The 144,179-nt window shown below is 36.9% G+C and overlaps 1 long non-coding RNA gene across 1 annotated transcript; it reads right to left on the reverse strand.

Annotated features, from left to right (window-relative positions):
* Positions 1-45,640: 45,640 nt before the first annotated feature.
* Positions 45,641-94,396, reverse strand: LOC141407609 (uncharacterized). The gene is made up of 2 exons (XR_012417287.1): positions 94,223-94,396; positions 45,641-46,392 (listed from the first exon to the last, which is right to left on the reverse strand). It is a non-coding gene; the product is annotated as an uncharacterized lncRNA (long non-coding RNA).
* Between the last annotated feature and the right edge of the window lie 49,783 nt (positions 94,397-144,179).

The following is a 144,179-nucleotide window of genomic DNA, read 5'->3' on the forward strand; positions in this document are numbered from 1 at the left end:
TGGATAGTACTGGGCCCTATATATACGTGAATGTTTTCCTGCATATACATTCCTATGATAACATTTAATTTATAAATTAGGTACAGTAAGATATTATCAATAACTAATAATAACATAGCGCAATTATAACAATACTCAGAATGGCGCACAATTTGAAGGTTATAAATGTTTATTTGTTTATGAATATCTTTATTTCTGGAATTTTCCATTTAATATTTTCTGACCATGGTTAACTGTGAGTAACTAAAACTGTAGAAAGTGAAAACACAGATAAGGGGAATGTAGCCCATCAGAATCTCATTTTGAAATGTGGAATATTAGCCAGGGATCTTTCTCCTTCATGATTCCTGAACTTTTTCTTTTCTCATCTAGCTTCATAAGACTAATGAAAACTCTGCTCAGATTTTCCGGTTTTTTATTCACTACTTTTGCTTTCAGAATCCGTAATTACCCAGCAGGTAAGTGATATTGTAAGTGCCTAAATACTTTTCTTGGTTTCCCTATTTTTACAGTTCATGGCCTGAAAATTCTTACTTCCTTGATAATTCTCCAATAACTTAAATCAGAGGTTTTGTACATTTTGGACAGAGTCTGTAGTCCTAATCATCCTGTTTATCCACTGCTGGCAACAGAAATGAACAAATATACATTTTGAAGTAAAATAACAAAATGAAAATCTACAAATTCACCACCTTGCTTAAATTTTTACTAGTGTAATTGAGTCCACCTGTGTCCTCCCTACCTCTTCTAATCATCCAGAATTAATTGCAGTCCTGAATCCCTTTGCTTAAAAATTATCTTACTATTTATGTTTACATCCCTAAGCAATACACTGTTTGGTTTGCTTGCCTTGAACTTTATAAAAATACATACTTTTTCTAGTCTTCTGAGACTTGCCTTTTTTCCTCAATATTGTGGTTTTGAGATTTATCCATGTTATTGTGAATAGCTGTAATTCATTTATTCTTTCTTCTATACATATATTCTATTATCTATTTTGTTTTCAGTGGGCATTTTTGAGTTTTATCTTTTTCTCAATTACAAACAAGTTGCTGTGGATATTCTTGTGCATGACTCATAGTGACAATAGTCAACAGATTCTCTAAGGTATACAAATACGAATGAAATGTTTGTGTAAGAGACTGTGTACATTTTCTACTTTTCTAGATAATGCCTGGTTGTTTTATATAGTTGGTATATCAATGTGCACACTCACAAACAATTGCTTATGGGTTCCCTTTGATTCATGTATTCACTAATATTGATATTGACAAACTACTAAATATTTGCCAAGATATTGCAAAATTATAGTTATTGTGGTCTTAATTTACATTTCTTAATTACTAATGAGATTCAACAACTATTTATATATTGGTTCATCATTCATGTTTATTTCTCTGTGAAATACCTGTTCTTAATTTACCTTTTTGCCTGTTTTACTTTAAATAATTGATTTCCAGGAATTACTTATATATTTGGAATGCTACTGCTTTATCAAGTATGTGTATTGTAAATATCTTCTAGTTTGTTACTTCTTTTCACATTGTTTTCTGATGTATTTTGATAAAAGGAAATTGTTAATATTTGGAATCAATCACCCACCAAAAATTAAAAGTCAGGCAAATTGTAACTTGAATAAGAAAATTTCAAACTGTAACATTTAAAACAAATCTCTATTAATATTAAGACGTACACTTTTGTTATAAAAGATTTTAAAATATTTTTTGTTGCATCTATTTGATTCTTCTCTCTTTTCTTCATTAGTCTTGCTAGTGGTCTATCAATTTTGTTGATCTTTTCAAAAAACCAGCTCCTGGATTCATTGATTTTGAACAGACACTTCTCAAAAGAAGACATTCATATAGCCAACAGACACATGAAAAAATGCTCATCATGACTCGCCATCAGAGAAATGCAAATGAAAACCACAATGAGATACCATCTCACACCAGTTAGAATGGCAGTCACTAAAAAATCAGGAAGCAACAGGTGCTGGAGAGGATGTGGAGAAATAGGAACACTTTTACACTGTTGGTGGGACTGTAAACTAGTTCAACCATAGTGGAAAACAGTGTGGCGATTCCTCAAGGATCTAGAAGTAGAAATACCATTTGACCCAGCCATCCCATTACTGGGGATATAACCAAAGGATTATAAGTCATGCTGCTATAAAGACATGTGCACACATATGTTTACTGTGGCACTATTCACAATGGCAAAGACTTGGAATCAACCCATATGTCCATCAGTGACAGGCTGGATTAAGAAAATGTGGCACATATACACCATGGAATACTATGCAGCCATAAAAAACGATGAGTTTGTGTCCTTTGCAGGGACATGGATGCAGCTGGAAACCATCATTCTCAGCAAACTATCACAAGAACAGAAAACCAAACACCACATGTTCTCACTCATAGTTGGGAATTGAACAATGAGATCACTTGGACACAGGAAGGGGAACATCACACACCAGGTCCTATTGTAGGGGGGGAGGGAAGGGATAGCATTAGGAGATATACCTAATGTAAATGACGAGTTAATGGGTGCAGCACACCAACATGGCACATGTATACATATGTAACAAACCTGCACGTTGTGCACATGTACCCTAGAACTTAAAGTATAATAATAATAAAAATATTTTAAAGTAAATCGTGTTGATTTTTAATGTTTCTATTCATGTTTCTCTTACACCAAGAAGTCACTGGTAATGTATGTGTACATCTCAAGGGCCCTTTTCTCTGGGGAGATTCAGCCTTAAATTGAGTGGCCCTTCATGCATTCAAGCAGCCATTTACTCAATAAATATGTAGTGAATGCCTACTCTGTGTTTGGCTCCAAAGATTCAGTGGTGGACAAGACAGACAAGACTCTTGCTTTCAATAAGACTTAAAGTATAGAGGAGGGAGAAAGATAAAAATAAGAAGTAATAAATTAGTGAGAAAATATCAACTAGTCTACACCAAGAATAAAACAGATGGGTGACCTGATGGAAAATAACTCAGTGTCATAGGATTGAGACCTACATAACAAGAAGTACAGATGCAAAAATCAAAAATAATGGCATAGCTGATAGAGGGAAAGTCCCTAAATGACAGGTATCTAAGAAACAAAATGGCATCTGTGTTAAGGGGAAGAATTGTACAAAGTATAGTCAGAAAGACAGGCAGGACCATGATACATACCCCTTTTTAGAATGAGGAATTTGAGAGTTGTTTTAATTGTAATGGGGAAGCACTGGAGAGTGTTAAATGACATATAGACATGATGGGATTGGAGTTTTTCAAAGATCACACTGACTGCAGTGTAATGAATATATTTATAAGGTTAAAATTTGTAATGGGGAGGACAGTTTAAAGAAGATTTTATGGGCTGACACATATGAAACATATACAAATTAATAATAATAATGAAATTAAACAATTAAAACATTTTGCTATTGTTGGAATTTTCTAATGCACTGGTTTATTATTGTAAAAATTGGTGAATGGCAAAGATTAAATGTTCATCATTATTTTTCTGTGTAAAGTGGCTTTCAAGATAACTAAATAGTTTTTTAATAGAGGAATTTCAGCCAAATATGCAAGCAGAATGACAGAATTTTTTAAATCATTTTTTTAAATTTTATACTGAAATAACAGATATAGGTAGTGGTTATCAATGGCTCCTAGGACATTTTAGCAAAAAGTTGTTTTGGAATTGTATAATGAATGGAGCAATTGACATCACTGGAACCCACAAATTATTCTCACTATCACTTAAAAGTGGGACAACCAGACACTAGATATGCCTGATATGACACAATAGGAAGTACACAGCACATCACCTATAAAGTGAAGCTATTTTTGTCAAAATAAAATTGGACATGAATTAAACCAAGCTTCTAAATCTAACTAACAATCTAAAGAGAAATTGTGGAAAGAGAAATATATTCAAAGAACTATAAAAATGCAACCAACCAATTGAGAATGTGGGTCACACTACAGAACAAATAAACTGGGTTCTTTAACAAATGAACAGCATGAAATAAAGGAGAATATTATAGATTAAAAGTGACCCAAGAGGCATGTACAAGCTGTGGACCTTGTTTGGATTCTTATTCAAACAAAATAACTATAAAAAGACATTTTTGACACAATCTGGGAAATTTGAAAGTGGTTTGAACATTAAATGATGTAAGAGAATTGTTATTTTTGTTAGGTGTATAGTGGTACTATAGTTATATTAAAAACATAAATCACTATCCACTACTGATATATACTGAATATTTATAGTGAAATTAAATGATGTGTGTTATTTCTTTTTAAAATGCTTCATTGATTGGGGGAGAGAAAAGAGGGAGGTATGACGAAACAAGATTGGAAAAATGGTATGAATTATTGAAACTAGATGTGGTTTTCATGGGGACTCATTGTAATATTCTCATTAGTTTAGAGTATGTTTAAAAGTTCTCTTGTAATGAATTAAAACACAAATAACAAAAATTACAATCATGGAGTAAGGTGAGAAGGTTAATTTAGTAGTTCAGGCAAGGGATGAGAACTGATTGCACTAGGGGAGAAATAGTTGAGGTAGAAAGCATGGATGGATTCTGAATATATGTTGGAGATAAAGTAAGGAGGGTTTGCTATCAGCTTAGCTTAACTTTAAATTTTTTTTTTTTTTAAAAAGGAACCTTTAGTTTTGGTTTGAGTAAACTGGGAGGGTGGTGATACTGTCTTGAATTGGAAAAAGTAGAGAGAGGTGTAGGTTGGAGTCAAAGTTCATAGTTCTGCTTTTATCACGGTAACTTTGAGATGCCTATTAGACTTCAAGTGAAAATTGCAAGTAGAGAGTTGGCTGTTCCAAAATAATGGTGGCATCATGTCAAGGCCAAAGGTAAACACTGAAAAGTAAAGCCGTATATGATGTTTAACATCATGGGAATGAATAAGACTGAGTAGCAAAACAGTGTAGATAGACAAGACAGAAATTCCAGGAGTGAGCTTAGAGAATATCAGCATTAAGAGTTCAAGCAGGTGTACTGAATTAGCAAAGGAGTCTGAGAGTAAAGGTCCTGTAAAGATCGCATCACAGAAACCAAGAGAAGATATTCTAGAAAGGAGAGAGTGACAGGTGATATCAACTGCTCCTTCGATAGGGTAATATAGAGGTCTTTATTGCTACTGAGAAACAGGACAGGCACTGGAGATTCCAGGGAAAATCAAGCATATTTGGGATAGAAACAGCAGGAGATGAAGAGTGAAAGATTCTTGAAGACTAGATGATAGTCTTACATTTTGCTTTATGGGAATAAGAGCTGCCACATCTCTAATCAGAGCTTTTATCTCAGAGACTGAATTTTAGAAAGCACAAAAGTGGATGGAAATGAAAATGAGGTCAACACCAATGTGTAAGGTTCCACTTTTCTGTCCAAGGGCTTCTTCCTTCTATTTTCATATCACATTCCCTATACCCCAGATATCTACCACCTCTGTTGTCTGCAAGGTGAGATTTGGAATAGCTATTTGCCATGTTACAAAATTGTTGGTTTCGCTAGAGTGCCATAGTGGTTTAGACCCAGTTTCTGATCATCTGATTTTACAGACATAGCAAGTATTTGTGACTTGCAGAGATTTATCTCAGTACACCCAGATTAACTTTTCAGCACATAATTCTATTATATTCTTTCATGAACCAGAAACAAGCTTTCTGCAAGAAATCAATGCCTCTCATAAAAGTTCTCATTACAAACAGTAATAAAACGGTCCCCTAAATACTTTTCTTTTTAGCCTAAGAAATTGAAATAAAATGTTCCACAAGAAAAAATTGCCTTCAAGGCTTTATAGGAGATTTATGTAAGAAACATAAATCTATATCCCAAGGGACAAGCTAAACACATCACTTAAAGAAGCCAATATTTGTGAAATGTATGAAGCAAACATCTTAGCACATCTGCTTAAACAATTTAAAATAAAAATTTTAGGAGGCAATGAACGTTCTAATGATTATAGTTCTTCCAAAGAGTGTCACTAGAGACCGTTTATTGGAAAAAACAGATTACATGTCATTCTTGAAATGTTCTAAAAACTATGAAGTCTAGCTATGTTCATTTTACCTAAAATAGAATAATGAACAACCTAACATCTCAGTTCTCCTAAGCCTAGTTTATAATTGGAACATGAGCTCTCCCCATGTGACTCTTCTACAAATAAAAAGAGGATCTCATTGCACTAAGGAAGTGGGAAAGCAAAAAAGAACACTCCAGATAGAAAATTATTGAAAACCTTTTGAGCTACTCCTGTCTTCACTGGCTTTTTGCAGCAGTTCCCATCAAGAGGTGGAGCTATTTCCCTATCACTTGATTCTGACTTTTGCTTTGTTACTTGTTTTAACCAATACAATGTAATAAAGTTTAACTTCTTTTAATTTGGTCTCAAGGTCTCTCTTTTGAGAGTAGCCACAAGCCACACTCCAGGAAAACCCTGACCAGGGGGAAGTTAGGTTTGGATGTGTGTGTCAAGTGAGACACAATAAGGAAGTAAAACAAAATGCAGGAAGCAGAAGAAATTTGTCACTTACATACAGGTCCTACAGAGGTTAGGAGGGCCAACAGGAGGCTGACAGGACATCTGGAGGCAGCAGAGATCTCAACCAGTGGGTAGTGGAAAAGAGAGAGAGAGGTGAAAGAGAGGACCTGTGAGACTATGCCTTTATTAAGATCCATGGGCATTATCCCTTAAGCTTTCCCAAGGGTGGATTGTGGATTGGCTAAAGAAAACACATGCAAATAGGAGGAACTTATTTACAGGACAAGTGTTGACCATTAGGTTTTATTGTGGTTAGCAGCTGTGGACTGTGTTGGGTTTTAGGTTAGTGGGATGGGGAACAAGCAGGCCATACCACAAATAACCACACAGAAAGGGAAAGTTCTAACTAGGCCAAAAGTGACAGGATATGACAGGATTTCAAAGAACTTACATCAGGCTGAAAATGGATGTTGAGACAGCAACGCTATTAAACAAACTTATGAAGAAGTGAGAAGGTGACACTGTGCATTCTGAGCCTTGGCCACACAGGAAGCCTTACAGCTTCCATTTTTGCCCTCTTGGGATACTGCTGTCATGTGAACAAGTCCAAGCTAGCCTGATGGAGCAGTGCAGTGGAGGAAAATTGAAGTGTTCAGCCCGAAGCCCACATACTGCAAAATATGTTGAGTAAGGCCATCTTAAACCATCCAACCCTCATTCAATTGCTGCCCCATGGGTAAGTCCAGGTAAAATTAGCATAAGAACCTTGCAGCTGAGCCCATCCCAAATTATCGATCTACAGAATCATGAAAGTATACTAGATTATTGATTTAAGTAATAATGTTTTGAGATAGCTTGTTGCTCAGCAAAGATTAACAAATACAATTGCCTAAGGGTTGCCTTGTGCCATGAATCACTGACTGATGCCATAATTAGCCAATCAGAAGAAAATGTTTATTTCACATTTAAGACTTTTCATGTAAATGCTAGAATCATTTTTATTTTTAACCACAAGGCATCAATGATGGGCAAACCCCAATCTAAAAGTAACCCATTTCTGTTGTTCATACCATCAAACCTGCTTCCCTTACACATACACAGACACACACAAACTGTTCACTTTCATTTGGATTGCTGCATGATGGCCATTGTTATCAACCTTTATATGTTGAGGAATATTGTGAGACCAGAGTAATACCATATTTGGGAATCTGGTAGCCAGACAAAATTGAGTTTGGTTTCTCAGCTCTTCTCTAAGTCTCTTTTCCTGTCAAAGCTTAATTTTTTTTCTCTTCTCTTTGATAAGTTGCCTAAAAATTTCACCGATGATAGATTTATTTGAGTTAACAAGCTTCCTCTTCCAAAAATGCAAATATATGGGGGTGTGTAAAAGATCAGTCATTCAAATCATTCTGTGAATTGATTTAATCGGCTGCTTTTCTTGATACTCCTGGCTGAGTCCAACTCGAAAGGAAACCTTGGGATTTGGCGTGGAGGTGGGAGGTAGGAAGTTAGGAATTTGTGCACCTTTGGAAAGTAGCGGAGGCTGGAATGGGATGTCATACTGTCACAGTATTTTAGGACATCATGATGACACAGGCTGCCTGAGGACCTCAAGTGAAAGGCTCTGTGAGCTGGAAAAAACATGAGAAAGGCAGGAGGGTATATAAAGCAGATTCTTTATTAAATTGCTTCCTAGTGCCAGCCCTTGCTCTAGGACTGAGAAAAGATTCATTGTTTAATTATTTCTCTTTTTATCTTATGACACTATGATTCCAGGGTCCTGGATTTGAATTAATACCACATGTGTCATTCTTTTCAGCCATGTGAAGGGAAGATAGGCTTTCGTGGGAAAACAAAACAAAACAAAACAAAAAACAATGGATATGAGTGGTTACCGTGAAACTCTCACCGCTGTAAGCTCATGAGAAAGATGTACAGGAGGCCTCCTGATGGCACACCTGTCATTAATGCAGGGCCCCATCCTCAGACTCTTATTTGGAACCCCTAAATCTAGGGGGCTTTGACTGCAAACTCTCAAATAGAAGCCCTTGACCTCGTAACTTCCTTTCTCCTTTCTATTGAAGTCTAGGTTCACAAGCAGGTCTAGAGCCTTTTCCTTCTCTACCCTTGGTCCTTACCCTAATCTTGCTTCTCAACATCTAACCATGATTCTCCAAGAAGGAAAGGTCTATTTCTCCCTAAATACTAGAGCAGAGCTCACCCAGACCTACCATCCTTTAGAGTTGTCCAGTGGGACACTTCTCTGATGTGTCAGCTCAGTGGAGGCATAAGAGGAAATTATCCAGTAAAAAAGACCAAAAATAAAAGTATAAAAGACCAAAAATGGATCATAGAGAAGAAGCAAAAATGAAAAACAAACAAGCAATAATCCAAAATCCAAACCAAAACCAAAAACAAAACTCCCCAAACAGGATGCTTCGGAAAAGCAGGCACATTTAGCTACTCATAGCAGACCCAGCCTTGTTTGCCGACAGCAGTCCTTGTTTATGCCTGATGTTTTGGCATCTCACCCAATTAAGCACTCACCTGAGGTTTTTCTTCTTTTTTTATTTTCTTTGCCTCTGCTTAAAAATTTTAATGACCTTTGTGCACTACACAAATCATAATTCCTAACAGTGACACTGACTCTATGATGATGATTATTATCATCTTACTGATGTGGGAAACAAGACTTAGAGAGGTGGGGTAAGTTCCCTACATGGCATCTGCCACATAGCCCTGCTGCCCTGTTGCCCTTCTGCACTATACCATGCAGCATATTGCCGGCTTATAATCACCATTGCTTCTCATTTTAGGGTATTGACCAGACCATTTTCAAGTTTTTTACCACCTTTCCCAAATATATTACTCAAAAAAAAACCCCAAAAACTTCAGAAAATAATAATAATAAAAAAAGATATCTTTTCTGTGACGCAGTTTTCCTTGATATGGTACTATTCATCTCAGACTTACCAAACCACGTCTTAAGATATAAATCACTTGTGTTTTAAGTTTTGAGGGTCTTTGGAAAGATTCAAATTGTGAATTAACTAGATTATTCTGTCTATTTGTCCCATAAAAATTCTACAAAAATCCTCATTTAAATTTACTTACTTAAAAATATTGATCTGTTTATACTTTCGAAAACTTGACAATCTTTCTTAATAAGATATTTAAATGTGCTTAACTGAGAAGGAGTAAAATGTGTTTGTTAATAGCCATGTGTCTTGGGAAACCTATGCACAAAGCATCTAAATGTAAGTCACATCACAACAGTTTAATTTTCTTTTTTGTTCTTCTCAAAGAATAAGAACCAAGAGAATCTTCATTTTGAGACTTGGATTACATCCTCTGTGTATAATAGTCTGAGGGTTTAAGCAATAGTGATCAAAGTTTATGTATATACTCACAGTGGTTTTGACGAGCACTGGAGAAATGTATCACTTAAGGTTATATGTCATCTTATATATTAAATTTTAAAATACAAAGTTGGGTAGGATTATCAATTTGCACTAATACCACAGGTGAACATATCTGATCCTAAATTATCCATCAAACATAGAATCAAGTTCAATGAAAATAAAGGTAAACATTTAATCAAATTTAGCTGGCACTGGAAGAAAACGCTAAGGATAAATAAATCCTCTACATTTAAATAAGCCAAAAAAAGAGAATTAAGCATAGAGCATGTTTTAAAACTAGTAAGAGATCACTGGGATATATTTTCAATAATGATTTGGTTTTTGATTTCTGGCTTTACCTTTTACATTTAAGAGAAATAAGAAATGTGAGCATATTTGGAGAGGTGAAAATGAAACAACTGAAAAGTTGGACTGAGGAAGGATGTAAAAGTGGTGAGAGCTTAGGAGAGACTAATAGGCAATGGTAATTTATTCAAAATAGATGTAGAGTCACTATGAGTAAGACAGCCTTTAGCAAAACGTTCCTAAACTGAGAGATTAGGTCAAAAAATTTAGTGGTGAAAAAGTGGCTAATCACTTGGCAAAAGCAAGGAGAATTTAAATACTTCTAGAAATTATAATGTTAAAGATTTGTCAATGATCAGAGTTCAGAAATTTTACTGAACCACTATTGTTAGTTATATAGGGCAGAAAAGAGTTTCTAACAATAGATTGACAAGGTAGGAGTCAGCATCTTAATGCATCTACAAGAAATCATCAATTTTTAAAATTTTGTATTTGAATCCTAATGTAAAAGTTATTTTTACTCTTACTAAATATATTAAACAGTTTAAACTGAAGGGAGAGTATTGTAGCTACACTTACATTTTAAAAGATATACCTTATGAGTATCCAGAAGTTCCCACTGGGTATGCTGGACTCAGTACCAGCTATTTTCTCTCACCTTTCCAGATATAATGTGTGTAGGCCCTTCATCAGTGAAAGAAAGTACTCTCAGATACTTACTAGCAGCTGGGGTAGCTAACTCCTTCTAGTTGTGGTGAAAGAAATAAGGGATGCAGATGCCCCTGTCAGGCAGTCGTGGTCATATCATGTGTCAAGGTCAAGAAGTGTGAAGAAGCCGGGCGTGGTGGCTCACACCTGTAATCCCAGCACTTTGGGAGGCCAAGGTGGGCGGATCACGAGGTCAGGTGTCTGAGACCAGCCTGGCCAACATAATGAAACCCTGTTTCTACTAAATATGCAAAAAAATTAGCCGGGCATGGTGGCGGGCACCTGTAATCCCCGCCACTCAGGAGGCTGAGGCAAGGAGAATCACTTGAACCTGGCAGGCGGAGGTTGCAGTGAGCCAAGATAATGCCATTGCACTCCAGCCCAGGCAACAGTGCAAGACTCCATCTCAAAAAAAAAAAAAAAAAGAAAAAAAAAGGTATGAAGAGACCAGGCCACCAGTTGTCAAGGTTAACAGAAAACAAAGGGAGCTGTAAGTTAGAACCCCAGTCATGCCTTGCTTAATGACAGGGCTAAGTTCTGAGATGTGTGTTGTCAGGTGATTTTATCATTGTGCAAACATGGTAAAGCATACTTACACAAACCTAGATGGTATAGCCTTCTACACACCTATGTTACATGGTGTAGGCTATATCTCCTGGGCTACAAACCTGTACAACATGTTACTGTACTGATTACTGTCAGCAATTATAACATAGTGCAAGTATTTGTATATATAAACATAGAAAACCTATAGTAAAAATATGGTAATAAAATTTTATGGGAATGCCATCATACACAAGGCTCATCACTAATGGAAATGTCATCCTTGAGTGCATGACTGTACGTGAAACTTCAGTGAATAGAAGCTGAGCAGCTCTGCCATAGAGTGTCTAAAGAGTAGCCTGGCATTGTTATAGCATTTTATCACTTAGTATATGGTATAAATCTACACTTAGTTATTTTTTGTCTATTCCCATTTATTTTACAATAAACTCTTTTGGCAACATGAGCCAAATGGAAAAGAAAGTATAGGTTTCATAAAAAATTAAGAACTGAGTTTTGTTTTTGTCTCTCAAGAGAGGTGATAATTATCATGTGTAAAATGCTTGTTGACATTTACTCAATACCACAGTGACATAGCAAAATTACCAAGTGAATGATAGACAGAAGCGACATATCTGCTGAAGAAGCACTGGCATCAACCTTAACTCTTAGGAGGAATGTTGAGGAGGCTACCCCTGAACATGGTGATTTATCATGAGCGGCTGTCCACTGTGAAACATGACTGTTCAGTGAAACATGACTGTTCAGTTAGACCAAATAACATTGTTTAACTTAATTTTGCTCATTTTCAAATCCAAGTCTTCTTAAATATTTAAGAAAATCACAGTAATATTTTTTACTATATTGGCTCTTTTAGGGGAAGAATCATTTTTTAAACGGTTAAATGATGTGAGGATTAAATCAGTATATCCCATACTTCAAATATAAAACTCAGTTAATTTAAATAATGATTAAATTTTTAATAGAATTCTTGGAATCAAAGTAAACTTTAAAAAATGTCTTCTGCCAAAATTTAAACATCTGACATTATCATACAATTATAAATTCAATTAAAAATTAAACTGTTAAATATAAAACTGTTTTGTAACAATTATCCAAAAAATATCTTTTGGTGGGTTAGCATCATGATAAAAATAACGTTAATAAATTTGTCAGATTAATATTAATTGATTACTTACTGAATAATATAAAGTTCTTAATTCAATATACTTGGAATTTGTTGTGGTGCAGGTGTAATTTACATGTCTATTTGAACAAACTGATTACCTATCAATAGAAATAGAAGTTGTGAATATTTTATTAGTAATTTGTAATTTATATAATTATATAATGTATAGGTATACAATACAATTAGAGCAATATCTATTATTTTTATAATTTGCATATTGTTCTAATTCACCCACACACACACAGTTAGAGTAATCAAGCTAAATAATTTTGTGATGAAGCCAATGATAAATACAATATAAATTTCCTCAAAATAACACACAATTTCACCCTCTATTCCCAATCACCAAAAGGATTTTTTAAATATTGCACATTAGAAGATCTACTTTAAAAGTCTATCTAAATGCCTTATGACAGGAAAAACTTCTTTCATAATTTTTTGATAAATTTTGCAAATTTAAAAATGTTACAGTATTTGATTGTAAATTTGGTACATTTTGGTATACCTTATTCAAAATTATTTGGGAATCTTCAGTTAAACTACTCAACAAATGAACTGCCACAAAATGTCAGACTTCGAAGCTTTCAGCAAATGGGAATTACTGAAAACAAAACTTGCAAAGGGAAAGATATTGAAGTTTATCCCACGAAAGAAAGAGAGAAGCTGAACTTGTTTTTAATGAGAATTCAAATAATATACAAGATTTACCTTTAATTTCCAGTCATTTTACTTTTGATATTTTACTTTGTAAGAAAGTTATTTTAATAGAGCTTCTATGAAAATAGATAAATTTGTGTATAAATTGTATTTCGAACTGGAATGTGATGTAATTGAGAAGGCGTATTGTTTTTAGCACATAAATTCGGAAATATTCTCAAGAATTATAATTAAAGGTGACTTATTTTATGAACCTTTTCTCTTAAAGAGTACCCTGAAAAGTGGCAAAAACTATTGGAGCTATGAAAATATTAGAGTGAAAATATTTACATATTTTAGTAATTTAAAAAATAGAAATGATAAATTCCTCATTTAGGTGAATGTGCTCTAAACTTACCAGCTACCACAACCTGCAGGAAGAATACCTTGTCAGTTAGAAATTGTATGGTACAGTGAGACAAGTGCATTGGCTGTTTAAAAATTTTACATTTATCAACATAAAATGTAACTTTGAAGAAGTGGGCCTGTTCAAAGGACACACTATGCAATTGTAACATCTTATGGGAAAATTCATCCTACCGTGGCTCGGTTCTACAAGAATCTGAGTGAGAACCCAAAGCAGTGAGCTCCACTGAGAAGCATATGTTAACAATACTAGCCTCCTGTTTCTGTGTGGAAACAGCGCTGGGTACTACTAGTTCTTGTCTTGAGAGTAAGAGTTCAGGACAACTCTATAGAGAAGTGTGAAAGTTGTCAGAATTAAAATGAAGTCGTTTGTGTTAGGTGAAAACAAACAAACAAAAAAAACCTGACAAATAGAGCTGGAGAAGGCCATGTAGAGAACATTCTCATGCACAAATGCCTAGAAACATGAACTATCACAAAAGAGTCTGCAAAAAGCACAATGTTGTACAAAGGCCACATCACAACCTTACACACACATAAACAAATATTTCTGCAAGGGCACCAGCTCAGAAACTGCCTGTCCAACCTTGGACTGGCGCCACCCTTGTTAGTGAACCTCCTAGCCCAGGATAACTATCTCAAGACAATTATGTAATCTTCCTTATTTTTCCTTTAAAAGTCTTTGCTTTCCTATCTCTCTGAATATGCACATAGCTTACTATGGCATGTGTATTTCCATTGCAATGCCCTATTCCCAAATAAACATCATTTTCTCTTAGAGAGCCTCTCTCTCTTTGTTATTTAGGTTGACAGAATACATTAGATTATTTTATAATTTAATAATATAGCTATCTCCTATTTGTTCTTATTTGTACTAGGCATCAGTATGGTGACTGGCACAATTTCTTTCAATCCTGACAGTTAGATAGTCTCATTTTTGTAATTAAGACGGAGAATCAAAGAGGTTATGCAATTGCCTAAGATTATAAGTTGGAAAGTGAAAAAACTTGGGCTAATAAGTAGGTCTGTCCCGTTTCTTTCTTCTCTCATAGACTGCCTCAATACTGAAGAGATATTTGAGTGTAGTTAGAAATGACTCTACAGGGTACAGGTTTTATTTTTCATTTTTAAATAATGCTGATACTTTAAAAATATTTTTTATTTGTATATATTTATAGCATACAAGTGCAATTTTACTACACTGATATACTGCATTGCAGTGAAGTCAGGTCTTAGTGCACCCACCACTGGAGCAATGCACATTGTGTCCACCAAGCAACCTCCTATCATTCACTCCCCTCTCATCTCCTCACTCCTCTGACCCCCAATTGCTCCATCATTCCACAATCTCCTTCCATGTGTACACATTATTTACAAGTAGAGCTAAACATGTGGTATTTTCTCTTTCTATAATGCTGACACTTCTTTATGTATCACATAATCTGGTTAACACTGGTAGACAGGTAAACAGAAATATCTTACTATTATATCAGACTTTAGTGACCAGAGGGCTTCGACCAAGTATAATTTCAAACTATGGGCAAACTGTGTGCCTCACAGAACACAGAAGGCAAGGAATAAAGGGTCATACCTATTTAAAAGAATAAGTTAAAAATTTAAAATAAAAATAAAAATGTTTAAATAAAAATATAAAATTTTATATTAAAACATAAAATATTTTAAATTTTATAAAAATATAAAGTATTTGAAGTTAAAAATATAAAAATATAAATCCTAATATTTTCTCCAACCCCACTTTTGGAAAGCAGTGTCTCATGCAGTGTAGTTATGAATTCATAGTCTCTATGGGAATTAGGTTCTGAAGCCAAAACATAAGTTGAACATCACAGATAGTCAAATTACCCTTAGAAATCACTTTAAAAACAATGTTTTGGAGATTAGTAAAGAATATCTCCAGTTGATGAATAAACACACAAGTTCAACATAGCTAGTTTATTCTTTAGACTGAAAAAAGTATTGCTTCAGTTGAGCAAGTTATAAAGTAGCTGGCTTAGGCTTCAGGATCAGATTGTGGAAAAAATATGTGTTAAACATTATATCATGCCAAATTTTTTGTGATACTCATACAATGTCCGTTGAGAGATAGGAGGTGACTGAGAATAAAGAGTGGAAGAACAGATTCGAGTATCTCATCTCACATTCTCACCAGGATGTATGGCTCATTTAGTGTGACAGGAATGCACCCATCTGCTTAACTTATCTCTCTCACAGTCTCTCTCTCTCTCTCTTTCTCTCCATACTTTCATATTTTTCTCTCACACCCCTAGGTTTCTTATAATTGAATTCACATAAATTAAATGCAAGTCTGCAGTTACTTCTTTGCATAACAATTTTCTTCTCCTTTCTCCTTATCAGCATCACCTGAAATATAATTTATCACCAGCCCTTCTCCAGCTCTACCTCTCCAAATCTACCAGCAGTTCAAGATTAATTTCAAATTCAACCCCCACCCAAGAATTTGCAATTCACATATGTTCCTGTCATATTTGAATTATTATTACACCAATTTCCCTCCTGTTTCACTAAATTAAATACTCATATCAAGGATATTTGCCTTATCACTCCAACAGTTTAGGCAGGAGTGGGATTTTGGTTTATAGCATCAGGCAGAATGGTGAGAACAGCATAGGTAGTAACAATTCTCGCTTTACTCCTGGTATCTCTCTAACAGGTTACGTAAGGTGAGTGCTGTTCATGTGGTAGTTCTGATTTTCCTCCTTCTGGGCATACAGTAGGACTGTCGTCCCTAACTTGCTTGGAATTAGACAGGTTCTGTAATTTGCTTTGGCTGATTAAATGTGAGCCTTTCACTTTGAATTGTATAATTTGCTTTTCCCTGACCTCTGCCATGCTCCAGAAAGTGAAGCCTCTAGCAATCTGCTTCTCTTTGTGAAGACAACCTGGAGCAGAGGCTCTGACGACTCAAGATAGACATTTAACACAAACTAGAAATAGATCATTTTTATTAAACAATCGCAATTTTAGGATTATTTGATACTATAGCATAACCAAACCTATCCTGAGTAATATGCAGGGAAATTCTATTAACTGCAAACTAGAGAGAAACTAGATACTTTGCTTTAAATATATCATCAAATTTTTACAGGAATCAAAGATATAAAGATGCATGTATGTAAAGATGTAAATAGTAAATGTTATGAAAATTCAGAAAATTATTAATAATAAAATATCAAAACTGTCTTAACTTATGTTTATTATTAGAATTATTTCTGCTGATGATATTCAGTATGATGATCTGAGCTTTTTTTTTAATACTGAGCTGTTTCTTTTTATATTTCTTATACATAACCTCTTTAATGACTATTTAGAAAGTGCTAACTATCGTGTAACAGTATTTCAGAGATTTGGTTGATATGTTTCAGAGATTCTCTCTCAACACGAACAACTATGTGAGATCAATTTAAATTGCTCTGGAGCAAAGTATGTATGCAAATATTCAGAAAAAAATAAGTGTCTGTGTAGTAAACTTTCTGTGTAAGGAAAAGAGAGTGATATAAAACATCCGGCCACACATCAGGGACATAACTCCCAGTGAGACCAAATCTGTTATATAAATATATGTTTTATTACTCATGCTTTTAAAGCAACACACAACCTTATGACCTGCATTTGTCAGGATTTCCATTTAGTGGAACAGTCACCATGGTGACAATGTGAACTGGCTGATTTGTATATGCTTTCTCATCTAGAGCTGAATGACCAGAGTAGACCACTTGACAGCTGATGTTTTCAGTTATAACAACATATGTGCACCACAGAGTTCATGGAATTGTATCTCAGCTAATCTGAATCAATTGATATGGCAGCCAAAATGACTGGTTGACCTAGCTGAGGACCCAGGCGTTTCAGGTATCTTATAAACCAGAGTGGACTGATTTAACCGTATGGTTAAATGGCACACAAAAAGTGGCAGTACACTGTCTATGCCCAAGGGTCTTACATGGTAATTGGCAGCAAGATAGACAATTGGATAAAATTTTGTAGACAATGAAACAGGTATCTACCTTAAAAACTAGATAAAACTGGATAATCACTAATTTTTATGTTTTTTATTCAGCTATTTAATCTGATGTAGACACAAAATAAATTTTTCATTTGTGGCAATTTTGAAGTAGAAAAATGATTATTACCTTTCTTCTCTTCACCTATAACTTGGATCTAAAATTTATCTTAGTAAGAGAGTAGAGATTTTTATGCATGAAATTGGCAGATAGAAATTGATCAATAAATATTTGTTTATGAAAGGAAAACATACTTACTGGTAAGTATTTTTAATAGAAAAATTGACTAAAATATTAATTAAAATGTTTTTAATTGTACAGTTCATAAAGCATAATGGCAAGAACTTTTCATGACAATCTAGTGAGAAAGTTTATCATTATCTCAGTTTTATAGATAAATAAATGTGAGGTTTACCGAGATTATAGAATTCAGTCAAAGACACAGAATGAGTAAGTGGCAGATTAGAATTTCGTCTGAATTTTTAAATTCTAAACCCCATGTCACCTAAAATTCAATATGATGCCCATTATAGTAGATGATTTCAAGATAGTACTATGAAAAACAACAAGGTGAAGTTTGATCCATTTTCTTCATTGCTGCTTCTGCAGACTTGAAGGTTTTGTTGAATAAAGAAATATTTAAAGTTCCAAATGTCAAAAACAAAAATGTAATAATTTGAGAAGAAAATATATGAAACTATTTTTACACATGAATAGAAAGGAAGAATTTAAGTAAAACACACAAAAAAGGACAAACCATAAGGAAAAGACTGGTAATTTTTGACATTAAAATTAAATTTTTGTCAGGCTGTAGTTGCTGCACAAAACATATAGAACCAAAGGACCAAAAAATGAGCTTAAAAGGCAAGTTAGAGACTGAAATATGCTATTTGCAATGCATACAACCAAAAAGGATTGTTATTCTAAATATTTCGGGAAATTACACAACTGAATAATCCAATAGAAAAGTGAGCAAAGGGGCAGAAATATGAAACTATGGCTAACTCCAGTGAGCATTAAAATAAAATTATAACAGGATATACAGATTTAACCAATAAAATATAATACCACTTCAGCTATCTTGATAGCAGCCTTGAGAGAAGCACTGACCAAGAATTGATTGAAGGCAGCCAACTCAAGACAATCTTTCAAGGAGACAGCTGAAAGAGGTGGCTGCGAGCAGTGGTTCACGCCTGTAATCCCAGCACTTTGGGAGGCTGAGGCGGGCGGATCACGAAGTCAGCAGTTCGAGACCAGCCTGGCCAACATGGTGAAACCCAGTATTTAATTAAAAAAAATACAAAAATCAGTCAGGCATGGTGGCAGGCGCCTGTAATCCCAGTTCCTCCAGAGGCTGAGGCAGGAATCGCTTGAAACCAGGTGGCGGAGGTTGCAGTAAGTCAAGACCGGGCCATTGCACTCCAGGCTGGGTGACAAAGCGAGACTCCGTCTCAAAAAAAAAAAAAAAAAAAAAAAAAAGGAAAAGAAAAAGAAAAGAAAAAAAAGAGTCATCTCACTCCCATACCTCATTTGATCTCCTGCCAAGACTCCTCCCTTGCAGAACCTAAACAGAACTCGAGGAATTTGAACCCGTTAATACATTCCATATGGCAAGACTGCCAGCACAGATAACAGGTGGGGAAGGATAGAGATTATGTCTGGAGGAATGAATTAAAGATATTTGGCTCAGAGGTTCTGATGTTTGGTGGCCAAAAAATTTGACAAATATCCTCTATAGGTCTTCATTTAAACATGTAAAATGTGCTTGTGTGGGAAAAGTATTTACATTTTTTAAATGGGAAATGAGACACTTCTTTTACATTCTTATAATAAAAGTACGGTTTTAAACACTGTAATAAATTCTTTTTTTGATTCAAGTGCATAAATTATCTTTTTACTGGGAGCACACTTTACAAAACAGCATATCCTTAAAACTAGGTTATAAAAACGAAGAACTTTTAGCAATACCAATTTTAAAAAATCTTTTTCACTCTTTTGCAAAAAGCATCCTTTAGGGAGCAGTGTTTTAAAGAACATTTTCTGAAAACAACATGAAATAGAGAAGTATATTTGCACAACAAAAGAAACAATTAAAATAGCAAACAGGCAACCTACATAATGGGAGAGAATATTTGCAAATTATGCCTCTGACAAAAGACTAATATCCAGAATCTACCAAAAACTCAAACAACTCGACAAGAAGAAAACAAACAACCCCATTAAAAAGCGGGCAAAAGACAAGAACAGACATTCCTCAAAAGAAGATATATAAGCAGCCAACAAACAAGAAAAAATGTTCAACATCTCTAATCATTAGAGAAATACAAATTAAAACCACAATGATATACCATCTTATACCAGTCAGAATGACTATTATTAAAATGTCAAAAACAACAGATGTTGATATGGATGCAAAGAAAAGGGAACACTTATACACTGTCAGTAGGAATGTAAACTTTTTCAGGCTCTTTCGAAAACAGTATGGAGATTTCTCAAAGAACTTAAAATAGAACCACTATTCCACCCAGGATTTCCACTACTCAGTATCTATACAAAGCAAAATAAATCATGATATAAAAAAGACACCTACAGTCACATGTTTGTTGTATACCAAATAGAAAAGTCATGGAATCAACCTTAGTGTCCATCAACAGTTGACTGGGTAAAGAAAATATGGCATATGTGCACCATGGAATACTATGCAGTCATAAAAAATGAAATCATGTTCTTTGCAGCAACATGGATGGAACTGAAGGCCATTATCCCAAGTGAAATAACTCAGAAACATAAAATCAAATACTTCATGTTCTCACAAGTAGGAGCTAAACAATGGGTCCATATGGACACATAGAGAGAAATAATAAACACTGGGAAACCCAAAATAGCTGGGGGAGAAGAGTGAGGATTGAAAAGTTACTCATTAAGTACAATGTTCACTATTTGAGTGATAGGTACATTAAACGTCCAAACCTTACCATTATGCAATATACCCATACAACGAACCTGCCTAGGTACCCCCTGAATCTAAAATAAAATAAAAAATTTTAATAAAGAAAAAGAGACTAGAGAAGTATTAATATATTTATTTTCATTGTTCTACAAAAGTATTTATAATTGATTTACACTATGTGTTTTTGACCTCCAAAAATAATAATCTAAAATCTAAGAGTTAATTTAACTTACTTGAATATTCTTTTAATTATACTCTAATGACACTGAAGAAGCATCTACATAGCCTGGTTCCCTTTGGACTTAGAAGAAAGTGCATACAATTAAGTCCAGTGAAAATATTTTCAACACCTTTCAAATGAGATTGGAAATATATTTCTTTACTGTATGAACAGGTAGTGTTTATGTTGAGATATCCCAAACTGCTTAAATAGATAATGTTGTCATTATTAAAGGTTAATGCAATTCAACTATTTATCCATCAGTCACATTTTGAGTGACGTCTACGTGTTCTAGATGTTTGGGCTACATCACTGTGTTATAAAGATTCTTGTGCTCCTGAATCTCACATTCTAGTTGTTGAACCAAACAATAAATAATACACATAATAAATACATAATTGATACATGCTACAGAAAAAAGAAAAGAAAAAGTAGAGCAAGATAAAAGGGATTGGAATATAGAAGCGTTTTTCACTCTTCTCATTTTCCTCCATTTTTTGTGTGTTGTATATTACTTGCATTGTAAGAAGATACAGCCAATATATACTACATTCTATTTTTTATCTATAAGTATATAATTGATGCTCACCATCAGTTTATTTCATTCACATTGATTGTCTGAAATTTGTTTAATTCCTCAGATAAGCAATATAGCAACAATATACCCTAATTCTTGCATGTTGACAACAGGTATACCATGTATACCCAAAAGTGAGTTTTGCAAGGTATAAAATTTTTCCTCGAACTTTAAAATAAATTAATAGATTGTGTTCTGGTAAAAATCATTGTTTTCTAAAAGCCTAATAATAATCTTATTTTTGTCTTTAAAGCCCATATTAAAATTTGTTTTGCTGTTGGTTGCTGTAGGTTGATGTTTTCAAATACACAGCATGCTCTTTCTGATTGTGGTTACAACTCTTTTATATCTAATTCGGAAAGTTTTTTTGAATTTTAACTTTTAGTATTTATTCTTTTCTGTTGCTTTGACGTTTACTTTAAGGTTGTCTTTTATTTGTATGTTGGATTCTCTTGTCTGTCTTTAATATCGATTACTTTCCCTTAATTTTTAAATTTTTTTTTCTTTCTTTATAAATCTTCTTCCTTTTATACTCTATTTCCATTCTTATTTGGTGTGCTTTTTAATTATGGTATATTTTTAGTCCAGTATTAATTTTTAAAATGATTTTTTTCTTTTGTTTTATTCCTTATTCTTAATTTCGAATTTTTGGGTATTTTAAAATTCAGGTGTATATTGCTCTACAAGTCATATCATTTTACTAATATAGTCATATCATTTTACTAATATCTTTTAGTTTGCTTTGAAGTACTAGGTAACAGTTTTAATGTATTTTATGTTTTGCCTATTTGGTTTGCTTTCATTATCTATGGGAATGTTATTTTGCTTTTTATTCCCTTTTTTCTTATAGTAGTTTTTTATGGGACTTGGTTTAAATACTTTCTATTAAACAATTCTATTTTTAGTTAGTTTTTCTGGATTTTTAGGAGATGTAATAGCTTTTATAATTTAACAGAATTCCCTTTTCTGTTGTAATGTAGCATGCAAAAATATGGTGGTTTGCTTTCTGAAGTTTTCTAGCTCTGTTTCTCTCTAGATTCTTATCTTTCTTTTCTCTTTCCTTTCTCTCCACCTTGTTAAAGTGTGATTCAACCCACAGCAACTTCTCTTCAATGTTGAGCCCTTTCTTTGAATGGATCCCTGCTCAGTGTCAAGAGTTCACAGAGGTGAGACTACTCAAATTTCTTTAGACTTTACCATGAGCCCCTCATGTTTCTCTATTCTCAGAGTGGTCAAAATCCTTGTTAGCTTTAGACATTATTCTCAAATTAGCATCCCATGCTTTTTGATGAGTACCTGAGTTTGAGATTCTTTGTTCTCAGGTCACTCCACTTTTCAGTTACTCCAGTTTTTTCTCTCTGCTTCTTCCTTCAGAGATGCTAACACTGAATTTCTAGAAGTTCTTTATAAATTTTGGTCACAAACTTGCACATTGGGTTTAGATGGAAGGCCATTTTTTAAAAAAAATCACATATTCTTAGCTTTGTTATATAGTTGCTTTGTTATATAGTTGCTTTGTCAATGGGGATTGGGAAGTTCTTAAAACTGCTTCCTCCACTGCCCCAACTTCCTAGAATCCCCTTATCTTGACTTTTGAGATTGGAATATGTCTGCTTAAATTTTTATCTCATGAATGATTTGAAACCATTATCTCTTTTTTCCAGGAAACCTTGGAGTCCATAAATTACCATAAGAATTCTCAAGACAGATAAGTATCTACAACTATAAAATGACAAGCTTTTCTGTTTAGGGTATCATGCTCAGTAATTTTTCTTAGCTAAATTCTTGCCAAGACTCAGACCTTCTGTAAGCTGTTTGGAACCTGAGAGATCAATGCTAGGTATTCCTTTGGTAGGCAACTTTTGGTATCAACTTTTCTATCGTATACCCCAAGTCATCATTTTTCTCAAACCTTCTGTCTTTTAATATAATAGCAGGATTATCATTTTTAGAATGCTCTTCCTTTAAGTAGTTATCACTAATCCCATCTGGACATTAAAAAGCTAAAGATATTCAGGGAATTGGCATGCTTCCATATCTTCAAATGAGCCACTTACCAGGATTTCACTTTCTAATGCCTCACAGCCATATGAGATATGAGATAGCATTTTAAAGGCAATCAATGAATCATCATATTCAACCAATTACTCACTTTTATATTACCCTACAATTTCAGGCCAATAAATCCCTTGACTGACTTCTCTAACATATAGACAATCTTATTAATGAGTCATTGCCTAATACCCTGCGTGATTCAAGAATATTTTGAAACAACAATTACCTAGATATCCAAATCCAGCAAGATTAAGGGACATTTTAAAAATAGATACAATTAATGTTAAGGCACCTAATTAAACAGATTTCTGTTTGGGAGTGAAAATGTCATTGAATTGGCTGTGATGCTACCGTAATTAGTCATTTAAGTAAACCTGCCAAAGCAAAGTGAAAGTCCAAGAACTAATAAACTTCCTAATAATGCATCTACTCTATATTTTTCCCCAGAGATCAACATCAATTTCACTGAGCAGGAGTTTTCAGAATCCATTAGATTCTTCTTTTTTGAAAACTCAGACAACATCAGCATTACTCTACTATTCTATCACATTTCTGGTTAGTCAGAATTTGCCAGAGAACCAGAGGTTGTTCCTTCAGAAATAGTGCAGTTCAAATTTTCAATCCCTTATGGATGTGGAAAATACTGGGGCAAAACTAAAACAAAAGGAAACAGTGAAGTGGCTGTAAAGGTGCTGGTTTCCATGCAAAAGTAGGAACAGAGGCTTTTATTCCAACCTACTATGCTTATGCTTGCTTTCATTTTGGTGACTTTAGCTAGCATTCCATTCGAAACATGTTTTTTCAGTTTGTGAGCTCACGCCTAACTATTCCTTTCCCCATCACTTCTCTATCACTCACTCTCATGGTGACATACTAGAGTTCATCATTACAAAAAGTGGCACCACTCCATGAGAGTCATCTGCCACTTCATTGTTAGCTAGTATTGATTCAGTTCCTCTGACTGGAGAGGTAAGAATGCTTCCCTGCCCCAAGTAAGTTCTAAGTTTAAAATTCTGTATTTATCTGTACTTAAAAGGCTTCTCTTTCATTATCAAACCAAGGAAGACCATGAATCAAATATAGTTTTTCTTTTTAGAATAACACTATGCATCAATAATATCTGTTATAAACGCTCATAATAAATATGAAATGCTAAAAAATTTCTGAGGTATAAATGGAAATTGCAATCTTTAAGTAATTGGGCTTCCTTGGATGTATGTTTTTCATTATTAACATAAAAGATGAAAATAAATATATCTTAAATTGGAATGAATTTAAGGTAAGGAGATTATTATTCTTGGGGGTAGGAGGATATTTTTTGAGGTGGTTAAACCAACCCTTCATTTAAAAGCATAAAAGGATTCGATGACAAATCTTTGGGGGAATAAGACAATGGATAAGGTCACCCCAATTTACAATGACACAATCTCGGCTCACTGCAACCTCTGCCTCCTGGGTTCAAGCAATTCTCCTGCGTCAGCCTCCTGAGTAGCTGCGACTACAGGCATGCGCGACCATGCCTGGCTAATTTTTGTATTTTTTTGCAGAGACGGGGTTTTGCCATGTTGAGCAGGCTGATCTTGAACTCCTGACCTCAAGTGATCCACCCACCTCTGCCTCCCAAAGTGCTGGGATTACAGGTGTGAGCCACTATGCCCAGTGTACACAAGCCCTCTAACTTTTATCAGTCTTTATAGAATTTAATGTCTGATGATACAGTGCATAAATTATTTTATTGTTTTATTTTTAAGCATCTTCTAATATGTAATTTTCACCTAGATAAATTCTTGAGGATAGACACAACTTCTTATTGTTTTAAAATTTTTTTCTTTGGCACTTAGCACTCTCCCTGGAAGATGGTAGGTGCCAGATAAATATAATAATAGCTATGCTTCCTAATACAGTTGGTAGTATATTAGGTTAGTGGTTCCCTGACCTGTATGTATTAGAATTACCTGGGCAACCTAAAACAAAAACAGGTTTATTGAATCTCCGAATAATCCATAGATACTGACATAGCTTATCCACTGCATTAAACATGGCTTAGTGCTTTATTAGATGTTTTATTTAAAAGGTATTTAATATTCTTAACATTTATAAGGTAAATGTTGACAGCTCTATTATGCAAATAACAATAACACCTAACATTTTCTATATGCTTATTGTATACCAAAGTTCTCAGTACTTTTCACGCATTAACTGATAAGAGGGAAAAAAAGAAGTGACTTGCCCGAGACCTGGAAGGAAACAAGTGAAACAGCCTGAATTTGGACTCATTTTTTTCCTACTCCAAAACTTTTTTCACTGAGTCATGTTGTCTTCCAGGAAATAAAATTATTTGCTAACTCATGGCAAACTGTGACATTTTCACATTAGTTAAAAGCATCCTACTCAAACCCTTTCCATTCTGTCTTCTGGAATTTCTACTCAGGGGATGCTCATCTGCCCAAAACCTTCTCAACCCATCTTTGAGGTGACTTTAAGGCAAATTTGCACAAGCACGAGCTGGCTCAGACTTCTTTATTTATCAAAACCATTGAGGCCAGCCACCTGGATTACTGGTCTACGCAGGCCAAATGGAAGAGAAGACGTGAATAGTCCCTCAGTGAGACAAATAACTAGTAATAAATACCTGTCAGGGAATAATAACAATACTATCTTCTATTATAGAAGTCATTTTACCCTATTCTTAATAATTGCTTTGTTTTCTATACTTATCAGAGCTAAACTTAGAGAAAGTTCTGTTCTTTATGTTTTTTTTTTAAATTTTCCTATCAGTCTCATTTCAGCTATGCTGTGTGAACAAATGTAGACTCTCATATCTAATGAAACTTTCATTTTTCCTTTTTAGAAACATTAAGTGGAATCATAATTACTATTTGACCTTCTCTGCATGCTCCTCAAATCCCCTGACACAAAACAAAATCCAGAGGTTCTTGTTGAAGCCTGATTTATTTATATGCTAAAAAAAAAAAAAAAAAAAAAGGTGTTTAAATGCTATGGCCACAATGGGCACTTAGCTTTGAACTGTCCAGGACACCAGATACAAAAGGAAAGGTCCAGATAAATCACATGATGGAAAAAATCTTAGAAATTTGGAGTAGAAAGCCTTGGGTTGAGGAACCATTTCTGGCTCTTACCAACTTATGCAAGAACCCCCACCATGCAAAGCCTCAATTTTCTCATTTGCAGAATGGGAATAATGGCACAAGCATGGTAAGGTTGAGGTGAAGATTAATAAAATGACATACACGCCTCCCCAACAGACACCAGCTCACTGATCTCAGCATGCAGCACTTCCTCTCAGCCCACTGGCATGCCCTTCCTCTGCAGGGAAGTGGGGGCAGAATAACGTGTCACTTAATCTTGTGCCTAGTAACTCTGCAATGGGCAGCCTCTGCCACCCACACCCACTGGCATAAGCTCTTTGGGATGCCTCTTAGGTAACTCAGAGTTCTAAAACTTCAAACACAACCTTGAAGTTCGGTAAACGCAACACAATGCAATAGTGTAGAAAAAAAGAAAAGAGATGTAAGATGTATTTAATAAATGTGTGTGGGCAGAGAGGTAGGCAGGCATTATCTTGAAGGAATGAAGTCTTAAGGGTACAGTTTTTCTATGTCTCATTAATATTCTTGATATTCTAAACATCAGCCTTACTTTTTTAGTAAGAAAGAATAAAATCATGATTTGTCCACTTTAGCATATCTCACATGCTGTATTTCCATTGAAAGCCTTGTGTGCAGGGATAAAGAAGCATGAATAACTTTAGATCTTGAAATTCCATATATTTCCAGTTCCAGTAATAATGCTAATAGCATAGTAGAATTTTATAAAACATTTTTCATACGTATTTCTCGATTGATCCCATCAACAACTTTCTGACATAGACAAGAAAGATACATCCTTACTGTCCTCATTGTATAAATTAGGAAACTATGACATGTCCAAATCTGTTAGATTATGCTGTGTAATGAACCCCGAACTCAGTGGGTTATAATAACAAGTGTTTATTTCCCACTCACATAAGTGCAGTTGTAAACTACCTTTGACTCTGTCCCACATCTTCTTGATTCCAGGATCCAGATTGAAGAAGCAGCCCTTTCTCCGTTGTATGGCAGAGAAAAAAAGAGCAGTACTGGAACTACATATGGTTCTTAGAGCTTTTGCTAAGACTTAGCATAAAACACTCTGTTCATATTTCTTTTACTAAACCAACTCACATATCCAAGCCTGTTGTTAGAAGCAGGAGGAATATAATCCTCTTACAGAGAACAGAGAGAAATTGGGATCAGCAACGTGTATATAAAGGTTGGTATCAGAGTTGGAGATAAAGCTGAGATTTCCTGATCTTTAAATACAGTACTGTTGGGCCTAGCACACTCTTGCAGTGAATGAGCATAGCAGGTGCATGTAGGCAAATTATGAATTAGTTCATAATTTTTGAGTTCAGAGAAGATATGCAGCTGAAGACAAAATTTGAGGGTCATCAGAGTACAAATGCTTCATAACCATGAAACTGGACATTTGTAGTTTATGGTAATAATAAAGCCAAAAGTATGACCTTGGATATAAATGGGTAAACTAGAGTTGAGAGATAGATTCTTGAAAGATAGAGTGTCAAGGAACTTAGAGATTAAGATATTGAGAGGGTCATCGACATGAATATTAAAAACCACCAAAAATGATGGCAATAATAGAATTAGAAAGAGTTCACTGAGCCAGGAGTTAAAAGCTTTAGGCAGTGAGAGACTAATTTGGGGATCTGAAGAGGAGCACAACTAGAAGGAACAGTCGGTGTTCTAGTTTGATGACCTGTGGTGTAAAGCTGTGTGTGTGTAGCAGTAGCAGGGAAGGGGAAGTCAGGAAATGGGAAAGAAAAATGGTCTGAAGTGGTGATAAGGAGCAAGGAGTATAACAACCTCCTTTAGGGACCAGCAGCAAGAGGGTTTCAGAGAGAAAATACCCACCACTTAGGGGTTCTACAAAGAAAGCAGTGAGTTTAGGGTGACCCAGTTTTTAGTAAGATGGCATAGGAAGCATTCAGACAATAGTCTGAAGATATGGGAGATTTTGCTCCTGATTGATCTTGATTTTCAGAATTTACAGTGGAAGGGTTTCAGAGCTTGAAGTAGATGGGGCAATGGATTAGGAGTTATTTGTAGGGAGTGACAGGAGGATAAAAATCTGAGGGACAAAGGATGACTTGGGAGTCTGGGCTGCTCTGGTGAGTCGAAGCAGAAATCAATGGCACCATGAGCTGAGCCTTGATGGTGCTGAGGCAGGTGGTAATAACAAGTCTGTGAGTATTCATGAAGGAGAACATGTGGGTGCCTGGGTCTCTGCTGGTGTGGAGTCAAAGAAAAGGCCAGGTTTTATCTGTACTGGCCAAGGCTCTGGGGTTTCCGTCTGATTACTGTAGAAGTCACTGCATATCCTATCTGTATTTTATCTCTAGTGCCATCCAGTACATAGAGATGGAGCTCAGTAAATGTTTGTTGACTGAGAGCAGTCCCTGTTTACGATAAACTAATAATAAACATTTGTTGCATTTGAAGACTGGAAATAATGTAAATGAAACAATTGTGAATAACTTGGCATGTCTGTGGAGTTTTTCATACCAGCTGCTGTTAAGCTTTGCATGGCAGAGTGATCTGAGAATGAGTCATCACTGACTCATGGATCCAGCTTGTTTCACCTGCAGCGCTCACTTTAAGTCACAGTGACCTTTCCTGACTACTTGTAATGGCAGCACTGTGGGGACTGCAGTTCCTGGAGAGTGCACCATTAATAAAGTAGTTAGCCAGTCCTGTTTTTTGTCCCTTGGAGTAAAAGGGAAATTGAAGCAAAAGAACAGAGATTTAATACCACATATTTTTTCACTCAATTGAGAAATACATCTGAAAAAAAAATACATCCTTATAAAACTTACTGTTTTAAAAAGGCAGTCCTTGCAAGGTGATTTGAGTGTTTTCATATAGTGAAAAACTTTTAAAATATATTAAATTATTACTTTTACTTATGAAGAATAAAAGGTAACATAAAGACATAGAAATTAAGAAATCCTCAAGTATTTTCTTTAGAAGCACCCTGGTTAGAGAAGGAGTTTCCGTTTTTAAGAGAAAATTAAACCAGATGACCTTAAGTCCTTTTTAATGCAAATTTGTATTAATACCAATTAATAAGATTTGAAAGATTTTTGGACAAATGCCTTTATAATGTTCTTAACTGCTACGGACTGAATTGTATGCCCGCCGCCCCCCGTGCCCCTGCAATTCATATCCTAAAGCGTAACTCCCAGTGTGACTTTATCTGGAAATAGGGTCTTTAGAAGGTAATTAAGGTTAAATGAAGTCATAGGGTAGGATCCTAATCCCACAGGACTGTGGCCTTAAAAGAAGAGAAGGAGATGTATGAGTTCCTTATATATTTTGGATATTAAACCTTCATCACATATATGGTTCACAAATATTTTCTCTCACTCTGTAGGTTGGCCTTTCCTTTTGTTGATTGTTTCCTTTGCTGTGAAGAAGCATTTTACTTTTATGTAGTCTCATCTGTTTATTCTTATTTTTTGCTTTTTTGCCTGTGTTTTTGGAGTGATATCTGAAAAATCCTTGCCAAGGCCAATGACAAGGAGCATCCCCCTGCCTCCTCCTTTTTTTTTTTTTTTTTTTTTTTCCAGATAGACAGGGTCTTACCCTGTCACCCAGGCTGGAGTTTAGTGGAGCAACATCACAATCATAGTTACATCATCAAACTCCTGGGCTCAAGTTGTCTTCCTGCCTCAGCCTCTCAAGTAGCTGGAACTACAGGCATGAGCCAGCATGCCTGACCCCTCCTAGGAGTTTCACAGTTTCAGGTCTTACATATTCTGGGCTGTGGGGGAAATAAGGAGATGTTGGTCTGGTCGAAGAGTACAAACTTTCAGTTCTAAGATGAATAAGTTCCAATATACAACATGGTGACTATAGTTAATACTTTATTGTTGATTTGAAATTTGCTAAGAGAGTAGATCTTAAGTGTCCTCACTTCCCTTGGACAAACCAAAAGTGTAACTATGTGTGGTAATGGACGTGTTGATTAATTTGATTGTGGTAATCATTATGCAAAAATGTACACATGTCGAATTATAATGTTGTATACTTTGAGTATACAAAATTTTTGTTTGTCAATTATACTTTAATAAAGCTAGGAAGGACAAGAAGGTGAAGAAAGAGAGATTTATCTGTCTTCACCATGTGAGGACACAGCAAAAAGGTGGCTGTCTGCAAGGCCCTCACCAGACACCAACCATGCTGCCACCTTAATCTTGGAATTCCAGTCTCTACAACTGTGAGTCATCCAGTTTAGGGCATTTTGTTATGGCAGAAACCTACCAGCCTTTCTAGAAATGATGTTTGTTTCTGAAGGAATAATAGAATCATAACTTATTATTGGTTAGGAGCTGAATTCTGAAACATTGTACAACAGTAAAAAAAATTGCCATGAAGTATTTAATTATTTTAAGAGAGATTAAGATCCTCCCTCAGACTGCTAATGTCTCATTGGTATGGACTGTGCTTACTGGTGCATCACCAGCATACTGAGTGAATGAACAAAGGCATCCAAAGAATCAGCTGAATGGTAAGGGATTATGAAATAAGAAAATTCTGAATAATATGTTGCCTTAAGAACTCACATGAAATTAAACTTTTAGCTTTCTTCAGCAACCACGTTCATGTTGTGTGTGGATCAGGGTATCAAAAAACTGAAAATTCGTTTGTGCTTTTTATTTTTCTAATTTACTACCAAGGAACAATTTTCTAATTTACTACTAAGTCAGTATCAAGACTATTTCCCTTGGATCAATAAAGATAATCACATTTTAATGCCATTGTAGATTTAGGTACCTGAGACTTAGTATTACCTGCAAATAGATGTCACTACATAAAAAGGTTGATTGCACACAAGAAAATATAAGCATACTGAAACGCACCAAAACTTATCCCTAGTCATCCCTATGTTACTTTGACATTATTTGTATGTTTATCATCTAAACTTATTTTCCCTACAGTTAGCGGAGCTTGTAAGAAAGGTCATAAAATGTTATAATTATTATTAAAAATAAAAGAGAAAATTATTTTTTAAAAAACTCAGTCTGCTTTCTGGTCAGCTGGTGAGAAAACTGGCCAATAGGATGCAAAGTCGGGCTTTCTGATAACAGGGGTTCATCACCTTTCCAAAAGGCCATCTGAAGAAAGGTGGGTTTTTAAAAATCCCCTTCCATAGCTCTTGGTACATTTTTGCAGTGTATTAAGCTAGAAAAGAAGAAAGACCTGGGCTAATTGGATCTTGTGAATGTGTGAACTTTGTATTTAAAAAATACTAGCACTAAAAGCATCCATCTTAGTGTCCTGGACCATCCAACTAGAAATAATCTATGACCCTCAAGTGACAAATTGATAAATATCTGCCAAGCTTTTTCTTAACTCCTCTTCACTATTCCTTTCTTCTCGAATCTGAAGCTCTTCAATCTACCATTGTCTTTATACAATTTCCTGCTTTCTTGGGAAGGCAATGTAGAAAGCCAGTAAAGTATTATTCACCAAGCTCTAGAGTCACAAGTTTAAGTCCCAGCCCATCTACTTAATATATAAATGATCTTGAACAGCTATATTTCCCCTCTCTATGGCTCAGTTTCTCATTTGTAGTAGGGAAGCAATCATGATGCCTAACTGGGTTAGGTACCAGGTTGCTAGATGGATTAAATAAAATAATATAGATAGTTCTCCTTGCCTACAGTAAATATTCAAAATGTTAGCCACTAACATTTTATTATTGCATTTTAAGATTCTTGTAAACTGGACCTACTAACCTACTTTTCTCAGTCTTTTAGCTTTTCCTTCTATTTTCTAAGAATCTTAGAGGAGGAAAATTGACCTGCTTCCCCTGTAGAAATTTTATAATGTCAGAAAACTATTTCTTTTTACTCCTCAGCTATCTGTGCTTCTCCTTGTTTTTCTTGCAGTATTTCAGTTTTGTCTTATTTTGTTTTTTCTATAATCTCCTCCCACAAAGCCAAAATGGTTTTCATCTCTCTTTCTAGGGAAAGCTTCAGCTTCCTATATTCTGTTTCCTTATAATCTGAGGATCTTCTCCGCACTCATCTGGACAGATGTTCTTTGCATGGATTTTTCTCTCTGTCCCTGTCTCATGTGGCCATGCAGCAGGGCAGACTGAGTTCCCTTTGCTTTAGTTTAAGGGTCCTGGGAAATTTTCGTACCTTTGCCCCTTTGCTCCTAAATGTTACAAACAAAACTTTTATTTATCTATTGAATTTACAGCAGCCATTGCTAGGACCTTACCCCTTCACCCTTCCACACATTTCTCCTGCCTGTTTTTTCAGCTTTATTTGAAATGATTCTCCTTTATGCTCATGCTCCTCTGAATCTACTATGTGATCAACTTTCAGTTTCCCATAGACACCAGTCTCTCTCTGGGATCAGGGTCTTCCCACATGTTTGTCTCTTTGTCCGGAATTTTCTTTTCTTCTTTATCCACTTGATCAATTTTTATTCATCTTTTTTATCTCAACTTAGATTTTGGGAAGCTTTTTGTAAACTCTCAGGGTTTTGATTTTATGTATTCAGTGTATAGTGTGCTTCTCAGAGACATGTTTATTAAAATTAAATTATATATGCACTTATTTGTCAAATGACTGGCTCCTCTACCCGACTATAGGTTGGAATTTTGTTCGTTGATATAACTCCAGCACTTAACACAGATAGTAGATACTCAGTAAATGCTCAATGTATGAATGAATTGATGAATGAATGGATGAATGAAGAATATGTGATTTGCAGGCCCCTTCCTATGACTTCTCATGGTATGATACATACCTTCCTCTGACTAGTTCCTCTACCAAAGCTAACCATTCTATACTTCTAAATGAAATGTGCCAGACTGAGGGTTCATCTTATCCCCATGCCAGAACTTTATATGTATACTTCTCAGTTCAAACTCTTCTTACTTGAACTCTCAGAGAGTTGAAGTATCTTTTTAATACAAGACAAAGCTATTGATTATTTTATTTTTACTTTGCTCATAAGAACTACATAGTCTCTGTCCATTAGGAGCTTCCCCAGAGATCTCTCTGGCTGAAGAGCTGTTCTCAATGCCTGTGAAGTACCTATCCCAATAAAGCACCACGATTGCTTTCCCGCTACAAATGAGGAAACTGAACCACAGAGTGAAAAAAACTTGTCCAAGATCATTTATCGATTAAGTAGGTGAGCCGGTTCTTAAACTCATGGCCAATCTCCTTTTCACAATGTTCTCTAAATAGCCTCTTCCTCTCACTGCAACTCCACAGTGTTTTTTCTTTTCTTTTTTAAAAATACTCTTTTTCTTTATGAATCTTGCTGAAGATAGGAGAAGCATGTACAGGTGTCCTTCAAATCTGCTTCTGCTGCCTTTCTCCTGTCCCTCTCTAGCAGGTATTTTGAGATTTAAGCCCAGAGTGCTTTCATTACCTTCCTGCCTACCTGCTCCACTTCCTGGGCAGGTTTCCTGCTTGGCAGCAGTTCCTCCCATTGCAGCTCTTCATTGTATTTTTAAACATTTCTCCATGCAATCTTGATTATTCTTGTGGACTATGGAGGAAACACTTTTGACCCTCATGATAACCTGTGAAGTCAGTAAGCATCAGGATAAAATTGGGACCTATTAACAGACTCCTGCACTCCAGCCGAATCTCCAGTTTGGGTTTACAATTTCTTCTCCCAATATGTTGGTGATACACGTTTTGGTAGAGAATATAATTCTCAAAAATTGGTCCATGTGGCTAGGCACAGTAGCTCATACCTGTAATCCCAGCACTTCAGGAGGCCAAGGTGGGAAGTTGGCTTCAACCCAAGAGTTCAATACCAAACCAGCCAACATGTGACCTCATCTATACTGATAATTTAAAAATTAGTCAGTCATGGTGGCTTGCATCTGTGGTACCACCTACTCAAGAGGATGAGGTGGGAGGATCGCTTGAGCCTAGGTATTTGAGGCTGCAGTGAGCCATGATCACACCACTGCAGTCTACCCTGGATGACAGAGTGAGACCCTATCCCCCCCCCAAAAAAAAGGCCCCAATGTGATTTTTCAATAAGAAAACCATTTAAAGTGAGTAAAGGCCCAATTTCTCAAGGGATTCTGACTATTTACATTCATGGAGAGAGAATACTAGAGGTCAGTCTTAGTCTACTCATGCTGATATAGCAAAATACCTTAGACACAGAAATTTTTGAATTTTCGTAGAGATGGGGGTCTCTCTATGTTGCCCACACTAGCCTCAAACTCTTAGCCTGAAGCAATCCTCCCACCTCAGCCTCCTCAAGTGCTGAAATTATAGGTGTGAGCTACTGCACCCAGGCTTGGCTAATCTTTAAAGAACAGAAATGTATTTTCTCACAATTCAGGAGACTGGGAAGTTCATGATCAAGACACTGGAATCTTGGGAGGGCCTTCTTGCTGCATCATCTCATTGCAGAAGGCAGGAAAGGCAAAAGAGACGAATGTTATGTCCTTACATATTAGAAGAGCAGAAGAGCAAGTTAGCTGAAAGCTGCATGAAGTCTCCTTTATAAAACTCTTTATTGGCCAGGCTCAGTAGCTCGTGCCTATAATCCCAGCACTTTGGGGGGCCAAGGCGGGTGGATCACCTGAGGTCAGGAGTTCGAGACCAGCCTGGCCAACATGGTAAAACCCCCATCTCTACTAAAAATACAAAAATTAGCCAGGAGTGGTGGCATGCACTTGTAATCCCAGTTACTTGGGAGGCTGAGGGAGGAGAATTGCTTGAGCCCGGGAGAAGGAGGTTGCAGCGAGCCGAGATCAAGCTACTTCACTCCAGTCCAGGTGACAGAGCAAGACTCCCTCTTGAAAACAAACAAACAAACAAAAAACACTCTTTATTCTACTCATGAGGGACAAGTCCTTATGGCCTAGCACACTGGCCATTATGTTTCAGCATCTGAGTTTTGGAGGAAACACATTAAAACCAAACAGGGCCTGACCCCACAAATTCCCCTAAGTCCTGTGCTTATTGTGGCCTGGTGTGATCTTTAGTGGAACCAGAAGTCCCGGTGGTCAGCCACTTGAGCCAGTCACTGGTGCAGTATTGTGGCCAAAAGAGGGAAGATGGAGGGAAGGTTGAAGAGAAGCCGATGAATAAGGGTGAAAGTAAGAATAAAGTAGGGGTATTCAGCAAAAAGCAGTGAGAGCAGCTGTGTAGAGATGAGGCTTGGAGAATTGAGGAAAGGAAAAAAGGAAAAATATTTCTGTGGATTACAAGTTGCCATTTTGAGGTGTTAAACCAATACTGGAATTTCTCTTTAAATTATATTCGTTTGTTAGAGTGTGTTATTTTAGTGAAATGCTGTGCATAGGCTGGACCACATTAAGATGCCAGAGGTTTTTGTTATTTTTTGTGTTTTTTTTAAGGATTTCTTTTCTTTCCTGTGATTTTGTACTTAGTTGTAATACTCAGCGACGCTTCTGAATAACAAATCAACACAGCTCTGTGCCAAGGACTTATTTTCACCATGACTGCCTGACTACTGGACACAGGATGCAAGGGAGTAAGGCTAAATTAGATGTGAGTCATAATGGTTCTTCGAGTATAAGTACAAAGTCAGTGGGGAGAACATGCAAGTTAGGAACTGATGCTGGCACAGCATTATGCAAAATTTCAGACTTGAAAGGAGGATAGTTTTTAATTTGAACTATATAAATCCTCATTTTCCTAAGACTTCAGAGTCCTTTTAAAATGACAAGAGGAAATCAATGCCTCCTTGGAATGGCTTTAAGTTACCGCTATGCTGTGCCAGTGGAGGCAGGTTCCACTAAGGACTGGGCTGTTACTGTAGAACTTCAGTGCAACAGTCATATAATCCATGGGTACAAACTTTCTTCCACCAGAAACTGAGGAAGTTTTTAGGAAGAACTAAGCCAGAGGACAGAGAAAATAACTTTGACTCATGGTTCAAACATGCCATTAATAAGGTGCTGAGATTTAACTCCTCAGAGGCTGAGAAATGCTTATGCCAAGTGTTCCCAGCCACCTAGTCATGAAGATGACCATTCCTGTGGAGAAATGAAGCATTTCTTAGAACAAGAGTGTGGTGGCAGACAGTGCCTTGGACTCATAATACTAACTTATGACTAAGTATCAGTGGACAGGGAAGACTTGCTATAGCTACGTTTTCAGAGAGGGAGAACTCCAACAGTGAATTCTCCATCAAGGCTGTAAAATGATGCTTAGAGTATCAAAACCAAAACAAACAAACATATAAACCAAAAAAAAAAAAAACATGCTGGAGCAAAATTTTTAATTCATGGTAATCTAAAAAATTCCTGAAATTCTCCTTGTGATTGCAGTTAATCAGGACCTGGGATGACAGAAGGATTTTATGTCAGTACTTTCAGAATAAGGCAGAATAATGGCATTCTTCTTGGCTATGGCCAAGAAGACCCAGGCAGCCAGGATGATGCAGGAAATCAGAACTTTTGAAGTCAGGTTTTCCCTCTCAAGCAAGGTTCAGGAGCAGTAAGGAAGCTCCCTTATCCCAACAGAAGGACAGAATCCTGAAAGCTTTTTAAACTGTAATTGAAGACTGAATTCTGGGACTTTCTTCCAAAATGGTTGTGTTGCTATAATCATTCCCCTTGTATTTCATCTCCCATTGCATGATGAAACAAGCTAAATAATCATGTGCAGGCTATCTGTAATTTCAGTGAGAGCCATGATAAATCACTAGTAACCTTCTGTTCACGAGAGGTAGGGAAATTATTCTTCACCTCTCCAGGGTCACAAACCTTTGAGAAGAGAAAATTGAATGCTTCAGCCACCATTTTTACCTGCAGGAAACTCTCCATTACCTAAATACACAGATTGTTAGAAAGGGCATGATAAAACATCAGAACTATGCTCTCATGGGTTTCCATATGCTTAGCCCTAGGAGGGGCGATGGAGGGCCAGGGAAGAGGGAGTGATTATGACCTCCTGCAATCATCCCAGGACAAACTTCAGCCCTCCAAAGGCAGCAGAAATAATGAAAGCCCGACAGAGATCAAAAGAGGGAAGGGGAAACTGTTTGTGAGAAGTTGGAGTCTCAGGGGAGGCCTGAGCTGTCTTAAAGGATGCGTAAGAGTTTGTCAGAAAGAGGATACTATGGCCAAAAGCATGAAATAAATAATTTGAGATTGCTAGAAATTAAAGTGTATACACGGAAATTGCAAGAGATGAATATAGCAAGGTAAGCAAGGCCACCATTAGAGAATGTGGGATATTGACCAAATATATTTGAGAGCTCCTGACCAGTACATTGGTTAAAACTGTATTACAAGATTGGCGGACACATACGAAGCATAGTGATTTATTTTGTATTGTCAAATGCACTATTCCTAGTTAATTTCATATTTCCCACTGCAATAAAAAGGTATCAGCACTGTTATAACTCCACAGTGTCATGACTTTTCAGAACCTGTTTGTATGAAACACTACAGGCTTTCTTGCCTCTGATGTTCCCTAATGCCACCTATTTAATACTGGCTACATCATTACTCATGATTCTGCATCATTCTCATGCTGCCTGTGAATATTGGCTTCCAATGACTCTCTTAAACGCTTTTATTCTGCTTACTTGATGATAACTACAAATGTAACTCTTATGCAAAAAAATGTGAAAGAATTTTTTTAGCCACAATAAATTTATCATTTAGAATATTATGGTAGAACAACCCATCTTCCTCCCATTATTCTCTTCGACTCTTTAGGCCATAACTACGGCATTCCTAGAATGTGACTTGTGTATGCAAATTGCACACCTGTGTCCTGTACACTGCCACAAAAAGGAAATATAGGAAAGAGGGCAGGCAGGGGAAGAAGAGTAGTCTCATTTGCCTAAGAAGTGTTTGTCCTTCATCCAGCTCAAGACGACCTAGGAAAACACAATGTCACCACATGGAGAGAGACATGGATCAGCAGGGCCTGTTGATGCTGCCATTGTAAAGCCTTCTGATCAGACAAGGGCAGCCACTTGTGGAGAATGAACTGACACGTGGCATGGAGCCTGTGGAAGAGGTGGGATGCCAGCAGTGATGGACTGATAGGGAAAAGAACATCTGCCTCCACCCCACCACCTTCAGATATTATAGACCAGATGAAGCATCACAGTCAGGACACAGGTAGGTGAGAGGCAACACAGGGGTCTACATATATAGCTCAAGCTCAAGTGTCATCCATGGACTGTCAGTAGCCCAGATCCCCGAACTCATCCTGTTTCTAGCATAAAGGCAGTAACTCACAATGAACACATCAGCATCCTTTTTGTGGCTCATCTTCATACAATTATGCCCAAAGAAGTACCATGCTGGTCCTTGAGCTCCTTGTGGTACCTGTTCAACCTCATAGGGGAAGTAGAGGGTTGGAGAGCACATTGAAGGAAAGAAATATGGGCCAGGGCCCACACAGGTCTCAATCTGACATCAAAGTGCCTCATCCAGATGGTATTTCCATCCCAGCTGGTCTCAGGATTTTCATGAGGAGGATACAGAAAACTTCAAGGAAGGTGTTCCAAAACACAGTGGACCTCCTGAATCCTAAGCCTAGGTCAGGGCTCTTATTTCACCTGCACGCCACCCCTGAGATGGAGCAGCATGGACAGTATTGAAGGTAAGCTAGGGACAGCTCATGGAAGACCTTGTAATTCCATGCTCAGGAACTTAAATTCCATCTGCAAGTTAGTAATTCCAACATGCCTTTTCTTTAATGCAATGAATGTTATTGGAAACATAAAGGCATTCTGGCCAAATATTAGTAAGTGGGAAACATGGGACATCTCATAGCGTTTAATACATTAATCTGAATTTTGAATCTTCTAAAAGTAAACTGTACATATTTGGTATAACTTTGCCTTTAAAAATAACACATGAAATCATTTAGCTGTTATGAAGTATGTTCCTTAATTAGTATTCCACAGAACACACTTTGGAAAAAGCTGCAATAGACATGAGAGTCACTGCAAGGGTTTCATGCATACTAGATTTTCATTTTAGAAAAAGTGGTTTAGGAAAGCAAATGGTTAATGGATAAAGAAGAGAATAGGAACAACCCAGAGAAAGACAGTTATTGAAAGAATTAGTCAAATGATGATGAGGTCTTAACTAAGCCAGTATTAGCAGTATGTGGGAAAAAACACGTTTCCTGGATAAATTAAGCTATATACATCTGACTAAAAATAACTAAATGAGGAAAAGAGACATTTAATTATTTCAGGCTATTGAGTCTGCCACTACAATCAATGATGGCAAGCCCTAGAATGTATGTGAGAATGTATTTTTGGAGTCTTATTTATCAAGTACATTTTACTCATTGCCAACTAGCCTCTCTGAGTATGATTCTTGTATTCAAGGATTTTTACTTTTCGTAAAACATGGCCTTTAAACAAAAGTCAATCACTTCATCTGCACTCAACATGTTCTGTTGCTGCAGGGAAAGCTGGTCATGCTGAACTTACTGAGAGACAGTATGTCAGACTCTGATGCGATGTTTTCCTAAGGTATTCTCAAGGGTGCTTTTGGCGGTATCTAATTATTCTCTTTTGAAGATGATTTCAGCATCCACTCCCTTTGTAGGTTATAACTGTAATCCCAGGTAGGACTGATGACCACATACTTCCCCCTTTCTCTCTAAATCTATTCACTTGGTTCTACAGTCCCAGCTATAAAAATATATTTACATTTTATAAGAGAAAGTTTTAATAATCTCTAGACAAAGGTAGAAGAACCATGTGTATTAGAAGCTGAAGGGTCTGAGATTTTATGGGTTTTCTGGGAATATCAAACACCAATAAAACCAGCCCACTCAATTTTTGAATAAAAAAACTGAAATTCAGAGAAAGAAGCTGACAAACTCTGATCTAATATGGCAGAACTGAAAGGTAAACCCAAATCTTACCTTTAAGAGGTTTTAATCTCTAGGGACTATTTATCTCTTAGGATACTCCAGAAAAGGCTTTTCTTGAAAGAGCAAACAGGTGTTATGTTATTTTCTCTTAATTTCAAAGGACATGCAAACTTTAGCTGTGTGGAATTACACAGTGCAAAGGTACAGAACCTTCATACATATTTCCTATATTTTTAAATGCCTCATTTTTGTCTTCTTCAATATAGAGTAATTCAACACAAATAGAACACAGCTGCATTTTGAGAAGTTTGCAAATAATTTGATTTTCCTAGAAGTTTAACAGAAAGATTCATTCTGCCTATCAATGTAAAGAAGGTTGTTCCTTACTCCATAAACACTGGCATATTCCACTTTATCACAAGATACCAGGGGCCAAGTCTTCAATATTGCAGTCCTTTGTAGCTAACTGCCTGTATGGATATTTAGTTACAGCCAAAGGTGTTTGTTCTTCATTTGACTGGATGGGATCCTGAGCCCTTTTGACTATTGGCTGATGAAATTACAGAGCTCTCAACTTTCTACCATAGTAGCCCCGATGATGCCTAAGAAGAACTACAGCAAAACATAATGGGCTGTGAGCTGAAGAGGACAGTATCCTGGTGCCTCACTGGTGATGGCTTGGCTAGCCAGGTTGACATTCCACACCACTGTTAAAGACAGGCACCCATCAGAAGCAGCAGGCCTTCTGGGAAACTGAGGAACGACAGCTACAGAGGCTGTAATAGGGCAGCAGCCACAATGACACAGTGTTGTTCAAAGAGCATGGTAATGTTGGGAGTGATAGAGGGAAGGTAAGACCAAGTGGCTTACAGGAGGGAAGTCAAAAGAGGTAGAAAACCAAATGCTGCTGACCAAAAGCTGGTGGTGGCACTGTGGTAACACAGCAATGCCAAACACATCATCTGTAGCAACCTTGTAGCCCATAAAGGTGATCTGCAGAGGAATAAGATCCCAGAGCTATTGGGTGGCAGGAGCACAAAAAAGACAAAGCTAAGCAACCAAAATTCATCTTTGCCAGAAGCTTCAGACTGCAGCGAGGGCATGTTGGAGGAAATGGAAGTTAGAGAATAACACAGCATAATCCCACCTGCCTTTTTTTTTTTTAATGGACAGATAAAATTGCATGAATTTGCTGTGTACAACATGATGTTTTGAAGTATATATATGTTATGGAATGACTAAATCTAGCTAATTAACATACATTTTACCTCATACAGTTATCATTTTTATGGTGAGAACACTTTATATCCACTCTCTTAGAATTTTTCAAGAATGCAGTATATTATTTATTTTAGTCACCATGTTGTACAATAGATCTCTTGAACTTATTCCTCCTACTTAACCGAAATTTTGTGTCCTTTGACCAAAATCTCCCCAATACCCACCAACCACCCCAGCCCCTGGCAACCACCATTCTACTTTCTACTTCTATGAGATCAACTTTTTAAAATTCCACATATGAATGACATCATGTAGTATTTGTCATTCCATGACTGCCTTACTTCACTAAACATAATGTCCTTCAGGTTTATCCATGTTGTCACAAATAACAGGATGTCCCTTTTATGGCTGAATTGTATTCAGTTGTGTATATGAACCCAATTTTCTTTCTTCTTTAATGCATTGATGGATATATCCATTCACCTGTTGATTTCATATATTGACTATTGTGAATAGTGCTACAATAAACATGAGAGTGCTGATATCTCTTCTATATACTAATTAATTTCCTTGGGATATATACCCAGTAATGGGACTACTGGGTCGCATGGTAGTTCTGCTTTTAATCTGCTGAGAAACTTTTATACTGCCTGTATTTTAAAAGAAATATATGTACCTGTTTATGTATTTGCATATATATGCATGAGTGTAAGGGGGTATAGATTGATATGTCTGTATGAGCATAGGAAAACATTTGGAAGCATATTAACCAAATTATTTACTATGATTATCTCTAGTTGAAAAAGAGGACAGGTGGAGGAGGGAACTCTCTTTTCTTAATTATACATAAAAGGGTTGAAATCAATGACAGTAGCAACGGATTTCACTTTTTTTAAGTATTTGTTTATTTCTATATATGTATTTCCCAAAGTCTAACTCTGTGTGTTGCAGCCCCATTTAGTGGGAAGTTAGAAAAAACTTCTTCGCATGCATTATCCTTATTTTATAACTCTGCAAATGGGTATACCCTTATGACCCTGTGGAACTGTGAAGCTCAAGGGCTTCCAAGAGTGTCCCGTACTTGGGAAAGTAATATGATGAAAATATGATATTGGCTTTTTCCTTTTATTTTCATCAAAAAAGAATAAATATACTTGAAACATTCTTGTAGGAGAATTGCCATTCCAGAAGATATAGGAAAGTCTTGTTATTTTCACATTCCACATCAATCCATGCTTTCGAGGTCCTATACCAGTGGCCATCTCTATGAATTTGGTCATACCAAATGACACTTCTCCAGTGTTTTTACTGAAGGCTGCCAACTGTCTTCCTTCCTATTCTGAACTGAGGAGACCTTAATAACATGAATAGCTGAGAGGTAGCCAGAGTAACTTTATTTATCCCTTGACTTGATGTCTCTATTCTTTTGCCCCAGATTATAGTCCAAACAAGCAAAAGAAATGAGAATAAATGGTGCTGGGAAAACTGGCTATCCATATGTAGAAAACAAACGGGATCCCTTCCTTACAAGTTACATAAAGATTAATTCAAGATGGATTAAAGACTTAAATGTTAGACCTAAAACCATAAAAACCCTAGAAGAAAACCTAGGCAATACCATTCAGGAAATAGGCACGGGCAAGGACTTCATGATTAAACACCAAAAGCAATGACAACAAAAGTCAAAATACACAAATGAGATCTAATAAAACTAAAGAGCTTCTACATGACAAAAGAAACTACCATCAGAATGAACAGGCAACCTACAGAATGGGGGAAAATTTTTGCAATCTACCCATTTGACAAAGGGCTAATATCAAGAATCTACAAAGAACCCAAACAAATTTACCAGAAAAAAAACAAACAACCCCATCAAAAAGTGAGCAAAGGATATGAACAGACACTTCTCAAAAAGACATCTATGCAGTCAACAGACACATGAAAAAATGCTCATTACCACTGGCCATCAGAGAAATGCAATTCAAAACCACAATGAGATACCATCTCATGCCAGTTAGAATGGCAATCATTAAAAAGTCAGGAAACAATAGATACTGGAGAGGATGTGGAGAAATAGGAACACTTTTACACTGTTGGTAGGAGTGTAAATTAGTTCAACTATTGTAGAAGGCAGTGTGGTGATTCTTCAAGGATCTAGAACTAGAAATACCATTTGACCCAGCAATCCCATTACTGGGTATATACCCAAAAGATTATAAATCATGCTACTATAAAGACACATGCACACGTACGTTTATTGCGGCACTATTCACAATAGCAAAGACTTGGAACCAACCCAAATATCCATCAATGATAGATTGAATTAAGAAAATGTGGCACATATACACCATGGAATACTATGCAGCCATAAAAAAGGATGAGTTCATGTCCTTTGCAGGGACACGGATGAAGCTGGAAATCATGATTTTCAGCAAACTATCACAAGGACAGAAAACCAAACATTGCATGTTCTCACTCATAGGTGGGAATTGAACAATGAGATCCCTTGGACACAGGGCAGGAAACATCACACATCAGGGCTTATCTGGGGCTGGGGAGTTCGGGGAGGGATAGCATTAGGAGAAATACCTAATGTAATTGATGAGTTGATGGGTGCAGCAAACCAACATGGCAAATGTATACCTATGTATCAAAACTGCACATTGTGCACATGTACCCTAGAACTTAAAGTATAATAAAACAAAATTATCAGGCAAAAAAGAAAAAGAAATGAGAGTAATATTCTATTTAAAAAGATAAAACAGTTTTTACTTCCTTTCTCAGTTATTAGCATCCCTCCACATAACACTAAGTATACAGTAGGAAAAACTTGTCTTCAAGGAGTGACATATTCATTAAAATGAATACCAAAACTTTATTAATGAAGCTTTACAGAATTTTATTGCCAGCACCCTCATTGATTATTGCTAAAATTTTAAAACTCCAATCCGTAATAATAACTCCCACAAAGAACATTAGCTTTGAAATTTGTTGTGCATGAAGTTCACCTGGAGTACTTGTTGAATATATAGATTCCTGAGTGTCACCTGTAATTAATCTGATTCAGTTGAGGTCAGGCATGAATCCCAGAAATCTCCATTTTAACCCATACTGCAGATACTCTAATGAAAGTAAGCTAAAAGCTGTGGTTCCATTGTAGTGGTTTGGGGGATGCAGAATAGGGTACAACTCTCAATCCTCATTTTTAAAAGATAATAATCTTGGACATGACTAGCATTCATTCATCATTCTGTTTAATAAATATGTATTGATTGCCTACATGTTCCAGACACTAGGTAGTAAGGATACCAGCACAAGGCAACTTCTGCCCTTGAGGAGCTTATAATTTTAAAAAGCAGGAGCTGGGTTTCTGCTGCCCTCTCCTCATGCCCTAGGTGACCAAATGATATTCTGTTATCATCATTACTTTAAGTATCATCTGGGAACATAAGGCAAAATGTTCCTTAAACATTTTCATATCTTGGACAGAAATGGTATCCAAAGGGCACTGGAGGAGCCATGAAGCCTGCAAATACTGTGTGAGGCAAGCCTTTATATTTGATGGGAAATAGGAGGATGGTAAGAGATGTCTATACAACAGCAAAGTACCTTTTCGTTTGCCAGAATTCCTGATACGTAAGTCATGATGGAGGGCTTAACTATCTGGATAATCATGTCTATGACTTTGACCCTGAAGAAATGCAAATACAGAGGGCCTACCATGATAATATTTGGTACAGAGATTGGACAGAATGTCCAACAGCAGTCTGGAGGGTTCAAATGAACAGTGTTGGCAGTGTTTTTGGCAGCATCGTAGCCAGACTCCTTCTGGGTATGAGGTGATCTACTTCAGCTCCAACACACTCTCAAAGACTGGTTCTCCAGCTTTCTGATTAATTCTTTTCAATAAATTTGTTTTCTACTTTTGTTGTCAGGTCAGTTTCTGCTGTTTATAATCAAGAACCCCGACCGATACCAAAACCAGTATCAGCCAGTAGGTAACAGGGAACACATTCTCAGAGAAGTGGCAGGATGAAAACCTGACATTAGATATGTGGACTATGTGGGCCCCAAATCATAGAGAATCCCATTAGCACTGGAGACTGAAAGATCCCAGAATGTAATGATAAATCAGCCAACTGAATTATCATCTCTGTTTACCTTGAATGAAGTGCCCATTGAGGAGAGTTCTTTCTGGGATCAAGTTGCCACTTTCATTTAAGAGTGAAAATAGCATAGAAGTCAAAGACTACGGAGTGAGATGCCCAGTCTATCACCTTACTGGACAGCTTACAGAAAACGAATAACAAATAACAGTTCCCCAAATTCTCATATAAACATTGTTTATGATGAAGCTAAAATTCTATTTTATTTATCGATGCAACAAGGTTCAAGAAATTATGTCTGCTGAATTCACTGCCATTGTTGTAGGGCTGGTGTGACCCCTAAGAATATACAGGAGGTTTGGAAAAACTTGGACTACTTGAATCCTCACCTCCCACTGCCAGCCTTCTCCCTGTCAACGAGGTCATCTCTTTTGGCTTGAAGACATTGTCTTACCTTACCTAAGGGAGTTACCTTACCAAGTGGACGAAATTTTCTCATGTTCACTTTTTTCTTCTTTGTCTTCAAACTTAAAACCACAGCCAGGTTTCAGCATGTCCTGGAAAGACAGTTGCAAAGTCAAGTCAAAGAAGAGAAAGCTTACACACCAAACATCTTCAGTACTACACTGACTTATACCACTGGTATCTTGAGAATATATGTGAAAAATAAAACAGATTTATTGTAAGTCAAATTGAAATAGATAGAGGATGAATCAACCTGAACATATTATTATGTGTACCAGAAATTCTACATTAAGCATTCTGGTCAAACATCTCAGAAAAGTTCTAATTCTTTGCTCAGCTGGTTTGTGAAATTTTGAACAATGTAAGGTGTTCACATAATATTAATGTGATATTCCAGTAATTATTTTGACTCAGGTAGAGAAAGGAATACAAAAATACATAAAATAGAAATCCTGGAGTAGCTTTGTCTTATACAATCTCACCGACCATTTTTATTTTTCTAATTAAGCCCCAAATTAGGTCCAGAGAAATGTCCAGACCTCTTGGAGATTATTAGGCTCTGGTTATGAGCTAATTCCAGGAGATTTGTAGTGTTACTCTGCTCTGTAAATCAAAGTGGGAGTTGATGGAGGTCAAGTGACAAGTTTTGACACTAATCTACCTCATACGAAACAAAATGAGACATCAAACCCATCTTATATTTATTTTCCCTGTTCTTGAGTGTCTTAATCCATTCAGGCTGCTATAACAAAACAGTATAAGCTAGGTAGCTTATAAATAACACAAATTTGTTTCTCATGTTTCTCTTTATTTGGCTGATTGATTTATTATTACATTCTCAGGTATTTCAGGCTCCTGTGCTGATGGAATTCCCCATGACTTTGGGTGCACGTAGTCCACATATCTGATCTCAGGTTTTCATCCTGCCAACTCTCTGGAAGCTGGGAAGTCCCAGATTAGAGCACAGGCAGATTTGGTGTCTGGCAAGGTCCCTCTTCCAGGTTCATAGATGGCACCTTCTCACCGTGTACTCACGTGTTGGAAAGGGGGAAAGGCAGCTCTCTGGGGCCTCTTTTATAAGGGCATCAATCCCATTTACGAGGGCTCTACCCTCACTACCTAATCACCTTCCAACAACCCTCTTCCTAATATCTTCTCCTTGGGATTAGGATTTCAACATATGAATTTTGGAAAAACACAAACATTCAGATCATAGCGTCAAATATATAGTTGGAATCAATAATCCTCATCAAATACAGAATCTGCCTCTTTGTTCTTGGCCCATGGAATTTATTTTTATTTTTATTTTGGTGGAAATAGAAATCCCTGGATTTCTGTCAAATATTAAATCAGAATCAATTAGGCATTCCCCTGGAGGAACTCTCAGAAGATTAGTACCATTCATTATCAGTAAACTAAAGGATAGAGTGACGATGACTTCTATCACATCCCCATTCAATCCTCTAGATTGCCTCATACACAGCACAGATAATCATAAGCTCAATCAGGTCTGACTCTTATTAACATTTCTATTCCTTGTGTTATTTCTTTATTGGAGCCTATCAATACAGCTCCTGATATCTAATATGTAGCCACTGAGTTGATGAGCATTTTTTCCCCTCTAAACTAAAACATCAGCAGCATTTTGATCTTTATGTATATCTTTGCAGTGTTGCTTCATGATTACTTCAATGTTTCACTCAGTATCCTAATTTATTCTGCAAGATATTTTACCAGATATAATGTTGAATGCCATTCTACCGTGTTGAAGAGATCTTTCTTTTTTAAAGGATCTACAGAGCAGGAGGCAGTAATGCAGTGGAAGACATGATAAGACACATGTGTGTAGAGGGTGACAGCTAAACCTCATAAGAAAATATAGAATTGTAACTTCAGGTAAGGTTCTGAAGTTCCAGTGTTCAGTGTTCTGGAGTTACTGAAATATCATCTTTCAAGCATTAGACAAGTCACTACACATCGTGAACCATGCTTACCCCACTGTTTGGTAGAGCTCTTGATTTAGAAAGAAATATATACTTCATTTGGTCATACTTTTCTGAACCATTTACTCAGTAACCTGAAAAACTTTAAACTTTGAGACAGATGCAGAGCAAAAGGTTCTCTGGGCCATATTCCAGGCAGCAGTGAAATAATCAATGCCCCTTGACACTCATGACTCACTAGATTAAATGATACTTGATATATCTCTGGCAGGCTAGAATATTGTATTAAACTTTGATATGCCGCAATTGGAAAACACAGGAACAGACCCTTAGGCCATGCACTCTTGAGCAAATAACTATATTCCGTTTGGAAAACAGCTCTTGACTTTCTACTGGGTACTGATAGAAGGTAAATGCCTAGTCACAAGATATCTGGTGCTCTGAGCTGCCATTCACATAGATGGTATTATCAGATTCACCTTATCATGTAGCTTGTTTTCATTAAGAGGAAGAGGTTCGTTTTTTTCTTGTAAATTTGTTTGAGTTCTTTGTAGGTTCTGGATATTAGCCCTTTGTCAGATGAGTAGATTGCAAAAATTTTTTCCCATTCTGTAGGTTGCCTGTTCACTCTGATGGTAGTGTCTTTTGCTGTGCAGAAGCTCTTTAGTTTAATGAGATCCCATTTGTCAATTTTGGCTTTTGCTGCCGTTGCTTTTGGTGTTTTAGACATGAAATCTTTGCCCATGCCTATGTCCTGAATGGTACTACCTAGGTTTTCCTCTAGGATTTTTATGGTATTAGGTCTAACATTTAAGTCTCTAATCCATCTTGAATTAATTTTCGTATAAGGAGTAAGGAAAGGATCCAGTTTCAGCTTTCTACTTATGGCTAGCCAATTTTCCGTGGGCAAAGGACATGAACAGACATTTCTCAAAAGAAGACATTCATACAGCCAACAGACACATGAAAAAATGCTCATCATCACTGGCCATCAGAGAAATGCAAATCAAAACCACAATGAGATACCATCTCACACCAGTTAGAATGGCAATCATTAAAAAGTCAGGAAACAACAGGTGCTGGAGAGGATGTGGAGAAATAGGAACACTTTTACACTGTTGGTGGGATTGTAAACTAGTTCAACCATTATGGAAAACAGTATGGCGATTCCTCAAGGATCTAGAACTAGATGTACCATATGACCCAGCCATCCCATTACTGGGTATATACCCAAAGGATTATAAATTATGCTGCTATAAAGACACATGCACACGTATGTTTATTGCAGCACTATTCACAATAGCAAAGACTTGGAATCAACCCAAATGTCCATCAGTGACAGATTGGATTAAGAAAATGTGGCACATATACACCATGGAATACTATGCAGCCATAAAAAAGGATGAGTTTGAGTCCTTTGTAGGGACTTGGATGCAGCTGGAATCCATCATTCTTAGCAAACTATCGCAAGAACAGAAAACCAAACACCGCATGTTCTCACTCATAGGTGGGAACTGAACAGTGAGATCACTCAGACTCAGGAAGGGGAACATCACACACGGGGGCCTATCATGGGGAGGGGGGAGGGGGGAGGGATTGCATTGGAGTTATACCTGATGTAAATAACGAGTTGATGGGTGCAGTACAGCAACATGGCACAAGTATACATATGTAACAAACCTGCACGTTATGCACATGTACCCTACAACTTAAAGTATAATAATAATAAATAAATTTAAAAAAAAAAAAAAAAAAAAAAAAAAAAAAGAGGAAGAGGTTCAGGTGGACCAAGTTGTGGGCAAGTTCTACAGGCAAAAATCAGAAACATGAACAGGTGAATTTTCTCACATTATCACCCCTCACCAGCCACACTATGCTTCAAGGAGAATTAATAACTATGACCTGGAATGAATTAATAGAGTTAATAAAAAGATGCACGCATGACTGTGCACGATGGTCAAATTCAGAGGAGGGCACTCCTTAAGAAAACAAATAAAACTTACGAGTAAAAATGAAAAAGATACCAGATCTTGGGAGAATCCATGCATATGAGGAGTGCTTAAACTTAAGCTTCATTAGTTTCACAGGAAAGCCTACTTTTGCTGGTGTCAGTCAGAAGCGTATAAGGGAGGCCTGGGCTCTACCTCAATTCATGGGCAAGACAGATGGCTTTTCCATTTGGTCAATAACAGTAAGATTTAAGAATTGGTGTTGAAGTGTTTGGGGGAAGAAGTAGATAGATGATCTTTGTCTCCTGTGAATGTCTTCCTGAGGTGCTCACCATGAAGGAGGTGCTGAGGTAATGGCATTCTCTATGCTCCTTCTCTAAACTCCCAGTGATTGCCCAATGAGCTCATGAACAAAGTAGCCATGGTGGCAGGGACGGTGGCTCTTCATGGGCTCAACTACATGACTTTACCTCACAAAGACCTACCTGGCTACTGCCTATGCTGAGTGATCAATTTACAAGCAGTAGAGACTAATCTTACAATATATAATAATAATATACTCTGAGAGAAACAGTGAGATACCTGGTGGCAGGTGATTGTGTTAAGCCAGAAGAATTTCGCAGGAAGTAAATCTTCATAAACAAGGAAGGAAAAACATCAGAAATTAAGCTTATAAACTCAGGAAAAACCAGGCAGGTTTGTTAAACCCTGGAGAGAACCAGTAAGAGACAGAAAACTAATGCATAGTTAGTATGGTATAATGGTTCACGGTCTTTCAACTATAACATTAAAGATACTCAGAAATCTAGAAGGAATCTTAAAAGAAAGAGTCAAAATCTCCTCCAATAGCTGCTCCAAAGTTATTCTTCTCATATTCCACTTTTTTTTTTTTTGCCATGGTTTTAGGGTCCACACATTATAGCAATGGCATTATAATGAGATTATCATGAGAGATTTTTTATATATACAGGCATCTCTCAACTAGCAATGGTTTGATTTATGGATTTTCAGCTTTACAATGGGCTTATCAGGATGTAGCCTCATACCAAGTTAAGAATCTCCTTATGACTTAAGATGGGGCTATGGTTTCTACTGAATGTATATCACTTTCACACCAACATAAAGTAAAAGAATCCTAAATTACACCATCATAAGTGAAGAACTAGCTGCTGTTTTGCCAGCACTATATGCACTTTCCACTTAATGATATTTTCAATTTATGATGGGTTTATTGGGATGTAACTCCATTATTCAGTTGAGGAGTCTGTGTAAATAGAAAGAGACAGAGAGAGAGAGACAGAAACAGATAGAGAGAGAGAGGGAGGGAGAGAAAGAGGGAGAGAGAGAGAGAGAAAGAGAGAGAGAGAGAATTTGTAGTCAGAGAATCACCAAATGAGCAAAGAGTAATTGCAGCAAAGCTAAAGACAATTTAGTTAGTTCCAACTTAGGGAAAATTCAAGGAGGATTTTGAGCACTTAAGACAAAGAACAATGCAGGAAGGGCAACAAAATCACATACATGTAAAAGACTTAATGGGACCAGGGTTCTTGAGATACCACCTAAACGTTAATAACCCAGAGCATCTCCTGATGACTCTGATCATGTCAGTGTAAGTAAAAATCGATGAAGTTGTGTACTGACGTCCCCTTACCTATCATGTAAGAATTCCAGCCCAGCTGGAATCATGAAGAGGAAAAAGGTATCATCTCACAATCCCATATCCTGTGTAAAGTGGCTTGGGTTTGGGGGCAACTTATGTTGCATTAGATTACTTTCCTGTTCTCTGCAACCCTTGTCAATTTGAGAAAGGACACGTGGCTTAGGATTAGCCAATAGGGTGCATGTGGAGTGGAGGACTGGATTGCACTTGCAAAATAAGAGGTCATAACTGGATGAGCTCCTTGCTGGGAGTCCAGGCTTTGGAAGGTGGCAAAGTGTGAGGTAACTGGGGCTAGAAGAGAGGCATAGAGGTAAAGACAGTGGCAAAGCTAGTCATCCTGGACCATGTGGTAAATTGTCAGCAAAGTCACTAACATTACCAAATGATGAGTATGATTGGATTTGCTGTATGAAGTAATGAATGATATGAGGTTCAATGCAGGCAGTGGGGAGGAAGCAGAATACTAATAGGCAGAGATGTAAATCACAAATGCATTTTCATATAAATGTCCTGTCTGTTGTTTGAGAAAAAGAAAAAAATATCCTTTTTTGTTCCGCTCCAATTCTGTGTATCACACTGACCCACAATGCTGGGGACCTTCCAGATCCTTTGGTTCTTGCCTATTGCATCCCTATGGGGCTTCTCCTGATACAACTTGCAGATCATTTCTCAAACGGAAGTCACTGGAGAAAAAAGATCTAAGATGTAATATTTGCTAAAACTTTTTAAAATTTTCAGGGCTTTAAAAATGTTTTCTGACTTGTCAGTATGTTTTGGAGGAATAAAGAAGTGTGAGATGAACAGGGTATGGCAAAGACGTGGGGATGCAAATAAGCATTTGATCTGAGGCTAGAAGGTGACCAACCATGTTGGTCAAGAATTTATATTAGGAGAAGAAGGGAGATGTGGCTAGAAATGAAGTAAAAGAAAGATTGGACTGGGAGATGATTTTTCTGCTGGGATTAGGGGTTTGAACTTCATCTCATAGGTAATTAAGAGAATATAAGAGATTTTAAACCAGAGGAGTCAGTGAAAGGATGCGATCTTTAACCATAGGTTTGGCAGGAAAGGCTATGGAGATTTTACCCACTTTGTTCCCTTGCCCACTCTTATGGGAGGAAGCTCTTTAGTACTAGAAAGTGGAAAGACATATACTATACAGGCAAAATGAAAAATATCTACTAAAAAGAATTAATAAAAAGAGGTATTAACGAGGTTATAGTGTTACTGCAGTGTGAATGGGTGGGTGTTGTAGAATATCATTCATAGGCTGGCAGAAAGGCAGCATCCTTGATGCAGTTGCGAGTGATGAGGGAATGTTAGTAATCTATTACTAATTAATTGTCTATTGTTATATAATGGATGATTTTAACACTTAGTGGCCAGGAATCCAGGCATGGCTTAGTTGGATCTTCTGCTTCAGGTCTCTCACAAGCCTATAATTAAAGTGTCAGCCAGAGCTGGAGTCTCATCTGAGGCTTGATGGGAACAATCTACTTACAAGGGCATTAGTTGTGTATAGGATTTAGTTTCTCGTAGGCTGTCAGATAGAAGGCTTCAGTTCCTTGATGGCTGTTGACCACAGGTCACACCCTCAGTTCCTTGCCATGTGAGCCTCTCCATAGGGCAGTTCACAACATGGGGGCTTGATTCATCAAAGCCAGCAAGGAAGAGAATCAATAGAAAGTGTCTCCTAGCAAGAGAGAAAATATAATCTTATTTCCTATAACTATGGAAGTGATATACTACCACTCTGTTGGTTAGGAGGAAGTCATAATGCATACTCACACTCCAAGGGAGAGGATTACACAAGGGCATGGATACCGCGAGGCAGTGATAAGTGGGGAGCATCTTAGACTCCGTCTGCCACAGAGAGATTGACTAAAGGTGGTGTCAGTGAGAACAGAAAAGAGAAGATTGTGGAGTGGAGAGGCATTTAGAGAGAAAAATGGAGCAGCTTTGGTACCTTGGAGATAAAGGGGCTGAAGCAGCTATGTGAATCTTTGGGGCCATTGTTTTTTACATTTTTCTTTTTCTGAGATAACATTTTGGTTGTCCTTTCACACAATGCAATAGAAATCTTCTGGCATTAATATTTTAAACTCTTTTTCAACTTTATTAAAAGCATTTCAAAAGGATGTTTTGTGTTTAACTCTTTAAATCTTCAAGACTAGCCTATAATATATAACAATATGTATAAACTGGCCATTCTTTCTTTATCTATTTCTTTATTTACCAGAAATGACCTTGTCTATGACTTACCAACTTAGAGTTTTCTTTTTTAAATCTTGCTGCTGCTTATCTTTCCAGAGATTTTTTTCAAAAACCAGATAAGTCTTCATTATAATCAAATACTTACCTGTCTTCTCAGATGGAATGTTTTCCTTTTGCATTTGGAGAAAATGTTAATTAACATATTAGGAATGTATTTGGTACATTTGGTTGCAAATGCAGTCTAATCTTTTACTCATTAGAGCTCTTTGTCTGAATCATTCAAGTGAGTAACAGGTTGCACTGAGACATCACCAAAATGATTCAGTTATCCTAAAAGTATTCATTTTGTTTTTTTCTGGGAATATTTATGTATTATGAATTACTCAGATTGCATTTTCATTTTATAACCATGGTAACTACTACGACAACACTTGAAAGGATGGTCATGTTAATTACTTCACTAAATAAGAAATCCTGGCCAAATGTTCTGTACTGAACTTAGCAGAGAATGATAACAGTATCCATAGGAACTAAATCATCATTGAAGATTTTGTCCTTTGGGGCTTTATACTGATGTTGGAGAACCTCAGTGAAAAAGCTGAGGTACATTAAGATATTTAATAGCTAGGCTCAGTTTTCCCTTTTGAGTTCCATTTCACTTCCACTCATTATTTATGTGTATCCTTTATGGAGGAGTTTATCCTTTGCTACTGGAGTTCATAAAGGGAAAGTCATTTATCAAATGCCTGCTATGGGCTAAATACTTTCTCTATGATCTGATTTTATCTTCCCAACAATCTTTTTGAGGTATTGAGTTCATTCAGTGATTCTTCTAATAAATACCTATTGACTATGTTCTTTAAGCAACATGGACATATCTTACAATTAGAATTGAGATATTTGAGATTTAACACAAAGTCCATCTGATGGTAGAACCCACGCATTATATGCCATATTTTTTCTTCAGTCTGTCTTCTCCACTTTAAGATCTTGTCTGACTATAGCAGGGTATTTATACGAGCGTGTGCGCGCGCGTGTGTGTATAGAGACAGAGAGAGAAACACACACACAGAGTCAGTGTGTGTGCTGTGGGTGGAGGTCAGATTTTTCCATATTCACATTCATAAAGGTGTGTTATAATGAACCTACTTCACGAAGAGGCAGAATACATGGTGTAATGTCATTACCATGGGAAATGCCCTTTTCTAAAAGAATATACTTTTCTCTATCTTTAATGAAGGTAAAATCTTAAATGTAATAATACCCAAGGGTTAACATGCAAATGGAAATTAAACTCAAGGAGTTAATTTCATATGTAAAAGTGACTCACAGAAGATCTTTCCTTTTTGAGATCCATGTTTCCAGGGCACTGAGCATACTGAGACTAAAGGTTAGACCGGAAACTTGGAATAAAAGGCTGAAGCCAGGTACAGTGGTTCATGCCTGTAATCCCAGCATTTTGGGAGGCTGAGGTGGGTGGATCATTTGAGGTCAGGAGTTCAAGACCAGCCTGGTAAACATGGTGAAACCCCACCTCTACTAAAAATACAAAAATCATCTAGGCGTGGTGATGGGCACCTGTTGTCCCAGCTACTTGGGTGGCTGAGGCAGGAGAATCGCTTGAACCTGGGAGGTGGAGGTTGCAGTGAGCTGAGATCATGCCACTGCACTCCAGCCTGAGTGAAGAGTGAGACTCCATCAAAAAAAAAAAAAAAAAAAAAGAAAGAAAGAGAGAGAGAGAGAATGAAAGAAAGAAAGAGAAAAAGAAACAGAGACAGAGAGAGAAAGAAGGACAGAGAAAGAAAGATGAAAGAGAGAGAGAGAAAGAAGGAAAGAAAGAAAGAAAGAAAGAGAGAGAGAGAGAGAAAGAAAGAAAGAAAGAAAGAAAGAAAGAAAGAAAGAAAGAAAGAAAGAAAGAAAGAAAGAAAGAAAGAAAGAAAGAAAAGAAGGAGAAAGGCTGAATATCAGTTTGTATCTGCTTGTCCCGAAGTGGAGCCCAAAGAACAGAGGTTCTGTTATGATATTGTACTCCAACTCATCACATCATGTCACAAATGGACAATATGTTAGATGTGGGGATTAAGTGGTCAGTGAAATCAAACACAACCTCTGCCCTCCTGGTTCTGGCAGTTCAGTGATGGAGACCTGAGAATTAAGTAATAAAATGATCCCACAGATAAATGTACTATTGCAACTGTTGTAAGAACTATGAAAAAAAGTGCAACGTGCTATGAGAAGGAATAAAACTGGGGGCTGTCATGGGCAAGGGAGTCAGGGAAGGTTGCTTTCCAAAATGAAATCTGAATTGAGATCTAAACCTATCACCTTTTCCTTAATCCCACCTCCCCATATGTGTTCTCCATCTCTGTAAATGGCCTCACAATCTATTTGCTAAAATGAGAAATACAGAAATCAACTTTGACTTCTCTCTCTCCTTCATCTCCCACTCAATCATCAGATCCTACTTTTCTATCTACAAAAGTTATTTTCTTTTTGTCCACTTAGATAAGCCTTGTCTCTGCCACCAGCCAACATCTATATCTGGAATAACTCAACAGCCTCCTAATTAGTTTTCTTCTGCCTCAGGTCTTGCTTGCATTTTGACCTTGCCAATCACAATTCATTTCCCACAATGCAACAAAAAATGATCTATCAAAAATACAAATATAATGGAATCACAACCCTATGTTAATTTTTTGGACACTCCCATTGCCATTAGGATGAAATATAAAACTTTAAGATGGCTTTAGACCCTTTATTATCTGACACCTGCTCATTTCTGTAACAGACTTTCTTTCTACTTGCACAGTATCCTCTGGCCATCTTCAATTTCTCTGTTTCTGGAGTAAATCCTGTTCTTTCTTCCTTCCTATCCATTTATCTGAAACACTCTTCTTACTTCCTTCTCTCTGTCTCTCCTACACCTGGTTATCTTCTACTAATCCTTAAGGTGTCAGTTTTCTGATTTCACTTCTTTGTGTAAACTTCAGTTCCCAAAAGTAGGTTCGGACTCACATAGCACCTGTCACACTGGGTCATAATTGCAAACTTTCATTGTAGTTTGTACTACAGTCTAATCCCTTACTAGACTGTGACTTGTCTGAGGGCGGGAGTCATATATTTTCCTGCTCACCATTGTATCCCCTACATTAGAACAGTTCCAGGTTCACTGCAATTGCTCCCTGAATATTTATTAAAAGACAAGGAAGCAGGAACAAGGGAAAGAAGGGGAGAAATAAGGGAAGATGAGAGAGAGGGAGGAAGGAGGCTGGGAAGGAAGAAAGAAATAGGGAAATGAAGAAGGGAAGTTGGAAGGGAGGGAAAACAGAAGGAATCCTTAGGAATGTTCATCGTTCTTACCTTATTTAAATAGCTTTGAAATGAGGAACTTTGCTCATCTATTTGAGCAGGGCAATACAATAAAACTTACCACAATAATAAGATGTTTTGTACTTGTTCTGACCAATGTGGTAGTCACTAGCTACATGGAGCAATGTGAATTGTGGCCAGTGTGACTAAGGAATCAGATTTTTAATATAATTTTATTTTAAATTTAAACAGACTGCTTGCTTAGCTACTATATTGGATATCATGGCCTAGAGGAGCCAGTGGCAGGGCCAACCTTGCATACACCCTCTGGACAACCCCCTCTTTTAACATTTCTGTTTCCTTGCTGCTCAATATCATGTTCTTCACTGCAATTTTCCTAGTGTGTTTGGGAATTTTTCTAAACTTCTCCTTGCCAGGCTGGGCAGCAAAAGTCAAATAAGCATAACACATAGAATGCCATTTACACTTCATTTTCAACAGCCTTAATGAGAGTCATTTCGATTTTGCAAATACTGGTAAGTAATGTCTATCTATATTAGGAAGAGCTGTATTTTTCCCGAACATTCTCTATAACAGTAAAATAGTGAAATAAACAAATAGCCTCTCAGACTATTATGTTGAATGCTACAAAATCAGCTAAAATAAGCACCAAAGTTTAATTTGAACATTGCTTTTCATTCCTTCGGCATACAGAGAAAACAACAGGCTGCAGAATAGCAGGAGGCAGGCAGGGCAGGGAGAGGCAGAGAGAAAAGCATAAGAGGAAAAGTGACTTAATCTTTGCCTCCTCACACCAAGCTTAATGACAATCGATCAGTCATCACTCTTAGAAAGCAGCAGTGTGGAGAGGGAAGAGCACTGAACTAGGATTCAGAGTCTTCTTCTACATTACACAGACCTGCCTGGGCAAGCTATACAACTCTGAAACTCAGTGTTTTTCTTCTTACAATAGGGAAACTACACCCACTCTCCCTTTCTGGTTAGGTTTTTGTGAATTTCATATGAAATAGTATATGCTCAACGAATATACAATATAAAGTTTTTTTCTTTTTTTTTTTTTTTGAGACAGGATCTCACTGTGTTGCTCAAACTGGAGTGTAGTGGTGCAGTCACAGCTCACTGAAGCCTCAGACCCCTGGGCTCAAATGATTCTCCCGCCTCTGCCTCCCAAGTGACTGGGACCTGGCATATGCCACAATGCTCAACTATTTGTTGTATAGGGACATGGTCTCTTTATATTCAGTACAGGTGCTGGCCTCAAACTCCTGGGTTCAAGCTATCCTCCTGTCTTGGCCTCTCAAAGTGCTGGGATTTTAGGGGTGAACCACCATGCCCAGCCAGTTATTCTTATTGTTATGCAAGATGAGGCAATTTTAAAATTTCAGCACTCTCTGACTTGAAATAAAAACATCAGGACTGAAACTAAGCAAAATATATTATTTTCATTGTTTTAACAGCCATACTAGCCCACTTACCTTTCTTCGGTCCATTGAAATTACCCTGAATTTTTTTCTAATCAATATTTCTTGCAGGAAAGTATTTACTTCCACACTCATCCTGGAGCCTGGAAGTGCCATATAGTTTTATACCAGTGGCCACATTATGTGTTGGTTAAGTAGATGGAGAAGGGAGAAGAATTGGCAGGAGAGCGTTGGAATTCAAGATATAATGATGTCTGCAGATAAAATATATCTTTGGATCTCTCTTATCTGGTATTTTCCTTTTAAGTATGTCCTTCAACTTCCATATTATACTAACTTACTTCTCTGAGTAGGTGCCCGCTTATTCCTAAATGTTATAGTCCAGTTCTTGTGCCAAGACATTTTCTTATCCTTGAGAGAGGTCATCCATTCAATAAGTTTAATTGCCTTTTCAGCTATATTATAACTACAAGAGGTGCTCCATGAAAAGGAAGAAAAAACCCTTAAGATATATCCAGTCTGAAGGTGGAACTCAGATGCCTGCAGATGACACAATGAACTAGTAGGGCAGAGCAAACTAGGAAAAAATAGACTCTGCCTGTGTGTAATATAAAACCTCCAAGCTTTCTAACAGCCTCCCAGAGTGTTGTAATAAAAGTCATCCATTTTCAATAGCATTCCTACTTTGAATAAAAAGAATATTGACATTTTGTGGGTGAAAATTTCAATTTGCAAATTTTATTTTCAGTACAGACAAAACCACCAGAAAATGACAGCCTAGAAACTAATTACACATGGAGGATTCCATTAGGTTAGATCAGACTAATTGGCTGCTATAGTCAAAATATATTTCAATTGATTTTAATAAAGTTTAATTATTTACAGTATGTTATATTCTATGTGGGAAGATTACACATATTTTCTGATATATTTCCATTATGAGAAAACAGTTCCACTAAATAGGTCTAGCATCATTAAAACCTCTATGCACAAATTTTGACTTAAATGAAATATTACCAGTTTTCAAGGTTTGTATTAATAAAATGTTTGTAATAATAAAATTATCACCTAATCAATTGTGACCCATGTATACAAACACAGTTGCTTTCTTTGTACATCCATCCATCCATGCATCCATCCATCATAGAGGAAGTTTGATATGAAGAAATAACAAGATGTTTAAAACTGCAGAGACCTGGCATTGAATTTAGATTCTACTATTTAATAATAATTATGTCTCTGGGCTTTAGTTTCTCATTATAATATGAATACATACACTATCTAAACAACAAGTTATTGTAGCATTAAGGAGTATAATAATTGTTGTAGGGTTAGTTTTTAAGGTTTAAATTACAATTACCGAATCTTGGTTGAGATAAGGCAAGGTAAAGCAGCTATTAGCCTAGTATGGAGGAGGTCCCTCCACTAATAGTGATAAGAATCTCATATCCTTCATTGGAAGGAGATACTCAAGCCATGTTCATTGTCATGGCTCAGAGAGTAAGTGTTTTGGTTACCACATGTTGTGGATCAGAAATAATTTTAGACTAGTCAGCATAATATTCTTAGATATTTTAATTTCTATTATGTCAAATTATGTCTTTCTAATTAAATTAAAGTAGTTGAAAACTAAGTAATTATTTTTAAAATAATTACTTTTTAAACATCATTGAAAAGCTAGTCTTACTCTGATAAGCAGAAGCTAGAAGTGGCAGAGCAGCCAGGGTACGGTACTGTGCCAGTTTTTGTTCTTGTTCAAAATGGGTGGCTTTTATTACAACACTCTGGGAGGCTGTTAGAAAGTTTGGAGGTTTTACATGACACACAGGCAGAGCCTATTTTTTCCTAGTTTGCTCTGCCCTGCTAGTTCATTGTGTCATCTGCAGGCATCTAAGTTCCACCTTCAGATTGGAGATATCTTAAGGGGTTTTTCCTCCTATTCATGGAGCACCTCTTGTAGCTATAGTATAGCTGAAAAGGTAATTAAACTTATTGAATGGATGACCTCTCTTGTTCTTGTTCATCTGATAGTTTTTTAACCAACTTTATTCATCCTGGCTTCTCCTTTGAGAAGAAGTAAAGTAATAAAAAAAGAGGGTTCAGCAGCAATCAAGTCTCAATTGAAGATAAGTCATTGGCATTTCCTCTGTGACCATCTTTGTGTATATTAAGAAAGTCAAAAGGCAGTTGCTGCCATTTCAAGATTTTTTTTGGTGTACAAAACCCATATGAATATATCTTTGCCTAATGTCAATACATATGTAACTCAGTCAAAGTGTGTGATAGACTAGGGAGAATTAAAACTGGCATATATAAATGGCTTAGGTTAAACTCAGGAACCATTTCTGAACAAAGGAAAAAATAAAAGCGCCTTGAAGAATGCCTGCTACAGAGTAAAAATAAAAAAGATAATTCATTTCATTCCCCAAACATTGACTGAGCCCCTACTGTGTGCCATGTACCATCTATTCTTGGCCAAATTAAACTAGGTCATTGCTCTGGAGAGGCCTATAATGCCATACTGGAGGAATTCACTGAAAGATATAAATAACATGAGTTTGATAAGTGTGATGATAAAAGCACAGCACATCGTGGCCTCAAATAGAAGGAAGGAGCTCACTCAACTGGCAGGGGAAGAGTAGGTTAATGTAAGAGAGTGCTATTCTCAGAAACATGGAAGACAAGGGGTATATGAGACTTTGGTCTGTGTCAGTCTTGTGCTTGAGCCTGAAATGCTGTCTTGGCCTTGGGATCTCTCCCTATTAGTGGAGCAGTTTGGCAATAAAACAATGGCACAAATCCTGGCTTTACTACCCTCCAAGCTGCTCTCATTCATTCATTTATTATTTCATCTTTTCATAAAATATTATCAGAGTATTTACATCATATCCAGCAGTTCCACATCTGTGGATTCAACCAACTAGATGGAAAATATTTGAGAAATAAAAGGATGGTTGTATCTGTGCTAAAATATACAGATTTCTCTTCTTGTCATTATTTCTTAAACAATATGATATAATAAGTACTTATGAAGCATTTAGATTGTATTAGGTATTATAAGTAATCTAGAGATAATTTAAAGTATGTTGGAGGATGTACATAGTTTATATGCAAATACTACATAATTTTATACCAGGGACTTGAACATCAGTAGATTTTGGTATGGGAAGATGGGGTGGGGTTCTGGAACCAAGCCTCCCACAAATACTGTAGAACAACTGTACTTACAATGTGCTAGACACTCTGTAAACAGAATTAATAATAAAATGGATATTATTCTATTTTTGTAGAGCTTATAATATATAATTAATAATTGGAAACAACAACAAGAATCCATAAACATGCTTTCGTACATTATACTACAGTCTGTGGACAAAGAGGAAAAGGGAACACAGAGAACATAGAGTACACCTACCTTAGGCATCAGCATGTGCCTCTCCAGGGGTCATGTTTACATTGAAGCATGAAGGAAGTGGAAGGGTGAGGAGTGGGAAGCATGAGACAGCAGTGGCAGGGGAGGCATTTCAGGGATGAGAAGGGTGCCCAGGGCCTTAGTTGGGAATGAAGAGTAGCATGCTTAAGCTGGAAAAGGTGGCCAGTGAGGGGCAGCTGTAGTTTGGCAAGGAGGAGGCAGCACAAAAGTGCTCACTCAAAATTTATTTACAATCATTTCAAAGTGTTCTCTCTTCAACTCAGGTAGAGTAATGCCAGAGTTACTGAAATAATATGAATAGGGGTAAGGTGATAACCAGCCCCTACACACAACAAAGAGGCAAGGCAAAACCAGATAAAGTGGATTATCTCCATCTGCCCGTTGGCATTCTCTGCCTCCTGCCCTGCCTGGATCTCTTGAGGGATTCTGGATGCAGAGGGTCTTGATTCAGCACTTAAATCCTGCTCTCGTTTTGGTGGAAATATCAAAGACACCTGCTCTTTGGGATCTGTTAAGCAAGTTCTGTGAGTCAGGCACTGTCCATGGTGCCCGCATCCTAGTCTTCCTGACCCGTGAGCCAGGTCATGATGCTGATCTGCTTCCAGTCAGCTGAAGGCTTCCGATCTCCTTCAGAGTAAATCCTAGAGTCCTTTTGCTCACTTTCAAGGCACTAGATTTGCTGCCTCCTCTCTATCAACTCCATATACTCTCCCTCACTCATTTGGACCATTCAGTAGAGACAGCTCTACAAGCAGCTCAGTTCACTAGGCAGGTGATGTCTGAAAGTCTTTGCTCTGCTAGCTCCTCTGCTGGAAATACCCTTTGCCCCAGCGACATGATGGTTCAGTCCTCTTACTTTGTTCAACTCCTTTCCATCTCAGCGAGGCCTTCCCCATACATTCCATCTAAAATTGCACTCCAACCTGACCCTCTGCATACTTGCTTTATTTTTCTCCATAGCATGTATCTTCTTCTAATAAGCTATAAAATGTACTTAAATTCCAAGAAGGCAGAAATTTTTGTTTGTTTTGTCCATTGCTTATCCCTAACTCCAAGAATAGTGCCATAGTAGATATTCAAAGATATTTTTGAAAGAATCTCATTTAATCTTCACAAGGCAGCATGCAGTGACTAGCTAAAAATGATGGTGTTTTCATAAAGTTTTATGAAAGTTTTTATGAAAGTTTTTTTTTCATAAAGTTTTCATAAAGTCAAAAATCATTTCATTGACAAATTAAAATATTGTATTGATGAATATAGTAAATGCCCACAAAATAAACTTAATGTTGCATTCACAAGATTTGGTAGTTTTACAACCTCATGAAACAAAAATCAGTTACTTAATTATTATAGCTAGTAATTTTCTTTGCTATTAATTGTATATTATTTGCATTGTGACAACATTATATCCAGTGACTGCATTTCAATTTGAAATTCAAAACTGTAGAAATAAAATAAAAATTCTGGAAAAGATTTCAATGCTATTCTTATAAAATGATATCTCTTGTTTTCTGGTGTTATGGTATAAACTCTGCATTTTAATAAATTATATATTCAAAGTATAAGGAAAAATTGGTCTCCAACTTCAATTTCCAACAAAATATTGGAAAATGTTTCATTTTGCTGGCATTTTAAATTTAAAATGTAAACTTAGATTGCAGAGGGTTTGTTGTTGTTGTTGTACTGCTGTAAGAAATGAAATGCAAAATAGAGCAAAATTGGAAGAAACACAACTAGCCAGACAGATATGTCTCCTTTCTAAAATTATGGTGTTTAAATTTCTCAACTTTGTATTTATTTGAACTTAATGTCTTCAGACACAAGCCTCTCAGGCTGTTAAATGGCTCAGAAGACTATACACTAAAACACTCCTGTGTAGGCTTTTTAATTCGCTACTTGTTTTTGATAATATAAAGTGTCACTTTTATTCTCATGTTGAACTCTAGACTGTCTTCTCCACGAGAATACTGAGATTATTGGGACAAACATGCTCAGTCACTATATTCCTTCTGAGTCTAGTTATAACATGTTGGATCAAGAAGCTTCCTTCCAGAATGTAACTGGAGAGGTCAAGTTGTCAATTCAGGCAAGTTGGCTAAGTGAGAGAGTGTGAGTAGGTTGGATCTTGAGTCTATGGAGTGAGATACTGGGCAAGAGCAGCAGTGGGGAGCTGAGTGAGTAACTTCAGTACAGTGAAGATGGCGATATGCCTTTTCCCTTGACCTCCTTCTTAGGTATTCTGGTGTATGGGGGCATGTGGGCACAGGATTTGGGGTCCCATCCTCAGTCACTGATATTCTCTTGGCTTACAAATAGATTCCAGGTGAATTAACTATAGGCTTCAATTAAAAGGATGGGGTACAATGATCAGACAGGGCATGGTGGTTCCAAATCTGGGGAAAAGTGTCTTTCAAAGCTATAGCATCTGTCCTTCCAGAGAACTACTGGGCTATAGCAAAATGATAAAAATTAATCTTTAAAATTCTAACACTAATATTGCTTCACAATCTGATCAAAAACCCTAACAACGTGATGCTGTGTGTGTGTGACAAACTATTCTACAGTGATACTAATATTCTTGTAGCTCTAGTAGCTCTACCCTGATGTAAAATCTCCCCAGGTGATGTAAAACTCAATGCCTTAAGATAGTAATCCCTTAATGCATGGCCACTGACCAGTAAATAAGTGAATGAATAAATGGTCAACAAAGGAACACCCACCTCTGAGCAAATATTGGCAGTTTACCCTAAAAAAGCAAGTAATGAAGCTTTCTGATAATTAGCATTTTTCAACTTAGCTTTTTTAAAGGCTATCGATAAAAACATTCTTAATGAAATTAGACATTACAACATTTTTAAAAATGGAACAATTTAACAGTAATAAAATGATTTTCTTTCAGTGACATATTAGAAACTATGTTTAGAAAACAATTTGTAATCTTACACAAACCGTGTGGACTGTAATACATACCGGAAAAAGTTCATTTGTACAAAGTTGTCTGTTTACTAATTTTAATTTTCTTTATAATATAGTAGCTTCGATATAGGTATGTGAACCAATTTGCCGACCTCTATTCCCTTCTGTTCTGCCCCCAAATGGGATGAAGGTAGCACTTCAGAGTGGGCAGATCAAGGAGACTTAGTCCTAGACAGGCTGTCCTGCATCTGTTTTTCTTCAGACAAATTGAAGCGTTTCAGTTGATGGTGCCAATCAACTGGAAAACCCATTTGCATAACTCCAAGGAATATACCTCAGACAATGTAGAATGAGGTATATGCCCTGGGGCTCCTTGTCTGGCACTAGGAAAATTTAGGACACAGATACACACGAGGAGTTTAGGAGTGGAGGTTTAATAGATAGAAGAGAAGAGAAAAAGAAACAGCTTTCTCCATAGAGAGAGGGGTCTCTGAGCAGTAAAGACCAGCTGGTGGCAAATGCCCCGAGTTTTATAGTCCAGTTTGAGGAGGTAGTGTCTGATTAACATTGGACTCATTCGATCAGGTATGACATTTACATAGTACATGGGAAAGGCTGGTCACTCCACCCTAATAATCTTATGCAAATGGACTTTCCAGTTGATTGGCACCATCTTGTCTGCTCCTTTACAGTACATATGGCTGGCAGAGAAGGGAAGATGGAGCTGCCATCTTTAACATGCCTAGTCCTTAGTTTCCACCAGCATTCACCCATGCAAGCTCCCAGTTTGCAGGATGCTCTTTGTTAGAAAATGATTTGAGGCCACTTTTCATTAAAAAGATAAGCCTTACCGAGGACTCCATGCCCTTCTATCTGCCTAAGTGATTTCTTCTTTACTCCTATATCAAAATTACTGAATATGTCCAGTGGCTTACTTTACTCACTTGCAAAATGACAGGAAGAACATCTGCCTTCCCTGCCACCCAGGTAATGGGGAAAGAGCTTTGAAAATTCTGAAGCAGAATACAAATGTAAAACACTAACATGACGTATCACCAAGAAAGTCCCTTTTTGCTTCCGGAGAGTGACTCTGCAGCTGCGAGCCTCCACCCAACTTCTAACTGGAATGTGTGGGAATTTCTAGAGAGGCTAGCCTTATCTGGAAGTACAAGGAACTATGTGCCTTACTCTCTAAATTCAGAGGCAAAGCTGCTGAGATTGTGCCTGCTATACCACAATAGAGCTGGACAAAAGCATTTATTTAAGTTAAACCGGTTCTGAAAATCCTACTGGATCTGGTGTATACAAGGAAGCCTGGGGGTAGAGGGTGTCCTCAGATTGAGATGATGAAGGTGTGACTATCTGTTAAGGGCTGAATATGCTCCCGTTCATTCAAATTGTGAAGTCCTAATCCCTAGTATCTCAGAATGTGAGTATATTTGGAGATAGGGCCTTTAAAGAGATAATTAAGATAAAAAGAAATCACTAGGGTGGGACCTAATCCAATATAACTGGTGTCCTTATGAGAAGAGGAAATTTGGACACAGACAGGTACAGAGGAAAGTGTGAAGACAAAGGGAGAAAACAGTCATCTACAAGCGAAGGAGAGAGGCCTCAGAAGAAAGCAAACTTGTTGACACCTTAATCTTAGACTTCTAGTTTTCAGGGCTTTGAGAAAATAAATTTCCATTGTGTAAGCCACCCAGTCTGGGTACTTTGTTATGGCAGCCATAGCAAATTAATATACTCTACTTTCATCTTTCTTTCCCCATGCAAGAAGGGAATACACTGGACCTTAAACCTCTTTTTTCCTCAAAGAGTGTGCCCAAGCCTTTCTCCTACTAGGTAGGTCAGTGGTCACTGGCCTTAAAGTTGCTGAGTCACTGAACTTGCACCATCACTGATTATTTGATGTTGAAAGGGTAAGAAAGATGACAGGAGATGGAGGGTGAGACTACAAGGGAATCCCAAGAGCCGCTTGCATTGGCACCACTTGGTGTGAGAAGAATACTCAAGTCTCCTGTGGACCTAATGGATGCTGTACAAAGCAGCTGGATCCCATTAGGAGGGGTTCCTGGCAGAGCAAGAGGTTCTAAGGGAAGATTTTTCCACTGGGAGAGTGAGAGTCAAGAAGAAGTTAGGCCTTGGCAGACCCACCCTTGCCAATGTGGAACACAGAAATATGCCCTCACCTGGAGGAGGTCTCCAATGAGCCACAGGTGAACAGCTCTCAGCTATTCAACATTCGAACATGAGCTGTACAGGAGAATCAGTAGCTATTTAGGGATAAATCCCAAAGTAGCAGTAACCCAGTAATAGGGGACGGTTAACTTGGAACTGCAACCATGTTGGTGATCAGTAAGAGAAAGTCTGTGTCCTCCTTCCCTCATCAATGAGGTGGTTGGAGAGGGCAGACTATATCCTTCCTTAAACACACCTCCCTTTCCCCAAGCAGCTCTATCTTCCAAGTCTGGCCCATGAAAGTGGATAAGAGGAAAAATTTTAGTAAATAGTTTGGGTTATATAAATTAATGACTGACCTAAATTTTACATTGCATTGAAGAGTAAAAAAAAAAAAAAAAAAAAAAAAAAAAAAGTCCTTTCTGGGCAGAATGGGAAATTTGGGGTTCAAATATGTGCAGTCTTGAGACTCAAGTAAGTTACATCTTGTGTGTATCAGCTCTGAAGCTCCCCAGTCAAAACCACTTAATACAAATGAAATATAACAAAGTTGCTTGGTGGGTATTTTACTCCAACCTAGTAAAGTTCTCTTTCATCCTCAGCATTTTTTTTCAAAATTTTGTAATTCACCTCACTCTTATAATCCCACTCTGAAATTTCAACATTGCCTCTGGAAAAAAAGAAAAACAAAAAACACAAAAAACAAAACAAAACAAAACAAAAAAACAAGACTAGCAGTATGATCCTGAACATGTCACTTAACTTCTCTGACAATTAGCTCATCTGCAAAATGGGGATAATAGTATCAGTTTGCAGGGTGGTTATAAAGAAAAAAATGATATACAGCATGTAATGTTAAGTCTGGCCCATACTACACACTTGATCAATGGTAGTTACTATTATTATTATTAACAATACTTATATGAGTGAATCTTATATTCTAGGAACACTAATCTATCAACGTTATCCAAAATGGGATACTGATGTTCCCATGCAAGCTATCCATCCAGAAAATATATGGCACTCACTGGGGAACATATACCCTGATGTCAATTGTCACCTCCTTGGTGAAGCCTTTTTTGACTCCTACTTTTTCTTCCCTTTGTCCTCTTTCCCATACTGCAGAAGTAACTGTTTACTCCACTGTGCTTTGTTCAATATGCTAGAAAAGTACTTAGTACTTTAGTTTCTCCAACAAAACAATGAAGCTAGTCAAAGGGTTAGGGATGTGGTTTACTCATATTTGCACCTAGTAGATAGTATGCTCAATGTTATTACTTTGAATAAGATTGTTGGCTGCTGTATTCTCACCTGCAAATGAGGTGTTGGACTAGGAGATGCTCTATGACAGTTGTATCAGAATCCTCTGGAGAGCTTGTTAAAATGCAAGTTTCTGGCCTCCATGCTCAGTGAGCCTGACTCAGCCAGTCAGGATGGGGTCCAGGACTTTTTAACAACCTTTTAACCCCTCCCCACGATTACTATGTAAGAGATCCGCCCACGCTCCCCTTCAGCTCTGGGATTCCATGATTACATGAGTCAGATAATTCAGATCTGAACATGCCCTTCACTCATTTCCTAATTCAGCTCTTTGTGGGAGAAAAAAAGAGGTTTTACTTTTTTTCTTTCCAATGTAGCAGCCAATTTGTACTGAGAATCAATTGCTCACTGTTGAGCATAGAAGTATTTTAACATTTTTGCAATCTACTCATCTGACAAAGGGCTAATATCCAGAACCTACAAAGAACTCAAACAAATTTACAAGAAAAAAACAAACAACCCCATCAAAAAGTGGGCAAAGGATATGAACAGACATTTCTCAAAAGAAGACATTCATACAGCCAACAGACACATGAAAAAATGCTCATCATCACTGGCCATCAGAGAAATGCAAATCAAAACCACAATGAGATACCATCTCACACCAGTTAGAATGGCGATCATTAAAAAGTCAGGAAACAACAGGTGCTGGAGAGGACGTGGAGAAATAGGAACACTTTTACACTGTTGGTGGGATTGTAAACTAGTTCAACCATTATGGAAAACAGTATGGCGATTCCTCAAGGATCTAGAACTAGATGTACCATATGACCCAGCCATCCCATTACTGGGTATATACCCAAAGGATTATAAATTATGCTGCTATAAAGACACATGCACACGTATGTTTATTGCACCACTATTCACAATAGCAAAGACTTGGAATCAACCCAAATGTCCATCAGTGACAGATTGGATTAAGAAAATGTGGCACATATACACCATGGAATACTATGCAGCCATCAAAAAGGATGAGTTTGTGTCCTTTGTAGGGACATGGATGCAGCTGGAAACCATCATTCTTAGCAAACTATCACAAGAACAGAAAACCAAACACCGCATGTTCTCACTCATAGGTGGGAACTGAACAATGAGATCACTTGGACTCAGGAAGGGGAACATCACACACCAGGGCCTATCATGGGGAGGGGGGAGGGGGGAGGGATTGCATTGGGAGTTATACCTGATGTAAATGACGAGTTGATGGGTGCAGCACACCAACATGGCACAAGTATACATATGTAACAAACCTGCACGTTATGCACATGTACCCTACAACTTAAAGTATAATAATAATAAATAAATTTAAAAAAAATAAAAAAATAAAGAGAAAGGAATGCAAAAAAAAAAAAAAAAAAGAAGTATTTTAACATCCAAATTAGTTCAGTATTGATGAAGCATTTCATGAAATTGTTTCAGGGCCCACAAACTAGTCTATTTTCATGCAGATGCCTTAAAATGGCCTATCAGGCATCATCTACAGTATTTCCAGCTCAAAACAGTCTTTCAAGAAGCTTTAGGAGCTTTGGAGCTCTAGCTTCAAAGACCCATGGGTAAAATTCTGTGAGGCTCATGCAGCAGATCTCTAACCTGTAACTCTTGTGTATCAAATCTGGTCACTTTATTTGTAATAGTACTCTCCCTCCTTCAACTCAAATATCAGTATTAAAAGCCCTACTTTTTTTAAACAAATAAGAAAATAGCTGCTTTAAGGTTGCAACATCAGCTGTAAAGGACATGTATTAGAATAGTTCCAGGTTTTAAAATGGGAAGTGCCTGGCCATTTTGCATCCTCTGAACTGTCCAGCATCTTCTTATTCACTTAGCCTATGTAGCTGGAGGAAAGAGACAAAACATTAAAACCTCTGAAGAAGGATCTAAGACCTGTGGTCACTGGGCAGAAAAGGAAGAAGCAAAAGAAGTAGGCATCTGGCATCTGGGAAGTTCTGCTTGTCCTTGGCACCTTCTGCCAATATTTCCTTTCCCTGAAGAAAAAGTATGAGAGAAAAGAAATTGGGCATCCTTCCAATCCTCAATTGAATTGCTGGCAAACTGATTAATTATTCTGGGGAATCCTGGTTGAAAACCTAACATGAATATGCTGCTTCAGCAACTATCATTAGAAAAAAATAATCAGTTTAATGTATCTGCAGCAGTGCTCACTGGGAATGTTTTATCCTATGATAAACACAAAATATACATCTTCAAAACCTGTAAATTATCTTTGCTCCTCTGTAAATATTAGAGAATGTTCTCTGTTCTGGCCTTGGTATACTCAGGACAACCCACCTCCAAGCTTGGGTTTCCTAGGAGATAGATCATAGAGAACCCTCAAACACATTGTATTTATCCTTAAACATACTTTTTCTCCAAATTTCTGCGACTTTTCTACCTTGATTATCTGGGAAGTCCACATTGCAGAGTGCTGGTCTGCACATGGCACATGCACTGTCATTTCTCCTCCCTGTGCCAGTAGCAGATTTCATCATTTTTTATTTTAAAAATTTTAAAACATACCATATATAGAGATGAGTATACATAATATGTATGTATAGTTTGCATAATAATAAAAAAATCAGTTTATGCTCTACTCAGGTTAAATATAAAAACATCCATGGAATTGTAGTAGCTCCTCCCTGATTTGTGCCACTTTTCATTGCTCTCAGAGAAAACAACTGTGCTGAATTTTATGATATTTTCTTCCTTCTCGTTTTAGTTTTACCACTGTATTAGGCCATTCTCACACACTACTATAAAGGTATACCTGAGACTGGGTAATTTATGAAGAAAAGAGGTTTAATTAACTCACAGTTCCATGGGCTGTACAGGAGGCATGGCTGAGGAGGCCACAGGAAACTTACAATTATTGCAGAAGGTGAATGGAAAGAAGGCACATCTTCACATGGCTGGCAGACAAGAGACAGTGAAGAGGAAGGTGCCACACACTTTACAGCAGCCAGATCATGTGACAACTCTATCACGAGACAGCATGAAGGGGATAGTGCTGAAACATTAGAAACCACCTCCATGATCCAATCACCTCCCACCAGACCCCACCTCCAACATTGGAAATTACAATTCAACATGAGATTTGGGTGGGGACACATGCTTAACCATATCAACCACCTACACGTATAACCTTGCTATAGTCCAAATATGTGTCCCCTCAAAATTCATATGTAAAAACTTAGCCCCCAGTGCAACATTATTAAGAGATAGGGCCTTTAGGAGGGTGGGAAGCCTCCTAAAAACCCTATCTCTTATAGGAGGCCTCCTAAAGACCCTGTCTCTTGATCCTATTCATGAGGACTCTGCTCCTATAAATAAGAGCAGTGTCCTCTAAAAGAGGCTGGAGGGAGCTCTCCAGCTCCTTCAGCCATGTTAGGACACAGCTAGAAGGTACCATCTGGAAAGCAGACAGTGAGCCTTTACCAGACATCTAAACTGATGGTCCCTTGATCTTGGACATCCTAATGTCCAGAATTGTTAGTAATAAATTATGTTATAAATTACCCAGTCTAAGATATTTTGTTATAGCAGCAGGAACAGACTAAGACAACCCTTAACACAGTTTTTGTTGCCAGTTTTTGACTTTTACACAAATTAAAGCATATTATACATTTTCTTTTGGGACTTGCTTCTCTTCCTCAACATAATGTAAAATTCTTTCAGTTGATGCATAAAGTTGTAGTTCACTTATAGCCATCATTATCTCTTATTCTATCATATAAATCAACCATAATTTATATATCAATTGATGGACATTTAGGTTATTTCCAGGCTTTGGCTGGAACTTGGGAAAATGATCCTGCCCGGCCACCTCCTCTTTCTTATTTTTAGATTTTGTCCAGAGAACACAACACCTAGACCTGCTCTAGCCATAGAGTAACATTAGGAAAGGAATTGTTGAAATGCTGAAGGTAACAAATCTGCAAGAAAGGAAGAGAATCCAGTGACATCATTGAGCAGCTGAACTGTCTCTGGAACCATCAACCTCCAGAAATTTTGTTACATAAGATTAATAAACCCCTACTCTTTAAGTCACTTTTATATAAATATTCTTATTTGCACAGCCTAAAGCACACTTTTTCATACAAGGGTCTAAGATGCCCCAGTGACACTGTTCTAAGGAGAAGGATGGTTCCAAGCCTAGCTTCATAGTTCGTGAAAGAAATACTTCTGTGAGATGCAGATGATTTGGTCATCTGCCTCTTCCTGGCACTGGTCTTAGTCAAATTGCTGAAATAGATAAATGTCATACCATCCCTCCAACATTCCTTAGTACCTTCTCCTTAGCTGGGTTATCCAATAAGAACAATAGGCATATGCTTCTGGCATGAGCAGAGAAAATCCACCAATAATTTATACTAATTGTTATAATCAGAAAATATAAAAATAACTTATTTTAATATCACATATACACAAGTTCTGGGATTTACACTAAAATATTGCTTTGAATTTGAGTAACTTTAGTACAGAGCTGTGGTGTGCATTCTTATCTGGTTCTTCTCCCCCTTCTGGGCCTACTGGAACACTGTGCTTCACAGGCCATCATCACAGGCAGTCAGGGCTGTTGACTAATCCTAGTCAATGAAATGTGAGGAGAAAGACTGAAGATTTTCAGAACTGCTACTGACTAGTGACTACTCTGGGTTTTCTACTTTTTTCCTTTCTAACTGGAAAAGTTTATTGTAGTTTCGTGTCCCTGCCTCACTGAGGTATATTGGAAGGGTGGGGAGCAAGATAAACCTTTTTTATTCAGAGGTTACCAGACTAAGACAGGTCACTTCTAGAGATAATGGAGAAAGCTATCTAGATGATCTGGATATCTTGAACTACACAAAGGATGCAGCTCAAGGATGACATTTTAATACATCTTCCTGAGGAAGTGATTAAGTGTGTTCTTCATGAACACAGAATAATTAAACAATTATTTGGTGATCAAAAAGGCATGTTGCACTGGAGATTACGTGTGCTCAGATATGTTCTTTCCTACTCTCCTTTCTGGGAAGATTAGAATTCCCAGTCACCTTGCAGTTACGCAGGGTCCTGTGCTAGTTCTAGCTAGTCAAATGAAAGAAGAAGTGATATGAATCTCTTCAGAGACAAGTATTTTAAAGTAAGCGTGACACCTTTATGATCTTTCTATCTCCTTGAGCAATAAATGTAGTCATATTTTATTATAAAATAATGACCTACAAAGTATAGGAAACTTTCCAAATAGAAGTCATGGAGTGCCCCCTAACCTGCAATAGACTTTACATGATATATTGATTCTAAACCACTGAGCCTTTGGGAGTTTATTTGTTACTGAAGCAGAACCTATTGTATTCTGACTAATATAATTATATAATTGGAAACAAAGAAACACCAGCACCATATTTAGGACATTGTTTCCCGTCTTTCTAGGCATAGTGCCTCTTAAATGCTTAGAGATAACTCCTTTTGCAACCCGTAAAACTCATGTCTGGACAATCTGATCATACCCCAAATCTATTCCCTTCTCACTGACTACCAAAGCATCTTCTTCCTATCTTTGGCAACTCTGTGGTCTTGCAAACTATGTGCTGAAGAATTCACATTTAAGTATTAATATTGCAATAACAATCTCAGAATATTTCAAGGAAAGAAAATAGATTTTAAAATTTTGCTTACTTGAACCCCTGGCCTGAGTATCTCTATATAAATCAGTGTCTACAGAAATGCATTTGCTTGGAATCTTATAAAAGTTACAGTAGGATTTATTGAGAGTCATTGAAACATTTTGTAATAAAAGCTATTTATAGTTTAAAAATTATGTATTTCTAGAAAACTATAAGGAATATACCAGTGTACCTGGTCTCAGTTTTCAGTTTTTTAAACTGCAAGTAATTGGTGACCATCCTTAACCAGAGTTAAGCAAATAATGTAGTCTCCTTAATCTTTATTCTACTCTGCTTATGCATCCCTCAGTATCTCACTTCATACTGTTCTCTGTGGGGCATCCTAATCTTGCTTTAAGCTCCTTATTACTTACAGGGACACTTGTTTGAATTAATTTATTATTAAGTATTCACATAAAATAAAACTTCATTTCAAATTATCTTAGAGACATTTATTGTCTCATTAAATACAAAGAAATAAGTGAGTACCAGGTATGCTTTGATCAGTGACATAAAAATTTCACCGATAACCAGGTACTTTTATCTTTGTCTTTTATTTTCTTTTTTCTTCTTCTTTATAATTAATTAATATGTTTTTTGAGACAGGGTCTTGCTTTGCTGCCCAGGCTGGAATGCAGTGGTGTGATCATGGCTCACTGCAGCTTTGACCTCATAGGCTCAAGCAATCTTCTCACCTCAGACTCCTGAGTACCTGGGACCACAGACACATGCCACCATGCCTGTCAAGTTTTTTATTTTTAGTAGAGACAAAGTCTTGCTATGCTGGCCAGACTGATCTCAAACTCCTGGGCTCCAATGCTCTTCCTGCCTCGGCCTCCCAAAGCTCTAGGATTGCAGGTTTGAGCCATTGTTCCCAGTCCCAGTTTTTTTGTTTCTTGTTTTTTTCCCTCTGTTCTCCCATCTTCTGCATTTACTTCATTTTTTAGTTGATTTCGTTTGTGGTCATCTGACCATAGCATTCCCAGAAGTAACATTCAGACAAGATAAAACTTAGAGTTGCAGCAGAAAGAAGATGCCCACTTCCCGACTTCCTCGGAAGCCCCACAGCATGCTTTTTTCCTTCCGGTCTCACTAGCCAGGATTACATCACATCACATATCCATTCCCAAATCAAAATTGGCAATGAGAATAAGAACTTAGAATAGCAGTTTTCAATGTGTGGTGAGTGGGTGTCTAGAAAATCAATAGGCCCTTTCAGGAAATTTATGAGGTCAAAACAGTTTTATAATAATGCTAACATGGTATTTGTCCTTTTACCGTGTTGTTATTCACACTGATTGTATAAAAGCAATGGGGAATAAAACTACTTTATTTTAGCATGAGTCAAAGGAGAGGCATGAGAGTTGTCTCCAGACATGAAAGTGATTGTTTTCCCCGTCAAGCCTCCTGGCTCCAAAACTGGCAATAGTTCAGAATGCTGTGTGTGTGTGTGTGTGTGTGTAGTCACAATCTCAGCCACATAAATTTTGACTGGATAAGAAAAGATGCAACAACAAATGACACAAAAATTTTGCATAGGAATTGGAAGGTCATGTCATGTCAGCTACAAACAAAAACTAAGGTGGTTGTGGGTTCAGTGTAAGCAACAGTAATAATTGAAAATGACAATCACAGAAATTAATGTTCAGGCTTGAACCAGCAAATACCATTTTAAAACAGCCACAAAAGAAAGAAGGGGTTGAATTCTTAGAGATCTTTTGAAATTTTCCATTAACCAAAAAAAAAAAAAAAAAAAAAGAAGATGACCCGATACAATGCTAATGTTAGAAAAGTGCTGGCAATTATTTCTATAATACAATATTTTAATAAAGACATTTGTAGGCCATATAATCTCTGCTGCAACTACTTTGCTTTTATAGCAATATATAAAGAACTAAATTTGGCTATGATCCAGTAAAATTTATTTACAAATAAATTTTTTAGAAGCAGATGTACTATACTGTATTAGTAGTTATCATATTCTCCTTTGTCATGCACTTGGAGTAAGAAAGAATACCATTTTACTTAAGGATGTCTTTGATGAAGCCATAAAAAGCAATAATTTAATAAATATTGATATTTGAATTCAATTCTTTGTAATATCCTGTGTGATGGAATTGGAAATATATCCATGATGCATTTCTGCTGCATATAAAATATGTCTCAAATAATTGTCTGGGCAACTGTTTGAGTTTTAAGTTGAACTAGTCATTTTTTTAATGGAATATCATATCCTTTTTTGAATAATGACAACAAAAGACTGATGGATAAACTATAATTATTCAGCAGACATTTTCATAAGAATGAATAAAGTGAGTGAACCTCCACTTCAAAGAAAGAAAGAGGAAGAGATGGGGAGAGAGAAAGAAAGATAAAGATGATGGAAAAGAGGAAAATAAAAGAAAAGAAATGGAAAGGAAGAGAAAAAGACAAGATAATAGTTGACTATATTTGTTGTCAATGAAAAAACTTGAACTTTTAGGGGAAAATTAGAATTCTGAAAAATTTATCTCTGCCACCATGAGCTTGTCACCTTCCAAATGCCTAAAGACTTTTTTAATGAGATTCTTGGTTATATTAATGAATGTAATACTTTTGATACTAACATCTGAGGAAGAGTTACATAACTCCATGAACCAACATTCTTATAACGACCAATGCACAATGTTGCAAAGTTATGCATGGTTAAAAGATTCATTTAACACATAGGTCGATGGATTTTAATGCAATAGATGAAAACTCCATTAATATGGTTTTAGTTCATCACCTAACCCTTGAGAAAATACCACTTGTCAAGTTTTAGTGGAGTAGCAGAGAGATATCTATAATTATATTAAAAGGTTATTTATTAAAATGGTCCTTTTTCCAACAACATATCTGTGAAAGGACAGATTTTCTTCATACATTTTAATGAAAACAACATATTGCAACAGATTGAATGCAGAAGCTGATATGGAAATCTGGCTGTCTTTTAGTCGAATCAAATATTAAAGATTTTGTGAAAATGTAAAATCATTTAGCTCTTTATTATTATTTTTAGTTTTAGGCACATATGCACAACATGCAGATTGGATACATAGATATACATGTGCCATGTTGGTTTGCTGCACCTATCAACTCATCATTTACATTAGGTATTCCTCCTAATGCTATCCCTCCCCCAGACCCCTACCCCTAGACAGGTCCTACTAGTGTGTGATGTTCCCAGTCCTGTGTCCAAGTGTTGTCATTGTTCAATTCCCACCTATGAGTGAGAACATACAGCTTTTGGTTGTCCGTCCTTGTGATAGTTTGCTGAGAATGAGGGTTTCCAGCTTCATCCATGCCCCTGCAAAGGACATGAACTCATCTTTTTTATGACTGCATAGTATTCCATGGTGTATATGTGCCACATTTTCTTAATTCAGTCTATCATTGATGGACATCTGGGTTGGTTCCAAGTCTTTGCTATTGTGAATAGTGCTACAATAAACATACGTGTGCACGTGTCTTTATAGTAGCATGATTTATAATCCTTTGTGTATATACCCAGTAATGGGATTGCTGGGTCAAATGGTATTTCTAGTTCTAGATCCTTGAGAAATCGCCACACTGTCTTCCACAATGGTTGAACTAATGTACACTTCCACCGACAGTGTAAAAGCATTCCTGTTTCTCCACATCCTCTCCAGCACCTGTTGTTTCCTAACTTATTAATGATTGCCATTCTAAGTGGTGTGAGATGATATCTCATTGCGGGTTTGATTTGCATTTCTCTGATGACCAGTGATGATGAGCATTTTTTCATGTGTCAGCTGCATACATGTCTTTTTTTGAAAAGTGTCTGTTCATATCCTTTGCCCACTTTTTGAATGGGGTTGTTTGTTTTTTGTTTTTGTTTTTTTTTTCCTTGTAAATTTGTTTGAGTTCTTTGTAGATTCTGGATATTAGCCCTTTGTCAGATGGGTAGATTGCAAAATTTTCTCCCAGTCTGTAGGTTGATTGTTCACTCTGATGGTAGTTTCTTTGCCATGCAAAGCTCTTTAGTTTAATTAGATCTCATTTATCTATTTTGGCTTTTGTTGCCATTGCATTTGGTATTTTAGTCATGAAGTCCTTGCCCATGTCTATGTCCTGAATGGTATAGCCTATGTTTTTTTTCAAGGGTTTTTATGGTTTTATGTCTAACATTTAAGTCTTTAATCCATCTTGAATTAATCTTTGTGTAAGTTGTAAGGAAGGGATCCAGTTTCAGCTTTCTACATATGGCTAGCCAGTTTTCCCAGCACCATTTATTCAATAGGGAATCCTTTCCCCATTTCTTGTTGTTGTCAGGTTTGTCAAAGATCAGATGGTTGTAGACATGTGGTGTTATTTCTGAGACTTCTGTGCTGTTCCATTGGTCTGTATCTCTGTTTTGGTACCAGTACCATGCTGTTTTGATTACTGTAGCCTTGTAGTATAGTTTGAAGTCAGGTAGCATGATGCCTCCAGCTTTATTCTTTTTGCTTAAGACTTTCTTGGCAATGCACGCTCATTTTTGGTTCCATATGAACTTTGAAGTAGTTTTTTTCCAATTCTGTGAAGAAATTCATTGGTAGCTTGATGGGGATGCCATTGAATCTATAAATTACCTTGGGCAGTATGGCCATTTTCATGATATTGATTGTTCCTATCCATGAGGATGGAATATTCTTCCATTTGTTTGTGTCTTCTTTTATTACATTGAACAATGGTTTGTAGTTCTCCTTGAAGAGGTCCTTCACATCCTTGTAAGTTGGATTCCTATGTATTTTATTGTTTTAGCAATTGTGAATGGGAGTCCACTCATGATTTGGCTCTCTGTTTGTCTGTTATTGGTTTATAGGAATGCTTGTGATTTTTGCACACTGATTTTGTATCCTGAGACTTTGCTGAAGTTGCTTAACAGCTTAAGGAGATTTTGGGCTGAGACAATGGGGTTTTCTAAATATAGAATCATGTCATCTGCAAACAGGGACAATTTGACTTCCTCTTTTCCTAATTGAATACCCTTTATTTCTTTCTCTTGCTTGATTGCCTGGCCAGAACTTCCAACACTATGTTGAATACGAGTGGTAAGAGAGGGCATTCTTGTCTTGTGCCAGTTTTCAAAGTGAATGCTTCCAGTTTTTGCCCATTCAGTATGATATTAGCTGTGGGTTTGTCATAAATAGCTCTCATTATTTTGAGATACATACCATTGATACCTAATTTATTGAGAGTTTTTAGCATGAAGAGCTGTTGAATTTTGTCAAAGGCCTTTTCTGAATCTATTGGGATAATCCTGTGGTTGTTGTCATTGGTTCTGTTTGTGTGATGGGTTATGTTTATTGATTTGTGAATATTGAACCAACCTTGCAACCCAGGGATGAAGCTGATTTGGTCATGATGGATAAGTTTTTTGATGTGCTGCTGGATTCAGTTTGCCAGTATTTTATTGAGGATTTTCACATCAATGTTCATCAGGTATATTGGTCTAAAATCCTCTTTATTTGTTGTGTCTCTGACAGGCTTTGGTATCAGGATGATGCTGGCCTCATAAAATGAGTTAGGGAAGAGTCCTTCCTTTTCAGCTGATTGGAATAGTTTCAGAAGGAATAGTACCAGCTCCTCTTTGTACCTCTGGTAGAATTTGGCTGTGAATCCATCTAGTCCTGGACTTTTTTTGGTTGGTAGGCTATTAATTATTGCCTCAATTTCAGAGCCTGTTATTGGTCTATTCAGGGATTCAACTTCTTCCTGGTTTAGTCTTGGTAGGGTGTATGTGTCCAGGAATTTATCCATTTCTTCTAGATTTTCTAGTTTATTTGTGTCAATGTGTTTATAGTATTATCTGATGGTAGTTTGTATTTCTGTGGGATCAGTGGTGATTTCCCCTTTATCATTTTTTATCGTGTCTATTTGATTTTTCTCTCTTTTCTTCATTAGTCTTGCTAGAGGTCTATCAATTTTGTCAATCTTTTCAAAAAAACATCTCCTGGATTCACTGATTTTTCGAAGAGTTTTTGTGTCTCTATCTCTTTCAGTTCTGCTCTGATCTTAGTGATTTCTTGCCTTCTGCTAGGTTTTGAATTTATTTGCTCTTGCTTCTCTAGTTCTTTTAATTTTTATCTTAGGGTGTCGATTTTAGATCATTCCTGCTCTCTCTTGTGGGCATTGAGTGCTATAAATTTCCCTCTATATACTGCTTTACATGTGTCCCAGAGATTCTGCTACACTGTGTCTTTGTTTTCATTGGTTTCAAATGACATCTTTATTTATGCCTTTGTTTCGTTATGTACCCAGTAGTCATTCAGGAGCAGGTTGTTTAGTTTCCATGTAGTTGTGCAGTTTTGAGTGAGTTTCTTAATACTGAGTTCTAATTTGATTGCACTGTGGTCTGAGAGACAGTTTGTTGTGATTTCTGTTCTTCTTCATTTGCTGAAGAGTGCTTTACTTCCAATTATGTGACCAGTTTTAGAATAAGTGTGATGTGGTGCTGAGAAGAATGTATATTCTGTTGATTTGGGGTGGAGGGCTCTGTAGATGTCTATTAGGTCTGTCTGGTGCAGAGCTGAGTTCAAGTCCTGGATATCCTTGTTAACCTTCTGTCTCGATCTAATTTTGATGGTGGGGTGTTAAAGTCTCCCATTATTGTTGTGTGGGAGTCTAATTCTCTTTGTAGGTTTCAAAGGACTTGCTTTATGAATCTGGGTGCTCCTGTATTGGTTACACATATATTTAGGATAATTAGCTCTTCTTGTGAATTGATCACTTTGCCATTATGTAATGGCCTTCTTTATCTCTTTTGGTCTGTGTTGGTTTAAAGCCTCTTTTATCAAGGACTAGGATTGCAACCCTTGCTTTTTCTTTTCTTTCCATATGCTTGGTAGATCTTCCTCCATACCTTTATTTTGAGTCTATGTGTGTCTCAGCACGTGAGGTGGGTCTCCTGAATACAGCACACTGATGGGTCTTGACTCTTCATCCAGTTTGCCAGGCTGTGTTTTTTAATTGGGGCATTTATCCCATTTACATATAAGGTTAATATTGTTATGTGTGAATTTGATCCTGTCACTATGATGTTAGCTGGTTATTTTGGCTGTTAATTGGTGCAGTTTCTTTATAGCCTCAGTGGTCTTTACAATTTGGCATGTTTTTGCAGTGGCTGGTACCAGTTGTTTCTTTCCATGTTTAGTGCTTCCTTCAGGAGCTCTTGTAAGGCAGGCCTGGTGGTGACAAAATCTCTCAGTATTTGCTGGTCTGTAAAGGATTTTATTTCTCCTTCACTTATGAAGCTTACTTTGGCTGGATATGAAATTCTCAGTTGGAAATTCTTTTCTTTAAGAATATTGAATATTGGCCCCCACTCTCTTCTGGCTTGTAGGGTTTCTGCCAAGAGATCTGCTCTTAGTCTGATGGGCTTCCCTTTGTGGGAAACCCGACCTTTCTCTCTGGCTGCCCTTAACATTTTTTCCTTTATTTCAACCTTGGTGAATCTGACAGGTATGTGTCTTGGGGTTGCTGTTCTTAAAGAGTATCTTTGTGGTGTGCTCTGTATTTCCTGAATTTGAATGTTGGCCTGCCTTTCTAGGTTAGGGAAGTTCTCCTGAATAAAATCCTGAAGAATGTTTTCCAACTTTTTTCTATTCTCCCCATCACTTTCAGGTATACCGGGCAAATGTAGATTTGGTCTTTTCACATAGTCCCATATTTCTTGGAGGCTTCGTTTGTTTCATTTTACTCTTTTTTCTCTAAACTTCTCTTCTCACTTCATTTCATTAATTTGACCTTCAATCACTGATACCCTTTCTTCCACTTGATCGAGTCAGCTATTGAAACTTGTGTGTGTGTCATGAAGTTCTCATGCCATGGTTTTCAGCTCCATTAGGTCATTTAAGGTCTTCTCTACACTGTTTATTCTAGTTAGCCATTTGTCTCACCTTTTATCAAGGTTTTCAGCTTCCTTTTGATGGGTTTGAACATGCTTCTTTAGCTGGGAGAAGTTTGTTACTACTGACCTTCTGAAGCCTTCTTCTGTTACCTCATCAAAGTCATTCTTCATCCAGCTTTGCTCCATTACTGGCGAGGAGCTGTGATCCTTTGAGGGGGAAGAGGTGCTCTGGTTTTTAGAATTTTCAGCTTTTCTGCTCTGATTTCTCCCCATCTTTGTGGTTTTATCTACCTTTGGTCTTTGATGTTGATAACCTACAGATGGTGTTCTGGTGTACATATCCTTTTTGTTGATGTTGATGCTATTCTTTTCTGTTTGTTAGTTTTCCTTCTAACAGTCAGGTCCTTCAGCTACAGTTCTGCTGGATTTTGCTGGAGGTTCACTCCAGACCCTGTTTGCCTGGGTATCACCAGTGGAGACTGCAGAACAGCAAATATTGCTGCCTGATCCTTCCTCTGGAAGCTTTGTCCCAGAGGGGCACCTGCCTATATGAGGTGTCTGTTGGCCCCTACTGGGAGGTGTCTCCCAGTTAGGCTGCACGGGATTCAGGGACCCACTTGAGGAGGCAGTCTGTCTGTTCTCAGTCTGTCTGTTCTCAGAGCTCAAATGCCATGCTGGGAGAACCACTGCTCTCTTCAGAGCTGTCAGGGACATTTAAGTCTGCAGAAGTTGTCTGCTGCCTTTTGTTCAGCTATGCCCTACTCACAGAGGTGGAGTCTATAGAGGCAGTAGACTTTGCTGAGCTGCAGTGGGCTCCACCCAGTTTGAGCTTCCCAGCCGATATGTTTACCTACTCAAGCCTCAGCAATGGCGGATTCCCCTCACCGAGTCAGGCTGCCACCTCACATTTTGATCTCAGACTACTGCGCTAGCAGTGAGCAAGGCTTTGTGGGCGTGGGACCTGCTGAGCCAGGCATGGGAGAGAATCTCCTTGTCTTCCAGTTGCTAAGACCTTGAGAAAAGTGCAGGATTTGGGTGGAGTGTCCCATTTTTCCTGGTACAATCTGTCATGGCTTCCCTTGGCTAGGAAAGGGAAATCTTCCAACCCCTTGCACTTCCTGGGTGAGGCGATGCCCTGCCCTGCTTTGACTTGCCCTCCATGGGCTGCACCCACTGTCCAACCAGTCCCAGTGAGATGAACCAGGTACCTCAGTTGGAAATACAGAAATCACCTGTCTTCTGCATTAATTGTGCTGGGAGCTGCAGACTGGAGCTGTTCCTATTTGGCCATCTTGGAACCCCAAAAATCATTTAACTATTATTGTTCATTTTGTTTTGAAGAATTTGGTCATTTTCCTTGAAAATGTTATTTATGTTAATATGTAATGGGTTTATTTTTATTTTAAAATAAATATATACATAAATATTTTTAAAATTCTTAATTTTAATTTCTAAAATGATAAATGTTGACAGATATAAACTATAAAACAGAAGCTCTTTAGGGTCCTGAATTTACTAAGACTGTAAAGAGCTCCTGAGTCCAAAGAGTTAGAGAACTGCTGGCTAAGGCTAATCGAGACCCATCCACTATGTCTTGATTAAAGACCCAGTGACTAAACCTTGACTAAACTAAGGTTGTAGTCAGATTTCCTAGAAGCACATAGATCTCTGATGTAGTGATAGATATCAAAATAAATATAAAGTTCTGTTAGCAAAGAAGAAGGCAGTATTAATACTGCAAAAACTTCCCACTGAGTCACTTATTAATGACCCAGCTGACATTTGGATCATTATTAAGAATAGCTTTGTGACATGCCAGCTCTCAATCTCTCTGGTTTCAATGCTGTGTCCCCTACCTCCACCCAATGACTGTGTTTTATCTGCCATAATTAGCCCCTCTACATTTTTTGGCTCTGAATCTGGTTTGTTAAGATAATATAAGCATGAATTGAGTAAGGGGCTGGCTTGTTCTTACAGACTAGAGTACTGGGCCATGATCACAGACGATGTTTCTTGGTCTCAGTCCAGCCAGGGTGGAAAAGTATGGAAATAAAAACTGAGAAAACTTCATAAACACAGTAACTGTCAGGCAGCAGTGGCAGTAAATTTTCTACATAGCAGGAGCTTAAGATCAGTAACCTGGTTGGAAAGGAGAGTCTATAAGACTTATTCTCAAGCTACATTTATAGAGCAAGCACGCAGTTGCTGTTGTTTTTACTCCAGTCTGTATATTACAGATAAATTAAAATAGCAAAGTTTGGTCACGATGCTTTTGTTCATGCATTTCTTCATATTTAGAAAATGACAACTATCCAGCTTAAATAATAAGCCTCCAAGGAGTGACCTGAGGAGTGGGATAGTTGATGGAGATTTAAAAGCAAGGAGGTTAAGAGGGGACTCATTTTATTTCTAACACTACTCTGGAAACATCTCTCCCTTGAGAAAGATAAGGAGGAAAATAATCATGGAATAGGGTACAAATTCCATTGGTAAGTCAAGGACAGTAAGTAAATAATAATACATGTGGTGGGGGTAAACAATTCCTGTTTCCTTTGATACTTGAAGTAGATCAAATGTGCAGGTGCCAGGGAAGACGGAATGATCTTTTGCTGGAGACTTGGCTAAAAGGAAATTTTTGGCTACTTACAAGATTCAGTACATTTAATAGAGTTCTAGAAACTACTGAGATATTGATCACAGAAGTAATAGCATCCAAAAGGCTGTATGCTTGATTGAGAAATGAACAGGGTTTAGGGTCAGGGAAATACATTATGCAGCCTGAGTTTGCTCATGAGTTATCAGTGGCAATATAAGAGTCCCCCACCTAGTATCTGATACATTAATTATATAATTCCATTAAGTAACCTGTCTAATATAATATTGTACTGAGAGCTCTTTTCTGGTGTTTCAAATATCCCCAAGAGTTTTCTGGGAAGCCATTGGAAAGTGGCATATTATCTAACAATATCCTGTGAGATTGATTTTCTGGAGAAACACATTATAAATCTCATGGATGAATGAACTACAACTTAGTAACATAACAACAATCATACCTCATGTTTGTGTAGGATTTAAGTCTCTACAAAAAGCATTCTTATTCTCTGTCATCCTCATAGTATCTAGCATACCACCTCAAGTTATCCTAAAGACAAACCTGCAAGATATGCTTTATCTTCCTTTGACATATGAGAAAATTGTGACATATATAGTATAAGCAACTTGTCCCAAATCCATGGACAAGTAGGGGTAGAAATATAATTTGAACCCAGATATTCTAAGTTCTAGTGCCATGTTCTTCCATAACATCACAGCTGGCTGCTGTTTGTAAACCTGTTAAGCTGCATCTGGAAATGTGCATGTAGCTTCCAAAGTCATCTGACACTCACTCCATGACACTCATGCTTTGATATCGAGATGATCCCCTCCTCCACCTTCCTGTAGTGCTTTACCACCCCTGTCTGGCTGCACCTATCACTCACTGCCTTACAGTGTTCATGTTGTGTAATATGGTTTTCCTCTGCTGTAAACTCCTTGAGAGTGCATAAGGACTGACCTCAATTATCTTTGTTTTCTCCCTAGAACCCAGCTCAGTGCCTGGCCTATGGTAGAAATTAGTGAATACTTGCCCCTGGTTGATAAAGTGCTCAAATTGCAACTCTAAGTGCTGTATGGTTCCATAAGAAACTTATCATGAAAAATCTATTGTCCTGGGGAATTGTCTCTTTCAACTGAACTCAGGATTTAACTGGAGAAGAAGCTTGACGTCAGCCAGGTCAGCCAGGCTCATTGTGATCACTGAGGACATCCTTGGGGGACGCTGAGCAGGCTTTCCAGCTTCCTCCCTCTTCAACTGCAGTGTCTGCATGGCCTCTCTATTGACTTTCAGTGTTTTCTCCCAAAAGATCTGTTGAAGTGTGGTGGTTTATGGATATTTTTGTTCCTTTCTATGGAAGAGGCATTTCTCAGCCACATCTAGTTGGCCATCTTGCTGGAAACTTGAGCCCTTCTCCTCATTTTAAAATTCAAGTAGGAGAATATTGGTAAGTTGGAAATGAATAGTATTGAGAACAAGGAGGTAGGAGTTGGGGATGTTAACCTAAGTGGGGCTGTTTCGGAGGGCTGATTAGAGGTAACCAGCAGAGGAAAATACATCATTGTTGAGCTACTGCTTTGCTCTAGGTTCTCTGGCTACATTCACTTGTTATTTTATTTTCTTAACATCTTTGAGAAGTTGGTATTATTATCCCCATTTTTACATAGTAGTAAGCTGAAGCTCATATTTCCTCAGAAGCCTCTTAAAGTCACTAAGCTCCTGATTTGGAGCTGAAACTGTGTGTGTGAGAGTTCATGTTCCACCACCACCCGACACTGTTTCCCAGCAAACTTGCAGTTACAAGCATATATTAGCACATACTTCACATAAGCTTCCTGAGCTTCTCATGCTCCCTTTACAGGGCTTGGGAGAATGGGTCCAGGGCATAAAGGTGATGACAGCCAGGAAAAAAGAGATAGGCCAGTGTATCATAGAATTGGAGGGATATGGGAAAGGATTTATCTGCTTATTGCATCAGGCTGCCATAATTTTAGAAATCCCATCACTGAATGGGCCTTTCTTGGGAAACTATTATATTGCCAAAGCTCTTCTTTAAAGAACAATAATATAGGTGTTGGTGTTTGAAGAACTGATTTCTGTAGGTCCAATCAATTTTAGCCTTGGGTGTGTTATCCTTCTTCTGTCTTGTGCTACCTTGTGATCTCTTATTCAACAAACATGACAATAGCCATGGTAACTGTAATAATAATTGATGCAATTATAATAATGGGACTAACCTTAATTCTACTCATACGAAATTTTACTCATAGTAATTGTTATTATAGTGATGCTTCTATGTGCTTGGCACTTTCTCATGTGCTTTTAAAAGCATTGCCTCCTTCAAATGTAAGTGTAGATAAAGTCCCATGCATTCATCATAACAAAAACAAGGTAAAAGAGGACATATCAGAGGTATTTAAACTATCCTCTGTGTGCTGTCCACTTGGAGGCTTTAATCCCTCAAGCTTTGTGTCCTCCACTGTGGGTCTCTGTTGGGTGATCTCATTAATGGTTTGTCTCCACTTTCCAAGCAGAGAAAGATGGTGACATTTGAGAAGAACCTGCTCTAAGCAGGTTGCTTGCATACGTTATCTGAGAAAACCTCATGTTCTGTTCATCAATCTTTGTACCATAGGGAGACTAAGAAATGAAATGTGCTTGGCTCCAGCTCCCAGCACTTGCATTAGGAAATGATTATCTGGCTGCTTAGAACTGCATCTGTTCCTGCTGGGTGTTGCTGCACTTGGAGGTCTAAGCCCTGTAGGTCATACTCAGCCAAAAGACCCATATTCACTATGGCAGAGGTGATTAGGTTTTTACATGTAAAATGGGCTTCCGGAATAGATGACTTTCTGGAGCTCTGATTTTTTTTTTTCATCCAGATGACCTGTGGCACATTGAAAAGAGAGAATGCACAATTTACTAAAAAGAGTGTTTTTGTTGTTGTTGTTTTTGTTTTTTATTTATTTATTTTTACAGCTCATATATTCCTACAGTGCAGTGTAGTTATTAAGTCTTTATATTCTGCCCTCAGACATTAAGAAAATAAATTGAGGCTTTTAGTAGAAAGGTTAGTGGTATAAGTCTTTCATGAATTAGCGTGTCTTCCTAAACTGGTAAAAAATGTAGTCTGGGCAGACTGGTGCCTATGAACTATTTTGCTCATAGATGAACCACTCATCTTAGGAGACAGAGTGGAAACCAGGGAAGAATTCTTAGCTGAGGATTCTTCTCATGGCTCCTCTTGTGATTTGTTGTCTGGTGTTCATTAAGTGGCTTAATTTTTCTGGAATCTGAAAGTCATAAATACACTGTAAAATGCTGTTAACCTTCAGAATCCACAACTTAGCTTCTCTCTCAATGGAGCAGTTCCATTCCGCTTGTCTTTATTTGACACATTTCACTGGTTACTGAAGATATTCCTTCTAAATATATTTCAGACAGCAATATTCTCCCTTTCCTCAGCTAGAAGTTCACAATGTGCCCCATTCTTTGCTAGAGTGTGAGTACTCGAGCTCTGCCCCAGGCACATGATAGGAGTAAGTCAGAACTAAACTCTTGCTCTCACTTTTTGTTAAATATCTTGTGATTCTCAGGTTCATGAGTATCCAGGGTGCTTCAGTGCTATGTAAAACACAGACTGGAAAATTTGCAGGTGATGTACCAAAGTGCAGAAACAGTTGGTATCTGACTACAGACTGACAATCTGTCCAGGCACATTGTTGTTGGAAAAGTCGTCTGAAATTGGTCTTCAAATTTAAGCATTGTCTGGGTGTTAACACAGTGCTCATGAGAGCTATCCATTTCCCTATCGACTGAAAAGAGATCTACCAAGCCCTGACCAATTCCAGCATTCCCAAGTGTGTTAGGCTGTTCTTGAGTTGCAGTAAAGGAATACCTGAGACTGGGTAATTTATTTTAAAAAAAGAGATTGGCTTACAGTTCTTCAGGCCATACATTCATGGCACCAATATCTGCTTGGCTTCTGGTGAGAGCATCAGGAAACTGATAACCAAGGCAGAAGGCAAAGCAGGGGCAGTGAGTGGGAACAAGGGAGAGGAAGGTGCTAGGCTCTTTAAACTAACAGCTCTCCTGTGAACCATCAGAATGAGAACTCATTCATTACCTTGGGGAGGGCACTAAGTCATCCATGTGGGATCCTCCCCCATGATCCAATCACCTCCTACCAGGGCCCACCCCCAACACTGGGGATTTCAACATGAGATGTAGAGGGGACAAATATTCAAATCATATCACCAATTAATGATGTTCTTGGGTGCCAGATAATTTACAGGCTCAGAGTCCCAACATTTTTCCTATATCCTGTTTCTCCTTTAGAGTGTTCACACTTCACCTTTGAGAATGGGACCAAGAGGTCAAAAGGAGAGATTCCACCTGCCATTCAGGACCTCAAAACTTCCAAAGACCTTCAAATCACAAAGGAAACTGGGTGTAGACCTTCTCTGTTGCAAAGAATAACCACTTCTCTTAGCCATCTATACCACTAAGTAGAATTTTTACTTTGGGCAAACCACTTACATGCCTTTGAGTGTTGAGAGATAAGACCTGCCTTAACAGATTGTAGTGATGATTAAATGCGATGATATACATGCTGAGGATGAGAGGAGTGATTTATAAATGGTAAAATTGTGGCACCAACATTAAGTGTCATTTTTGTTATTCTTAGTAATTATTATTTATTTATAATTGCATGTTTTGATGAGTTTCCCAATATAATTAATTTTTAGACCTATTGTTCAGTCTTTCTCAACACTTACAGAAATTCCAGAAACATAAGACAAGAATTATCAACCAAGTTACCATAAAGGGTTTAATTAACAGAAACTATTATACATATGTGGGGGTTGTGTGTGTGTGTGTGTGTGTGTGTGTGTGTGTGTGTGTGTGAGAAACATTAAGTGGGTAGACAGCATGTAGACATTAAATTTCTGGCCAGTCTTGGTCTGAAAAGCATTCCCTTCTTATCAAATGCTTCTCAGAGTCAGCCTCTTCTCAAATGCTCGTGGAAGTTTTTTAGAGTACCTTTACTTCTATCTTCAGCCTATGAAAATTTTCTACAACACTGCTAAACATGATGAATCTTGAAAGCAGGCAGACGTTAATTCTTTTTTAGCTGGACCTCCAGCAAAAGGTTATTTCTCCCCTGGTTCCCACTTCTACCCCACTTCTGCACCTGTGCCACCTTTCAGTTTGCACTCTCTTTACTCCTCTCCTTCCATGAGAATGTTCTTGGCAGCAATTGCCCATCCAGTTTCTCCCTCTCCAAGACCTTCCCTAAATTTTCCAGAGAGAGGGAAATTATTCCCTTCTTGCAATTATTGTTTATTATTTGTATCACATATTCCGCCTCAATAGGGGGTTACGCTCTGCCCCCAATTGGTCTTCAGTGGTGCTCACTGACCACTGAATACCCAGATCCTTTTGTTTTAATCATGCTGGAAAATAAGCAGCAACACTGTACCAAGTTGGACTCATAACTGGAAGAATTTAATGCAGCTTCCCAAATTCATGGGTTATTCCCCAAAAGTTTATGTTTGAAGAATCTGACTCATGAACTATGTGATCTATATAAGCAGAAACATTTCCTAAGAGAAATTACCATACCACAGTTTTATTTTTCCCTGAGACACAAAGCATGAGAAATAATGTAATTTAATACAATATAATGCAAAGAATAGACCATTACTCACACAAAACAGCACATTGTTTAGCAGCTGACAAGAATTCCTAGGAAACTTCCTGCAATAGCAATCTACATGAGCAATAACTGAAGAATATAGCTCTCTCTTTCTCTCACCAGATGGTCAAGATACACTATTTTAGCTACATAGGAGAATTCAGAATCACAGAAGAGCATTTAATACAATCCATCAACAGTGCTTCTCAGAAATCAATATAAATAAGAATAACTGAAAGATCTTGTTAAAAATTCAGATCCCCACATCCTCGTGCAACAGATGCTGGGCAGGTGTAAATTCAGATAGAGACCATGAAAATGTGTATTTAATGAGCACTCCAGGGAATCTGGATGCAGTTGATCCATAGGCCACACTTGAAGTAACATTACTTCTACACTGCAGATACAAAACTGCAAATGCAGAAATATCAATCAGTGTGCCCAAGGTCAAAGACTCACTTATCAGCAGAGCCAGAACAAGGAATAATAATAGTGTGTAAAATGATTTATGCATAATTAGAAACAAGTGTTCTGCCTTCCATGCAAAAAAAAAAAAAAAATCCCACAGTAAATTGTCTCTTAGTTCCTTACATACCTTTCCTCATCATCCAGACATCATTAAAATATTTATTGAACATCTACTATGATAAAACACCAATTGTGAAATGTTTAAAGATAGAGACTTGGTCTCCTTCCTAATAGAGCTTACAATATAGCAGATTAACTATTTACAGAAATAAGAAAGAATATATAATAAAAATGAAAAATATGTTGTGGTTAAAGCAAAATATTCTTATGAATCCACTCAATAATCTAGCAGTTAATGTAACAAGAATGAGGAGAGACATTTCAAATAATCATTTGTCCATTTATTCCTTTATTTCACATTTTTATGCTTTGTACATGTGTGCAAAGCACTATGCTAGGCATTGTGGATACAGCAGAAAATATGAAAGGCAACATCTCTGGCTTCTTGGAGGATAATTTCTAGTGGGATGAGGAATAAATAATAAACATAACTAAACAACATGGATGCATACTAAGAAAAGTGCCCCAAAGGAAATAAATAGGTTAGTGCAATAGCATATGAGGAAGGAGTAGAGGGTAGTTTCAATATAATGGCCAGAGAAAGCCACTTTGGGAAAATAACATTTTATCTGATATCTAAAAACTACACGGGAAGCAGCCATGCAAAGTATTGGAGAAGAGAACAGCATCCCAGGTAAAGAGAACAGCAAGTAGAAAAGCCACGAGATAGGTGTAAGCTTGTCATGTTATAGAAACAGAAGGAAGACCAATTTGGCATTGTATTGGAGCATAGGGAGTAAAAAGGAAAGTGGTATGACATGAAGTTTGAGATGCAGTCAGCGGCCAGAGATTTTAGGATCCTATAGGTCACGATAAGGAATTTGCATTTCATACCATGTGCCGCGGTCAGCTGTGAAAAGCAGGAAGATTAGATTATTTAATTTGCATTTTTAAAGCTTACCGGATAATGGGTGAAAAATGAATTGAAAAGGAGAATGGATATAAGAAGGAAAACAAGTTAAAAGACTACTACTGTAGTTCAAGGATGCTTCCATGCTCAAAGTGTGAGGACGGCCATTATGCAGAAGCAAGGAAGAGGGAGATGGATGGGTAGTGGGACATCTCTTGTCCTTTGAGTAGGTCTGACTATGTGCACAGGTCCCCCTGGCTACAGAAGTAAGCAAAAATTGCTCAGCCTGGCATCCTAGACCATCTTCACGATGTCCCAGCCCACATTATCAGATTTATTTTGTTACCTGGGTACCAACTAAATTGGACTGCCTGTTCTTCTTCAGTATCTGTGTCCAGCAACCTATGTGTTCTCATTTTATTCCTTTCCATCATAATTTGTTCTTGCCTATACTCGCTTTATCTAAATTTGAGACTTTTACAAATGTTTCTTTCTTCATTAAATTATTTCTCTCAATCATATACAATATCTTCCTCTTTGGAAACACATTTTAAATCACATGGTTAGCCCCAGCATAATTGCTATTTATTTGCATGGCTTTCTTTGTCTACGACACCATATGCTGCTGAAAGAAGAAATGAAGTGTTGGGGTCCGCGTGTTTCCTAAACAAAGGAATGAACACACAAGACAACACAGGACAAGACATACATGGCGGCCGCCCCGAACCGCACACACTGCTTTATTTTATCCAGCCGTTTGTGGAATGTTGCCAAGTCACGGGACACGTGTTGCTTCTCTGACCTTTCCTTGACTCGCAAGATCAGTAAAACACTGACCAGTTTCCAGAGCCCACTGTTTACAGCTGGCTCCTTTATCCTTCTTGTTTGCAGAGAAGGAATGTCCTGCTTTGTTTGCAAGAGCAGGGCTTATCGGGAACTTCTCGTTTGCGAGCACACAGTCCTCTACAATGAAGTCTCACTAATTTTTATTACTCATAGTACTTTGCACAGGGTCTCAGAATGGAATATGAGGAGTTCTCTAACCTGAGCTGGATACGCTCCAGAGCCTCATTTCTCATGCTCACCCACTGCCTGCACATGCTGTTTCAACTTGAAGGTCTATGGAAAAGACTGCTATGTTATGGCTCATGACTTTGTTCTTGTTATATCATATTCTTTGTATGCTTTTCAGACTCTTGTCTACCCAGCAAATTCCTCTTTATTTTTCAAGTCTTATCTGAGGGTCAATTTCTTTATGAAATATTTTCATAGCACCCACCCTAGGTGCCTCTCTTCAGGTAGAACCAAGAGTTCCTTGTTAGATGCGCTCTTCTACACGGTATGAACTTAAAATACCACACTCTACATGCATAATTTAATACAAAAGGTAAAATATCTTGCAGAAAATTGCTATTATGTGAAAATAAGTAAATGTAAAAGTTGTGAACCAACAATGACAAAGAGAACAAGAGAAGAGACAATAGACCAAAAATATGATAAATTTTTAGAAGGTGGAAACATTTCAGTGAGCAGAGCAGACAAAGTTGAGTTCCAAAATGGCTGGATACTGAGCTAATCTTTCTGCAGTGACACCACTTTAAAAGTCCTGTATACACACAACAGCAATCACACTAAATTTGTGTGTGTATGCATGCATGTGCCTAGCTCTTAAGATGCACGTATGCAGACTAAATATTTGTGAAAAGCCTCTAACATGGACAAAGGGTATTCAGAAGCTATAGAAACAGACAGCAGTGGGAAATGGCTCCAAATCTATAATTAAGTTCTCCAGAGAAAAATGAAAAGGTGCTATAAAAAGTAACAATCATACAATTTCAAAAATAGCTCTCTGAAATTAAAAACCTGTGAGGGCAGGAACACACTCACATTTGAAGATATGATTGAGAATATCTCAAGCATCTCCCTCAGGAAATAGAACAAAATGAAAAGAGATGAAAATAATATTTTTAAAAGATAAAACTAGAAGATCAATCTGGGAAGTTCAAATAACAGAAAGAAAGTCTAGGAAATATGGAAGGTAGTATTTAATACAATATCAAAGAAATGATATACAAAACACTCTCAGAACCCACATTTCTGGAAGGAAGATATTCGTTGAAGGCCCAGCTTAGTGACTGGAAACCCTTACTATGGCACATATTTGTCAAATTTCAAAACTCTGGGTTCAAAGAAAAGATCTGAAAAAAAAGGCCCAGAGGAAAAAAAATCAGCTCATTTACAAATAATCAAAAATAAGTATACTATCAGATACACTAGGAATACTGGAAACTAGAGAACAATTGAGTCATACCTTCAAACCTTTGAGGAAAATGATTTTCAGCCTGGAATTCCATCATGGAACCACGGTTGACGTTTAAGGGTACAATAAATATACGTTCAGGCAGGTCCACTTAGCAAGTTGCAGGAGGATGTTCTCCTCCAGAGGAAGGGTATTGCATCTGTAAACAAGGGATCCAACCCTGGTGAGAACAAAAAAGAAGCAAGAGTTGAAATATATGTCTAGAATGCTGGGAGAAGAAATCCCTGGGATGAAAATTGTGCAGCAGGCCTAGAAATATGATATTTCAGATTGGGCACAAAAATATAATGCTTTCAACAGGGGAGAAAAACGAACTCATGTATTTGATCACAGTGAGGAGAGGTCTCCAACTCTTTTAGAGAATATGGGAGTAGCAGTGGATAATAACATGGAAAACAACTATTAATTTCGATGGCAAAAAATGCAATTATTTTTGCACCAACCTAATACAAAAAATGCAACTATAAACTCTAGAAGGTAGGCAAGAAAGGAAAGTGATTACAATATATTAAGTGACTCATCTGAAAATAGTATTTTCATAATTATAATTATGTAACCATAAATATTGATTTAATAAAATTTCTGGTATAATTTGTATTAAGTAAATGGGAAGAAGGAAAGTGCATTGGAGGCTGTCATAAAATGAGAGTTAAATATTAGATCTCACTACATCAAGATTTAATCTAGTAAATTTTCTTAAAAATCAAGAAATAGAGGTGTAAGCCTATCAACGTCAAGGAAATAGTTTTAAAATTAGCTGGAAGAAATAAAAGAGGTTACCTCTAGAGAGCAGGAAAGAGGTCAGTAGAAGTAAGTAGGAAAAAGGAGTAAAAAGCATGTTTTAGTACTTTTACCCAAAACGTTTAAACAGATTATTGGTTTATGAACTATTAACACAGTCTTTTACTTCACACTATATGAATAAGAGGGCAACAGCATACAGAAAAATGTGTTACACTATCCGAACAGCAGTACACTTTGCACAATGGTGATTCATAACTGTGAGTGATTCAGACAAATAATAATTTTGAAGGTGTTTGGGTGGCTTTTATGTGGTTTAGAGTCAGAAAGTCTTTTTTTGGGCACATCAACTTTTCCTTATTCAAAGACTGAGAAAATCATATGCTATTTACCTAGATCACAAATTATGATTAGCCAAAGTGTGTTCATTCGCTCAGTCATTCTTTCACAGAGTAGCCATTATGTGTATCAGGCACCCACATTGATCCTAAGAACAATGGAAACCTTTTAAGGATTTTAACCAAAGTAGTAATAGAATCAGACTTACATTTCAGAATATCCTAGAATGTTGTATGGACTGGATGGGGGCAAGACTAGATAGCAAGTACTGATTGGAAAACACCACAAGAGCTGATAGTGTTGTTCCAGTTCTTAGGGAATTGCTTTCAACTTTTCTCCATTCAGTATGTTGTTGGTATGGGTTTGTCATATATGACCTTTATTATTTTGAGGTATGTTCATTATATTCCCAATTTGCTGAAGGTTTTTATCATGAAGGGATGCCGAATTTTGTTAAAGAATTTTTTTCATCTATTATGATGGTGATATGGTTTTTGTCATTAATTCTGTTTATGTGATGTATTCATTGACTTGCATATGTTGAACCATTTTTGCAACCCTGGAAAAAATCCCCCCTGTTCATGGTGTATTATCTATTTGCTGTACTGTTGGATTTGATTTGCTAATACTTCATTGAGGATTTCTGCACCTATGTTCATTAGGGATATTTGGTCTGTACTTTTCTGTTTTTGCATCCTTGTCTGGCTTTGGTGATACTGTTCAGGGTCATACTGGCTTTGTAGAATGAATTAGAAGAGATTCCTTCCTCCTTGATTTTTTGGAACAGTTTTACAAAGACTGGTACCAGTTCTTCTTTGTATACTTGTTAGAATTTGGCTGTGAATCCATCTGGTCCTGGGCTTTTTGTTGGTGCGGGATGGGGGGTAGATTTTTTTAAATCATTGATTCAATTTTGCTACTTGTTATTAATATTTTTTGGTTCAGAATTTCTATTTCTTCCTGGTTAATCTTATGAGGTTGTAGGTTTCCAGGAATGTATTCATTTCCACTAGGTTTTATAGTTTGTGAGTTGTTCATAATAGTCTCTCATGATCTTTTGTATTTCTGTAGTATCAATTGTAATGTCTCCTTTTTTATTTCTCATTTTGTTTGTTTGAATCTTTTCTTGGTTGTTTAACTACTGGTCTATTAATTTTGCTTATCTTTTTAACAAACAACTTTTCATTTTGCTGATCTTTTGTAATTTTTTTGGTTTCAATTTCATTTAATACTTCTCTAATCTTTATTATGTCCCTTATGCTACTTTGGATTTGGTTTGTTCTTGTTTTTTTCTAGTTCCTGTGATATTATGTTACTTCGTGATCTTTCTATTTTTTATGTATACATTTAATTTTATAAACTTTCCTCTTAACATTGCTTTTGCTGTATCCCACAGGTTTTGGTATGTTGTGTCTCTACTTCACTCATTTCAAAAGATTTTTTAATTTTTATTTTAATTTCATTTTTGACCAAAAGATCATTTGGGAGAATGTTGTTTAATATCCATGTGTTTGCACAGTTTCAAGAGTTCCTTTTGGTATTGATTTCTAGTTTTATTACGCTACGGCCTGAGAAAATATTTGATATAATTTCTTTTTTAAAAAATTTATTGATACGTGTTTTGTGGTCTTACATACGGCCTATTTTGGAGAATGTTCCATGTGCCACTTTCACCACTCCCATTCACATAGTACTGGAAGTCCTAGCCAGAGCAATCAGACAAAAGAACAAAATACAAGGCATTCACATTGGAAAAGAGGAAGCTACATTATCTACATTATCTCTATTCATTAACAATATGTTTTTTGTTTTTTTGTTTTTTCTTCGAAATGGAGTCTCACTCTGTCACCCTGGCTGGTGTGCAATGGTGCGATCTCAGCTCACTGCAACCTCTGCTTCTTGGGTTCAAGTGATTCTCTTGCCCCAGCCTCCGAAGTAGCTGGGCTTACAGGTGCCCACCACCATGCCTGGCTAAATTTTTTATTTTAAGTAGAGAAGGGGTTTCACCATATTGGCGAGGATGGTCTTGAACTCCTGACCTCAGGTGATCCACCTGCCTGGCCTCCCAAAGTGCTGAGATTACAGGCGTGAGCCATCATGCCCAGCTAACAATATGATCTTATAAATAGAAAACCCTAGAGACTTCTCAAAATAAAAACTCTTAAATTTGATAAACAAATTTAGTAGTTTCAGGATACAAAATCAACACACAAAAATCAGTAACATTTCTATACATCAATAATGGTCAAGGTGAGAACCAAATCAAGAAGAAAATCCCATTTACAATGGGAAAATCCCATTTCCAAAAATCCCAAGAATATATTTGACCAAGGAGGTGAAAGGTATCTACAGTGAAAACTGCAAAACACTTATGAAAAAATTGTAGGTGACACAAACAAATGGAAAAATCTTCCATGCTCATGGATCTGAAGAATTGTTAAAATGGCCATACTACCCAAAGCAATCTACAGATTAAAGCAATTCCTCTCAAAATGCCAACATAATTTTTCACAAAATTAGAAAAAAATTTATGAATTCTAAAAATCATATAGAACTAAAAAAGAGCTTAAATAACAAAAGCAATCCTAAGCAAAAAGAACCAAGATGAAAGCATCACATTACATGACCTCAAATTATACTAAATGGCTACAGTAGCCAAAACAGCATGGTACTGGTCTAAAAATAGACACATAAGATAAATGGAACAGAATAGAAAACCCAGAAATAAAGCTGCATATCTATAGCCAACTGATCTTCAAAGGAGTTGACAAAAATATACCCTAAGGAAAGAGCTGGTGGTAGACAAAATGAAATTGGTGACAGTGGAGACGCAGAGTGGTATCTTTATTTGAGATATATTTTGGAGGTGATACCAATATTATTTGGTGATTCATTGGATTTCAGGGTTTACAGAAGGAAGTACAAAGGATAATTTCTAGCTTGAAGGGGGCAGAGTGATAAGCAAACAGTTGCATAGTGTTGATTGATATTAATTGAGATGAGCAACACATATTATTGTCTTAATGTAATTATCTTGTTTATGGCTCCATCTCAGCACAGCTGGGTTTTCAGTCAGCTGAAACATAAATGAAGCACTTAGGAACTTCAAAAAACACCAGGCCTCACTTCCTGGCATTCTGGTATTGATTGATTGATCAATTAAGACAGGGTCTCACTATGTTAGCCAGGCTGGTCTTGAACTCCTGACCTCAAGGAATCCTCCTGCTTCAGCCTCCTGAGTAGCTGGGATTACAGGCATGAGCCACCACACTAAGCAGTTTGTTTTGACCCTAATAACAGGACACAAGAAATTCTCTCTCTTTCTGCATCTACTCAAACAGGCCTTAACCAAGTAAGTACAGTTTGGGACCAGAATTTTTTGCAGTAAAAACTAAAAGCTGCTCTTTTAGTTTTATTGCTTTCCTTGGACTGTAGGAGGTTAGTCTATGTCCGTCTGAATCTAATTGTGTCCCTAGGGGTTGGCCTGAGTGTCTGACTCTGGTTCATAACCCCAGGAAATACACCCACTCCTCAGGTGACACCAACCAGAGCAAATCCAGGGCTTACCCCTCTGCGTGGTATGGAAAATCCATAAAATTTCTTTGGACCTTACTCAGAAATAGTGTGTTCTGTGGTCAGAAAGATGTGGAATGCGTGATCTGTACACATGGTGGGATGGACAGGATTGGAATATTCAGTCCATTGGAGCCAGAGGAACCACAGGACTACACAAGAGCAAGGATGCATATGTACCTGCTTTTCCACTTATGGGATTGTTTACACTAACCAGAAAATAACTGGATATTTTAAACATAATCATCCACTAATTCTTGCCAAGCAAACACTTCAAGGTGAAACTCAGGCTTGAATCCAGTCTCTGCTGTGAAGAGAAAGATAACCAAAACTGTTGTGAAGGGACAAGAGGATTAGACAGAAGTGAGGCAGAGTGAGGGGCAAGCACTCTCTTTTGATCCAAACTAGTTGGCATCTGAGATTCTGTCCAGGAAACAATTGGAGAAAACATCAGCCAAGTAACTAAGTATGTTTTTCTTGGACTTAAAAGAAATCAAGCATGTTTTGAAACTCTTAGGGGAAGCATTTCCTATCTCTTTTATTAGTAAAGAGTAAAAGGAGCATCAGCTTCCTGAGGAAGAAATTAATGCATCAGAGCCCAGACAGAAACCCAGATGCAGACTCAGGATAACTCATTCTTTGCATGACAAGCATGAAAAGGTCATTTACCCGCCAGGTCCTTTTTACCTTCTCCGCTGCACTTGCCTGAACCAAGATAAAGAAAATATTAGTATTTCCCTTCTCAGTCTCATGTAAATGTTCTTCTCTTAGCACGTGTGCCTATGTGTGTGTGTGTGTGCACTCACGCATTTATATACATGTCCCAGTGGGCTTGTGTGGCAAAGAGATTTCCAGGGATGTCCGAAGTGATCATGAGAGAATGAAATAAAAAAATTATTTTTTTCTCATCTGGAAAGAGTTCTGAGGTCAAATGAATGAGAGTATTTTAATAGAAATAAATGAAGGAATATTCCAATCAAGGCAAAAAAATCTCATAGAGGGGTCCTCACTAGGGTCATGCTTAAATTCAGCATAGTTTAACAAGATAAGAAGATAGAACATAAATATCACTAAAACTTCTTAAACATTTTCTTATCATTTCCCATGTTCTTTAAATATGAGAATGTACAAGCTCCTATGACATTTGGTTCTTTGGAAACCATGAATAACTTAATAAGCACCAAGAATTATCTATCTGGATTAAATTTTTTAAATACATACATTTCTTTCTTTCTAGATAATGCCCTTGGAAACATTCTAAGTATCTTGTTAAAGTAATTTAAATTCTAGTATAGTCTTCAAGTTAGACATTGAAAAATAGGCATACTTCAGCTACGCAAACATTTTCTTAGCATTTTCATGCATCATCTATGTAAGTATTTTCTCAGCAGTCCTCAGGTGTATCTCACAAAAAACTCATACTTCTTTCAATTCCTAAGAAATGACAAAAACTTCCTTTCAGACTTTCAAAAATATGGCATTTGGTTGTGCACATCATACTCCCACCCATGAAACGGAGCATGACTGAACATTATTTGTCTATGAAATAGGTCTCAAAAATAAGAAAATGTTTTTTAATATAATTTTCTTTGTTAAAGTTTCTCAATCCTTTGGATCACAGGCCATTGTTAACTGCAGACTTAGAATTCTCCCTGAGAAAGGGAGCCTGCGTGTCCTCATTTCAGCAGTGCCCCAGGACCTGTGTTGAGGAACGTGGGGTTTGTAGGTCTTCTCGGGATACGCAGGTATCAATATTTGGAAAGCAGCAATTCCTTAGAGTCGTCTCTTCTGCCAACACATATAAGCTAATGACATCTTTCCTTGGCCACTTCCTTTGCAATCATGACTTCCAGAATTGGGGCTGATATTAGGCAAATTATACAGTATTGAAAAATTGTCTTTCGTTCTCTCTCCCCTCTTTTTTCATTCTTCATATTTGTATCTTAGGTCCACTCCAGGAAATACCAGTACCTAAGTCTGGTTTTGGCTGCTTAGAGTCTTGCCTCAGATTCTGCCTGCCTCCCTGAATCATGTAATCAGTATTTTTCAGGAACTAGCCCAGATTATGACCCAGAAAAATCAATCTGACCAATTAACATAAGTCATGATATTAATGATTCACAACAAAATAATGGGTAATATTAATACTAGGGTGTTTCCTAGGACCACCAAATGAGTCCATTCTGTTGGCTGCCATTCTGTTCATCATAACCAAATCCCACTAGAACATGAATATAAGAGAATAGCACACATGCCACCATTTCTCGTGTCCTGTGTCCATGGCAAACACAACTAATGGACTCTCCTTTCCTAAGAAGTAGACAAAGCCTCAAAATCCTTTGCAGCACCCTACTCGAGGCAGCCAATACCAATTTGTATTGGTTACCTATTGCTGTGTTACAAATTACTTTAAAATTTAGTGACCTAAAACAAGTATTTATTATCTTACAATTTCAAAGGGTCAAGAATACACGCATGGCTTAACGGGGTGCCTCAAGATCAAAGCTCAGCTGGGTTAGAACCTGCTTCTAAGCTCATTCATGTGGCTGTTAGCAGACCTCAAATCTTAATTGGCTTTAGGCCAGAGATATGAGGTCCTAATCACTTGGACCTCACCATAGAAGAGCTCACAACATGGTTATTGACTTTCCTTAGAAACAGTAAGTAAGATGAAGGGAAGAATAAGAGGGGGAGAGAGGAGTTTACAGCCTTATTATAGCTTAACCTCAAAGCGACATTGCATCACTTCTGCATATTTTATTTGTTAGAAGTGAGTTACCAGGTCTAGGCCTCATTCAAAGGGAAGGAATTACATAAGGATGTGAAACTGGAAGGTGAGAATTGTTGGTAGCCATCACAGAGATAGCTTCCCACATTATTCATCAACCCATTAGATTAGGCATGTATTGTGAAGCTCACTTTTTCCACCCTACAAAAACTGTTTGGCAATTAAATAATTTCAACTGAAAGCATGAAAAATTTAAGTTTAGTAAACAATGAAAAATCTAAAATAGTTGTTTTTCTTGAAACTGTTATTTTACATGGATTCATTTCTTTAGCTTGCATTAGTAATGGACTACCTCACTCTGGAAAATAGCAATTTCCTTAGAGTTCCAGAACAGCAATACCAGGTCTATAATTAGATTTCCTCTTATAAATAATATTTATACTTTTTGATTTTAAAATGTAGTAAGTAGCCATTTTGAAAGTTGGTAAAGCCTTGAAAAGTATAAGAAAAATAAATTTTAACTATAATTCTACTGTTCATAAATAATAGTTTGGCCTATTATTCAAAATTAGCACATAAGTGTGTTCATATTCTACATTTCTTACTTCACATTTGGTTGTGAAAGTTTTAGCATTGACCTGTGGAAAAACAAAACTTGAAATGTGTTGTGAAGTCATGTCAAGATGGGGTATTCACTTACAGACAGATAAATATATACTTGAAGGGAATCGTTGGAAAAAAATATTTGGATTGCAACATAGTATGAATCTGCAGTGACTTTGTTCCTTGTAAAATCTCTGCAACAACCACAATAATAGTTTAACAATAAATGAATCTCCGAGAGAAGAAAGCATAGTATATTTTCTCTGCTTAACTGGATTGTTATGATAGTAGTTAGAAGACTTTTTTAAGGAAGAAGATACAATTTGTCTTTTGAGTTCAACCTCCAGTTACCTCTTTAGTGTCTCAGCTGATTACCAGTCAGCTGTACATATAAACTGTGTGGATGTGTGAAATTGTACCTAATTACCCAGCTAAGCTACCTACCTACCTGCCAAACCTAACTACTCTAGACGCCCTCACACCCAGAAACAGAGATGAGATAATGTACTCGTAAATAACCAGCTCTGGTCTCTGTGTCTCCTTGAAATTTCACTGTCTTGCCCCTGGGTCCAATCAGAGAAATGCTGCCACAAAATAGCAACTCTCTAATGGATTTTGAAAAGTGAAGCACAATTTAACTGATACAAGGTACAACTAAGTTCATTGTGGCATCAGGTAGCATAAGACATACCTGAATAACTAAGCAGGGGAAAAGAGCAGAGGTGGGAAGTCCAAAATAATTACTAAAGACCAGAAGTTTGGGTACCTGCTGTAAAAAACCTAGAAATACTATCCACTGACCTCAGTGACAAGGCATTGGCTGATTTTCTGGGGTATAATTGAGCCTCAAATAAGGGTTGTACTACACAACTAATGAAGCCTGCTGAAGGTGGGTATCAAACGTTTCCTAGACAGAAGGCAATTGTCAATTCCACTTTCTCCATTCTATACTGATTGACACTCTTTAGAGAGTTTCACTATCCAGCAGCTCCCCCTAGGGCTGCCAAGGTGGAGTCCACTCAAAGAACAGATTCACAGCTGTTATTGTATCTGATAGGGCGGGGACCTGCAAAACTGGCCCCAGCCATTCTCCTGGTCACACAAGACCTCTGATGGTCCACACACAACTAAACAGGATCTTTGCACCAAAAACAACTTTAAGGAGTGTGTACCAAAAATGAGGCAAATGACATATAATTCAGGAAACATTGTAAACATAAAAGGCATATAATTTTAGAAATGTTGTCATGTTTATCTTTTAATTTTACTTATTATTTTATATTGATAAGCAAAAATTCGTTAAACTTTTGGTGTTATTTAGTTTGGATACATAATAAGGCATCTTTTGAATGTTATTCCTCATAACAAATGTAACTCATAGAACACACAGCCACATTTATCAAACCTAAATAAGCACTGGCTTCATTTGTGCTTTTTAAACAAAGTGCTCCTTTACTACATCTATACTAAGACCCAGGTCACCAAAGTATAGTTAATTGTTTAAATGTCGGTGGATCACTGTGGAAGTACAAATCCTGCAGTAGAATAGCAATAAGGAAAAGTTGCTATGAGAATCTGGCCAGTGCCTGCACAGATCGTTTTCTCTCTCTTCCTCTTTCTCACTCTCCTCCTCTTTCTCTCTCTCTCTCTCTTAGGAATGACTCATAATGAATGAGCTTTTTATGGTGGAAGAAAATGGTGATTCTGATGAAGCTAATAAGGTCATAATGTCCATGTGATTTGTAAGTCTCAAATAGTAAGCTCAAATTATACTTAATTCAAAATTATCTAATCAATTAAGCCATGAGGGCTATGTATGACCCAATGGAAATAGAAGATAATTATTCTGGGACACTTAGATTAAAAAACACACTCACCTGAAATACTGAGGTATTAAGCCCCACATTTTAGTCTTTTTCAAGAACACATATACCATCTCAATTCCCCAGCTCAATTTACACATGTGGAACACAATTCTAAATAACATTTGCACAGAATGTGACTCATGGTTGACCTGGTGGGCTTCATAACCAGACTCACCTATTGGCTGAAGTGAATATTCTGAGCTTTGTCAAGATTAATGAAAGGGCTTTTGTGATGGTCAATTTATTTATTTTCCCAAATTAGATAAACCCACTTTTTACACCAACAACTATTTCACATAATATTTACAATCCCCAAATAATGATGAATTTTTATATTCTAAAATGTTAGTGGGTTAACTAAATAGTACTGATAGATAGAAGTGGGAGGAAGTAAAGAAAGGGAGGGTAATTAAATGTTGTGAATATGTCCTCTGTGCCAAATACTGGGGAAGAAGCTCTTATACATTATCCCATTTAATCATTACAATACCACCATAAGGTAGGAACTATAATTTCAGTTTTACAGATGAAGAAACCGAGGCTTGGGAAGCTACATAATTTGTTCCAAATACGCAACTTACAAATGTTAGAGCTGGAATTCCAATTATATCTGTTTGATTCTAAATCCCTTGTTCATACCACTATATCCTCCTGCCTCTCACTTCCTCTATGTCACACACTCTCCTTGTTGGTTAAGTCCAGCTCATTAGTATAGGGTCAGTGGGAATAGATTTATCTCTATTCCTACAAAACATAGTGAGATATAGGTAAAAAGCCTGGTTCAAATCACTCTAAGTCACAACAGACTGACAAAAAATATATATATGAAATTATCACAATGACAAATTTTCCTTTCAGACTACTTGACAAACAATATATCCTAGAAAAAAAGAGACCACAACACTTGGAAACGAATTCTCCAGATGTTGAACAGCTGACTATAAATCAAAGAAATTGGACATAACAAAAAGTAAAACATTTGTAAGAGGTTTTTAGTGCTTTCCAAAAGATTCCAAATGTTGCTCAGATGTACAGTGACCCACTTCCATTGGTGAAAAAGCTAATATCACATAACCAAGGACATAGCAAAGAAAGAAAGAAAAATATCAGATTCAAATCTATACAGAGTTGTGGCTTTCAATTCTAGGTAATCAGTAGACTGAATAGCCTTGATGATAGTTTAGGCCAGGAGTTGGAAAACTTCCTATAAATGGCCAAATAGCAAATATGCTAGACTTTGTAAGCTACATGTTCTTTATGGAAACTTCTAAGCTCTGGCCTTTTAGCATGAAAGCAGACATAGACAATGCATAAACAAAGGAGGGTGGCTGTGTTCCAATAAAACTTTATTTACAAAATATAGAGGGGAGAGCCATATTTGGCCACAGGTTATAGTTTGCTGACCTCTGGCTTAGGCTATACTTCTTGCCAAGAGTGGGTATAGAGGAGATTTGCTTGAGTTAATGTCATTTACAAGACAATAGGCTATTGATGAGAAGAGAAGGAGCCAACACCAGGCTGGAAGGAAGATTATGGCATTGTAGTGATGCTAAAGTTAACAGGAAGGTCACTCTCTTCAGAGAAGCTGAGGGGAACTATATAAATTTTACATGGACTGAAGAAAGAAGAAGGTGACTCCTTTAATTTAAGGAATTCATTTTCCCCATTAGCAAAATGAAAGGTTGAAGTAGACCAATGTGTTCAAGAAATCTTTCTTCAAATTAAGTATTGTGGAGTCCCAGTATATAAAAGACATTAATCCACTATCAGTCTGATTAAAGCTGTAATGGGGAAGCTTTATCTCACAAGATTGATCCTGAGTCAGTTAAAACTCCCAAATCTCTCCCCAGGAAATCTGGACTTCACAGAGACATTTTGACATTCTATGATTATGTGATGTTTGCTCCTGCTCTTAAGTTATATCTACATATACCTTAACTATATACATAAAATATTCCTATTTTAAGATGTCATTATCTTTTGAGGGCATCTTCAGAGTAAATATATGTTAATCACTAGATTTCCCAAGAAATAACTCAGCTGGTTAAATTTAACATAGTGTTACTCTCTCTCTCTGTAGGAAAAAAAAAAAAAAGCCCATATTTGCTATTATTCAAGCAATTTTTCTAGACATTTAAAATAACACAATCCAATAGGCTTGGTCTAGGTGTCCATGTGAATTGATTAAATTTCAGATTTCACCCGTTTAGACCTTGTCTTTGTCTGCTTGGCTGCCATAACAAAATGCCATAAATGGGGTGGCTTAAATAAGAAAAATTTATTTTCTTACAGTTCTGGAGGCCAGGAGTCCAGGATCAAGATCCCAGTATAATCAGTGTCTGGTAAGGGCTCTTTTCATGGCTTGTTGATAGCCACCTTGAGAGAGAGAAAAAAAAAAACTCTCTGGTATCTCTTCTTGTAAGGGCACTAATTTTGTCATGAGGGCTTCACCCTTATGACCTTATCCAAACCTAATAATCTCCCAAAGGCCCCATCTTCAAATACCATCATATTAGGGGTTAGGGCTTCAACATATGAATTTGGAGGGAGACACAACTCAGTTCATAGCAGATCTAATAGGTTACAAAGAGAAGGCCTGAGGGGGAAAAAGAGATAACTTTCAACAATTGGTGTTGAGGAAAGAGATACTAGTTTTTCTCCCAAGGTGTTTACAGAAACCAGAAAATAGAATATTATCTTTTGCTTATCTCTATCTAGCTTACCATATGTTAAAACAATTTTGCTATCTTTATTATTTTTAACTCATTGAATTATTTCCTTCTAGTCAGACATTCAGGATAAGTTGTTTTCAGGTAACGTTACTTGAAAGGCTAAAATAAAAATTAAATATTGGAAATGTCACTGCTATGCTTGGAATGAACACATTGATAGAAACATTATCTTCAATTTGAAACATTTGTTATAAATATTATTTCAATTGACAAATCATAATTGTATATACTCATGAGCTATAATGTGATGTTCTGATATATGTATACAATGTGGAATGATTAAGATGGATATATTAATTAGCTTCATTTAATCTTTAATTTCTTTTTGATTAACTAAATATAGGAAGACCCAGTGAGGTGTTTTTTCCTCCAAAATTACAGATTTGAATCATGGTTCTAATGGTCTACTTCAAGCAACAAGTATCTTGATTATGTAGGTGTTTTCCAGAAGTTTCCCTTGTATACTACTGGAAATTGAGTTATTTCTGTGAGACTGGAAAACAGACTGACTCCAGGATTTATAGAAGGGAAACACTGCCTAGGTAGTAATTGACTTTGGGTTTTCATCAGAGATGGAAATTATCCTGCTGATAAGTTTTTATCTTTGGTGAATGCCTTGCTCCAGTTTCTAGCACAACACTGGGTACCAAAAAAAAATAAAAAAAAAGCAATCGGTATAAGCTTACCAGTGTTTTATTGTCAGGATAAAGTCTCTGATCTGAGACTCGGGACCACGTGGGAAGAAAATACACAGAAACATTGGGTGGGTTGTTATAGCAATTGTTTTGTGACTAGAATAAGTTTACTCCTCCAAGGATAGTTCTGGTTGTTTTTCAAAAAGAGAGAGACAGTTTTGGGGGTGGGGAGAGAGAGAGAGAGAGAGAGAGAGAGAGAGAGAGACTGAGGCATTTTGTCACAGATAGCTATGGCACTTTCTGCAGCAGTTCCTTTTATATTTCATTCCTGTAACACTAATAATAAAGTTTTCTTATTCCTCTTTTAAAACCTCACAATGCATAACGCATAGTCACTGCAATTATTTCAAGAGATAGCATGTACTTTCATTTACCCTATTTTATCACCCACCTGAGGACACTATATTTCCTATTAGTGGTGGTGAACTTGATGCTATTATGTGTAATTTCTTCCAGATGAGCTGTAGCACTTAACTTTCTGCTTCAAAGTATTGAGTTATGCTTAAAGCAAGCCTGGCTTCTATACAGAGATTTCTCAGAGCAGAGAATTCAAGTCTAATTAAAACACATCACTTCCCCATCAATATGTTCTCTGTACCCAAATAGTGTTTTAAGAAGTAGACAGGTATCAGATCAAGTCTGGAAATAATTTTTAGATATTGAGTGGGCATTAATAATGACAGAAACTTACAGAAACATAACAATAGTAAGAGTGAACTAAAAATAATTCACAGAATAATGATTTTTTAAGTTGCAATTTAGGACTTTTTGTCTCTGCTTCATTGCACTTTCATAATCCATTTTGAGTTCTTCCTCTTATGTTGAAAACAGGTATGTGAATTTAAAAGATATTTTTTGGAATTTAGTACCAACTACATGCCTACCATGTACCCATATATTAGATGAGTTATATAGTTTATTTCTAGTCCTCACAACTCCAAGAAAAAAGTATTACAGACATGCATTCCCTTATTCAAAACTCTTGGAGGCACATGTGTTCCAGAATTCAGAATTGTTTGAATTTTTAAAGATAATAAGGTGCATATACAGCATGTTGTGTAACCAAATAGGGTCTGGTGTAGCATTTTGGAGTCAAATAAAACATATTTGCACTGAAATATATAACTTGTCAGACAAAGTGAGATTTAAAAAAAAAAAAGCAGCAAAAACGGCTTCATATCAGATTTTGTCACCAAAACACTTGCTACACATTTGCAAAAAATAAAAAGAATTTTGCAGGTTTTCTGATTTTGTATTTGTGAACTAAAAATTGTAGATGAGAGAGATTAAATAACTTGCTCAAAGTTATGCAGCCATCTTAAACACAAGAAATATACATGGAAATGTTTGAACAGCCAGAATACAGCTGGGTTGGATTCAAACTTGAGACCATTTGTCTCAAAAGTCTATGTTCTAATAGATGAAAAGAATAAGGCATGCCAAATGACCTTGGGGAAGGAAACACAGAAAAAAATAGAGATCACACAAGAAAAGGAATGGTAGGTAACTATAACATGAGCTCCCCAAAGTAGGCAAAGAGATAATGAAAGCAGCCGTCAGAAAGAGAAGGACTATGAACCAAGTGGGAGGAAGAGAATATGGTGCTGAAGCTCGATGTACTCACATGGAAAAGATGAGGACAACTGGATTCTGAACAGACTGCAGTACGGCATAAACCTGCCCATTGTACCAAAATAATTTCCAATTGCCATAGCTCCTGGCTATTTATTAAAATATATTTGAACAATGCCTACCATGTGCCAAGCACTGGGGATAAAGCCATGAAAAACACTGGCGTGTCTCTGCACTTCTGGACCCAATAATTACCCAATAATTTTTAGCTGTGTGACCTTAGCAAAGTTATTCAACCACTCTATGCGGCAATCAGTTCATTTGTAAGACAAAGATAATAATATCTACATCACAGATATTAAATGGTGAGAATTAAATTGTATAGTACATGTAAAGAGCTTAACACAGTGCCTAGCACAAAAGATACATAGTATACATTTTAGTATGCTATAATAGTATAGGTATACCTTTGGTAAAGTATAATAGTCAATATTATTGTAGGTATTTTATTCTTCGAGACAACTGGCTTCTCCAACCAAAGGAAAACCATACACATTCTGAGAATATGTGCAGATAACAAATCAGAGTACAAAATACCAAATTCTGGACAAATATAATTGCTGTTCAGTCAGCAACCCTGGTGAGTTTGCTCTATTTTTGGCTTCAACACTAACTTGTTGTGCTACCCTGAATGAGTCATTAATAACATCTGCTTCCCCTTCTGTGAATTGTCTTCTGCTCCTTAACTCAAGGGTATTAAAGGAGGCTTTGGGGGTAAATGAAGGAGAAATTATTGCTCCAGCTAATATGCTGCTCCAAAGAGAACTCTTTTGAACCTGTTTATTAGAAGATAGGAGAGGTACACACAGAAAGAAAGAAAGCTTTTCTTGCATGCTTATATTTGAATTCTATTTGTATGGATAACCAGTGTAAGCAGAAGGACTGAATAACATTGCTTTTATCAATTCTGCCATAAATACTCATTCAAAAGTGCTGTGGTCATTTGAATACAACTGTTATTTTCTCTCAAGTCCAAAATTTAAGACTTGCTAAGAGAACTGATCTACAGCAGTTGCTTTTATAATGTAGATTTATAATCCAAATGACAGTCATTTGTTTCTGGCAACTGTCAGCTGCTCAGGGGTTATCAGTAATATGTTTTATTGACAATCACTTTCTCAGAAAACCACCTATTGTGCTTTGCCCACCTATATGATGGAGTCGTGCACAGGAGAAGAGTCAAGACCTAGGGTATATCCAATGCCTTGGGTATACAATTGGGAAAATAGCTGAAAGGAGATATTTAATTGGAGGTACAGTGTTTACTTATATATTTACTGTAAATTATTAGATGTAGAGAATCTATGTTTAAACCTCAAGTAGAAAGCAGCCATCTTAAACACCAGAAATATACATGGAAATGTTTGACTCATATAACTGTGGCACCCTATGATCCATGGGATATAATTCCTAAAGTTTTAGGGCAATAACCAAGGAGCACAAAACATTCTCATTTGTTTAGAATCGAAAACTAAAGTCATGCAACAATAACTTAGTGAATAGACCTAACACCTCCCCTCCAAGTATACATACTCTGGTCAGAATTTTCTCATTTTCCAATCATTCTCCAGTTTTACTCAATCACTTGCAGTTTAAAGAAAACCCTGCTGAGAATTCTCTTTCAGTCTTTGTCACTTTGTTCACTTTGCATAGAACACTTCCTTCATTCTTCCTTCTCTTGATGACCTGATTAATTCATACTTTCTGTCTCAGATTGTTTGTCACTCTGTCTGGGAAAGCTTCCATGTCCTTCTAAATGCCTCTCTCTTGTGGTCACATAGCACTTCTTCCACTGCATGGTAAAATTGTCTCTAATTGTCTGTATCTTCCACTTGACAACAAGAAAATTGAAGAGAGAGGCTTAGTCATAGTTACAGTTGAGTTCTGAGAGTCTATCACAGCGCTAGTCACATAGCAGACACTTAGTACTTATCTGCAGGATAGTGACTGAATAAATAAATGAGGCTACTTGGATAAAATAAATCAAAGGGCTGTTAATTTTCTAATTTATTGTCTCAATGTTATATCAACACCACAACAAAAACTTAGAATGGACAATATTAAGAATGAATGTTCAGGGAGTTTATAGCCATCCAGAGAGCTGGAAGCTCTAGACCATTGTGAGATTCTAACTGTAGTTCAGAGTTTAAGTATGGCTATAACCTCAGTGATAGAAAAACATGTCTTGGCAGCTCATGGGTGGTTTTGTTGATGAGAATGAACAGAATGAGAAATGGAAATCTCATTAAGCTTGAAAGTATTTTTAGCTGGAGAACATTGACATTAGACTGTCAGAAAACCAAATAGAAGTAAATTATGATGAACAGTAAATATGTTAGTGAAAATGGTCAAGTGGGATCATGACTCAAAGAATCGCCTACAATTTCTACCCAATCACAGCCTGGTTGCCCAGCAACCACTCCATGGGAATTGCACAGCATGATAACATATTAGATCGTAATCTCAGAAGTAGATTGACAAGCCGAAACCATTAAGTCTTGCAGTCCGGCTGGCGTTAGTTCTGTAGCCTTATTAAATTCTGAATAAAACTCAACCTCTGCCTACACAAAAGGTGAGGTCTGTCAAAAGAGTACACAATTGCCATGAGTACCCTGAAATGCCTTGGATGTCTTTAGAATTGAAGAATCTAATATGTATACAAATTGGATTGCCTGTGCCATCCCAGACTCTTTCCATTGTACCAGATGGTATATCAGTAATAGAAGGTAAAACCTAGACTTATTCCAGAAGAGAAAGAAGATGTATGTTTTCCATGCAGTTTAAGTTTCATCTTCCTTCTGACTTCTCACTCTTACTACCTAATCCAAAATAAAAAGAAAACAGCAAACTATAAAGCCAATATTCCTATTAATATTTTCTATTAAGCAATAGGAGAAAAGAACACTTTAACAGAAAATAGACAAAAGGACATCAACAAATCTAGATACAAAATGAGCAAACAAATGAATAAATGAATGCATAAAATCAAGTTAACACTTGTTAAAGATGAACATATGTCAGACATTCTTATACGTACTTGGGTTAATACACTGTTTACTCATATGACTTAGTTTTATGAGATAGACAATATTAATATCATCTCCAATTTTTAGGTTAAAAAAACCTAAAGAACAGAACATTTAAGTAATTTTCTACAAATTAAATATCTAGTAAGTGCCAAAATCTGGATTCTAACCATGCTGCATGACTCCAAAGACCCCACTCTCAACTACATAGCAATATTGTCTTTCAAGAAGAAACAAAGGAGCCAATAAGCATATCTAAAGTGCTTCTATCACTAGTAATCAAAGAATTACAACTCAAACCAAACAAATGGCAACCTATTATTCACCATTTCACCTATTATTTCAAGCAATAATAAAATTCAGTGTAGCATTTAATGCAGGAAATTGCTATTTTACTCCCAATTTTTTGTTTAATGGTTATCACCATGGAATGACAAAAAATTGGAAGTGTAATGGTTAGTCTCCATATTAATCAGCTATATGTACACTTTGAGTGAATAATGGAGTTTTTGTATTTTTTTTTTTCTTGGATCTTATATTATGCATTAGGTGCCTTTGAAAAACATACCCTTTGGCCTACTCTAAGAAGTATATCTAAAGAAATAATGAGACTCTCAGGTAATCATAAACATTAAAAAATATTCACCAAAACATCATTTAGCATTGTAAAAAAATTGAAAGTAATCCCAAAATTGGGAGATGGTTATGTAACTACAAAAGAATATCTAAAGAATTAATAATGAAATAAAAAATTCACTGTAACAAGAAGAAATTAGCATAATGTGAAGCTATGTGTATTGAATGACCCCAATATAATATATCCCCACATATACAAATATTCTCTAGAGAGAGAGATAAAGAGAGGAGGAAAGGGAGGAAAAGGAGTTTTCTATGAAATGTATTAAACATGATTACTTTGTTTTGGATGATACAATTATTTGTTTTCATTCTTAAATTTTATATACAAAATTTTGTATATATTATTTATAATGCAAAATAATTTAAAAATAAAATTTGTGCTATCTCCTAATTATTCTCTTTGAACCTGACTTAGATGATCAGCCAGGAAGCTAATCTAGAGATGAATTATCCTCAATTGTTAATGCTATCCAGTGGCTGAACATGTTTACTACCCTCATTTAATATTTTAATTACAATAAATGTCTTCAACTTCCTAAAGCAGAGGAGAGAATGTTTTAAAAATCCTTAAAGTTAAAATAAATTATTAAAGCAACATAGTGCTTTATAGTTTACAGAATCCTTTCCCAGGAAATATGAAACTCATTTGACCTTGAAACAACCTTTGAGGAGGCAAGTTATATTAAAAGTTAAGAAAATGAGCAGACTTCACTGCTAGATGCCTGAGGCCACATTTGTCTTCTTTATATGCAGCACTGAACTAAGCAAATGAGAAGCTTGCCTAGCCAGGATCACATTTTTCATTAAGCTATCAGAATAATCGTGTGGTCACGGATACAACAGAGAGGGAGAATTTCCACCTTTCTGATGTAGAAAAGCAGCATACAGCACATAAGCTTTCACACAGACTACTCTTGGGATTATATCCATAGCCACCTGATCACTGCATGACCTTTGCAAGTGACTTAAATCTTCTAAGCCTTAATCTTCTCATCTGTAAAACAAGAATCATAATGCTCACAACTATAATGCTATAATAAAGATTAAATAAGATGAGATATGTAATATGCGCTTGGTGCCACATGAAATCATGCACAGCAGTCATTGCTCAGTCTGCCTCCTACTTCCATCCCACCCACCACCTCAATGATGCCTGGGCACAGCCTTAATTTAAGCCTGCCCTTTTTCCTTCTTATTCAAGAGGGCACTGAGTTAAGCACCATTCTACAAAGAAGTAAAATAAAAAACAATCGGTATAAATCTTTAAAACGCCTATTTTCTCTAGATACCTTATAACTCTATACATTTGCTGAAAAGTGTTCAAACTAATATAACCCATTAAATCTCTTTTGATGCTAAAAATAAGAAGTTATTTAAATAATGTATCATTCAGTCACATGCTTAGTTTACAGACTGTTAACTGAATAAAATGGAATTTTGACTGCATGCGACCAAGGCCTTTTTAAATCTTTCATTTTTATTATTTTCCTTTTAAACATAGAACATCTGGCTTGAAGATATGCAACAGGAAAATGCACATATATTTTATCTTGTCACTCAGAGGCTTTATCCTAAGTCTGAAAGCTTTTGGTTAGAGTGCAAAAACACTAGAGACCCATGTTGAATAGCAAGGGAAACTGAAAGGATTTCAACTCATCTGTGGTTCCAGTAGCTGGCAGGAGGCACCTTTCTGAATTGATTTTTCAAATGCATATAAGTCATCAAGCTTGCATATTTTTTAACCTTTCCAATAGAATATTAGTAAACCTTCTCAAAAAATGAGACTTTTGAAAAATCTAAGTCATTTAGATTCGCATCCTAAAAGAGGGGAGTCTAGAGACATTGATAGCAATCTTAATGGAATAAGGGTCCCCAAATAAACTTTGGCTATGGGGTCAATTCTTAACTACTTGTATGAATAGAGAGGAGAGACCCAGGAAAGGCCTCATTTGAGCATCTCCCTACCACAAAACTCTTGCCAGCAAGTTCCAAAATTGGGCTCTTTTGGTTTCCTCATCCCTTCCCATATCCCCACATCTGCTAGCCTTGTATGTAGTAGGAATGCTTAAATGAGATATTTATGTCAAATAATTACAAGGAGAGGTCAAGGGGTGGTTAATACCTCAAAAGAACCAATCATTTAATGGTCAAATGCCACTAAATCAGGGAACCTGTTGTCAGCATGGCTGGTTAAAGCCCTGTGGTGCCTTGTCCTGGTTCATTCAAACTAAAATGATTCTAAATCATAAGATTAAATGTGATAAAGTTCAGCAATATTCTCATTTTGTCCTTCATGATCATTTTTTTCTTTTCGTTTGAGATATCTAATATTAATTGATAAACATACACTTTTTACCATTTATTTTGTAGTTGTCGTTGCTGGTGCCCTGAGCATAAGTTTGGTTTACATGTTGGATTATCACTCCTGAAAAAAATAATGATTTTTCAAAGACTTCAATTGTATTAACTGTGTTCTAGGGAAACAAATTTTTATGATTTATGAACAATTAGTTGTGTGTTTTTTCTCTTCTTTTATTTGTCCTTCACGTCTCAGAGCATTGAATAATAGTGCTGTGAAGTTACATTAAATGTTTTATATAAAAGCATACACAATATACAATATTGTCTTACTGCATTTTGTGCTGATAGAACACGTGAGACAGGGTAACTTTTTTTTTTTTTCAGCTATAGCTCTTTGTTTTTTTTCTGTGTTTTTTTTCATTTTTAAAAATTATTTTTATTTTTATTTTTTTATTTTTTATTTTTATTTTATTTTATTTTATTTTTATTATGCTTTAAGTTCTAGGGTAAATGTGCACAATGGGCAGATTTGTTACATGTGTATACATGTGCCATGTTGGTGTGCTGTACCCACCCCATTATCTCGTCATTTACATTAGGTATATCTTTTAATGCTATCCCTCCGCACTGCCCCCACGCCACGACAGGCCCCAGTGTGTGATGTTCCCCTTCCTGTGTCCAAGTGATCTCATTGTTCAATTCCCACCTATGAGTGTGAACATGAGGTGCTTGGTTTTGTGTCCTTGCAATAGTTTGCTGAGACTGATGGTTTCCAGCTTCATCTACGTCCCTAAAAAGGACATGAACTCATCCTTTTTTATGGCTGCATAGTATTCTATGGTGTATATGTGCCACATTTTCTTAACCTAGTCTATCACTGATGGACATTTGGGTTGGTTCCAAGCCTTTGCTATTGTGAATAGTGCCACAATAAACATACGTGTGCATGTGTCTTTATAGCAGCATGATTTATAATCCTTTGGATATATACACAGTAATGGGATGGCTGGATCAAATGGTATTTCTAGTTCTAGATCCTTGAGGAATCACCACACTGTCTTCCACAATGGTTGAACTAGTTTACAGTCTCACAAACAGTGTAAAAGTGTTCCTATTTCTCCACATCCTCTCCAGCACCTGTTGCTTCCTCACTTTTTAACAATCGCCATTCTAACTGGTGTGAGATGGTATCTCATTGTGGTTTTGATTCACATTTCTCTGACGACCAGTGATAATGAGCATTTTTTCATGTGTCTGTTGGCTGCATAAATGTCTTCTTTTTTTTTTTTTTTTTTTTGGAGATGGAGTCTCGCTCTGTCGCCCAGGCTGGAGTGCACTGGTGTGGTCTCCACTCACTGCAAGCTCTGCCTTCCGGGTTCACACCATTCTCCTGCCTCAGCCTCCTGAGTAGCTGGGACTACAGGTGCCTGCCCACCACTGCGCCTGGCTAATTTTTCTATTTTTTTAATAGAGATGGGGTTTCACCGTGTTAGCCAGGATGGTCTCGACCCCCTGACCTCGTGATCCACCCGTCGAGGCCTCCAAAAGTACTGGGATTACAGGCATGAGCCACTGCACCCAGCCAACATAAATGTCTTCTTATGAGAAGTGTCTGTTCATATCCTTCACCCACTTTTTGATGGGGTTGTTTGTTTTTTTCTTGTAAGTTTGTTTGATTTCTTTGTAGATTCTGGATATTAGCCCTTTGTCAGATGAGTAGATTACAAAAATGTTCTCCCATTCTGTAGGTTGCCTGTTCACTCTGATGGTGGTTTCTTTTGCTATGCAGAAGATCTTTAGTTTAATTAAATCCCATTTGTCAATTTCGGCTATTGTTGTCATTGCTTTTGGTGTTTTAGACATGAAGTCCTTGCCCATGCCTATGTCCTGAATGGTATTGCCTAGGTTTTCTTCTAGGGTTTTTATGGTTTTAGGTCTAACATTTAAGTCTTTAATCCATCTTGAATTAATGTTTGTATAAGGTGTAAGGAAGGGATCCAGTTTCAGCTTTCTACTTATGGCTAGCCAGTTTTCCCAGCACTATTTATTAAATAGGGAATCCTTTCCACATTTCTTGTTGTTGTCAGGTTTGTCAAAGATCAGATGGTTGTAGATGTGTGGTCTGTATCTTGTTTTGGTACTAGTACCATGCTGTTTTGGTTACTGTAGCCTTGTAGTATAGTTTGAAGTCAGGTAGCATGATGCCTCCAGCTTTGTTCTTTTTGCTTAGGATTGTCTTGGCAATGCGGGCTCTTTTTTGGTTCCATATGAACTTTAAAGTAGTTTTTTCCAATTCTGGGAAGAAAGTCATTGGTAGCTTGATGTGGATGGCATTGAATCTATAAATTACCTTGAGCAGTATGGCCATTTTCACAATATTGATTCTTCCTATCCATGAGCATGGAATGTTCTTCCATTTGTTTGTGTCCTCTTTTATTTGGTAGAGCAGTGGTTTGTAGTTCACTTTGAAGAGGTCCTTCACATCCCTTGTAAGTTGGATTCCTAGGTATTTTATTCTATTTGAAGCAATTGTGAACGGGAGTTCACTCATAATTTGGCTGTTTGTCTGTTATTGGTATATAGGAATGCTTCTGATTTTTGCACATTGATTTTGTATCCTGAGACTTTGCTGAGGTTGCTTATCAGCTTAAGGAGATTTTGGGCTGAGACGATGGGGTTTTCTAAGTATACAATCATGTCATCTGCAAACAGGGACACTTTGACTTCCTGTTTTCCTAATTGAACGCCCTTTATTTCTTTCTACAGGCTGACTGTCCTGGCCAGAATTTCCGACACTATGTTGAATAGGAATGGTGAGAGAGGGCATCCCTGTCTTGTGCCAGTTTTCAAAGGGAATGTTTTCAGTTTTTGCCCATTCAGTATGATATTGGCTGCGAGTTCGTCATAAATACATGTTATTATTTTGAGGTACATCCCATCAATACCTAATCTATTGAGAATTTTTAGCATGAAGGGCTGCTGAATTTTGTCAAAGGCCTTTTCTGCATCTATTGAGAAAATCATGTGGTTGTTGTCATTGGTTCTATTTATGTGATGGATTACATTTATTGATTTGTGTATGTTGAACTAGTCTTGCATCCCAGGGATGAAGCCCACTTGATCATGGTGGATAAGTTTTTTGATCCACAGCTGGATTCGGCTTGCCAGTATTTTACTGAGGATTTTTGCATCGATGTTCAGCAGGGATATTGTCTAAAATTCTCTTTTATGTTGTGTCTCTGCCAGGCTTTTGTATCAGGATAATACTGGCCTCATAAAATGAGTTAGGGATGATTCCCTCTTTTTCTGTTGATTGGAATCATTTCAGAAGGAATGGTACCAGCTCCTCCTTATACTTCTCGTAGAATTCAGCTGTGAATCCGTCTGGTTCTGGACTTTTTTTGGTTGATAAGCTATTAATTATTGCCTCAATTTCAGAGCCTGTTATTGGTCTATTCAGGGATTCAACTTCTTCCTGGTTTAGTCTTGGGAGTATGTATGTGTCCAGGAATTTATCCATTTCTTCTAGATTTTCTAGTTTATTTGCCTAGAGGTGTTTATAGTATTCTCTGAAGGTAGTTTGTATTTCTGTGGGATCGGTGGTGATATCCCCTTTATCATTTGAAGCTTCCAGAGGAATGATCAGGCAGCAACATTTGTTGTTCAGCAATATTCGCAGTTCTGCACCTCCGCTGCTGATACCCAAGCAAACAGGGTCTGGACTGGACCTCCAGCAAACTCCAATAGACCTGCAGCTGAGGGTCCTGACTGTTAGAAGGAAAACTAACAAACAGAAAGGACATCCACACCAAAACCCCATCTGTACATCACCATCATCGAAGACCAAAGGTAGATAAAATCACAAAGGTGGGGAATAGAGCAGCAGAAAAGCTGAAAATTATAAAAATCAGACTGGGTAACTTATAACAAACAAGTTATTGGCTCACAGTTTTGGAGACTGGGAAGTCTAATATCAATATACTGGCATCTGGTGAGAGCCTCCTTGCTGCATCATCACATGGCAGAAGATGGGATGGTGACAGCAAGAAAAAAACAGCCTCACCCTTTTATAATGGCACCAATCCAACCTTTAAGGCAGGAGTCGTCATGGCCTAATCACCTCTTAAAAATTCTACCTCTTACCACTGTCAAAATGGCAATTACATTTCAACACAGGTTTTGAAATGGACAAATATTCAAATCTTAGTAAATATTATACAAAATGTTGATTTCTTTTCCTTTGGTATTATTGGTTGTATTTCTTGCATAATGAGAAGGAGAGTTTTGAAAAGTTGCATGATTGCTCAGTATCAGTCAGTAGAAGAGACAGAATCAGATTCCAGATAACCTTTCTAATGCCCTGAAAGTGTCTTTTCCACTCTACCACCCAGTCTTCCAGAACCATGTGCCTTAACTTTGTGGTGACTGAGTTAAACAAGTAACTGCACTGGTTGCAAATAACACAACCAGTCTCTGAGGTGTATTTATGCTGCAGATAGCTATAAAAGAGCTTCATTCCAATAACTTAACTACCAAAATTAGTTATATTTACTCATAAATATAAATGTAAATGTGATTATTAAATGAAAAATTGTTGTTTCCCAGCCAGATGAATCATTTTTAGCATAGGAAAATACTCTCTTCTTGCTTTTGTCTGAATTCTCAGCCACTTTCTGGCTGAGAAATCTTTTACTCTTCAATTAGTCTAAGGATTTGAGGTGAGAGAGGATAAAAAGGAAATCAGAATTTTTTGCTGGCTGCTTCTTTCTGCACCTTAAATCTCCCCTGACATAATGTTTAAATAGGAAAATGACACATTAGGGGGACAATGACAAGAGTATGCAGGAAGAAAAAGAATAAAATGTATATCTTAAAACACAAATATGTATAGATAGATAGATGATAGATAGTTATAAAAATCAGCAAAAAACAATACTACAGCAGGAGTATGAGTTGAAAATTATCACAAGAAAAAATAAAAATATAAAATATGTCTCATTTATATTTTAAAAATAATCAATTTCACTAGTAATTAAATAAATATAAATTAAACAATTTTTGGACTTGTACTTGCAAAGATTAAAAAGTGTGATAATATCTTGCATTGAAGAGAGTACAGGACACTCCAGTTAGCAGACTCCTCAAGGAAACTGAAAAGTCTGTTTGAAAAGTCTTCAAAATTTTCCTATATTTTGACCCCAAATTTTCGTTTTTATAAATGTACCTACTGAAAAATAATCATACAAATTGACAAAGATGTTTTTATGGAGATGTTTATTATAAAAACTTGAATGTTTGGGAATAGGGAATTGGTTTAAATAGGGGCTGCAGCATGTCATGATTTTTTTGGAGGTTTAGAAGTAATGCTGACGAGTTAAAATAGAGGTAGGTAAAATAGTATTAGATTCTACCCTTGCATATTTATATACATATAAAAAAAATCTGACATGCCATGTAATTTGAATGATGGTTATTTCTTGAAGTTCATTTTAGAGATTGTTTTATTTTCTTCTTTAATTTTAAAATTGTTTTCTTTTTAGTAATTTCTGAGTATATGTTACATTCATAATTAGATATGTATTATATATTATAGCTATTTCCATTTTTGATAGAAAAATATGGAAGGAAAGAGAAGATAAAAGGAGGGAGAGGAAAGTATTCCTGGTAAAATTGGAGCAACATCACCTAAGCCAAAGTTTTTGTCAGCAAAGAGTATTGATGGGAGGAAGTGATCATCTGCACAAACAAGAAGCTCTTCAACGGGGCTTTGTCCTTCAGCTCCCCTAAAGTTCTTCTCTATGCCTAAAATCTATTGGCCAGGGGGTAACATATCATAAATACATTATTCCCACCTCTTACCAATTTTCCTGGTCTTTCTTCTTTAGGGCTTCCCACAGGGTCCCAATCCCAGTTCTCTTTATGAACTTATATTCATAATTCACAAAATTGCATATTGCTTCTCTCCATGATTCTTGTTCCATGTTCATAGCTTTCTTACCTGCCAAAATGCATACGTTTGATCTCTGCTAAATAGCAATTGATGCCAATGAGCTAATACACTAACTATGACTCAATAAATATTTTTTGAGCAAACATTTCATTATAAGGGACTATGTTAGGTGCTTTGAGGAGAAAAATAAAGAAATAGCAAGCCTGATTTTTATACCCAGGTTTGGGAGACTGTAAATAAAATAGGGACAACTAAATAGTGCTAGAGATTTAAAAAGCTAACAACGACAATGGAAGCTAATGTCTCTTGCGTTATGCGTTTTCGGAATTAGTGCAATGTATGTTTAAAGAATCAATGGTGTCAGATGAGCTGAGTATTTGGAGTACACAAGACCTGAGTTTGAGATTAAGATCTCCCACTTTCTCTATCAAAGTCTTTTCATTCCTCTGGGTCTGTTTCTTCATCAATACAATGGATTCTATAATATTAATGGCTTTTTCATAGGATTGAAAGAGATTAAAAATTTACAAAATATTGCATCCATGAATGTGTAGTTATGATTAATGTCCTTCAAGATGCTCACTCACACTATTATTCCCCATGTGCGAGGCTGCTTGGTCTTCTCCCTGCCCTCGGAAGAATACTGGGATAAAAGCCAGACATAAACAACAATTGAGTCACAAAAGCAGCCACACAGCTAGACAGAATGTCAGATACCGTCACCGTCCCCTGAACCTTGCAAGATAACCAGTAAGTTCTCTGAATTGTAAACCAAAAATAAAATTCTAAGCCTCTCCATGCATCTGAATAGATTCCTCCTTTTGGCAAAGGCATTCCAAAACTAACCTGAAAAACTAGTTCAGGACATGATGATGGGGTGGGTGTCGGACATGCCTCATTATACCCTCCTCCTTTTGGAATTACTGATAGAAGAGATTCTTTAAGTATGATAAGAAATATTTACAGTCTATTCTTTCTGACGCCTGCTACCTGGAGGCTTCACCTGCATGATAAAATCTTTGTCTCCATAAACCCTCATCTTAACCCAGACATTTCTAAGTCTTTAGAAAATAACCTAACTCTTTCAACAAATTGCCAATCAGAAAATCTTTGAATATACCAGTGATCTGGAAGCCCTCGCTTTCAGTTGTCTCACCTTTCTGGAGTAAGCCAATGTACATCTTACATGCATTTAATTCATGTCTCATGTCTCCTAAAATGCATCAAACCAAGATGTACCCTGACCATCTTGGGCACATGTTCTCGGGATCTCCTGAGGGCTGTGCCATGGGCCATTGGTCACTCATATTTGTCTCAGAATAAATTTCTTCAAATATTTTACAGAGTTTGACTCTTCGCAAACAGAGTTATCAAGAATATCAGACTAAATATTTTACTTGAATGATATGATAAGGCAAAACTATGTGAAACTTATTTCTAAATAATCTCTTTAAACCATGGTTTCTCAGTACCAAGAAGTTTTCAGAAGTCACACAAAAAGGTTATTTTGTAATATTTTGGACTGTTTAGTAATGGAATAATTTATTTTATAAATAAATACAATACCTTTCAATTCAAAAGTCAAACTAACAGCTAGGTGGCTAAAATGTAAGACAAATAATTATTATACTAGCAACCACTCAAGTCCCTGCATCTTTAAATCCTAAATTAAAAATTTATTTTATGCTTCAATCAGTCAAAAGACAAGATTTTCACTAGACATTTGCTATATAGCATAAATTGCTTAATTTTGAATGATTATTAAACAAACTGGCAATATTAAACAAACTTCAATCTCAGTAATCATTGACAGCTTCTATGTAAATACTAAATCTTTGTTTTCTGGGTTGATTTTGAAAATTGGCCATTGTATTTTTGCATATTTTATGCATCTAATCATGATGCAATAATAGACTGTGATCCTTTTAAAATATCTATGTCTATTTTATTATTATATCAGCTCATATTCAAATAAATCCTTGATTCAAAGCTATTATTTTCTTAATTGATATGATCCTTTCTTCTAAATACAGCTAACCAGCAAACATTTAAAAATATCAATTTTTTAAAGAATCTTGCTGAATATACTTGTTAAAATAAAGTTCTTTTGATGTTACTGTTCTACTCAGTCTTATATGTCCACAACCACTATTGTACTTCTCCCTGAACACACATATGCATGTGCATATACATACACACGTAAGTATATATGCATATATATGTGTGTGCATATACATATGCACACATACATGCAAACACAGAGTCACACAATTACATTTGGAAAAGTTTGAAAATTTCTCCAGGAACATATTTAAGGCCATACAGGATGCAGCCCTGGACACTTAAATTAATCCAAGCCCAAAATCAACAGCCGGTGAAAACATAAGTATTAGTCCTCTCAGTTTCATTTCTGGAAATTTTCTTGGATATTCCCCTTGTTTCTCTCTCCTCTCTCTCCTTCTCTCTCTTCCATTATAAAACTGGTTCTGAATGTTCTTGGCTTAGATTGCCACGTGATAAGAAATTCATTTGCCTATTTTTTGATTTCTGTGCTTCCCAGGACATTGTTGCTGTTTATCTTCCAGCCTTTCCACATCTAACCGGTCTGTCACCACCAAAATCTGCTTTCCCAACCCCATTACGTGTACCTGATTATTCCTTTGAAGAAAAAGAAGAGAGAAAGATCAAAGAGAGAACCAACAGTGCTACCGAACAAATAATTTTAGTTTGTCAAATATTTTGTCCCCATAAAATACCCCACTCTCCAAGAAGAGGGCTACTCCCTTGTTAGTCTTTAAACAATGCCACATTTTTGGGTTATGACTGCAGAAAATTCAACTGGTTTAAGCTTTTTCACAGGCATTATGTTTAAATCATTTTTCAGGGCCTAACTTTCCCTGAGAAAGCAAGTAAGAAAGAAAAGTTGCTAATGCTCAGCTAATATATCTATTTCATAGGCAGTAAAATGCAGTACTGTCATTTTCCATGAGTCAGAAATATTCATTAAAACTGATAATTTTTATAATCATTCTGCAGTAATATTAGAATATTTGATCAACAAAAATGATGATGTTTAAAAAATGATGTTATGGTACTCCTGGAAATAAATTTCCAGTTTGAAGACTTATATAAAGGATATAGATTTGATCATAAAACTAAGAATCTGGCTTATATTTCAAAACTACTTTACATTCAAGAATTACCAAAATGGAACATGACTTAGGTCACTAAAAGAAAATCCCTTTGATCATAAGACCTGCCATGACTGCACTAAATTCAAGCACTCTAGACTAATTGATTTGGCTTTAGAGATCTTATCTGGTAAAATAAATATAGGCCTGGGATATATAGCATATTAAGTCAGATTTAGTTTTTCATATCTTAGATTAAATTAATTTGTCAGATCTTTGCTTAAATATGGAAAAATTTTGGATGACTGATGTTCACTGTAATTCTGTTAGGAAGACTGAGAACAAAGATGGGTGCAAAAACATTGCAAGAGAGCACTACCCTTGGCAGCTCTCTGTAAAAGGGTGCTGGTGAAACACACAATGAAATGAAGTACAATTAAGCAATAAGGATGAAGACTTCTGCTTCCTGAAAGATGGAGTGGATATACTTTTCTATTTATTTTACTAAGTATGGCTAAAAAACACTGGCCTAAAGTATAAAACAAATGTAAAAAGATTAGAAAGATGGATGAATAAAGCTAATTGGCTAGGAACCTAAGAAATTCATAGTTTTGAGTTTCCTAGGTGTCCTTCTCCTTGATTCTATGCATTCTTTTGAAGTCTTGCATTTCTGTCTTCACCTTTTAAGAAGCAGTCAACTCCTCCAGTCTTTACTGAGTGGCTTTGGGATAGAAATACTTCAATAATCAGCCCAGCTGGTATTCTAAGGATTTCTCAGATCTTTTTTATGGCTATGCCATCTCCAAACCTCTTGTTCCATCTGTGGGAAGGGGAGTCATAGGAGAAGTCTGAGGATTACATGCCTTTTCAATCCACTAAGCTAGGTCAGGTGCTGAGAGCATCCCATTTGCTTTCTCTAGGTTCAATACCCTGAAATGCTTGAGTTTGTATGTCTTCTTCCAATCCCACAGAGTCAAATAGGCTGTCAGTTGGAGACTTGCACTGGGCATCTCGTTACATTTGTGGAGCCAACAGAAGAGATAAAAAGAGGCTCACAGGGCACTTGAGATGATCATGAGCCAGTTGGGGGTGCATTCAGAGGCAAGGAGTCCTATATGTCTTGTGGGTAGTCTTCCTGATTGTCTGAGGAGCAAAGTAGTTAGGTCCAGGGCTTTTCTTCCCTGCTGCCAGACTCTCCTCAGCACTCAGACCTGACAATCACCTCAGTATTCTGAGAAGGGTTAGAAAGAAATGAACTTCTTGGTCAGCATCTCACACTGCTAAGGTAGATGGGCACTCACTCACTACACTCTCACGTTCTTTCTGAAATAAATAACCAACTAAGGGGGTTCTCTCCCCTCCCCCATGGCAGTTAGCTGTGCTGCCTTAAAGTGGGGGTACTTTGCCCTTTTCACGTATATATTCTCGAACTTTTGGTTCCAACTGTTCTGTGCAGGAGATGTGTGAGGGGAGAAGAAAAGGCACGCACATAATACCTTTAAGGGTAAACAAGCTTTATCCCACATAAATGGCAATGCAGATATAATAAGCAAATGATATAATAAGGAAATTATATAATAAGCAAATTGCAATGGGAAGGGGAGAAAGGAAAAATATATATATATATATTTACTCTCACCAGACAATGGAGGGTTCACCATCAGAGTGGGGAGCAACAGCCTAGGCTCCAACAGTGGACACCACACTCACCGACTATGGAGGATTCACCATCAGACTGGGAAGCAATGGCCTGAGCTCCAGTGTTGGACACTGCAATCCTTCCCTTCGGTGAAGGATTCACCACCAGAAGGGAAAGCAACAGCCTGGGCTCCAAAGTTGGCCACTGGTCCCTGCACAGATGAGTAGAGGTCTTATGAAACTTCAGTGCAGTCTGGGAAGCTAGCTCTTTTTGTATCGAGTTGTTTGGCTTGAGGCCCTGTCATGAGGGCCCTTCACGACTGGGCTCAAGGAACACTAACAGGTCAACTTGTTTTTGTGATTGTCTGTTGTTTTTCAATAACTAACATATAGGAATAGATTGAAATAGAGTTTTCTCTGAAATAATACTGGATCAATGTCTCAAGGGGCTCATACAACCCATTCTGGGACTTGGTGACCATTGTTTGTGTCCATGTTCAATTGAGTTCAAATTTAATATTTAACTTTTCCTCCACACCAACACAGTGCTGGAACTTCTCCACTAGACTCTTAGACTTCCACAAAGACACTCTCTTTCATGGATAGCAGTCAAATCCTTCTATAGGTGAGGGGGATGGCCATAGAAAGCTCCCATTCTGCTATCTTACTAATATCACTGTCCTCATCTCTTTTTTCTAATTGGCATATTTAGACCACTTGATTTTCATGTAAAACTTGATATTTTAAGGCTGACATCTTATTCTTTGTTTTCTGTTTATCTCTGTTTTATATTTCTTTTTTCCTGCTTTTCATAGATTGATCATTTTTATATTTCCATTTGATTTATTTAATGTATATTTAGGTGAATATCCTTTTGTAGCTTCTTTAGTAGTTACTCTAGGTATTGATTTATATATAAAACTTATCACAGTCTATGATGTCAATATTTTATCAGTTTGAGTAAAGTATTAAAAATTATCCCCTTTACCTTTTATACTTTTTACTCCTTACCCTCTTTGCTTTAATATTTGTAAAATAACTGTCTTATATATTTCCTCTACATACAGTGAGAACCACATTAAAAGATAATGGGCTGTTATAGTCGAAGTAATAAAAGAAAAATAAAAAGAACTACCAAACAAGAATACTTTATCCAATAAAGTTGTCCTTCAGAAATGAGAGGAGATAAAGACTTTCCCAGATAAACAAAAGATTAGGGAGTTCAACACCACTAGAATAGTCACACAAAAATGTGTCCAGAATTTATTCCTTCCAGTGGGTTCTTGGTCTCACTGACTTCAAGAATGAAGCTGCGGACCCTTGTGGTGAGTGTTACAGTTCTTAAAGATGGTGTGTCTAGAGTTTGTTCCTTCAGATGTTCAGATGTGTCTGGAGTTTCTTCCTTCTGGTGGGTTTGTGATCTTGCTGACTTCAAGAGTGAAGCCGCAGACCTTCACAGTGAGTGCTACAGCTCTTAAAGGTGGCGCTTCCAGAGTTGTTTGTTCCTCCCAGTGGGTTCATGGTCTTGCTGACTTCAGGAGTGAAGCCGCAGACCTTCACAGTGAGTGTTACAGCTCATAAAGGTAGTGTGGACCCAAAGAGTGAGCAGCAGCAATATTTATTGTGAAGAGCAAAAGAACAAAGCTTCCACAGCATGGACTGTAGCAGCTTGCCGCTGTTGGCGCAGGTGGCCAGCTTTTATTCCCTTAGTTGGCCCCGCCCATGTACTGCTGACTGGTCCATTTTACAGAGTGCTGATTGGTCCATTTTACAGGTGCTGATTGGTTCGTTTTTACAGAGTGCTGATTGGTGCATTCACAAAACTTTAGCTAGACAGAGCTCTGATTGGTGCATTTTTACAGAGTGCTGATTGGTGCATTTACAATCCTTTAACTAGACAAAATAGTTCTCCAAGTTCCCACCTGACCCAGAAGCCCAGTAGGCTTCACCTCTCAAAAATGCTAAAGGAAAAATTTTAAGATTAATTGAAAGGATGGTAATTGATAACATGAAAACATATGAAAGTATAAAACTCAGCGAGAAATGAAAACATTAAAACTAACTATAACTACAATAATTTGTTAATAATACACATAATAAAAAGATGCAAATTGTGCAACAGAAACCTAAAATGTGGGGACAGTAAAAGTATAGAGTTTTATATGTGAATAAAATTATCATCTTAAATCAAACTGTTATAACTACATTTTATAAAACTCAAGGTAACCACAAAGAAAAAAATCTGTAATAGATTACTCAAAAGACAAAGAGAAAGGAATCAAAGCAAAACACTACAGAAAATCATCAAATCACAAAGGAAGGCAGTAAGAAAGGAAGAAGGGATCTATAAAACAGTAAGAAAACAATTAATAGAATGGCAATAATAAGTCTGTATTTATCAATAATTACTTTAAATGTAAATGGATCAAAATAGCCAATCAAAAAATATGAAGTGGCTGAATGGATACAAACACAAGACCAAACTATATGCTGCCTACAAGAGACTCACTTCACCTATAAGGACACACATAGCCTGAAAGGAAATAGATGATAAAAGATATTCCATGCAACTGGAAACTTAAAAAAGAACAAGGGTAGCTATACTTAAACAAATAGACTTTAACTCAAAAACGGAAGAGACAAAAAAGGTCATTATGTAATGATAAATTGGTGAATTCATCGAGAGGATAAAACAACTGTAAATACACTATGCCCCTAACATTAAAGTCCTTAAATATATAAAGTAAATATTAACATATCTGAAGGGAGAAAGAGACAGAAATACAACAATTGTAGAGTACTTCGATACCCCACTTTCAACAATGTAGCTTATCCAGAGAGGAAGTCAATAAGGACATATTGGTCTCCAACTACACTTTAGACTAAATGAACCTGACAGACATATAAAAAACAGTCTATTCACAGTAGCAGAATACACATTCTTTACAAGTACACGTGAAACATTCTCCAGGATAGATTATATGTTAGGCAACAAAACAAATCTTGACATATTTAAGAAGATTGAAATCATCCCAAACATCTTTTCTGACTATGATGGTACGAAACTAGAAATCAACAAATAAGAAAAAAAACTGATTCACAGATATGTGGAAATTAAACACCACACACTTCAAAAAATAAATGCAACAAAGAAGAAACTAGAGGAATAATTTTTTAAAAATTTGAGCCAAAACAGATGGAAGCACAACATATTAAAACTTATGAGATGCAGTCAAAACAGTTCTAAGAGGGAAGTTTATAGTAATAAAGGCCTACATAAGCAAATATTATAAAAAAAGATCACAAATAAATAACCTAATGCTACACCTCAAGGGGCTAGAATAAGATCAAACTAAGCCCAAAGTTAGTAGAAGGAAGGAAAAAGTAAAAATCAGAGCAGAGATAAATAAAATAGTCTATGGACTATTGCTATGGTGATAGCACGCCAACTATCACTGTATTCTCTGCAAAGTTTTGATGGTAAAATCAGGCCTCCATCTTGTTTTACATCCTGCAGGCATGGCTTGTAAATCTGGTGGCAAGGCTTTGTTTAGCAATCCTGCCTTAGGGAACAACTTTCTTTCTGATTTGATGTCTGCATGTTTTCCTACCCCTGTCTCTTAAAGGATTCCACCCAGCAACTGGGTTTTTTTGTGCCTGTCTGTGTATGTGTTGTGTGTAATGTCTGTAAAAGAGCTCTAGTTAATTTGGCCTAAAGAAAGACAACTGCTTGCATCTAATATTTTTTTAAAGGGAAGATAAAAGCTGTGGTACCTTTCTTTTCAGAAATAAAAGCAGCCTTCAATCTTGTTGGTAAAATGCATGTGTCATTAAAATGTAAATAGGTGAACTAAACTATGCAGGTCTGATGCAAGATTTCCTAAATGTTTTTTTAGGTTACAAACTGCTTCCTGAGTTTTGAAAACTATTTTACTTGCGTGCTTCACAATCATAAGGCCTGGGGACATATGGAACTAACCATACCCTTAATTAAGAAGGGAAAACTTGGCTGCACTTAGCACACAATTAAAACAACTTACCAGGTTTTACACTAAAGTTAAAAATTGCTAAAAGTTACCATTATAACATGTAATTGAAACTACTGGAAATATATTTACATGCAAGGTATATAAGAACAGTAAAATGTGTTTTTTAGTAAAAGGTTATAAGAAGGCATGGAAATATAAATTTTTGCCTAGTGGTAAAGGATTGTTTTGAGTTAGATAGGAAAAGCCAAAGTTTCAAACAAGTGGTAGAAGAACTGTGGAAATTAATCTTGCAGAAGAGGTTCTCTATGCAAACATATTAACAAAATTCAGAAGGGCTATAAAAGAATTTTGCTTCTTTAAGACTTCTGAGTCATCATTTTGGCAAAATAAATGACTTATCATAATCTGGAATTCTGTTTCATACTATCAAGTGCTTTAAACATATTTAACAGGCTTCTCAAATCAAACCCCAGTTTCAAAATTGTCTTTCCTGACGCCTGACATCAGATACTTCAGAGGGCCCCTGGAATGTCCGAAAAGAGAGGTAAACAGGATTATTTGACATGTTTAGATAAATGGGATTGACAAAATGATGTTCAATCTTCTTTAGGTTATATTTTTGGTGAGTAAATATATATTTATATATGCATATGTTCCAAAATTTATTAGAATTCTAATGTCTAAGTATATGCTATCAATCATAATTAAGGTTGTTATGTTAAGTTATTGTAAACCATAGAGATGACCAAACTTCATTGTCAATTGTGTTGCTAAATGTAACTACCATGGACATTTTGCTATTCACAGACAATTGTTGTCTTGTTTTAATCTGTTTCAAAAGATGGTTCGTAATAAGCTATCGAAATTTAACAGGTCCTCTAAAATACAGGCTTCTGCTAACTTTGGAAATTGTAACATTGGAATAAAGGAAAACATACAGGACTCATGAAGAGCTGAAATGTTCATGAATATTAAGCAAAACAAGAGTTAACTAAATGGACTAAACTCAGGAAACTGAATGGAGAAAATCTTCCTGACTTTTGCTTGAAATATTGCTGATCCTTGTTATGTTTTTCAGAGTCAAAGAAACTTATTTTAAACTATTTATGGCCTTTAATTATTAAGATATACTCCTAGATCAAAATTTGGAGCATGTTTGTTTCTCTCTGACTGCTTACTCTAGAATTTGGAAACTATCTGTGAGTATTCTTAACTTACAGGAATGTAGTTGTTTGCATCAGTGTGATAAGAATCTATCTTTCTTTTGCAACAGAACGCAATTGGGAAAACTGGTCATTTCACTAAGGCTTTGACTGAAAGGGTATGCTTCCGTTTAAGGAGTCAGTCTCGACTTGCAGAGCCAATAAAAGCCCAGTGGGGAGACTGGCCTCATAACTTTGCCTAAGCAGTCCCTGTACCGGGTCCCTGACATGTGGTCAGTAATAAATATCAGATTCTAACAGGTCCAGGAACTCCAAGTTTATCTTGGGACCTTACGAGGAGAGGATGACCCAACTCACAGGTATTTGGGGATACTAACCCATGATTGGGCTCAATTTTAAAATACCTTATCTGAGACTCCTTGTAGAACAAAGTTCAATCAAAGCCAATCCAAAAGGCCTATGTAGAAATGATTATTCATACTGCACTTTATGCAAATAATCAGGCCAAGTATAAAACTAAAGTCTATTTTTCAAACAACTCAGTTCCATTATGATTTGTTTTTTTAAACAAACATGAGGACTGGAAAGAGTGAAATTATATTCCAAACCTTCTCATACATTTGTCATTACATTCTAAACTCACTAATTGTTTTTAAGTTTTCTCCTACATTTTAGACTAATCCTGCTTGTTCCTGTGAACCAACTAGCAATCTCTGGCTGCAGCTCAGAAAGAACAAAAGGGGTTGGGTAACGAAGAAATCCTGATCAATATCCTAGTTCTGAGCAATTATCCTGCAAATCCTGCCAGGTGATGGAATAAATAGGGAATAAATAGGATCCCATCACTCAGAGGTTTTATTTCGGGAAAGTAAGACAAAGGGAGCTAACCAAAGCCAGGCACCATGCACCGAAATCCTAGCAAGCATAACTGTAGCTACCAGTTATCTGGGTGTGTCATAAGATATCCTTTCTCTCCCTTGTTGGAGGAGGACTTAGTTTCACGGTTTCATCTTAGCATTTGGCTTATGATAAGGAGTCCATGCAACTTCCCCTGAGACACATTTTTGTCCCAGGCTCAATTCCAGGCTTTGGGTTAAAGCCCTAGAAAGAAAATTAGATCTAAAGGATCCAGAGGCAGACAACAACAGAAGTTAAAAGGCACAGTGCAGGTGAGCATGACTGATTCGTGTTAATTAAGCCAACCCCAAACTTCCTGTTTCATAGATAAAGGCCACATAAATATCCATGGCCTAAATGAGGTCTAGGGCACTCCAAGGCTACTGACAGTAGCAGGGATAGAGGCATAGGTGAGAACAGATAATTCCTATTCTCTAGGCCCTCCCTGCTTCATGTGTGCAAGCTGCTTTGGCACTCATGGCAGGACCTGCCTAGGTCACAGGGACTTGGAGATGCAAGGATGGAAGAGGAGAAGAGGACACTCTTCCTTCTCTCCCTCATGTACCCCAGGTATCTACGAGGAAGAAAAGGGAGCCAGGGATGCCTGCTCCCCTCTTTCTAGGTGGGTAGCCATTAATCTTCAGTATGTACCCCTTTTGAATACATCCTGAACCATGGGGACTCCCTTAAAAAATGCCTTTTTGAGCTTACCCTTCCTATTGTTTTGTTTTGATACATGTTTTCTAACAACCCGATTTGTCTGTTCTTGCATTCAGGCCATCAAACTCCAAATGGCCATGCACCCAGAACCTCTGGCAATGGCCCCTTCTGCTGGGAACCCTTAAATAGGCCTCTGAGGAAGCCTTGACCGCCATTTCCCCAAAAGAGCACCACCTGTCGGCAGGAAGCAGTTAAGATTAGTCTTTGTCCTTATCCTTATCCTAATGGCAGTTAGATATACTTCTTTAGAGTGGGGGATGAGATAGCCAGGTGGGAGGGGGTCCCCAGAAAAATTCTAACTGCACTGGGGTGGAGCCTCAGGAAGTTCACGCATTTTGCAGCAGGGAGGAGCCTGGCCCCTCCTCTTCCTACATGGAACCTGGGATTCAAGCAGGGGCTCTGTCCTTGCAGAAGATCCCTGTTTCTCTGCTTTTTTTCCCCTTTTCACCTGATAAAACCCTGTCTTAATCACACTTCAGACCATTTGCTAGCCTAAATTTTCATGGCCATGGGACAGACAAAGACCCAGTCTTCAGTCGAACTAAGGAAAAGTCCTGAAACAGTAAGATTTGTGGGCTATATGGTCTCTTTTGCAAATACTCAACTCTGTCATAGTCCAAAAGTAGCCATAGACAATATGGAAAAGAAAGAGCATGGCTGTGTTGAACTATACAGTGTTTTAATGACAATTGAACTACAGTCATACACCACATTACAAAGTGTTAGTCAACAACAGGCCACATATATGACAGTGTTTGCATAAGATTATAATAGGTCTGAAAGACTCCTATTGCCTAGTGAGTCATAGCCATCTTAACATTGCAGCACAATTCTTGACTCATGTGTTTGTTTTAATATTGGTGTAAATGTGAAAGAAAAATAAACCTGGGAGCCCCCAAATTACTAAGCCAAAGGGTGTCAGGCAAACCTATCTCTCATTTTATTTTAAAATAACTACAAAGATTTATTTTGAGCTACATACCTCCCTCACAATTTGCCCACCACGAAATTCCTTGTGGGCCTCAAGGTCTTCACCTAAAAACAGTTCTGTCGAATTTCACCCTTGCAATGTAAACTGATAGCTTATCTTCTCAGGGACAGGACAAAGGACAGACAGAACTCAAAGTTATCTCTGCTCACCTGCATTATTGGATTGCTTCCTCTGCCCTATTGTTTATGTAAAAATGCAGATTCACTGAGTCAGACTAAGACACAAGTGACTATTCCTCTACTCTCCTCTCACATGTAAATTTTATATTCAGTGAAAGGCTGATTAAAGACACAAAAAGACCTAAAAAAATGCAAACTTTTGTCTCTTATTTACCGATGACCTGGAAGCCCAAATTTCGAGTTTCAAATTTCAAATTTCGAGTCCCACCTTTCCAGACCAAACCAATGTACATCTTACACGTATTGATTGAGGTCTCATGTCTCTCTAAAATGTTTAAAGTCAAGCTGTGCCCTGACCACCTTGGGCACATGTTCTCAGTATCTCCTGAGGGGTGTGTCACGGGCCATTGATTACTCATCATTGACTCAGAATAAATCTCTTTAAATATTTTACAGAGTTTGACTTTTTTCATCAACATAAACAAACCCATTTTGCTGCCAATTGTAAAAAGTATAGCACATGCAATTATGTGCAGTATGTACTACTTGATGATGATAAATGCCTATGTAAACTGTTTATGAATTTACTATACTATAATTTTATTGTTATTATAGAGTTTACTTCTTCTACTTACTGGGAAAAAAAAAGTTCAGTGTAAAACTGCTGCAAGTCAATCCTTCAAAAGTTATCATAGGAGATGATAGCTCTGTGTGCGTTATGCATGGAAGACCTTCTGGTGGGATAAGACGTGGAGGTGAAAAACCATGATACTGATGATCCTGAACATGTGTAGCCCTAGGCTAATGTATGTGTTTGTGTCTCATGTTTCACAAAAAGTTTAAAAAGTGAAAAAAAAAAATATATATATATATATATTTTTTGAGACAGAGTCTCACTCTGTTGCCCAGGTTGGAGTACAGAGGCACGATTTGGGCTCACTGCAGCCTCTGCTTCCCAGGTTCCAGCGATTCTCCTGCTTCACCCTCCCAGGTAGCTGGGATTACAGGCATGCACCACTACACCTAGCTAATTTTTGTATTTTTTGTTGAGATAAGGTTTCACCATGTTGACCACGCTGGTCTTGAACTTCTGACCTCAGGTGATCCTCCCGCCTGAGCCTCCCAAAGTGCTGGGATTACAGGTGTGAACCACTGTGCCCAGCCAATAAAATATTTTTAAAGTAGAAAAAAGCTCTAGAACTTAAAGTATAATAATAAATAAATAAATAAATAAATAAATAAATAAATAAGCTTATAGAATGTGAATATAAAGAAAATATTTTGTACAGTTGCATGTGTTTGTGTTTTAACCTGTGTTAGTACAAAAGAGTCAAAAAGTTCAAAAAACTAAAAAGTTTACAAGGTAAAAAGCTACTGTAAGCTGAGGCTAACTTATTATTCAAGAAAGAAATTTCTTTTTATAAACATAGTGTAGCCTAAGTATACAGTGCTTACAAAGTGTACAATAGAGTACAGTGATGCCCTAGGCCTTCACATTCCCTCGCCACTCACTCACGACTCACCCAGAGCAACTTCCACCCCTACAGGCTCCATTCATTGTAAGTACTCTATACAGGTGTACCATTTTTTAGTATCTTTTATACAATATTTTTACTGTCCTTTTTCCATTTGTGTTTAGCTACACAAATACTTAACTTTTTGTTGCAATTTTCTGCAGTATTCAGAAGAGTAACATGCTGAACAGGTTTATAGCCTACGAGCAATAGGCTGTACCATGTAACCCAGGTATGTAATAGGCTTTACTCTCTATAGGTTTATGGAAGTACACTTAATGATGTTTGCACAATGAGAAAACTGCCTAACGATGCATTTCTCAGGTTGTATTCCCATCATTAAGCAACATATGACTGTACTTGCAAAAACAGATACAGGCCACATCTGGCCTATAAACTATAGTTTGCTGACTCCTGCTGTAAAGCCCCTTATCTCATATAGATAATATAGAAGAGAAACAGAATTGCAGAGAGCTGGCTTCCAGTTCTGTCACTGACCCTAATGGCTATGTTGTTTTAGACAATCTCCTTATCTCACTGCCTCCATGAACTATAAAAAGAAAAAGATAAACACTAAGATCTCTTCCAAAGTCTAATATCCTTAATCATTGATTACCATAGATAATTCTCATAAAACATCTTTTCTTAGATTGTAAAACCTGGAAACAATTTCATCATCGCAAGCCGTTAAAGCTTATGTGTAGCACATGGATCATTGCCATGGGATATTGGCCAATGAATATGTATAAAATTTCTTTATTAGAAAGAAGAAGTTTATGCTAAAAGGAAAAACTAGTTGAAAAAACTTCAATGGTACAGCGAATTTATTTTTGGCATTTCATAGTTTATCAAGTTCCCATATTAGGTTGAATGTATCAAATGTACTCAAATCCTTTAAATGTGGCATCACTATTTCAAAGTTTTTACCCTACTTATTATAAAATATTATTTGGAAGAAGGAGTTAAAGTACTTAATGAAAATACACATATAAATAGTTAGAAAATCAAATGAGCTATCAACTATTGCATTAGAGACAGTGGTGGTTGTTACAATGCTTAAAGACAGAAAAGTTAATAAAATACATTAATTATAAATGTGTTTGAATTTTTAATACATGTTTAATAAAATTTATAAAAATTAAACTTTTGGAAATTTTTCTTAAATACGAGCAGAAGAAAAATATAAAATAATGAGCATTCTATCACGGAGAGAGATCAAGAAATACCTGATGAATGTTAAACATATTATTTTATAAATGTGTACATTACATAAGGATTTGGATTTACCAAAGATAATTCCAGTTTTACAAGTTTATAAAGTCAAAGTAAATTCTACTTCTTGACTATGTTAACTGAAACACTTTAAAAATGCTCTTTGTAGGCAGGATATAGTAGAGAAGAGCCAACAGGTGCTGAGACATGAATGAGAAAAATTTAAAACAATAGACTTTTAAATAAAATGTGAGGACATTTTTACGGATTTCCACAGATGAGGAACATTGCAAACCCAGAGTCCTGACTCACCTACATCATACAGTTGGTAATTGGCAGAGCTGAAGCTAAAGCTTGTGAGTCTTAGTTCCTATTCTTGGGTTCTTTCTACTCTACCACTTTCAGCCTATGTGGTGAAAAGTAATATGAAAACAGTAAAATGGCAAATCCTAAATGTGCTATAAGCTGGAAATCGAGGCTTTCTTTGAGACAACTACAGAACTAGTCAAAGCAGCCTGCTTGAAAGAGGTGAAAAGAAAGAAAGTGTGGGAAAATGGGAAATGCAAATCACGCTAGGCAAAGAGAATATCTGGAATAATTATTTGAAACAACAACAAAACAAAACTGTGTAAGAGGAGAGGACTGTTTTATATACTCTCTTGAGAGCAAAAGAAATATAACAGGTCTTGTTCATTCATTCAGTCATTCAGCAAACATTCTTAGGACCTACCACGTGATATTTGCAGGTCTGCGTTCTGGGAAACCAACAGTAAACAAGAAAGACTATCTTACTAAGCAATGGAAAAATAACAAGAGCTATTTTAGAGAAGACAGAGTACTTAGGGGAGAAACATACATAGTCAAGGACTGGTAAAATAAGTCTTGCTAAAGGAAGTGGTATTTATCCTGGTCAAAGCTTTGAGTTAGAGTTAGCCATTCAAAGAAGGAGGAAAAGGGAATTCCAGGTGAGTAAATCTTTATTTGTTACCATCACTGTTGACTTTACTGCAGACTCTGCAGGATTACTACCCCTTTATAAATCCTCTAGGAAGGCTTAGCCACTATTCAAATCTAACTGTGCATCACCACAGTCCTCTCCTCTATCTACATCCTCACATTTAGTGACTTTATCCAGATCACTGACTATATCTCACCACTGAGCTATAAACCAGTGTGTCCAACCACATGTTTCTACTCTCTACCTGTTGGTTATTAGACATTTCAAACATAGAGTGGCTTTGCTGGGGTAGCTCTCCACTTTTCTTCCATTTTTCTCTATAGAATGTGTAAGGTCTCTTGGAACACACAAATATTAGCAAGAAGAGCCAAGGTTAGTGAGGACAGAAAGGAACAGATATTTAAGCCAAACAACAAAAGATTAGTAATAGTTAACTATGCATTGAAGGAGAAAAACAACATTCCAAGCCAATGAAGATCTTCTCTATTTATACCTTATTTTTTCTCCTAACAATGATTATCACTATAAAGCATAAGTGGTGTTTATTTGATTCTTTCTTTGTTGTGTGTGTGTGTGTGTAGCCTAAATTCCTACAAAAAAATAGACTATATCCATACTTGGTAATGAAGTAATCTTGAAAAAGAAACACTTATCAACCTGTATCACTAAGAGAATGTTATTGATGCTAGCGAAGGCTCCGGGTATAGCCATTAGTTTTATTTTATTTATTTATTTATTTATTTATTATTTAAGTTCTAGGGTACATGGCACAACATGCAAGTTTGTTACATATGTATATATGTGCCATGTTGGTGTGCTGCACCCGTCAACTCATCAGTTACATTAGGTGTATCTCCTAATGCTATCCCTCTCCCCTCCCCCCATGCCACAACAGGCCCTGGTGTGTGATGTGCCCCACCCTGTGTCCAAGTGTCCTCATTGTTCAAGTCCCACCTATGAGTGAGAACATGCAGTGACAGGCTTTCTGTCCTTGCGATAGTTTGCTCAGAATGATGGTTTCTAGCTTCATCCATGTCCCTAAAAAGGACATGAACTCATCCTTTTTTATGGCTGCATAGTATTCCATGGTGTATATGTGTCACATTTTCTTAATCCAGTCTATCATTGATGGACATTTGGGTTGGTTCCAAGTCTTTGCTATTGTGAATAGTGCCACAATAAACATACGTGTGCATGTGTCTTTATAGCAGCATGCACGATTTATAATCCTTTGGGTATATGCCCAGTAATGGGATGGCTGGGTCAAATGGTATTTCTAGTTCTAGATCCTTGAGGAATCACCACACTGTCTTCCACAATGGTTGAACTAGTTCACAGTCCCACCAACAGTGTAAGAGCATTCCTATTTCTCCACATCCTCTCCAGCACCTGTTGTTTGCTGACTTTTTAATGATTGCCATTCTAACTGGTGTGAGATGGTATCTCATTGTGATTTTGATTTGCATTTCTCTGATGGCCAGTGATGACAAGCATTTTTTCATGTGTCTTTTGGCTGCATAAATGTCTTCTTTTGAGAATGTCTGCTCATATCCTTTGCCCACTTTTTGATGGGGTGGTTTGATTTTTTTTTCTTGTAAATTTATTTAAGTTCTTTGTAGATTCTGGACGTTAGCCCTTTGTCAGATGGGTAGATTGTAAAAATTTTCTACCATTCTGTAGGTTGCCTGTTGACTCTGATGGTGGTTTCTTTTGCTGTGCAGAAGCTCTTTAGTTTAATTAAATACCATTTGCCAATTATGGCTTTTGTTGCCATTGCTTTTGGTGTTTTAGACATGAAGTCCTTGCACATGCCTATGTCCTAAATGGTATTGCCTAGGTTTTCTTCTAGGGTTTTTATGGTTTTAGGTCTAATGTTTAAGTCCCTAATCCATCATGAATTAATTTTTGTATAAGGTGTAAGGAAGGGATCCAGTTTTGGCTTTCTACATATGGCTAGCCAGTTTTCCCAGCACCATTTATTAAATAGGGAATCCTTTCCCCATTTCTTGTTTTTGTCAGGTTTGTCAAAGATTAGATGGTTGTAGATGTGCGGTATTATTTCCGAGGACTCTATTCTGTTCCATTGGTCTATATCTCTGTTTTGGTACCAGTACCATGCTGTTTTGGTTACTGTAGCCTTGTAGTATGATTTGAAGTCAGGTAGTGTGATTCCTCCAGCTTTGTTCTTTTGGCTTAGGATTGTCTTGGCAGTGTGGGCTCTTTTTTGGTTCCATATGAACTTTAAAGTAGTTTTTTCCAATTCTGTGAAGAAAGTCATTGGTAGCCTAATAAGGATGGCATTTAATCTATAAATTACCTTGGGCAATATGGTCATTTTCACAATATTGATTGTTCCTATCCATAAGCATGGAATGTTCTTCCATTTGTTTGTGTCCTCTTTTATTTTGTTGAGCAGTGGTTTGTAGTTCACTTTGAAGAGGTCCTTCACATCCCTTGTAAGTTGGATTCCTAGGTATTTTATTCTATTTGAAGCAATTGTGAATGGGAGTTCACTCATGATTTGGCTCTCTGTTTGTCTGTTATCGGTATATAGGAATGCTTGTGATTTTTGCACATTGATTTTGTATCCTGAGACTTTGCTGAAGTTGCTTAACAGCTTAAGGAGATTTTGGGCTGAGACAATGGGGTTTTCTAAATATACAATCATGTCATCTGCAAACAGGGACAATTTGACTTCCTCTTTTCCTAATTGAATACCCTTTATTTCTTTCTCTTACCTGATCACCCTGGCCAGAACTTCCAACACTATGTTGAATAGGAATGATGACAGAGGGCATCCCTGTCATGTCCCAGTTTTCAAAGGGAATGCTTCCTGTTTTTGCCCATTCAGTATGATATTGGCTGTGGGTTTGTCATAAATAGCTCTTATTATTTTGAGATATGTCCCATCAATACCTAGTTTATTGAGAGTTTTTAGCATGAAGGGCTGTTGAACATTGTTGAAGGCCCTTTCTGCATCTATTGAGACAATCATGTGGTTTTTGTCTTTGGTTCTATTTATGTGATGGATTACGTTTATTGATTTACATATATTGAACTAGCCTTGCATCCCAGGGATGAAGCCAACTTGATCGTTGTGGATAAGCTTTTTGATGCGCTGCTGGATTCGATTTGCCAGGATTTTATTGAGGATTTTTGCATCAATATTCATCAGGGATATTGGTCTAAAATCCTCTTTTTTTATTGTGTCTCTGCCAGGCTTTGGTATTAGGATGATGTTGGCCTCATAAAATGAATTAGGGAGGATTCCCTCTTTTTCTATTGACTAGAATAATTTCAGAAGGAATGGTACCAGCTCCTCTTTCTACCTCTGGTAGAATTCGGCTGTGAATCCGTCTGGTCCTGGACTTTTTTTGGTTGGTAGGCTATTAACTATTGCCTCAATTGTATTTGGTTTTTAATGGTTCTTCCACTCTGTTACCTGAATACACATAGCAAATAAAATCTCACAGCAATTTGAATGAATCATTATGAAAACAAAAGACAACAAAACGGTTTGCTAATATCTTTGAATTTCTACATATATGACCTTGTACTTCAGTCAAAACAATCTATTTTTTTAACCTAACCACATACTTCACTGATGGCATTTTGTGGTATATACAAAATACAATAATAAAAAGAGTGAGTAGTTCAACTGTAAGGCTGATTTATAATGACAGCTTTTCAGATACAGGGGAAATGAAGAATTGAGCAGATTCTGTGAAGTGAAAATTCCCAATTATGTTGTTCCCTTGTATTAATTAAACAGGTGCTAGGTAGTTTTCAGAGAAGCACCTCTGAGACTTCTGTTATGCAGAATTACTTACAGTTGTTAAATGTTATGTTCTTCTCAATGAAAGCACTAACACAAATCCTGATTGAGCATCTATTAGGTAGAAAGTACAGCTCCTCTTGGACTCCCTTGGGGAGATACTGACTAATCCTCAGGCAACTCTTCTATTTCTCCAAATCTTTGTTTGTTAAGAAAAAACTCCACTTTGGAGTCCTTCCAATGTTTACCAAATATGCTTCTGACAAACCTACTTTCCTTAAAAATCTTAGCCCATTTCACCACTACTGTCTTATTATATCATTTCCTTCAAGAAATACCTTCACTGGGTCCCACATACATAACAGAAATAGTCCATATTTTTAGCCCAATATTTAAGGTCTTCTAAACATTGAACTATCTCAATCATGCCTGTGGCTTAAGCTACTCTGTTTGTGACCAAAACCTGCAGCTTTTGACAAAACTTCATTTCTGAGATCCAGAATCTAAGAACCTGATCAAGCTCTTTTGTTTCTCTCTCTCTTTGTTTGTTTGTTTGTTTCTTTCTTTCTTTCTTTTTTTTTTTTTTTGGCAGAGTCTTGCTCTGTCACCCAGGCTGGAGGAGTGCAGTAGTGCCATCTCAGCTCACTGCAAGTTCTGCCTCCCGGGTTCACGCCATTCTCCTGCCTCAGCCTCCCAAGTAGCTGGGACTACAGCCACCCGCCACCATGCCCGGCTAATGTCTTTTGTATTTTTAGTAAAGACAGGGTTTCACCATGTTAGCCAGGATGGTCTTGATCTCCTGACCTCGTGATCCGCCCGCCTTGGACTCCCAAAGTGCTGGGATTACAGGCGTGAGCCACCGCGCCCAGCCACTCTTTTCTTAAATATCTGGTGGAGGCCTCAAAATCAGTATGAACAAAACAGAACTCATCATCAATAAAGCCATTTGTCCATTTATATCCTCTGCTTCCTTGAATGGTTATCCAGTCCCTCCAACCAGAAGTCAATAGCTTACTCTGGAGTCTTTTTTATCATTACCTTTCATGTTTAGCATCAGCAAGTATGCCTAAAATCCTTCCATCCTTCCTGCCTCTCTGTTACCAACTGTGCTGCACAGTCTATGCCCTACCATATCTCATCTGAATAATTTGTAATAGTGTCACTAATAGTTGCTTTTCTTCCAGCCATGTCTCCTTCCCAGTGAGATGGTTCATACAATCATGGAATTTTATCTTTCTAATTCATACATTCTATCACATCACTATCATTTTCAAAATTTCTTAATGGCTCACCATCACCCTAGAACATAATCTAAACTTGTTTGCATGCCTTACAAGACACTTTTTGATCTGGCTTCTTGACCCCTCTCCTGCCAGCCTTAACCTCTCTCCCATACTTCCCTAAACATTTTATTTTCCACTTCTCATAAAATGCCTTTACTCACTCATATCTCCGTGCTTGTGCACAATTAGGTTCTTCTTTGCATAGCATCCTTTCTTGTCTATCCATCAAACTCTAATTTGTAATTCAAGGTTATACTCAAATGGTATCTACTGTATAAACTTCCCCTGACTCCTGAGATCTTAGAATCTTATTTCCCTGTATACATTAAATATATTTAAAATATAATAATTATCTTTTTATAATGATATATGTTGTTTATGCAGTATGTCTGTCTCCTACTAGGTTACTCATTCCTTGAATCCGGCTCTTTGTTTGTACAACTTTGTGTCTTCATCACTTAGAAACACAGACTCAGAACTTTTAACAAATTGACTTGAGTGAATGAATTTTTCAGAATATTTAAGAAATTGACTTGAGTAAATGAATGGATATATAAAAATAAGAATGAGTTTGATTGAAAAAAGATAAGGAATTATTATTTCAACAGCTTACCAGCACTAACGCTCATTATTCCAGTAGGCTAAGTTGTCTTGGAAATCTAATGTTTGAATTCTTCCTTCCTGTTAAGAGTTTTTAAAGTCAGTTTTATGGTATTTCTTGTAGAGAGAGGCAGGGGTAACATGGGAAGAACAGAGGTACAAAAGAAAAATGAGTTTTTCCTTGATCACATGAAAGTCCCTTACGTTTCAGTCATGCGTGTATCTCTGCCAAGGGTCAAGGTGAAGTCTGTTATTATTGATGAGTTATTTTAGGTAATTTATCAGTCAGACCTATCGGCTGGATTTCATAAACAGTAAGAGAAAGGTAAGAATTAGGTGAGGAAAATGACTAAGCAAATGTATACCCTCCATGAAGATAAGAACCAACTCAGAGTTTGCAATGCATCAATTCCAAAACTGGAATGATCCTCTTTCTGTTTTACTTAGAGACTTTCCCACTGCAGGCCCCAATTGAACTCTGGAAGACACAACAGTACAGAAGGTCTGAGATTGGATGCCAAACACACTGAACCTTCTAAACTCACATGAACAAGACCAAAAATAAAAATATGAAATAAAATAGAAACAAAGAGGAAGTAACTAATACCCTTTGTGTCACCAACCTAGCAGGTCTACACTACATAAATTCAATGTATTTATTCAGCTTTCTAAAACTTACAACTTTTAAGATGTCACTTGTTGAATCTGATACTGTAGTGGTAGAAGAGACCTAGACACTATGTAGTGTGGTGCTTATCAGATCGTAATCTCCCAAGAATTCGGATTCTGATGTGATGCCTCAGGGACTAAACTTGGGAGAGCAAGGTCCAGCTTCCCTGCCATACTTCAATTCATGCAGCAATCTTTTTATCTGTTTCATTTGTTTGTTTAATAACGAAGTCTCATGCAAGATTTTATTTGGTTGATAAAATAATTCTTTATAAAAGTTAAAAACACTGTCATCTATTCTAAATTCCTTGATTTATAGATGAGGAATCTGAGGCTCAGAATGACTGCATAATAACTCAAGTTGGTGTCAAATGAGTAGAACCTGCCCAGGTCTTCTAATGCTTATTATAATGGTAATGGTATACCTGGACTTGAGTTTTAGAGTCCAACTACCTGAATTCAAAT

This window comes from Macaca fascicularis, chromosome 9 (genome assembly GCF_037993035.2).
Source record: "Macaca fascicularis isolate 582-1 chromosome 9, T2T-MFA8v1.1".
NCBI classification, from domain to species: domain Eukaryota; kingdom Metazoa; phylum Chordata; class Mammalia; order Primates; family Cercopithecidae; genus Macaca; species Macaca fascicularis.